Below are 117,356 nucleotides of genomic sequence, written 5' to 3'. Positions count from 1 at the left end.
CAGAACAGTCCTATTGGGTTTATTTAATGGTTAAATGATTCCCTTTTCTCTGTAATAATAAAACAGTACCTGTACTTGATCCCAACTAAGATATAATTACCCCTTATTGGGGGCAGAACAGCCCTATTGGGTTTATTTAATGGTTAAATGATTCCCTTTTCTCTGTAATAATAAAACAGTACCTGTACTTGATCCCAACTAAGATATAATTACCCCTTATTGGGGGCAGAACAGCCCTATTGGGTTTAATTCATGTTTTATTGATTTATTAGTAGACTTAAGGTATTGGGATCCAAATTATGGAAAGACCCCTTATCCAGAATACCCTTTGTCTTGAGGATTCTGGATAATGGGTCCTATATCTGTATTTTTATGCAGTCCCTCTCTTATTCATATTCCTGTCTCTAGTTTAAAGTTCAAACCACTGCCTGGTTGCTAGGGTAAATTAGACCGTAGCAACCAGATAGCTGCCAAATACCAACCTGGAGAGCTGCTGCTTAATAATTGAAAAAAACCCAAAACATTATAAATTAAGGCCAATTGTAAATTGTCTCAGAATATCGATGTCTATGTCGTACTAAAAGAAATACTGTCATGGGAAAATGTGTTTTTTTTTTTTAAAACCCATCAGTTAATAGAGCTTCTCCAGCAGAATCCTGCTATGGGGCTAGCCATAATCTTCATTTCCCAGGGTGCCACAGCCATGTGACCTGTGCTCTGATAAACTTCAGGCACACTTTACTGCTGCGCTGCAAGTTGGAGTGATATTCCCCCCCCCCCCAGCAGCCGATCAGCAGAACAATGGGAAGGGGGGAAGGGAGCAAGATAGCAGCTCCCAGTAGGTATCAGAATAGCACTCAATAGTAAGAAATCCAAGTCCGGCTTGGGACTCCTCCAGTTACATGGGAGTAGGAGAAACAAAAGGTTAGCTGAAAGCAGTTCTAATGTGTAGCGCTGGCTGAAAGCTCAGACTCAGGCACAAGGCACTGAGATGGCGCCTACACACCAACAAATACAAATACATTTGTTGGTTCAAGAATAAAAGGTTAAATGGCAGAGGGAATTATTTGCTATGTAAACAGTGTCATTTAGAAATAAAAAGTACCATAAAAATCATAACAGGACACAACCCTGGACCTTTAGTCAGCTTTCTGAAGAAGGACTGGCAAATGGGTCAGTAGTGAGGATTGTGTGAGTGTGTGTGTTTGGGAGAGGCCTCTACAAAGTATGCATTTCATATAGAAGGCTTTCCTTGCCCTTTAAACAGCAACAGGTAGTAGATTGCTATGTGACTGACTTCACCTTTGTGCTCATGTCCCTGATTATATCCATGGGTTCAGGTTTCAGGTCCATTCTTACAGTCCCTGTCAGTCTGGGTCCTGGGTGCAGCTCTGCGTATCATAGGGTTTGGCATCGATCCCTCCCACTAAACTCAAATGCACAAATTGACACTGATATTGCCATTATTTAGCCAGTGGTACCGAGTATCACGCACACCATGTTGGGACTTACACTGATCTACTTGCTCATCCTTCCCACAGTGCTCTGTAAAAAACCCAGCCAAGGTAAGATCCTCTATACTGTGTATTGTCTGCCCTGCCAGTTGGTTGCACTTTCCCTTTACTGTCATTTGGCTTAGCCTCCTACTTTGTCATCATGATTGTATTTATTTTTATTGGCAGGTGTGCCACATTTTCTCGCCACAGTATATAATCCCTACGCATTTCGTGCCCCATATGGGCATAAGCCTATGATTAAGTGCCCACATAGGCTCAAAACACGCAGGGCTCATATATATGTATTAAGTTTGTAATAAATAAGCAATAGTAAGCAACATATTTCGACTTTGTGCCAGCCTGTCTCTCTTTAAGAAGATATTGTATAGGGTAGTAACACAAAGATAAGACATTACAAAAAAAAAGAAAACCTCTGAAACTGCAGGAAGGACATTTGTGTGTTACTCCACTTTACCCACAATCATTGACACAACTCGGCCAATTGGATCAATGGGTGGGAGACCCCGTGGCCATGGTGGAGAGAGTGGACACGATCAGATAACCGTTACAAGGGCGGTCATTCTATAATGAACCTACACTGGGAATACAGTTTAAATGATAGTAATATAATTCAGAATCAGTTTTATACCATCTAATGATAAATTGCCATTTGAAAATGTCGAGAAACCATGTTTCTGCCAACTTCAACTTGTCCTAAACTGCTCTGCATGGGTGGTTTGTAATGATGGTGGTGCATTCCCAAACCAGCATCAATGACTTTGCAACATCCATACCTGCAACAAACAGAATGGGAGTATTATACATGGAATTGGCACTGTATTTATCCTGCCTTGTGTTCTGGGGTATTATACATGGAATTGGCACTGTATTTATCCTGCCATGTGTTCTGGGGTATTATACATGGAATTGGCACTGTATTTATCCTGCTGGGTGTTCTGGGGTATTATACATGGAATTGGCACTGTATTTATCCTGCTGTGTGTTTTGGGGTATTATACATGGAATTAGCACTGTATTTATCCTGCCATGTGTTCTGGGGTATTATACATGGAATTGGCACTGTATTTATCCTGCTGTGTGTTCTGGGGTATTATACATGGAATTGCCACTGCATTTATCCTGCCGTGTGTTCTGGGGTATTATACATGGAATTGGCACTGTATTTATCCTGTTGTGGGTTCTGGGGTATTATACATGGAATTGGCACTGTATTTATCCTGCTGGGTGTTCTGGGGTATTATACATGGAATTGGCACTGTATTTATCCTGCCGTGTGTTCTGAGGTATTATACATGGAATTGGCACTGTATTTATCCTGCTGTGTGTTCTGGGGTATTATACATGGAATTAGCACTGTATTTATCCTGCCGTGTGTTCTGGGGTATTATACATGGAATTGGCACTGTATTTATCCTGCTGTGTGTTCTGGGGTATTATACATGGAATTAGCACTGTATTTATCCTGCCGTGTGTTCTGGGGTATTATACATGGAATTGGCACTGTATTTATCCTACCGTGTGTTCTGGGGAATTGGTATAGGGCATCCTAAAACATGCCAAAAGTTATAGGGGTTGTTCACCTTTAAGATAACTTTTAGAATGTTATAGAATGTTGTATTCCAAGCAATTTTACAATTGGTCGTCATTATCTTTTTTTTTTATAGTTTTTGAAATATTATGTGAGGGTCATTGACTCTTTGAGGCTCCAGTTTTATTTCTGTTGTTACTTTTTATTCATTATCTTTGTATTTAGTCCTTCTTCTAATCATATTCCAGTGTCTCCTTCACACCACTGCCCGGTTGTTAGGTAAACAAAGACCCTAGCAACCAGATAGCTGCTGAAATTCCAAACTGGAGAGCTGCTAAAAAAAAACCCTAAAAAAATACAAAAAAAATAAAAATATCTAATATATGTAAGCATCACCGGGGCAGGGACTGATGTATAATCCCTGTAAAGCACTGCAGAATATGTTGGGGCTACATACAAATGAATAGTAATAAGTTGAATTTTCTCTCTTCTAGTAATCGATGGAGTCTTTATGTCGAGTGAAGAAAGGCTCAGTTATGAAAGCGCAGTACAAACCTGTAGTGTAACCCACAACGCAGCCCTGGCCACTATGGAGCAAGTCACAAACGCCTATAGGGGTGGATTTGAGTTCTGCAAGTAAGTGCAACAGGCTGTAAAGCACAAGACTGTGGGGATTCCGAGATCAGGGCAAGCGCAGGGGTACCCCCCCACCACCTCCCAGCAATCCTGCCATATTTAGATATTTAGTGGCCAGTGTTGGGCTAATGCTTTTTTTTGTAATGTAAGGTTGGCAGGGCGCCATCAGAAACGTTGGGGCCCCATACAAGTTATTTATATAGGGCCCTCCATGAACACAAGTGCACAGTACCCCACATTTTGGCCAAGACCATTGTGTGTGCAATATAAACAGCGACTGTTACTCTATAATAAGCAGTTCATAGAATTGAGTTTCATTAATTAATGGGCTAATTCGGTTCGTTAACAGTCAGTGGAATTTGCCGTAATTTTAATCTCCTTCCTACCTTTGCTCTGTGCTGTCATTGCTTGATATGAAAGCAGACTCCTGCCCCATTGGCCCTGCAGATGCCCCCGCCGGCCGCGGCCCCTAGCCGCCCCTCCAGCAGGGCCCCCCCTAACCACCCGCAGTGTACCGCACCTGTCGTCCTCCCCTGAGTGCGAGGAACGGTTGGGCAGTGGAAGCACCGGCAATGGTCGGGTCTGGGCCGCCAGGGCCCAGCGGGATTTTTCCCGGTGTCTCGGCGGCCCAGTCTGACCCTGTATGAAAATTAAGTACATTTCTGCTAGGGATGCACGGAACCCAGTTTTTTGGTTTAGGCCAAACCTCTGAATCCATCCCAAGGGATTTGGACGAATACCGAACTGAATCTGCATTCGCTAATTAGGATCCAGAAGAGGTAAAAATTGCCACGTGCGTATTGGCATTCAGCTTTTAACCCTTCCAAATCCCAATTAGCAAATGCTAATTAGAATTGGGTTCGGCCAAGACCGTGGATTCGAACGAACCCTGCCAAAAAAGGCCAAATCCTGCCTAGTTTCTGCATAAATTATATAAACTGCGTAAGTTTAGGGGCCCAATTACTAGTCCGCAGTGGTTCATAAAAATTGTCAGTCTTTTAATTGGGGGTCACTGGAGTTATACGAAAGTTATGTAAGTCTCTTTGAAAGTAACGTAAGTTACGTAGGTTTGCGTAAGCGTAGGGGCAGCGCCGGATTTCTACTGGGGACGCCCCGAGGCCGCCCCCATTCGGCGCCCCCCTATCCCCCCTCACTGCGCCAACACGCATGCACCAAGCCCCCCCCCTGTGCCCGCCGAGCAAATGCGCAAGCGCCAAAGTTGAAGCTCCCATACGGAGCAGTGGGGAGAGTTCCCCATTGCTCCGTATGGGAGCAAAATGTTAAAATTTGCCTGCGGTGGGGCGGCATGCCGCCCCTATGTTTGTGTCGCCCTAGGCCCGGGCCTTTGTGGCCTCACCACAAATCCGGGCCTGCGTAGGGGCCCAATGATGTTGCTGTGGGGCCCAATAACCAGTCATTCCCCTGCTTTAACTTCATGTAGTGAACTGATATAATTCAGTAAATAGATCCCAATATAAAAAGTTTCACTATAATAAGCAGTATAAACAATTAAAATGAAAATGTGCGGGGATGAGTGGAGTTTGCCCCTATCTGCCCCTTCTCTGCATTGTCCTTTGCTTGTACCCAAGTTACCTAAGTTTCTAGGCAAGTTATACCAGTTTCTCAAGTTTTCTAGGCAACTTTCATGTAACTTGCACAAGATGCATAACTTTCATGCCGTGGCCAGGGCTCTCCCCTATGAACGCCAAGCTGTTGCTCAGACTACAACTCCCTGTGCAGTTTTGTATGTTGCTAAATGCTGGAAGTTGTATCCCATCAATATCTGGGGACCCAAGGATAACAGAGAATATAAACCTATAAAGATTAGCTAGAAATGCTGTATTGTATATACTGAACTTACTGCACCAGCCTAAAGGTTGTGCAAAGGAGCTCCGCCATCTTGGATTCCATTTGGAGTGTCAGTGGCACCGCACATGCTCAGTGTGCTGCTGAATAGCCTACATTTACAATACTGGCAGAGATAGTATATGTGGTTGTATAAGATGAAAAAAATGATCTTTATTTCTGCACTAGGTGGGGATGGGTGAGAGAACGTCGCATTGTTATGCTCCGCCTGAGCCCTTTTGAGAAATGTGGGGACTTTAATATCGGAATCCTTATGAAAAGGTGCCCAAACTTCCAATCCCAGACTGCACTGTGCATCAAGACTAATGGTAAGTTTGGGGTTGCTGCCTCCTCCAATCACAGGGACCAGCGGTATGTCTCTAGTCTAACGGTAATACCACTCGGGGTGAATACTAGCATTATGTCCTCTTCCCACGGAGCAAATATCACTCCCAGGAGAGAGACTTCAAATCCCACAAGCCATCACTTCAGAGTGGAGCATGGCGGGGAAGGGGTTACAATATGCTGTGAACCAAAGGGGAGTGGAAAATGGTTCTTCACAGTAACATGGCTTCCTTTCAGTCTGTGGAACTGGGTAAGTCTGTGTACAGGAAAAGCCCATTTATGTTTATGTATTGCTTTTCATGTAGCATTTATGCTTCTTTTGTATATAAGCCTAACTAGATTCGCTCATATCAAAAAGGGGGTTATTTTCCCTTTAATGCATAGCACAAATTCAGCTGATGCAAAGCCACACTATTATATTCCAGCAAATGAAGGGGGGGCTCTACACACAGTTAGTTACGGATATGGATAAGTCTGCATATCAGTTCCACTGTAGTACAGGTATGGGACCTGTGGTTTTCCGGATAAGGGATCTTGATGTAATTTGGATCTCCTACCCTAAGGCTACAAAAAAAATTATTTAAACAGTATTTAAACCCAGTAGTATTATTTTGGCTCTAATAAGGTTTATTTATATCTTAGTTGGGATCAAGTACAGGTACTGTTTTATTATTACAGAGAAAAGGGAATCATTTAACCATTAAATAAACCCAATAGGGCTGTTCTGCCCCCAATAAGGGGTAATTATATCTTAGTTGGGATCAAGTACAGGTACTGTTTTATTATTACAGAGAAAAGGGAATCATTTAACCATTAAATAAACCCAATAGGGCTGTTCTGCCCCAATAAGGGGTAATTATATCTTAGTTGGGATCAAGTACAGGTACTGTTTTATTATTACAGAGAAAAGGGAATCATTTAACCATTAAATAAACCCAATAGGGCTGTTCTGCCCCCAATAAGGGGTAATTATATCTTAGTTGGGATCAAGTACAGGTACTGTTTTATTATTACAGAGAAAAGGGAATCATTTAACCATTAAATAAACCCAATAGGACTGTTCTGCCCCAATAAGGGGTAATTATATCTTAGTTGGGATCAAGTACAGGTATTGTTTTATTATTACAGGGAAAAGGGAATCATTTAACCATTAAATAAACCCAATAGGGCTGTTCTGCCCCCAATAAGGGGTAATTATATCTTAGTTGGGATCAAGTACAGGTACTGTTTTATTATTACAGGGAAAAGGGAATCATTTAACCATTAAATAAACCCAATAGGGCTGTTCTGCCCCAATAAGGGGTAATTATATCTTAGTTGGGATCAAGTACAGGTACTGTTTTATTATTACAGAGAAAAGGGAATCATTTAACCATTAAATAAACCCAATAGGACTGTTCTGCCCCAATAAGGGGTAATTATATCTTAGTTGGGATCAAGTACAGATATTGTTTTATTATTACAGGGAAAAGGGAATCATTTAACCATTAAATAAACCCAATAGGGCTGTTCTGCCCCCAATAAGGGGTAATTATATCTTAGTTGGGATCAAGTACAGGTACTGTTTTATTATTACAGAGAAAAGGGAATCATTTAACCATTAAATAAACCCAATAGGGCTGTTCTGCCCCCAATAAGGGTTAATTATATCTTAGTTGGGATCAAGTACAGGTACTGTTTTATTATTACAGAGAAAAGGGAAGCATTTAACCATTAAATAAACCCAATAGGACTGTTCTGCCCCAATAAGGGGTAATTATATCTTAGTTGGGATCAAGTACAGATACTGTTTTATTATTACAGAGAAAAGGGAATCATTTAACCATTAAATAAACCCAATAGGACTGTTCTGCCCCAATAAGGGGTAATTATATCTTAGTTGGGATCAAGTACAGATACTGTTTTATTATTACAGAGAAAAGGGAATCATTTAACCATTAAATAAACCCAATAGGGCTGTTCTGCCCCCAATAAGGGGTAATTATATCTTAGTTGGGATCAAGTACAGGTACTGTTTTATTATTACAGAGAAAAGGGAATCATTTAACCATTAAATAAACCCAATAGGGCTGTTCTGCCCCCAATAAGGGGTAATTATATCTTAGTTGGGATCAAGTACAGGTACTGTTTTATTATTACAGAGAAAAGGGAAACCATTTGTAAAAATGTGAATGATTTGATTAACATGGATTCTATGGGAGATGGCCTTTCCGTAATTCAGAACAGTCACAGTGTGTGATACAATAGGTACGGGGAGTAATAATTACTCTATGTGTACAGGACCATCAGACTGGATATTTGAAGCTGCCATTGTGTACCAGCCATCTTATGAAAATGCCAGTCTTGCGTGCCAAGAACAAGGTGGTAAATTAGCCACGCGGGAAGAGATCGATGCAACGACTAATCGCATTGTAACACGCAACAAGTGGGTACCATATCCAAATCTTAAAAAATCACTGAACTACCACAACTGAGCAAGGTATTACATAACTAGAGCATAGATAAACCCCCTGCATAGATCTCTGCTTATATGTAAGCCAAGCACCTAAAGGGATTAAGGAACGGGGTTGTTTATACGGGGCTCATAATCTCTACTAAAAGCATTCGTCATTATTATTCTGTATATTGGCAAGATTTTCTGCAGCAATTTACAGAGATTGTATACCATTCACATCTGTCCCTGCCCTTGTGGAGTTTTTTAGGATTATTTGAAGTGTTATATAGGAAATAATGACAAAGTGGTGTGAATCCTTCTCACTTCTCACTTCTACAGACATTTCGGGAACCTCACGTTCCCTTTTTCAATGCTACAATGAAAAGGGGAACATGAGATTCCCGAAATGTCAGTATCCTTCTCACTTATTGCTGCAATAAACCACTAAATACGTAAGTGATATCCTTTTGTATTTGCACATAATGTGCCCTAGTGATGTGCGGGTCAGCTGAACCCACCTGCTCACAACCTGATCTAGCAATCCACCGCTGTATATAGCCGCCCCCACCCATCATCAGTTGTGTTTAAAACCACCTTTGTTAAAGGTAATTGCATCAAAATGCACTCCTTGCTGCCCCCTATAGTTGAGCTTGGCGCTGCTCAGTCCCTCCATTGGGCGCTGATGCCCCTATTGACTTGCACGGCAAACACAGGACACCAGGCAGAAAATATTTGGCGCAATTGTACCCGACTTTCAACACACTCCATGGCATCCATTTTGCCAAATTGCAGTTGAGATAGATGCAGCACTGCCAGCACAGTTGCTTTAGTTTTGCTGGAATTGTGTCGGGGAAAATGGGGCTTGTTGGGAAAAAAAACATGGCGATTGTGCTTGAAATTGCACTTTGCTTATTGCACTTGGCGTAAATGAGCCTTTTACTGCTGGACAATCTGACCCAATGGCCATTCTCTTTTGCCTCAGCCCTGCCTGGTATGATTTTGGTGTTGGTTTCATCAACATAAATGGCACATTTGAAGACCCCTGTGAGAAAGTCACCAGCATTGCTTCAGCTTTCTGCTACGACAAAGACAGTAAGTACACAAAGCTCTCCCAGTTAAAGGTAAAAATACCTGGGGGTGAGAGCCCTCCAGTAACCGGCTACCCCTGGCTGCTGTTCTTCTTAAAAAGAAAGCCCCAGACCAGGGTACATTCTGCAGAGCTAGCGGCTGCCATCTTCTTGCCTCTTCCCCGGTGCCAATTGGAGCTCTGCACATATTCAGCACAGAAAGAAGTTCAAATGCACCCAAGCAGGCTGGCACAGGGGATGCCTGGCAAGTAGAAGGCAGCTGCAAGCTCTGTAGAAAGTACCGCTGCTTATATATCTGCTGGCAACCTACTGTGCTTCACTACTTTTTTTTATACTCTCTTATCCCCCCTAACTGCCATCCCACCACACATATCTGTTCCCTGCTTTTACTGTATTTGTTCTACTCTTCAAACCTGCTATTCGCTGCTGCAGGTTATACCTGCTTTCCTAATTCAGTTGCCTTCATACCTTCAGGCCAACTGTGTTGTACCCATCCTCTCTTTCTCCTGCCACCATCATTCTCTCTCACACTTACCTGCCAACCTTTTCTATCTCTCCCGGCTACCTGTGGTCCTTTACCAACCTTTCTTTCTTCTACATTTCATTTCTTCAACCCACCATCTTCTCCTACATGTCTACCCTACTCTTCTACCCCTAGATCTTCCTTCCCTACACTCCCCTACCTCAATCCTCTCCTACTTCTTTCACATTCTGTCCCCCTGGCTTGACCCTGTTGGCTGCCTGCAATCCTTTCCAAACTCTCCTGCCTCCCATCCTCTTCTACTACATCCAGTCATCATTATATATAGAGTTCTGGCCACATCTCCTCACCTGCAGACCCTTTCCCAACCCGTTCCACCAGGCCATCCCACTGTTCTGGCCACATCTCCTCACCTGCAGACCCTTTCCCAACCCGTTCCACCAGGCCATCCCACTGTTCTGGCCACATCTCCTTACCTCCTACCTGCAGACCCTTTCCCAACCCGTTCCACCAGGCCATCCCACTGTTCTGGCCACAGCTCCTTACCTCCTACCTGCAGACCCTTTCCCAACCCGTTCCACCAGGCCATCCCACTGTTCTGGCCACAGCTCCTTACCTCCTACCTGCAGACCCTTTCCCAACCCATTCCACCAGGCCATCCCACTGTTCTGGCCACATCTCCTTACCTCCTACCTGCAGACCCTTTCCCAACCCGTTCCACCAGGCCATCCCACTGTTCTGGCCACAGCTCCTTACCTCCTACCTGCAGACCCTTTCCCAACCCGTTCCACCAGGCCATCCCACTGTTCTGGCCACAGCTCCTTACCTCCTACCTGCAGACCCTTTCCCAACCCGTTCCACCAGGCCATCCCACTGTTCTGGCCACAGCTCCTTACCTCCTACCTGCAGACCCTTTCCCAACCCGTTCCACCAGGCCATCCCACTGTTCTGGCCACAGCTCCTTACCTCCTACCTGCAGACCCTTTCCCAACCCGTTCCACCAGGCCATCCCACTGTTCTGGCCACAGCTCCTTACCTCCTACCTGCAGACTCTTTCCCAACCTGTTCCACCACGCCATCCCACTGTTCTGGCCACAGCTCCTTACCTCCTACCTGCAGACCCTTTCCCAACCCGTTCCACCACGCCATCCCACTGTTCTGGCCACAGCTCCTTACCTCCTACCTGCAGACCCTTTCCCAACCCGTTCCACCAGGCCATCCCACTGTTCTGGCCACAGCTCCTTACCTCCTACCTGAAGACTCTTTCCCAACCTGTTCCACCACGCCATCCCACTGTTCTGGCCACAGCTCCTTACCTCCTACCTGCAGACCCTTTCCCAACCCGTTCCACCAGGCCATCCCACTGTTCTGGCCACAGCTCCTTACCTTCTACCTGCAGACCCTTTCCCAACCCTTGTGCTTCTCCTTTGTTCCTATGCACTATGCTCTAATCTCCCCTGGCTGCCTGCTGTGCTTTACTGGTTCTCCCTGCTTTCAGTATATTTCATTTATTGATCATGAATGGAATGAACTAGTAGGAATAGACTATGGACTATGCCAAAAACTCAGTGTCATTTTGTCCTATTTGTTTTAGGAGTGGATGTAATATTACAAGACAAGACTGAAAGTAAGTTCTACGTCATGGACAAGTAGCCATTTCTGTAGTTCTGGAATGGTTGGGTCACTGAACATTGCATTACCCAACTTTTTGAACTTTGTGGTTTATGCAGCAATAGGTTCAGTGTTTCCTATACATATAGTATCCCACAGCAACCAATTTTCAAATATCAGCCCTATAAGCACTACCTGCTTATTGGTTCTTAATGTACACTACACCTGGAATGATTTTACAGCTCATTTATAAATGGGGGCAATGTGCAAACTGCAATGCACTGGTTTCACCTTCTGTACACTTTACCCCCCGCAGAGCATCCTCACACTAAGCAAATGATAGGCACTTCTACCTGTTATTACATTCCCACCTTTGTTTCTTAAAGTGATAGTACTAGGGGAGCTTGGCCCTCACTGTGTCCTCTTTCTCTGCAGACTTGAAAAGACTCATCATTCTTTGTATTCTGGGATCCATATTTGTTATCTTGCTGATTTCTGCCTTTCTTATGAAAGGGTAAGTCATGGGTCGTCATTTTGCATGTGTGCAGACTTCAGTATGCTGAGGCCACTCATTTTCTCATGAAGATAAAAGCAGGTAGTGGATTTCAGAAGACATGCTAAGTTGACTGTATTCTGGGTAAAGCTGGCCATAGAGGGGCAGATAACAAGCTGGTAGCTCAGTCCCTCAAGGCTGTGTTGTTAGGTTATCAATTCATGTGTGATGCCTGTTGATCAGTTGGGCAAGTTAGGACTGCATCTGAGCGCTGATGTGGTCCTCTCCTGATGTATCACCATAGGCCCCCTTATCATCCAATCACTGCCCCAAAGGCATACAATCAGATCAGCACAATTTGGGCCACCTTGTGATAGGCCTAATCTGGTTCTTTGACTAACCAATGAGCTGATCTATCAGTGTATGGTGAACTGGCTTTGCTACAGTTGCTAGAAACTTGGGAGGCTTCTGTAGATATCTGAAGGTGCATTAAGCTGGTTGGCTATACCTGGCCTGGAAGTACACCCCTGCTTATGTGTGGAATACCTGTTTCTCAACTCCAGTCATGACTTGGGCTTTGCTGTTTGTCCACCCCCTGTTAGAAGTGGATAAACCCTGCACAGCCACCATGAGAAACCTATTGGAATATTCAGCGTATACAGTGTTGCTCCTCAGGGCTTTGTGATTTCTCCTTGTAGACCCTCACCAATGGCAGCACTGCATTCATCTGTAGGAGGTACCTTCAGTTGATTGGTAACCAATCAAAAACAAAGTAGCAATGGGTGATGGTACAAATACTATTGTTTAATTTGCTTGTGTTTCAGGAACCAGTTTGTCTGTTGTCAAGAAAAGTTACCAGTGGTCACAAGAGACGACTCGGGGTGTATTAAGTACCCAGAGACCCAGTGGAATCAAATGCCCACATACAGAGTTATTGGTGGAACAATGACCTCAGTAGACTCCAACAAATACCTGAGAGGAAACGACAGACGCCAGTCATACTTCATTTCTCAGATGAGCCAAGCGAGCGCCCCAATGTATACCAATGTGGCCTATGACCAAAGTACCGATACATAAAAAGCCATACAGTATATAGCCTATAACCAATAAGTGCATTAGATAGGCAGCCAAAGCACTAAAGTCTTTACATTGCTAGACCAGTTTATTAAATATAGAGGGGAGCACAAACAATCCTGTTCTTCTCCTTAATATGTTTTGGGCCCTTTGGTGCCCTATATTTATACTTGAGAAATGTAGCTAAGGTTGAGATGTCACCTTACTGATGGCATTAGGGCAAAAATGATCCAGTTCCTTTTCAGTCTAAAGGGTAACATGAAATAAAAAGGCTCTTTATTATTACCTACCATGCCAGAGCACTAAGTGGGCAGAATTGGGTCCTTTGGTGCTCATGCATAGAACCAGAGCAATGGTTCTTTTGTGTGCCTTTTACCGCGTACGTTAGCAAATACAGGGCTCTCCTGCTCCATGGAGCCCCCGCTGCTCCCTGGCTTCTAAATGATACTCAAGCTTTGGAAAGTCAAGGGGACACCCCCTTATTGCTCCCACCACCCACCCATTTACATCAATGCCTACAGCAATCACCCACACTTTTTGCACCCTATTTTGTAAGCCTTAAGAGTCGCACATGTAGGTGTAAGAATGGAATCTTTAGGGGCAAGGCACAAATGGAAAAATAATGCGTTTTGCACCTCATTTTTGCACTTTGCACCCTTCCATCAATGATAAATAAGCCTTCAGGTCTCAGAAACCCCCTTTTGCTGTCAGAAGCTTAGAGCTGAGGAGCAAAGGTTGTGGTTCCTTGGTTAGGAGCGGCCTTCTTGCCTCACTCGAACAGCAGGTATATCATTAATCTTTGGACTCCCTAACACTTTAGTTTATTATTGAGTGTGTTACAGTAAAAAGTGAAATACTGTTTTCTACATGGAGGGTCAACTGGCTGGGACCAGTGAAACAAGAGGCTACATGTGTGGCACATGTGTACCCTGAAAAGCTTACATTGGGGTCACTGGATGAACCACACTTCAGCCATCATATCTGTGTATGCCCAGTAACAAACAGACACCACTAAAGTAATTGGCAAAAGGCATGGGTGGTATTGTGGGATATTTGGTGTTTTCAGGTCTGAACCGAGAGTCAAAATATTCCCGGCATTTCAAATACACAGAGGCCCAAATGACTCCATAAAGGCCCAATAAATAGTGACTGTCTATGGCATCTTACAGCAGCCTCTCTGGCATTTGGCAAATTTCACAGGTTACCAGACTGGGCCTGGGTGTTTTCTCAATGGTACAAAAATGCCAACGGATAAACCACCACGTCTGACCTTAGGAGATATATCCATATGCAGTTTTACGGAAAACTGTAGGTCTTGCTCTGCCCGGTGGCTCTGTACTCATGGGAGTGCACATCATTGCTTAATACCAGGGGTGTAAAAAATATGGTATAGAGGCCCAGTGGACACTGCTGTGGGACCCACTAAATTCTAGTTACCCCTAGCTGCAGACTAAACGGGATGCAGATCCCCAGGACATAACGGGTTTAATTCATGCCCAAGGCTGCTGTGATCCTGGCGGATCACTGCCGTGTTGCTCAGCCAAATTAAACTAGAGAAGGTACATTGTTTGTATAATAATATAGGGTAATACATATGTGTGATTCTCTGAATGGTTGTGCATTGTGTGTCTGCGTGAATAAAATAATTATGGCGCTTTTTGTAATTATCTTTTTTTTTTGCATTTTGCAATTTTGTAAATATTTCTGCAGTTTTGCACATTTTTTGGCTAAAGACAACGGGCTAGTTTTGCTTATCATTAGTGCTGAGTACTGTCAGGCAAGGCAGAGACAGGGGGTATAATATCTAGTATTTATCTTTGTGAGGTCCCCCCGTAGGGTTGAAATTAATAATTGCATTTCTGTGGTGTAGATGTTGCCGGGAACACACCATTCTCGAGCACTGCCCCTCACCACTTTCTGTGTAGCTCCGCATTTTGTTAGTGTGGTTCCCTTAGCCCCAGCTTTATGGACCAGTCTTTTTGTGGCATATATCTCTGGTAATCAGTAAACCCCAGCACTGTAAGGCAGCAGTGCTAACCATTAAGCTGTGTCACCCTTCACCCGATACCATCTTGCCTTAAAGGAACAGTAACACCAAAAAATGAAAGTGTATAAAAGTAACTAAAATATAATGTGCTGCTGCCCTGCACTGGTAAAAGTTGTGTGTTTACTTCAGAAAGACTACTATAATGTATATAAATAAGCTGCTATGTAGCCATGGGGGCAGCCATTCAAAGGAGAAAAGGCACAGGCACATAGCAGATAACAGATAAAACACTATTGTATTCTACAGAACGTATCTGTTATCTGCTATGTAACCTGTGCCTTTTCTCCTTTTTTCCAGCTTGAATGGCTGCCCCCATGGCTACACAGCAGCTTATTATATAAATTATAGTAGTGTTACTGAAGTAAACACACCAGTTTTACCAGTGCAGGGCAGCAGCACATTATATTTTTATTACTTTAAAGCTCTTGCATTTTTTGGTGTTACAAAATATATCACAGAGTTACAGCCCCTGACACCATCTAATTATACACACTGTCCCACAGTTATAGCCCCCTTCCCAGGCACTCACTACCTTACTATACAGACTCTTTCCAGGGCTGCTTTACTGGGCCCCATATGCCTACCTGGCCTTGACCCATTACACCCAAACACCCTGATCTGCCAAAACCCGCCAATGTTTTGAAAACCCCTGCCCTCTCAGGTCCCTAAGAAGACTCCTCTCCACCCAATGGATTATCTGCTCTTTCCTGCTAAATCTTGCCTTGTTTTACCTTCTATCTTACAGTTACATCCCATGATACCATCTAGCCTTATTATACATTTGCAACCCCTTCCTCTGACCTATCATGCCTTACTATACATACTATTCCATAATTATAGCCCTTTTCCTGATGCCACCATACCTTTCTATACTATATACTACAGCTACAGCCACTGATACCATCTAGCCTTACAGAACACCCTTCCCAACAGTTGTAGCTCCTTCTCTGCCAAGAGATACATCTTTGGGTGGAATGGAATCTCCCCACTGCCTTGAGTTACTGGTTTATGGGATGGGGCCCCAGAATCATCCCTGTGTGATAATGATATAATGAAGGACCTGAAATCTGTTTGTCTTTTGCTGTAGCTGAACTACAAATCCAAGAAGGCACAAGTCTCAGGATCCTGTGAGCTGCAGTGTTGGACTGGCCCACAGAGATACCAGGAAAATTCCAGGCGGGCCCAGGTGTCAGTGGGCCCTCCTGCTTCTAGCCATTTGGCCTAATTCATGGTCATTACTTATTTTTCCATGGGAACAAAGTGACTAAATATATAAAAGAATAGATTATAGTATGTAAAGATAAAAAAATGGGAAAATAAAGAGACTGAGAAGAATAGTTTGGAGAGTGGACCCATGGTCTAAGGTTGTCTGGTGGGCCCCTGACATCCCAGTCCGACACTGGGGAGCTGTATGTTAGCTACAGAGTCACAGCAGGGTTACGTAATTACTGCTGACAAATGTTCCCAATTCTCACAATATGCTGACACAAAGAGAATCCGCCCCGTTTTTTTCTCAGTGCCAGAATGTTTTGAAACAAGACGTGGCATCCCTAATCATGAAGGCATAGTAGGAGTGCTTTCTGGCTCTGCTGCCAGTGTATCTTTAGGAACAGGGCCCTCCTCTACATATTGGGGGCCCTCCAGAGAAGCAGTGGTAGGTATAAACACTGGGGGATTCTGGATATAGAAGATAACAACAACAGTTGGCCAAGAACAATAAAACACAATATTTAATGAATATTATTTCTGCCCAACTTGTGGCCCTTCAGTCCCAACATCCACTTATAGCTGATGGAGTGATCCCTGCCGTGCCCACCAAAATACTTGTTCTGGTAACTACCCATCCTCCATAGGGGATTATGCTTTGGTCCCAAGGCAAAAATCCTATATTTGACCATGCTTGTTTAATGCACAAGAACGTGCCAATTGCCCCAGTATAACAACAATAAAAACATGTTCCAATCACCTGGATTTTGCAGTATTTTTAGGGGAAATTTTCTCATTTTTTGAAATGGATTGTGGGAGACAACTTGAAGACACTGGAACCGCCTAGCTAGGTGGGCCCCGACTCTAGTGGGCCCCGGCGGCCCAGACCCGACCCTTGCTGGCGCTCCCCCTGCCCGACCGCTCCCCCCTGACGCGTTAAATTTACTCGCTCGGGGTAGGACGTCGGGTGGGGGGCCCTGCGAGGGGGGCGGGAGCCCCAGTGGGCCCTTCGCCCCCCCCAGTCCGACCCTGCACTGGAATAACTGCAGGATAGATATCCATGGGGTACAGGGACAGGATATCACTGTGGATTCAGGCTTACGTGGGGCCAAGTCAGCCTTATTTCTAACATGGGCCCATATAAAAACCTATACCATTTGGCACTAGCTACACATAAGTTTTGTAAGAGTGGCCCAGGCTGTTGGATTCTCTAGTGGTCCCTAAGTAGGGTTGCCACCTGGATGGTATTTTACCTGGCCTGGGCGGTAAAAATGATGCTTAATGCCAGTGTTATTAATTGGGAAAATAGGTACAAATATAGGAAGGCTGGTATTTTTTCCAAGAAAAGGTGGCAACCCTAGCCCTAAGAGACCGAGTCCAACGCTACGGGAGTAGATGATGTTGGACTTCCATTTAAAGAGAAATGGGTGGCGCTGGCACACAGCGAGGAAGAGAACCAGTAATCCCGTGCATGGGAATTTCATAGGAAGGTGGATAGATGTCTGGAAGGTAAGAGTATTTGCCATTGCCTGGGATGCCAAGCTGGATGCGAATTAACCCGGGGGCATTTGAAACCACCTGTCACGCCCCTGTGATGATGCCACGGGTATCTGGTTGATCACAGGGCACAGAAGGGGGACCCACAACCCTTATGTATGTGTATATATATAACTTTATTTATAAAGCGTCACAAGGGTACGAAGCGCTGTACAATCTTACAAAATACAAAATTACACACAGGGAGGACAAGTGTTATAATAAATACAATAAATAAGTATAAATACATAGGGAATAAGTGCCATGTGGTATGAGACAGTGGGAAGGAGGTCCCTGCCCCATAGAGCTTACAATCTAAGTGGCTGGGTAACATACAGGCACAAATTGGAAGGTAAGAGTGCACCAGGTATGGGCATTTGCCCTTAAGTGCAGGACTGGGCAAAATAATGTTTTAGTGCTCCAGGAGGTACAGTCTGAGCTTTTCCTTAAAGAGAGTGGGTGAGTGTTCCCTACGGAGGGATTCAGGGATAGAGTTCCAGAGGTAAGGAGCAGCGAGATAGAAAGGTTTAAGCCAAGAGAGCGCATCAAATATCCTGTATGTGCTGCCGCCAGGCACATAAAGGTATTTAGCAACTACATTTCCTCGAACTTGCACTCCGGTAATAATGTTTTTTTAGTTGTAAAGGAAAACGGGGCAAAAATATAGGATTTTTTTTTCCAGAAAAGTTGGCAACCCTGCCCCCAATCATCGTTAGCAATAACAACAGGTTATGGCGCCAAATAAATTCGGCATTACAGCATTCAGGAATCCTGTAAGTGGCCCCTGTACAGGGAAGGCCCTGGTACATTTGTACAATCCCCCTCCCAAGTAGTTTTGCCCACGCAATCTGTATATTCTGCCAAATGCCAGGGGGCTGCTGGCTTTTATTTTATGGGCCTTTTTTGATGTTTCATGCCAGTATTATTACTAGGGAAGTGAAACACTAAAAAAAAATACCAGGCTGCTATATTATTATCTTTTTTCCTATTAATGACATTGGCATTAAGCATTATATTTACCAGCCAGGCAGCAACCCTAAAAACCAGCTCATATAATCATTTCTCACTGATGCCATAATAATGCTGACAAAACAAAAATAATGCAGTTACATGAATAAAATTATACATATATATACAAAGTACTGTATATATATATATATATATATATATTAAAAAAATCGGCAGTCACCAGGGCAATGGCTGGGTGCTAACCCAAAAAATCCATCCAATCTATACAAAGCACTCAGGGCAGAGATGTCCAAAAAGCAATTTGTTTATTTAAGCATAGTATGCTTAAATAAAGGACTTGCTTTTTGGACATCTATGCCGTGAGTGCTTTCTATATATTAGATATATATCATACCTCCCAACATTTGAAAAATGAAAAGAGGGACAAAAAGATTTGGCGTGCGCAGCGCGGCAAATTTTTTTGACCACGCCCCCTTTTGTGACCACGCCCCAATTACCACACCCCATTTTAAAAAAATTACTCCTTTTATATAGATCAAATGGCGGGCGCAGACGAAAATGTGCTATTCCCTCATACTGTACTGCCTAAGGAAAACAATATAGCAACTCCTACATATAAATACAAATATAGAGAGAAGGCAGTGAGTTATAAGTGAGTTTTAACTAAGTACCAGTTTTGCCCCCCCATACACAGTGCCCCAATACACAGTAGCCCCCAATACACAGTAGCCTCCTATACACAGGAGCCCCCAATACACAGGAGCCCCCAATACACAGGAGCCCCCTATACACAGGAGCCCCCAATACACAGTAGCCTCCCATACACAGGAGCCCCCAATACACAGTAGCCTCCCATACACAGGAGCCCCCAATACACAGTAGCCTCCCATACACAGGAGCCCCCAATACACAGGAGCCCCCAATACACATGAGCCCACAATACACAGTAGCCCCCAATACACAGGTGCCCCCAATACACAGTGCCCCCTATACACAGTAGCCCACAATACACAGTGCCCCCTATACACAGTAGCCCCAATACACAGTAGCCCCCAATACACAGTAGCCCCCTATACACAGTAGCCCACAATACAGTGCCCCCTATACACAGTGCCCCCTATACACAGTAGCCCACAATACAGTGCCCCCTATACACAGTAGCCCACAATACAGTGCCCCCAATACACAGTGCCCCCTATACACAGTAGCCCACAATACAGTGCCCCCAATACACAGTGCCCCCTATACACAGTAGCCCACAATACAGTGCCCCCAATACACAGTGCCCCCTACCCACCGAACCCTGCACCCTGTACCTCCTACCTCCCACCTCCCATAGGCGCTTCCTCTGCAGCTTCGTTATGCCTCTCCTTGCGCTGCACGACAGGCCCTTTTATAAGGTTGCGCCCCGTGCGTAATGACATCACACCCACAGGCACAACCTTATAAAAGGGCCTGTTGCGCATAACGAACGAGAGGCATAATGAAGGAGCCGACCAAGAAGGAACATCTCCAGCCTGCGGATCCCGCTGTGCTGGATAGTTCCATGAATGTCCCACAATGCGGGACATTCATGGAACTATCCGGGACAGCGGGACGCGCCATAAAAAGCGGGACTGTCCCGCGAAAAGCGGGACAGTTGGGGGGTATGATATATATATATGATCTTGCTACTTGATAAAGAAGCAGGAGACTCGAAACCTTGTAAGTAATGCAATTGTTCTGCATAATGCAGTAAAGATTTTTTCTTTTTTCATAAAAAATTTCATTTAATAAAAAAAGATACTTATTTTATTTAGATTGACTTTTAGGTCCTCACCCGGGACCTTTATCAAGATATAAAATGAGCAAACAAACAGTGTTTATAAAGACTCACCCACCAGTTAACCACCAACAAACCACACCCCTCTCTGGAGTGGCTGTGTTAACCCTTAAAAAAGATCTCAGTTCCAGCAGATATCAAACCAATCACAATTCCAGGTAATCTGTAAAATAAAGTGCATAATGCATAATATTCTATAAAGTGCAACGTAAGATAAAGTGCAATAAATCATAGTGTATAAAAATGTATAAAACTTAAATTCCAAATGAATGGTGCAATGTCAGTTAAAATGCAGTCCATTGAGGTGCATACAAATAAAAGGACTTAAATGCCAAATACAAATACACACTATTAACACATAATAAAAGCATTGCAGAAATATTACTTAAAAATACCTAGAGTAAAATGGCACTTGCAATAGTAGAAACGGAGTTTGAAGTGTACTGGGTGAAACCCAAACATTACCTGGTATTTAAATAAGAGGCAAAGGAACAATACTCATTAAGACCCCGGGGGGAGACAGTATTTGGGGGCACATTTACTAACCCACGAACGGGTCGAAACGAGTCCGATTGCGTTTTTTTCGTAATGATCGGTATTTTGCGTTTTTTTCGTATTTTTTGCGAATTTTTCGTTACCAATACGATTTTTGCGTAAAAACGCGAGTTTTTCGTAGCCATTACGAAAGTTGCGTAAAATCTGGCGATTTTTCGTAGCGTTAAAACTTGCGCAAAAAGTTGCGCTTTTTTCGTAGCGTTAAAACTTACGCGAAACTTCGCACCTTTTAAGTTTTAACGCTACGAAAAAGGCGCAACTTTTCGCGTAAGTTTTAACGCTACGAAAAAATCGGGCGATTTTACGCAACTTTCGTAATGGCTACGAAAAACTCGCGTTTTTACGCAAAAATCGTATTGGTAACGAAAAATTCGTAAAGACGCCGAAAAAATCGCAAAAAATACGAAAAAGTCGCAAAATGTTCGTTTTCAAGTCGGAACTTTTCCAATTCGGGTCGGATTCGTGGGTTAGTAAATCAGCCCCCTAGAGTTCTAATCCAAAACATCTCCTTCTGAAGGAGAAGAATTAAGGTATGGAGATCCAAATTACGGAAAGACCCCGTATCTGGAATACCCTTGGTATTCTGGATAACGGGTCCTATACATATATATTATTATTAACACTTATTTATAAAGCGCCAACATATCCCGCAGCGCTGTACAATAAGTGGGTTTCATACATTGGACATACAGAGTAACATATAAAGCAATCAATAACCGATACAGGAGGTGAATAGGGCCCTGCCCAAAAGAGCTTACACTCTGCAAAATATATATATATATATATAAAACAAAGAATTGTGGTTTCCATTTACTGAGGCAGACCGCGGTACTGTCCCTTTAAATGCCCATGTTGCGTTTGTCAAGGGGGTGGGCGTGTAGGGAGGAGGGGCCTGAGTTGTGCCATTATAAACAGAAAGGACCTGCAGCCCCATAGACCGCTCAGAAGTGGGTGAGACTATCGCAGCTTCTTCGCTCCTAGTGTGCCAGAGCCCTTAGGGAGACTGTACTATCACCATAGGAGGGGGGGCTGTAGTGTTTACACAGAGAGAGAGAAGACCGCCAGCAGCAGGTAAGAACATACGGTATAAACATGAGAATGATCAGCAGCCAAAGCACCAGGGGGAGGCAATGGAGACAGTGTTTAACTCCAGCAGGACGGAACAGAATTACTCACAGTGGCGCTTTATCCCCTGTAATGTGCCTGTCCCTGGCTGCAGAAGACTATTGTATTGTTAAGTGGGTTGTACCATTACAGGAAGGGAGGGGTGCTTGGTGGGATTGCGATTATACTATCCCCCCCCCAGCCGAGGAGACTTCATTGTTTCAGTAATTTGTTTTTTTTAACTGCCCATAAATAATTTTACATTTCTTTGGTGACACAATGCTCAGTGTCTGTGATATTACCCTGTTTTGTAAAACATTGGGTGGTGGAAAGGGGGTAGCTAAAACCCAAAATACCTGTAAGAACCCATGTGTGAGAGTTGCATGTCCTGCGCTGATCCTTGTGGCGCAACAAAATCTTCCAAAATCTTAGGCTTGGCTTTTATTGCAGGGTGTGGCAAGTGATGCCTAATGGTTGAGCTCATTCATCCTGTAAGAAAGGGTACTAATTACTACATCTGACCGGCAAACATTAGTCATGTAGCTTTTGGGTCGTGCCAAGGCATAACTTCCATCAAAGAGGCTAAATATTAACTGTTTTGGGTTGACTAAAAGTAGCAATTAACTCCCCCATTGTCGTTCAGGGCTGAATCGTTAGATATGGAAGGGATCTTTCCATAATTTGGATCTCCGTAACTTAAGTCTGCAAAAAAAAAATTAAAAATGGAATAAACCCAGTAAGATTGTTTTGCCTCCCATAAGGATTAATTATAGCTTAGTTAGGATCAAGTATAAGGTACTGTTTTATTATTACAGAGAAAAGGGAATCGTTTAACCATTAAATAAACCCAATAGGACTGTTCTGCCCCCAATAAGGGGTAATTATATCTTAGTTGGGATCAAGTACAGGTACTGTTTTATTATTACAGAGAAAAGGGAATCATTTAACCATTAAATAAACCCAATAGGGCTGTTCTGCCCCCAATAAAGGGTAATTATATCTTAGTTGGGATCAAGTACAGGTACTGTTTTATTATTACAGAGAAAAGGGAATCATTTAACCATTAAATAAACCCAATAGGGCTGTTCTGCCCCCAATAAAGGGTAATTATATCTTAGTTGGGATCAAGTACAAGGTACTGTTTTATTATTACAAAGAAGGAAATCATTTTTAAAAATTTCTGGATAACGGGTTTGCGGATAAGGGATCCCATACCTGTACTATAATATCGGCGTGTGTATGGCCAGCTTAACTCTTTGGATGGTTCCCAAAAGCCACCCAGCAGGACCTAGCGGTGCCGCTTAATAAAGTCAGTCTTGGCGTGGGGTTCTGAACTCAAGCTTCCTTCTAATCTCTGACATTTATAGAAATAATAATTATATCAGCACTGTATCATTACCTCTGCCAGCTGGGAACATTCTCTTGTTATTCAGCAAGGTCAAATATATGTAGAGAAAAAGTGATCTTTGTTGTACAGGTATGGGACCTGTTATCCAGAATGCTCAGGACCTGGGGTTTTCCAGATAGGGGATCTTTCTGTAATTTGGATCTCCATAACTAAAGTCTGCTAAAAATTATTTTAAATATTGAATTAACCCAATAGGACTGTTCTACCTCCAATAAGTACAAGGTACTGTTTTATTATTACAGAGAAAAAGGAAATAATTTTTAAAAAATTGAATTATTTGCTTATAATGTAGTCTATGGCAGATGGCCTTTCCGCAATTCAGAACTTTCTGGATAATGGGTTTCCAGATAAGGGATCCCATACCTATACTGTCTCTTTATAGGGCTTTCTGTCCTGGGTCAGTGTTATTTAAACAAAAACCAGTGATTTGGAATTAAATGGGGGTGCAACAGATTAACGATACAGTGCCCCTTCCTTTGCTGTGCAGTCAAGTAAAAGTGCCACTTGTGCTAAGGGTGCTGGCATTTGACCTGCGTATTACTCACCCAGGACCAGTGACAGTATTACGAATTTACTGGCAATGTACGTGCCATTAAACATGTAAGAGTGGTAATAAACTTACCTATAAATCCCTTATTTCCCTGATCCTCTGTTGCAATCCCCTCATATGAACAGAGGTCCGCCTGTGCCCCACCCATTTTCCCGCCCCATTACAAAATAATGGTGGCAACCTTAATAAAGGGGTATAACTATAGACCCTGGGTGCAGGAGGTGTCGGGGGCTGATTTGGGCACTAACTTATATAGGCCCTAAAGTATTTTTTGCGGTGTTGCCCGGTACTTTTAGGCCCGGATTTGTGGAGAGGCCAGAAAGGCCCAGGCCTAGGGCAGCACAAATTTGGGGCCGGCATGCCACCCCGCCGCACCAAAATCTTGAAATTTTGCTCCTATACGGAGCAATGGGGACCTCTCCCCACTGAGGCGGGGGCACGAATGGGGGCGGCCTCTGGGCGCCCGGATTAGAAATCCAGCGCTTGGTACTTTGTAGCCTAAATTATAGTTTAGTAAAGGGGTTTAAAACTTTTTTTTCCAAGGAGACTTATTAAATCGGGAAAACATCTTTACTAGCCTTAATATTGGTTCATAAGTAATTAAATACCATGTTTTAATTAGTAGTCTCTGTTATTATTAACATATATTTATAAATTGCCAACATATTCCACTGCATTTTACAATTAATGGATGTGTACAATCAATATATACAAAACAATCAATAATTGATACAAGTGGTAAAGAAAGCTGTGCCCAAAAGAGCTTACAATTTGGTGGTATCCGTGCAGCTCCATTGTTTTACATTATTTTACTGGCTAAGCAAGAGTTCATTAGCGTTTTGTTCAGCAGCTCTCTAGTTTGGATTTTCAGCATCCATCTGGTTGCTAGGGTCCAATACATTCTAGCAACCAGGGAGTGGTGTGAATGAGAAGCTGGAAGTGGAATGGAGCAGGCCAGAATAGAGAAGAATAAAATTGTAGCCTCACAGATTAATAGGTTTTTGGCTGCCAGGGTCTGTGATCCCTATATAAAAGCTGGAAAGAGGCAGAAGAGGAAGGTAAAGGTACTATTAAATATGAAGACACGCTGAAAAGTTGCTAAGAGCAGGCCATGTTATAACTTATAACTTACAGTGAGCTGCCTCTTTAACTAGTGTGTAGACCGGAAAATGTGACGGCATGTGACCTTCTCGCTATGTACAGTATTAACTTAAGCTCAGATGGAAATAACTGCGCTGAGTGGGAGGGGTGAGACGTGAGGCCCAAACTGAGATAAGCAACACCACTACATCCACTGCCTCATACTCACTCATACTAAAAGGGAAATTATAACGAAAGATTAAATGTGCATTTATGCATTGTTCCTATTGGCAGTTAGTGGACCCCCCCAATGATTATAATTACTTATGTACTTTCAGTCACAGCACATGGACAGACCTGCCCTAAAGACTGTCTGTGATCCATAAAAACATGGTTAATAGATCCTTGTATGTGGTCAGTGGGATCCAAATAGTTGACCCCCCTAGCTGGGGGGGTTATTGACCGAACAAATGCAGAGTTTAGTAGATGTCACGCGCTTGCTGGCTTTGCACTAAAGAGTCACCTGTTGCACCCCAGCTAGGTTGGCATGGGAAAGTGACAATTAGACCTGTAAAGGCATGTTGTAATTAGAGATACTTTTCTAGAAAATACTAACAACTTTTCATGTTATCACAGGTGAGATAATGAATATTATACTGTATAAATGTAAGGGCTGTCATGGCTTTTATGGGTACTTTTTATTTCTAAATTACACTGTTTACATAGCAAATAATTCCCTCTGCCATTTAAACTTTTATTCTTGAACCAACAAATGTATTTGTAGCTGTAATATTGGTGTGTAGGCGCCATCTCAGTGCATTGTGCCTGAGTCTGAGCTTTCAGCCAGCGCTACACATTAGAACTGCTTTCAGCTAACCTATTGTTTCTCCTACTCCCATGTAACTGGAGGAGTCCCAAGCCGGACTTGGATTTCTTACTATTGAGTGCTATTCTGATACCTACTGGGAGCTGCTATCTTGCCCCCTTCCCATTGTTCTGCTGATTGGCTGCTGGGAGTGAGGGGGGGGGGGATATCACTCCAACTTGCAGCGCAGCAGTAAAGTGTGCCTGAGTCTGAGCTTTCAGCCAGTGCTACACATTAGAACTGCTTTCAGCTAACCTATTGTTTCTCCTACTCCATTGTTCTACTGATCGGCTGCTGGGGAGGATGATATCACTTCAACTTGCAGCACAGCAGTAAAGTGTGACTGAATTTTATCAGTTAAATCACTGTGGCACCCTGGAAAATGAAGAATATGGCTAGCCCCTTGTGAAATTTCAAAATTAAATATAAAAAAATCTGTTTGCTCTTTTAAAAAATGAGAAACTATTAAAAACATGTTTTCCCATGACAGTATAACATATCAGTAAATACTGTGCTTTTCCCTTGTGCCTCCATTTTGTGATGGTCTGTGTGTCCCTCAGAGATCACCTGACAGGAAAAAATGCAGGGTCTGTCTGTGAGAGGAAGAAGTGAGGAAGTAAAAGACACAGCTCTGTCCATTTATTGGCTGATGTGACCTGGCATGTATGTGTGCCTTGGTTTATGTGGTACAGTGCCAGCTTATGGCCAGTCCATTAATCAGAGCAGCGTTTGACTGCATCTAGATACCCGTCACTTCAGGGAACTGCAGTAAGCTTTCCCTTCATCTAATTGCTCATATTCTGGGCATTGATTTCTTTCCTCACCCCAAGCAGCAAAGCAGAGCGCCCAGTGAAGTTGGCCCAGTGAATAATTAACAAGACTCGGTTATTGCAGCAACTATTTAACTCTGAAGGCGTTTTTTTTTTTGGGCAGTGTCCAGAAATAACTAAGATGGTTGAATTCGCCAACTTCCATGCCCTAAAAGAATTCCTAGGAAGTGATATGATAAACAAATAAACATATGTTATAAATCAGTGGGGCGTGGCAGAGTTCCCCCTCCCCCAACCATTTTGTTTGCTGCTTGGAACAAATATGATCGTTCACCATTTTTGGGCCCATTTTTTTCAGAGTGAAATGTTTTGGGTCCAATAAATGAGAGAATTGATTGATATATACGTTTTTCTTTCTTGCGCATAGGAACCATGAAGAGTGTTTGTGACTTCCGTGTGGGTGTGATTCTGGCACTTGTGGTCCTTTCCTTATGTAGTTATGGTAAGTGCCTTTGAATTCTGCTGCTTTTTGCTGCCCACATGATGTACAGGGGTATATTCACTTGGATTTTCCTTTTCAACCCAATAGTACTGCCATTTTAAAGCATGCAAGTGCACCCAGAATCCTCGGGAAAATCAGGACAGGAAGCATGGTTGGGTGTAGCCTGGGCAAAAAAGGGGTGTGTCTGGGGTACAGCAGGCATGACTTGGGCAAAATGTGGGCATGGCTAAGACACTGCTTTATAATACAGCCAGGTCTGTGCAAACTATGGCTCGTATGAAACATGGTCCTTCAGCTTTACCCCACGTGGGGTGAGCTTTGGGGGGACGATAATATGATCAAAATAAGTGTGATATGGAGGTGAGCAACAATATGATCTCCAAGGGGGGCTTGAACTGAAAAAGCCCAACAACCAGTGGTATACAGGCATGCATGATGGCTTACCTCCTTATTTACTGGGCACATAGATACAATTAAAGATCTAGTTTCATTTAGTGCAGCTTACAAGACAATTAAAGGGAAGGTTAACCCTGTCTGCTCTCCTGCAGTCATGTGATGCTAGATTAGTCTTACCCGAAGGGAGTCCCAAGAGTCTGTGGTCGATAAACCCATGCCATATAATATAACAAGCCAAACTCGCCATGCCAACCTATTGCTGATGCCACCAGAGGGGAAAGGCCAGGCGTGAGTATATAAATGCCAGGTTATCGGGGGGAATAGTGGCTGAGGCGCACTGATATTGCAGGCAGGGAGGGCTGTGGGCAGGGTGACCCACCCACTAAAAAGGTGTTGCAACAACATGAATCCAACCTACCCATGGGCCAGGACTTAGTTGCTACTTCTGGTCACCCTGAGCTCACCTGAAGAAAAACATTACTGCCCCTTTTAATGCCTGGAAAATTACCAGCTGATGGATTTGAGTCTTGCAGGATTTCTAAGTTGCAACTTTTGTCTGTACAGGTGCCGCCCTGCAGTGCTACAGCTGCCCAGGGTTTTCAAAGAGCTGTGAAACTACCACCACTTGCACCGGGAGCCAAAATGCCTGTTTAAAGCTGACAGTGGGTATGTATATGCCTAGGGCCCAAGGGCATAGCCCTGTGATTGCACTACATGATGGATCCTCTTCTTCTGTTCATGCCGTTGGCTACATGTCCACCTGGTTCTTTGTAGGCGCCTGGGGTTTTTGAGTATCCCCTGGGGCAGAATATTTTTGGAGTAAAATGCTTAATTTTAGGAATGGCTGAATCCTATGTGTCCAGATGTGGCAAACCTGGACCTTCAAGGTCATGTGACTGTAAAGCTCTGTGACAACTTATTTTTCTGAATATACAAATTGGAGTTGAAATTTGGCTAAAGTACAATGGACTGAAATTAGGAGGAAAAAAGAAATATACCGGTTAAGAAGAGTGGAGGATTAATATGGGCTGATATAAGCTGCCAACGTGGCTTCTCCAGCCCAAGATGGCAGCTTACTGGCCTATATTTGGGGGTCTCCTGTCCAATAGCGTAACTGTAGAGGAGGCAGACCCTGTTGTCCTGGGGGGGCCCCTTCCTCGCCACTCTTTTACGTGAAAGCTAGTGGTCAGGTAGGGGTGAGTGGGGAGTAGGACAGGGAGGGGGGACGTCAGGGGCAGGCATGTGTGGAACAGGAGTGTTGGGCACCAGGCCCCTGCTCAGTCTGGGAACACCACTGCTCCTGACAACCTGCCTATCAAATATAATTGGATAAAACAAATGTTAATAAGTCATTTATCCAGGAATTTAATATCACAGTTCTTAAACTCCTATGTGGCGTATAACTATAACATACTCACTTTCTCTTACTGCATGTTGGTTTATACCGTTCTTTGCTGGGCTTGAGGGCTATATACCACACATTTATTTCACGGTGTGTTTTTCAGCTGACAGTTCCACATACCGGTGCACAGACATGAGCAGATGTGAGCGAGAGTTTATAAAACAAGATTTCGGCGACATCACAAACTATAAGTACGGATGCTGCCAGAAGAACCTGTGCAACAGCAGCATGACCAGCCTGCCCAGCGCAGGGCTTCTCCTCTCTCTGGCCGCCGCTCTGCTCCTCGTCTTCTGCCGCTGAGCGCCACCGCCGGAACAATCGATCTGTTGCCGACGTATCTGTCCCTCGGCCCAGTCTGGCATCTTTCATAACGTGTTCTTGGTTCATGCATTCTTTTGCTTCACGCTTCTAATACTAAAAGTTGCAGTGTGTTGTGATTTTTGTAACTGGAAACACAAGCTTCCATAATACAAGGCTGTGCCAAGTCTGCCCAAAAAATTCATTTTAGAAACCTGGGGCTAAGACTTTTCTGCACTCATACTGCTGTTCCCTGATTCCAACCACATTAATGGTGAACGGTGCAACTCTGGTTTCTTCATTTGTGTATAGGAGTTCAACAGTACATCTACTCTGCTAAACATGGCTTCACTCTCCATACTTCATTGTATAAGTCAAGGGAAGTACAAAGTGGTTAGTGGCTGCCATGCTTGGCCTAGTAAGTTCCATGGCCCTCTAATCGCGATAACTAACCAGTAGCATGGGTAGTTGAAGCCAGTTTGGTCAAGGTACAGTAATGTTCCTATGATGTTTACACCAATGGTGCAACTATATGGCAGTGGGGCCCCCTGCAAAAAAAATCTTCAGAGGGGCACGGCACCCCCTTACCTGCCTAGTCGTGTCTCTATTACCTATCCGCTCACTGGCCAAGGAGGGGGGTATGTCTCTACAGCTTTAGAGGAAGCAGACCCACGGTCTGGGACCCCCCTGTCTCCCCTTTCACTATAGCAACACCATTCTCCTTTAACTCCTTCAAGCCCAGGCAGAGTGTGCTTTGATTCACTGACCACTATTATTTCTGGGTTCTTAGTGCACAAAGGTCCATTTATTGGTCTGAGTATTTGAAAAACCAAATCTTTATATTGACACTTAGCAGTTAATTTGTCTTTTATATTGTATATAGATATCTATGTCTACAGAGTTAGAGTTAAGTAAACTGTTTATATGTTTTGTATAAGGGTTGTATCTTGATGCTATTGGTTCCCTGTGCACATTTTGCCTTCTTACCACCCTCAAAAAAAATCCTGCCCTTAATTTAACCACCAATGCCGAATCCTATCTCCCACCTTGTGGGATGTAACGTCTCCTCCCCAGGTAGTTAGAGGAGATAATTACTGGACTTGGCCGCTGTGCAATTAAATGACAATTTTCCGACTCTGACTAAAGGTGGCCAAGCGAGCGGATCTTCTCCCGATAGTGCCCATACACGGGCTGAGAATTGGTCTAAAGGACCGATATGGGCAGCTACAATCAGCCCGTGTATGGCCACCTGCTTGAGTGACTTACAGGGCCTTTCCAAAAACATGGGAACGCACTTGGGTTGGAATATAAACTGCTTCCCAAATGCAAAGTGTCAAATTTATTTCAGGATGTGGAACTGCTGCACTGCTCCTTAGAGTCAGGTAATAGCACCAGTGGTGCAACAAACTGACTCATAATTTAGTTGCATCAGCGCAACAGTTGCTTGGCTGCAGATCACTGAGAACAATGAATAATAATATAAAAAACTTAATTTTGCCTTTTAATATAGTTCTGTTTTATCCATGCTTTATGGAGAGGCAGCACAGTGTCTGAATACAAGGGAACCCACCAATGTCCTCAGGGACAAGTTGCGGAGAAATGTTTAGTGACTGCCCATGCCAGTATTGGAAAGAATATAATGGGTCGCTTTATTGCTTGATGTGTCGCTGCTTTATGAGAAAGTGGGAGCACTTGGCCGGTGGCATTGAATGACCTAGAGTGGAATTTGGATAATAGCTTTACTGTTGTTTCTTTATTTGCTAAATAAATAAGTAACAAGTTGCCTTGTGTTCTGTTTTAATTGCTTCTGTTTTATATAGAATGTACAGTATAAATCTGGATTATTATTTTGATTTGGATCTGTGTTTTGGGTATAGGATGGCTTTTTAGGGCCACCGTACTCGCACATTATTCTGCTGATTGTCATTAAAACTGGGGAACTCCCATGCCGACAAAGATCTATGGCATCTCTCTGTATGGGCTATGAGCAGGGTCAGACTGGGGGGTGCAGGGCCCACCGGGGCTTCTACCTCAGGGGCCCTTGCACCCACCAATGGCCCCCGCCACCTTCACCCCCCCAGCAGAAAACCCCAACACCGTCCAACCCCATCCCACAAGTGCTCCTAAAAGAAACTTACCTGCGGCGTATCGGGGGAGGGAGATGGCGGGAGCGCCCTGGGGGGCATGGGATCTGGGCCGGGCCCACCGGATTTTTCCTGGTTCCCCCGGTGCCCCAGTCCGACGCTGGCTATGAGGAAACATCAGGGGCTTTTATGGGACATTATATACAGTACAAGTGGCCCATTTATATCCATATTCAGTTGGTGGTGACCACATTGACTTCATGTCTGCCCCACTTGGCTTTTCCAAATATAACACAGAAGGAGAGCTAAGGGATATAAGGAAGGTTTTGGCAAGCCAAAGAAACACTGGCTAAAACTACAAGCTAGGTACCTGTGCAATATCTACATAGTGGTTGGGTATTGGGTGAAAAATCTCTGATTCCCTGACTTGGAGCGTGGTCCTTGGGTTCCCTGCCTGAGTATTTAGGTAAACTTAGAACTTTAATTTAGAAAATTTGCCCCAAGGAAAAAGAGATTTTTTTTTCCGTAATCTGGTTAATCCACCTCTGAGTTACATAGGGCGGAACCAGGAGTAGGCAGAAGAGGCACCTACCTAGGGCGCAATGGTCAGGCATGGGTCTACCCGATGGGACCGATTTAGCACTACAAGATGAGCTGGTAACACCAACATAGAAAACTAATAGGATAATAGTATATCCACTGGACAAATGCAGGTCTAGTGGCCTTTAACCTGTGGGTAATGCACCAAACTGGGCCCCCTGGTTACCAATACAATATATTTTAATTAAAGACAATAGAAATTAATAGGTGTAGTACAGGAGTTATTTTTATTCACTAAATATAATATAATATATATATATATATATATATATATATAAAAGAACAGAGCACACCCTAATAGTAATCAAATGCCCCAGGTGCTTGCAAAAACCATGTATATATCAAGACAATGAGCCGCACACGCAGGGACTTTGTTAGAAAACAAAAAATGTTTTTAATAGGATCGTTTTCATTAAAAGAAATGTCTGTCCCTGCGTGTGCGGCTCATTGTCTTGCTATATATATATATATATATATATATATATAACAATTAACTCACGGTGTTGGCAGAACACACAAAATATTTATTAATACATTAAACTGTCATAGACACCAATGCGTTTTGATCCTCCTGGGACCCTTGTAAGGATATAAAATGATGAAATTCCCAGGGCTTCACAACCAGCCCATCGCCAGAATATGCCATACACGGCCCATATAATAGATACTGATCAAATGCATTCCCCAGGGCTTCACAACCAGCCCATAACTAAGGAGATATATTATACCATTTATAATTCATATCGTGGATAGGGGTCAAAATACAAGTAAAAAATCTTTCTTTACCATCAATGGCCTATGGTAATGAGCATAAATATACAGTGCTACCGGTATACAATCTAAAACTACAAAAAAATATATATAAGGCAGTACACCATGGGTGAAAAAGTTGTCAATTATCACCAACAAGTCTGTTACCAACTGATAATGATTTTGGTTGTCAGTTAAGTAAATTCAGCACATTCTAGAAGCCTTAGAAAGATAAGGGGAGTCCAGTGTCCTTGTATGTACGTTGCTGGGTAAACAGTCCGTAGTCATTGTTTATTGTTACATAGTAAACACAGGTATTGTTACCCACCAAATCTTCTTAAGACAAGCGGAGGGCAGGCAGACAATAGCCTCATATAGCCAATTTATTGGAATAAAGGTCCCCATACACGTGAAGATTAACTCGCTTGGCGAGCCGATACGGTCCCCGATCGATATCTGCCCAATTTCAGGCCAGATATCGGTCGGGTATGGCCGTCATTTCTGCCCCTACACAGGCCGATAAGCTGCCGAATCAGTCCAAGGGACCGATATCGGCAGCTACAATCGGCCCGTGTATGGGGACCTTAAGACCCGGATGAAGAGGTATTTAATGTGACCAATTATAATGGCTGACTATTTGCTATTATTAAAACAATATTGCCTAAGTCAGCAGTTTGGGTTGGGGGTTTTCTAAGGACTTTGGGTCGGAAGCTTCGCCTCAAGAATGAGTGCCAAGAATTTGGATCATTACTTGGTTATCAGTAACATGAAGCTCTTGCACAAAAGCTTGTGTGGCTGAATTGATGCAGAACTGCCTATCTTTGTAACGCTAATCATACAAAGATAAGTAAAGTAAAGTTATTGCTCACTTACAGTTCATCATAAATAATAAGCTTCTAAAGGAAGGAATAGAACACGAGTGAGTGTTTATGTATTAAGCTCTAAACTCATATTTTGATGAATCTGCCCCTTGATGAGACTCAATCATGAGAATAAATGTTTACTCTTTTATTTGTTATAAGAATGGGACAACCCCAAGAGAGACTGATGGAAGGTTATTAGGCAGACTGCCAAGCTGAGGTGGCTTCCGGTACATTTTTTGTGGTGTTACATACAGGGTGTGGCGCCAAGCAATAGAGAGTTGTAGATATCAGAAACTCAACCTTATGTGCAACAGGCGTCTTTACCCAAGCTTAGAAACTTATAAAAACCCCTAATAGCATTCCAAATGCATTATTTACAAAAACTGTGCAAAAGCAAATAACGTGACAGTCCCATAATTTCTGTGACAATTCAAAACTGCAGTTTCCCATGGTATCCAATCAGTCTACTTACTGCAAACTGGGAAATAAAAGCAAAGAGTTGATAGGTTGTTATGGCCATTGCACTGCTATTTAGCACCTACAGTATATCATCAGATCAGATACAACTCTCTAAAACAGGGGTCCCCAAATTTTATACAAATGAGCCACTTTCAAATGTAAAAAGTGTTGGGGAGCAACACAAGCATGAAAAAAGTTTCTGGGGATTCCCTAATAAGAGCTGTAATGTAGCCCCTATGTCGACTGGCAGGCTACAGGAGGATCTGTTAAGGTCCCCATACACGGGCCGATTATAGCTGCCGATATGGGTCCCTTGGACCGATTCGGCAGCTTATCGGCCCGTGTAGGGGCAGAACCGAGGGGCCTGGCCGACCGATATCTGGCCTGAAATTGGCCAGATATCGATCGGCCAGGTTAGAAAATCCAGTCGGATCGGGGACCGCATAGGCTCGTTGATGCGGTCCCCGAACCGACTGCCCCGATCGAATTTGCCTACATGCCTCCCCGATATCGCCACCCGTAGGTGGGGATATCGGGTGAAGATCCGCTCGCTTGGTGATGTCTGCCCGTGTATGGCCAGCTTTAGGCAGTGTATCTGGTTTTTATGCCTCCAAAACTTACCTCCAAGCCAAGAAATCAAAACTAAGTACCTACTTGGAGGCCCTTGGGAGAAACATTCAAGGGGTTGGTGAGCAACATATTGCTCCTGAGCCACTGGTTGGGGATCACTGCTCTAAAATATGGGTGATGGTTATTATTTATAGATGCATGGTGAAGGTTTGCAGGTAAATAATGGCATAAATTGCCATTTCACATTTGTCCTTGATAAGCTCCAGCTCTTGCTCAACCCCATCTGCTTTCATTTATAAACAAATGCTCACTCTGCCCCATCAAAGATGGGAGGGTCATGTGTTGGTATAAAGATGATGGCAGGTGGGGTTGTGAGAGGACAGGTTGGGGTTGGTCCATGCGTCACTAGTGGTGATTGCCGACATTTCCTGCACATACCTTCTGTTTTGGAACTGTGCAGCACTGCGGAGAGATATGGTCAACCCACCCAGGTAGTGCAAGAGTGAGCCATTCTCCAACCCACAATTGTGGCCTTCCCTTTTCTACCCTTTCCACTGCCAGCCCAACCCCCCTGAACCCACTGACAGCTCTGAGGCTGCTGAGCAGATCTTCTCCTGATAGTGCCCATGCACGGGCTGAAAATTGGTCTAAAGGACCGATATGGGCAGCTACAATCAGCCCGTGTATGGCCTCCTGCTTGAGTGACTTATAGGGCCTTTCCAAAAAGATGGGAACGTACTTGGGTTGGAATATAAACTGCTTCCCAAATGCTGTGCCAAATTTATTTCAGGATGTGGAACTGCTGCACTGCTCCTTAGAGTCAGGTAATAGCACCAGTGGTGCAACAAACTGACTCCCTGCTTCATAATTTAGTTGCATCAGCGCAACAGTTGCTTGGCTGCAGATCACTGAGAACAATGAATAATATATAAAACTTAATTTTGCTTTTACTATATTTGTGTTTTATCCATGCTTTATGGAGAGGCAGCACACAGTGTCTGGATACAAGGGAACCCACCAGTTTCCTCGGGGACAAGTTGCGGAGAAATGTTTAGTGACTGCCCATGCCAGTATTGGAAAGAATATAATGGGTCGCTTTATTGCTTGATGTGTCGCTGCTTTATGAGAAAGTGGGAGCACTTGCCCGGTGGCATTGAATGACAGGTGGGGTTGTGAGAGGACAGGTTGGGGTTGGTACATGCGTCACTAGTGGTGATTGCCGACATTTCCTGCAGATACCTTCTGTTTTGGAACTGTGCAGTACTGCGGAGAGACATGGTCAACCCGCTCAGGTAGTGTAAGAGTGAGCCATTCTCCAACCACCAATTGTGGCCTTCCATTTTCTACCCTTTGTCACCCAACATCATTCCACTGCCAGCCCAACCCCCCTGAACCCACTGACAGCTCTGAGGCTGCTGAGGTTTATTGACTTCAGTGGGTCAACCCAGGTCCCCGGTGTCCTCTGCTGAAGTGCGCTCCTGTGTGCGTCCGTCATTGGTTCGCTGGCCTTAGGCGCACACATGCGTATGCGGATGCACTAACGTCACTTTTGGTGCCAAATTTGAATTTAAATTCTGTTTCTCTGCTTGTTTTAATTGCCCAAGCTGGTTCTGTGTTTATTGATCTTAGCTAATGCCTTAAGCCCTACTGGTTTTTGCCTGTTCCTGACCTTCTGCCTGCCACTGACCTTTTGCCTGACTTGACTTTGCCTGATCCCTTTTTGTACTGTGTCTTCTGGAATAACGTTGCCCATATGTAGGATCCCTGTCAACTCCATCACAAAATGGCATCAGTGAATACGGGGTTGGCAGGGATACTACACCTAAGAGGTTACTCCTGGCAATTTATGGGCTCCTCTACACTACAGTCCGTAACAACCTGAAGGCAGAGATGCCAAGCTGGATCCGTGGGTGATCAAGGGGCATCTTCTCCATACCTGCAACTACCCAGTCCCATTCTTGTTCTGTCCCCTGCACTCACCCCACTTCTGACTCTCCCTTCTTCTCCTACCCAATTGTCAGATGAATGAAGTATCTGGGATGGAGGATATCATTAGCCTGTAGGAGTGGAATTCTCAAAATATGAGAGAACTGTGAAATACAAGTACCTTATGTAGAAATACATTTTAAAAATTGTTTAGAAATCATTCTTAAAAAATGTAATTGTAGCAAATTTACGTTTTTTACAAAAGTTGGTCTTTTTCCTAAACTAGAGTTATAGTGATAGAAATACTCAGAGAGAGACATAATAGGGATCTCCAGAGTAATCTCTCTTGAATGTCTTTCCTTTATGTCGAAACTGTTGCTGAAAACTGACCCAGATCTGACTGCCTTGAGATTATTTTATCAAGGGAGTTAAAATTAGCATTATCCTATTGTTATAAATGAGTATATACCCACCCACTCTTTCCACTGTATCCTCTCCCCTCCTCCACCTGTTTGTGGCCTGATCCTTCAGATGTTATTGTCCCACCAACCCCCATTCAACAAACAGGCGACTCTTGTCAGTCAAACCAAAAGTTAATTCCCCGTTAATTTTTTTTTTTTTTTATACAAATGGAGGTCGTTTCCTTCATTTTATTCTGGGAGAGAACATGGACATGAGGCATCACCCTTGAACCATGACTGACGCCTGGAAAGCAATCACCCCCCAGTGAGTAGAAATGGAAGGAGACGCTCACGTTCTGAATTGGGATTGTTAATCGTCTTTTTTTTCACTGGCTTAACTGCATCTTTACTAAAAAAATAAGCTCAGCCCATTACTCTAATTAGACTCAAGAGCATTGATCTGATCCATTGGGATGGATTAGATTCTACTTGTGTTCAGGCTACTCCTACTCGTGTGTCTGTAAAGCTTCAGAGCCACAAACAATGGCATCTTGGGTGTATATTTCAGCCCTGGCATCTTTCAGCCAATGGAGAAGGGCCCAATACCACCACCACTTTCGCCTCCTACTTCCATTCAGATGTATAAGTAAGCGGCAGTTGTGAATTTGGGCATTTCTCTGTCAGCCTATGGGCTAAGGCACATGAGAAATTTTGATTTGAGGGGGCTTATACTCTTAGCCAGGGGACCTAGCCTGAAGGTCACTTTCTAAAGAATGTCTGTTTCTGTCCTAGACATTCCTTGAAGTCCATCTTGAAGGTCAGAACTAGGAGAAGGCAACTGCAACAGAGTGCATGTGCATTGGGTTCAATAGGAGGAGAATGCAATGAATGGGAGAAGGATCAACAAAGGAAGGAGCATCAATACTACTTGGCCTGCCTCTGCTTATTCGATATCTCAGATATTCTTAGGACTATGTCTAAATGTAACATAAATAACATCAATACTGGTATAGTTTACGGGGGACCTGACCAAAAGTAGGGTCTTTGTTTCTAAATATTGTAGCCAAGCTCTTTTCTATATGTACCCCTAGGTATGATAGGATCTTAACTAATTGCCTCCAGGGAAGTTGTTCCCCTACATATGGTAGCATGTTAATTGAATGCCTCCAGGGAAGTTGTTCCCCTAAGTATGGTAGGATCTTAACTGAATGCCTCCAGGGAAGTTGTTCCCCTACATATGGTAGCATGTTAATTGAATGACTCCAGGGAAGTTGTTCCCCTACATATGGTAGCATGTTAATTGAATGACTCCAGGGAAGTTGTTACCCTACATATGGTAGCATGTTAATTGAATACCTCCAGGGAAGTTGTTCCCCTACATATGGTAGCATGTTAATTGAATGACTCCAGGGAAGTTGTTACCCTACATATGGTAGCATGTTAATTGAATACCTCCAGGGAAGTTGTTCCCCTACATATGGTAGCATGTTAATTGAATGACTCCAGGGAAGTTGTTCCCCTACATATGGTAGCATGTTAATTGAATGCCTCCAGGGAAGTTGTTCCCCTAAGTATGGTAGGATCTTAACTGAATGCCTCCAGGGAAGTTGTTCCCCTAAGTATGGTAGCATGTTAATTGAATGCCTCCAGGGAAGTTGTTCCCCTACATATGGTAGCATGTTAATTGAATGCCTCCAGGGAAGTTGTTCCCCTAAGTATGGTAGGATCTTAACTGAATGCCTCCAGGGAAGTTGTTCCCCTAAGTATGGTAGCATGTTAATTGAATGCCTCCAGGGAAGTTGTTCCCCTACATATGGTAGCATGTTAATTGAATGCCTCCAGGGAAGTTGTTCCCCTAAGTATGGTAGGATCTTAACTGAATGCCTCCAGGGAAGTTGTTCCCCTAAGTATGGTAGCATGTTAATTGAATGACTCCAGGGAAGTTGTTCCCCTACATATGGTAGCATGTTAATTGAATGCCTCCAAGGAAGTTGTTCCCCTAAGTATGGTAGGATCTTAACTGAATGCCTCCAGGGAAGTTGTTCCCCTACATATGGTAGCATGTTAATTGAATGCCTCCAGGGAAGTTGTTCCCCTAAGTATGGTAGGATCTTAACTGAATGCCTCCAGGGAAGTTGTTCCCCTACATATGGTAGCATGTTAATTGAATGACTCCAGGGAAGTTGTTCCCCTACATATGGTAGCATGTTAATTGAATGACTCCAGGGAAGTTGTTCCCCTACATATGGTAGCATGTTAATTGAATACCTCCAGGGAAGTTGTTCCCCTACATATGGTAGCATGTTAATTGAATGCCTCCAGGGAAGTTGTTCCCCTACATATGGTAGCATGTTAATTAAATGCCTCCAGGGAAGTTGTTCCCCTAAGTATGGTAGGATGTTAACTGAATGCCTCCAGGGATGTACCTCAACTGAAAGGTGGGGAAAAATATCATTTCGGGAGGGGGTCAGAAGGGTAAGTTTAGCCACGGCACACAACTTTTCTTGCCTGACATTCATCCCGCCCGGGGCCTGCTCGCATCAACATTCGGAACTGGATGGAAAAGTCTGACTTTTTATGGATTAACCTTGCTTTTAGTAGAATTCTCTTGAGCTTGTACAATCAATAAGGAAATGTAGCAAAAGGTACATGGATGATTCCAGCTATAGTTACCCACGATAACCAACCTGGATATTTGCTTCTACACAGCAGATTCGTTTGAATGCAAATATCTGACATTCTATAACTTCATGCAGTTCTGCACTGATACAAACAACAGTTCCCTTAGTTCCTGTATGTAAGAGTTGGGTAGAACCTGCCAGCTATAAACATTCCTTATTATACTCACTAAAGAATCCCTCTGACCACTGAGCCCATCTAGAAATCAGTTTAGAACAGAGGCTCAAACAGTACCCCCCACAGGCCGAATAATTAGTAGTTGATATGCCCTTTATAAGTTTCATTTAGTAATTTTACTGGGATGTCTGGGGTTAATATGCCCTTTATCAATTTAATGTAGTAATACTGGCACCTTTGAAGTTAATATGTCCTTTATTCTTTTTATTTAGTGATTATACTGGCACATCTGGGGCATGTAAAGTGGGTGTGGCAGGTGGGGGCATGGTCACAAAGCAGGCGTGGCCAAAACAATTTTGGCGCACAACCCGCGTCACATATTTTTGTCCCTTTTTCTCTTAATGAAATGTTGTGAGGTATGGTAACCGCCTATGGCATCTTACAGCAGCCCCTCTGGCATTTGCCAGAATATACAGTTTGCCAGTCCTGGGCCTGCCTTCCTCCATCAGATTGTTAGATTTAATAATGTTGTTCCCAATTATCAACAACTACCATGGTGCCATTTGATAGCTTTAAACAACTAGACTGATCCAAAGTGTACTGTACCGAGGGGGGTGCAACCTGAAGGCATGTGAATGAGAAAATAAGAAAGCACCTACGTGCAAGACTCAAGACGAAGGAGATTACAGCGTCTATACCAGAACAATGTCAAGAAGTAAAGTTCACCTTCATATAATTAACTCTTTAGTATGTTATGGATGAACCTATGGTAAGCAGCTTTTGAATTGCCTTTATTATTTATTTTGAATGGTATATGCATTCCTATTCTGCCTATTTCCAGCCTGCACATGACAGTGCTATCTGGTGGTTACGGGTCACTGACCCTGGCTGCCAAAAAAAACCAAATCAATTTCAGCTTTTCTTTTTTTGAAATTCCAAGCCTGAGAGTTGAAGAAGAAAAAACATTTAATTTGAAAAAAAAAAAGAACGAAGACTAATTGCAAATTGTCTTGTAATGCAAGACTTTTAAGACTTATGGCACACAGAGAGCACTCTCCATCAGCAGTGTTTTCTATTAATGCTAATGACAGACTACATGGCTGGTTTTGGTTGTTTTTACCAGCCATTGGTGTAAATCTAGACATCTAGACTGGGCTTCAAAATAGGCCCTGGCATTTAAAGTACACAGAGGCCCAAACAGCCCCCCCCCCAGCCCAATAAATAGTGACTGTCTGTGGCACCTTACAGCAGCCCCCTGGCATTCCCAGTACCCAGAGGCACAAACAGCCCCCCAGCCCAATAAATAGTGAGTGTCTGTGGCACCTTACAGCCCCCCTGGCATTCCCAGTACCCAGAGGCACAAACAGCCCCCCAGCCCAATAAATAGTGACTGTCTATGGCACCTTACAGCCCCCCTGGCATTCCCAGTACCCAGAGGCACAAACAGCCCCCCCCAGCCCAATAAATAGTGACTGTCTGTGGCACCTTACAGCCCCCCTGGCATTCCCAGTACCCAGAGGCACAAACACCCCCCCCAGCCCAATAAATAGTGAGTGTCTGTGGCACCTTACAGCCCCCCTGGCATTCCCAGTACCCAGAGGCACAAACAACCCCCCAGCCCAATAAATAGTGACTGTCTGTGGCACCTTACAGCCCCCCTGGCATTCCCAGTACCCAGAGGCACAAACAGCCCCCAAGCCCAATAAATAGTGACTGTCTGTGGCACCTTACAGCCCCCCTGGCATTCCCAGTACCCAGAGGCCCAAACAGCCCAATAAATAGTGACTGTCTATGGCATCTTACAGCAGCCCCTCTGGGGGCAGCTTTCCAGTCTGGTGTAACTACTGGAGAGCTGGGCAGAGCCCTTCCCACCAAAGGCCCAGCAGACACACGATGCGCCACATGAAAGTTTGCAGGTAGAAAAGTGTGCGGTGCATGTCCCTGGGGGCATTATGGGTAAAGGACATGGCAACTGGCATCCAAAATTGTTCCTAAATTACCCATTAGATCAGTGATCCCCAACCAGTGGTTCCTGAGCAACATGTTGCTCTTAGTGGCCTCAAAGTAGGTGCCCATTTTTAAATTTCTGGCTTGGAGACACATTTTGGAACTGTAGAGACACAGTTTTACTCCAAGCAGAACCTCCTGCCGGCAAGTAGTCCACATAAGGATACTAAATAACCAATCACAGTCCGTTTATTGGCATCCCCAAAAAACCTTTTTTCATGGTTACGTGGCTCATCAACACTTTTTACATCTGAGTGTGGCTCACAAGTACAAAAGAATGGAGATCCCTTAGGTCTATAGTACAAATTATGTCCCATAGAATTTAACATATGACCCTGACACTATGAGGGCAAAGCAAATCTTCAGTAAGTATATTGGCAGTTTCAGGCTTAGATAGATGAAGAGATTACGGAGAGATAATTAAGCGCACCTACTAATGTGTCCATCCAACCAGATCTTAGCAGTCTTAGCCCACATATAAATCGAAGAGTATTCGGTTTTTCTTAATGATATGCTTTTTCCTCCTGACCTTGTGTTAAAGGACCCAAAAATGGCTTGGATGTAGCTCTGCTATCCACCAGGTCTCCCGAAATAAATCAACCCTCCATAGGGGGACGCAAGAGCAGGCCATGGGGCAAACACAGGCTGCATACAAGGACGAAATCGACGTGGCGGATTTGCAGGACATGTACAAGAAATTTGTTACGGAGTGTCCCAGTGGGGCGCTGTTCCTGCACGAATTCAAGCAGTTTTTTGGAGTCTCCGCGAACAACGAAGTGTCACAGTTCATGGAAAGTCTGTTCAAGTCCTTTGACCGAAACAGGGTAAGGAAGGCAATTATTTCTCTTGATTGTTGGGGTTACAGAAATATGGAGGAATGCCATAAAGGGGATGTACCCTCCCTCCCAAAAATGTTGCCTAATGAAAGAAATTTGAATTCTAAAATGTAAGTGGCCATTGGTATTAAAAGAGTATCTGTCTGTCCCTTACTGTCCTCAGCCCCATTGGTTCTGACTTTTCAAACAATGTAGCAGAAGCCAGACGATGAACAGACCTGTAAAGGAACAGGCACGGCTGATTTCTGCTACGGTATTTCAAGAGACGGAATCAACAGTGCAGAAAGGGACAGGACTGATTTGAAATAATAATTACATTTACAAATAGGGTTAAATCTATTGAAAACATCTGGAAAGATGCTTAATGTATTATCTTTTGGGTTTACAGCCCTTTTAAAGAAAGAACAGCTGTTCTGCATTGGTCTTAAGAGCAGTTTGTGTTGATATATCTAAGAAAGTGAAAACTATCGGATTAATGAGATTATTGTGGATTGTGGTTGCCGTGAGGGCGGCCTGGATTCCCCTATCTCAGTTCTTTGGTAAGTGTAAGAGACCCTGGAGACATTAAAGGGAGAGTATACCCTGTTTTGTTTTAATTTGCTTTGTCTTTTTGTTAACAACCATAAACATATTGGCACAGGGTATTCTGCACAGGGAGCCTTATTTATCATTATCTATATGTAATACACAGGAATCATTAAGATATTAGTACTGATTACTAATATCCTTATCATTTACAGTAGGGGGTACATTATCCCTTTTAATACACAAGTAATACTCAGAGTTCCCTGTATAACTCAGCCTGTAGCCTTGTGCCTTTATATGGGGGGCACAGAACCCCTCAGTGACTGCTAATATCCTTATCATTTACAGTAGGGGGTACATTATCCCTTATAATACATGAGTGATACTCAGAGTTCCCTGTATAACTCAGCCTGCAGCCTTGTGCCTTTATATGGGGGGCACAGAACCCCTCAGTGACTGCTAATATCCTTATCATTTACAGTAGGGGGTACATTATCCCTTATAATACATGAGTGATACTCAGAGTTCCCTGTATAACTCAGCCTGCAGCCTTGTGCCTTTATATGGGGGGCACAGAACCCCTCAGTGACTGCTAATATCCTTATCATTTACAGTAGGGGGTACATTATCCCTTATAATACATGAGTGATACTCAGAGTTCCCTGTATAACTCAGCCTGTAGCCTTGTGCCTTTATATGGGGGGCACAGAACCCCTCAGTGACTGCTAATATCCTTATCATTTACAGTAGGGGGTACATTATCCCCTATAATACATGAGTGATACTCAGAGTTCCCTGTATAACTCAGCCTGCAGCCTTGTGCCTTTATATGGTCACAGAACCCCTCAGTGACTGCTAATATCCTTATCATTTACAGTAGGGGGTACATTATCCCTTATAATACATGAGTGATTCTCAGAGTTCCCTGTATAACTCAGCCTGCAGCCTTGTGCCTTTATATGGGCACAGAACCCCTCAGTGACTGCTAATATCCTTATCATTTACAGTAGGGGGTACATTATCCCTTATAATACATGAGTGATACTCAGAGTTCCCTGTATAACTCAGCCTGCAGCCTTGTGCCTTTATATGGGCACAGAACCCCTCAGTGACTGCTAATATCCTTATCATTTACAGTAGGGGGTACATTATCCCTTATAATACATGAGTAATACTCAGAGTTCCCTGTATAACGCAACCCAGGCCCTCATGCCTTTATATGGTTATGGAAACACATCACACACATTTATGCCCAACTTGACCTGACTCGTCGTGAATAAATCTTTGTGACTCCTGGAAAATCTGGTAGGTTTCCAGCTCTGTTAAAGTGAATAAACATGCCTCACCCATCTGAAACAGAAATTACAAAGGCTTATGGAAGTGACACCACTCACTTTCCCCCTTAAACCACAGTTTAAGGGCTTCCCAAGTCCCTTATGTTTCTTAAGGCGGGCATATCGCCAAGCGAGCAGATCTTCTTCTGATATGGCCACCTATGGATGGGCAATATCGGGCTAAAACGGTGGGAATAGGTACCATCGGTTCGGGGGTTCCATCAACGAGCCAATGCGGTCCCCGATCAGATGCAAAAATCAAACCTGCAGGTACCAGGAGATATACTGAATGATGAACACCTTGTTAAAAATTCCTCTTTGCTTATCTAGGACAACACCATCGATTTTCTGGAGTACGTGGCGGCCCTTAATCTCACTCTGCGTGGAAAACTGGAACACAAGCTGCGATGGTCTTTCAAAATCTATGACAAGGATGGCAATGGCTGTGTGGATAAGAGGGAGCTGAAAGAAATCATACAGGTAACGGCAAAATCATCATTACTTTTACTGGAACGGGAAGGTCCCAATGTCAGGATTGTTCCCTTGCAGCAGAAATGTCAGTGTTCCAGTAGGGGGTGCTGTATAGTGTGAAGCTCCATGTTAGATGTCATTCATGTCTTCCACTTCAAAATGGAACCTGTTGCCCTGTTTCTTTGGGGTTTTATGTGTAGGTCTGTTGAGAGCAGGCCCGGACTGGGATTCAAAATAATCCCTGGCATTTCCAGTACACAGAGGCCCAAACAGCCCCCCAGCAGCCCAATAAATAGTGACTGTCTATGGCATCTTACAGCAGCCCCTCTGGCATTTGCCAGTCTGGGCCTGGTTGAAAGCAAGAGCCAGGTGACCACACGCCATCCCTTTCATGGATGGCCAAGGGAAGGGGTTGTCTATATTGGGTACTCCATTTGAAAGAGGGAGCCCATAGTTCCCAATTGTACTGATTCATGGGACACTCATAATTTAAATGGTGGTGTTAAGGAGTATTTGAGCGTGACATTCCAAAAATGTTCTGCCTGTTTGAATTGGGAATGATGACAATAATGAGAGAAGAAACTCAGAATAAAGATCCTTGTGTGTGAGGGCCTGGTGGGCTGAGGGCCAGGAAGCATTACAGAGAGTACTTGGGGCATTCATATATGTTTGTTTTTTTGGTTTACAGTCAATATACAGCATAAAGAGAGGCTGGAGAAGAGATCAAGAGGCCCAATTAATGAGCCCAGAAGAAATATGTGAAAGGATTTTCCAAATTGTGGATGAAAATGGTGATGGTAAGTATGGGCTGTATATAATGAATCTGGCTTTGTGTGAGCAGCTTGGTAAATTCATGGTTAGCTACAGGGACATAGGGAAGGGAATAGGCAATACCACCACCAGAAAGCAACGGTGAGCCCTGAGAGTGAGGAGAGAGGGTTAGCCAAAGACAGCACCATCAGAAGTCAAACATGGCAAGAGAACATGGCCTGGATAAAGAGATCCAGACATGGCAGTGGCACAAGGAGCAGGTAAAATGGCAGCTACCATAGGCAACACAGAGACTAGTAAAGAAATGGCTATGGCAGAGATATGAGATATAAAAGAAGCATGGAAAATGGCAACCTCTATTGGCCAAAAAGCAATTGTCAAAGATAAGATGGTAATGGGTAACACAAAGATGGGTGTAGATATTGTAGTGGCAAAAATGTCTGGAATAGAAAGTTTTGGTAAGAAACACACCGAAAGAGATACAGCGGTGGCAAAGAGGAGTGGAACAGTAAGAACATGTAAGATGGAAGCCACAGCAGACAAGACAAGAGTCCAACTCTTTGTTATTTCTACTATAGGTCTATACAGTACTGGGCCTAGGGTTGCAGATGCCCAAGGCAAGCCCTGGTCCAAACTTCCAACCTCCCACCTGCTTGTCTCCTCGACTGTACTCGGAACCTCCCACACCCCCCCATCCCACACAAGCAACTCACACCCCTGGTAGGCAGAATAGTTACATGCCCAGTGTCCCCCTCACCACTGTGCCCCACGGACGTGCCTCTTGTGCCTACCTCTAGTTCCTTCTGGCCCTGGATACTGCCTATATTTTATTGTTGTCAGAGAAGGTTCTCTCTAGTGGGCACTAGGAGGCCCAGTCTGGGTCTGACTCTTGAAACAATGTAGCAGAATTCAGCTTCCCTACAGGTCTGTTAATCTATTGGCTTCTGCACAGTATCTGAGCTTTGTTTCAATTCTGGATTTCTGTCTCCTATCCCCCCCCCAGGGCAGCTGTCACTGCAGGAGTTTGTGGAAGGGGCTAAGAAGGACACCTGGGTCCTAAAGATGCTGCAGCTCGATACCAATCCCTGCAACTGGGTTATGGAGCAGCGGAGAAAGAGCGCCTTATTCTGAGTGAATTTTAATGGCAGCTTGGAAGCAGCTTCGTGTGCAGCGACTCGCGCCAAGGGGAACCGAAGAACAGCTCCTCTTTGTTTGTTCTTCTTGGCTAAAGGGCTTTTGTAGGCAGATGGTAAAAATATTTCTTCATACTTTTAATCACTGTCAGCTCCATCGGACTGGACTCTTTCCACACGTTTCTAACATTCCAAATGTGTTTCTAATATTCCAAATGAGTCTAATAAAGAGAAAAGAAATCAATTGTTATAGGAAGAGTTAACTTTGATTGTACCGTACTAAAGCCAAAAAAGAAAATCTCCTGTATACTAAGCTTATTGCACCAGCCCACAGGTTTGGCAGCCCTGTAACAGTAATGTTTCCGGCCTCCAAAGTTGCCAAGAGCAGCTCCCCATCTCCTGGTCTTGATTGGCCATTCTATAAGTGTCAGTGGCACTGCTCATGCTCAGTGTGCTCTGGGCTGCTGTTGAAAACTAAAGCTTACGGGCCTAACATCAGTTAGGCTACATCTGTCATAGACACTGAGGCTACCGTGCTGTGGCATGAAAGGAGTGGGGCAGTGAAGTAAAACGGGTGGAGCTATGACATAGGGGCTGATGGAGAACGAGTTATTCAGAGGATCAGGGAATAAAGATAACATTGGGGCTTTGTAAATTTGCAATACTGGCCCTGGCCTTGGCAGGTGTTGGTTACGCAAACCTAGGCCCTAGGCTCAAGTGACAGCAGTACAAAGCATGTGCTGGGAATCAGAAGAAAGGAGGATGGGGGGCTGTTTAATTGTATGTAGGGCACAAGCAGTGGAGTAACCTCATAGAGGTCATTTACAGGGTTGGACTGCATCAGCTGGGTGTCCCCACCTGCCCAGACCCGATCCTGGCCAGCGATCCCCCAGGCCCCCAACGCGCCAAAGCTCAGGGGAGGGGGTTAGGTGGGTGGCCGTGTAGGCCACGGCAGGGGCCCCTTGGTGGGGTGCGGAGCCTCTGGGATGGCAGCCCCAGTTGGCCCTGCACCCAGGGGTGCAAAAGCACTTTGGGCTGCAAGAGCACACACGTTAGTGCTCATCTACAGAGCATTTGCACTGCCCTCAACACTTTTGCCAGATGAAAAAGGCAAAGACAGGGCCTCGATATGGGCAAGTCCTACTGATCCTACTTTGCCCCTCGGGGCAAGGAAGGGGTGAATAGGGGCTGAGGCATGTAGGGATCCCCTTTTGAATCTAGTGTGACCTATTGCAGGAATCTGGTGCAGCTCTCCAAAATGCAGCGGAGAGGCCTGCAGCTATTTGCACAATGCCCCACACACAGAGAGGGCACCAATGCAATAACTGTCATAGAAAAACGTGGCAATTTGCCCCAATTTTGCAATTCTCCATCTTGACCACAGTAAGAGTCCAAAGATGCTGATCCAGAGGATTCTTGCCTCATTAGAAAAACCTCTGTGGGAATATATGAATTCTGCCCAGGTCCAGGCTACTGGTGATTCCAAGGTTCCCTTGTGTTCATGAGCATAATTGCATGCAATTCAACCGAGCATTAGTAAAGGGGTAGCTCACCTTCAAGTTAAATTTAAGTTATAAAATGGCCAATTTGTATTAAGTTTTCAATTGGTCTTCATTTTTTATAGTTTTTAAATTATGCGCCTTGTTTTTCCGACTCTTTTAAGCTTTCAAATGGGGGTTACTGACCCCAGCAGCCCATAAGCTATTGCTCTGTGAGGCTACAATTTTTATTGTTATCATCATTTTTTATTATTTATCTTTCTATTCAGGCCCCCTCCTATTTACAGTATATTCAAGTCTCTCATTCAAACCACTGCCTGGTTTGTAGGGTAATTTGGACCCTAGCAACCAGATAGCTGCTGAAATTCCAAACTGGAAAGCTGCTCAACAAAAATCTAAATAATTTAAAAACCACAAATAATAAAAAATGAAGACCAATTGCAAATTGTCTCTTTACATTGTACCAAAAGTTAATTCAAAGGTGAACATTACCTCCATCCTCTTTTATTGTCTTGCGTCTCCCTCTTCTGTCCAAGCTCTGGTACTACATGTTTAGCAAGGGATAACTCTCACCTACCATCTATCATCTTAAGTAGTAAAGCAAATCATTTTACTACACTACAGTATATGAGAGTCACCTTCCAGTATATATGAACACAATGAACATCTGCTTATATTTTTAGCCAGCGTCCAGAATTTTAGCAGAGGTCTAAATAAACATATACCAAGGGATATCTGAGAGGTAATTAAGGGAATGGTTCACCTTTACCTTTAACTTTTAGTATGTTATAGAATGACCAATTCTGAGCAACTTTTCAATTAGTCTTCATTATTTATGTTTGATTCTTTCCAGCTTTCAAATGGACCCAGCAGCCAAAAATCTATTGCTCTGTGAGGCTACAATTGTATTGTTATTGTTACTTTATATTATTGATTTTTTTATTCTGGTTTATTTCTTTTTCTATTCATATATCAGCCTCTAATTCAAACCACTCCCTGGTTGCTAAGGTCATTTGGATCCCAGCAATCAAATTGCTGCTGAAACTCTAAACTGGAGAGCTGCTGGACAAGAAGTAAAATAATGAAAAAAACTATAAAAAATTTAAAACGAAGACCACTTGCAAAATGTTTTAGAATATTACTTTCTACATCATACTTAGGGGCACATTTATCAAAGTACAGATAGTTTCCGGATAGAAAAAATTCTAAGTTTTCATACTTTGCGTATTTTTGCGACTTTTGCGTACTTTGCAACTATTTGCGCAACTATTTGTGCAACAAAATCGTATTTGTTGCATTGAGTGACTTTCCTTGGGCCAGGTTGGAGCTGCAGAGTGCCATTGAGCCCTATGGGAGACTTTCCTTGGGCCAGGTTGGAGCTGCAGAGTGCCATTGAGCCCTATGGGAGACTTTCCTTGGGCCAGGTTGGAGCTGCAGAGTGCCATTGAGCCCTATGGGAGACTTTCCTTGGGCCAGGTTGGAGCTGCAGAGTGCCATTGAGCCCTATGGGAGACTTTCCTTGGGCCAGGTTGGAGCTGCAGAGTGCCATTGAGCCCTATGGGAGACTTTCCTTGGGCCAGGTTGGAGCTGCAGAGTGCCATTGAGCCCTATGGGAGGCTTTCCTTGGGCCAGGTTGGAGCTGCAGAGTGCCATTGAGCCCTATGGGAGACTTTCCTTGGGCCGGGTTGGAGTTGCAGAGTGCCATTGAGCCCTATGGGAGACTTTCCTTGGGCCGGGTTGGAGCTGCAGAGTGCCATTGATCCCTATGGGAGACTTTCCTTGGGCCAGGTTGGAGCTGCAGAGTGCCATTGAGCCCTATGGGAGACTTTCCTTGGGCCGGGTTGGAGCTGCAGAGTGCCATTGAGCCCTATGGGAGACTTTCCTTGGGCCGGGTTGGAGCTGCAGAGTGCCATTGAGCCCTATGGGAGGCTTTCCTTGGGCCGGGTTGGAGCTGCAGAGTGCCATTGAGCCCTATGGGAGACTTTCCTTGGGCCGGGTTGGAGCTGCAGAGTGCCATTGAGCCCTATGGGAGACTTTCCTTGGGCCGGGTTGGAGCTGCAGAGTGCCATTGAGCCCTATGGGAGGCTTTCCTTGGGCCAGGTTGGAGCTGCAGAGTGCCATTGAGCCCTATGGGAGACTTTCCTTGGGCCAGGTTGGAGCTGCAGAGTGCCATTGAGTCCTATGGGAGACTTTCCTTGGGCCAGGTTGGAGCTGCAGAGTGCCATTGAGCCCTATGGGAGACTTTCCTTGGGCCAGGTTGGAGCTGCAGAGTGCCATTGAGCCCTATGGGAGACTTTCCTTGGGCCGGGTTGGAGTTTTCATACTTTGCGTATTTTTGCGACTTTTGCGTACTTTGCAACTATTTGCGCAACTATTTGTGCAACAAAATCGTATTTGTTGCATTGAGTGACTTTCCTTGGGCCAGGTTGGAGCTGCAGAGTGCCATTGAGCCCTATGGGAGACTTTCCTTGGGCCAGGTTGGAGCTGCAGAGTGCCATTGAGCCCTATGGGAGACTTTCCTTGGGCCAGGTTGGAGCTGCAGAGTGCCATTGAGCCCTATGGGAGGCTTTCCTTGGGCCGGGTTGGAGCTGCAGAGTGCCATTGAGCCCTATGGGAGACTTTCCTTGGGCCGGGTTGGAGCTGCAGAGTGCCATTGAGCCCTATGGGAGACTTTCCTTGGGCCGGGTTGGAGCTGCAGAGTGCCATTGAGCCCTATGGGAGACTTTCCTTGGGCCAGGTTGGAGCTGCAGAGTGCCATTGAGCCCTATGGGAGGCTTTCCTTGGGCCAGGTTGGAGCTGCAGAGTGCCATTCTCTATAAATTTAGACATCATTTTTTCTGCCTCTATCTCATAAAGTGCATCATTCGAGGTTATCCGGCGTACCCTTAAGAATTGACTTTTTGGTAGGCCGGTCAATAACCCAGGAGGATGGAAACTTTTAGATTGTACAAAATTATTCCGATCTGTAGGTTTTTTGTAAACAGTAGTCACAAATTCATTATTCATGTACATTATATCTACGTCCAAAAAGTGTAAAGTATTAGGGTGAAACTCCAACCTAAATTTTATGGTAGTATGTACATTATTGAGATGTTCCACAAAATCATGTAGTTTACTGGCTGTACCTGTCCAGATTAAAAAAGTATCATCCACATATCTTACATAGGTATGAATATACTGAGCATATTCACCCACCAAGATATGTGTAGTTTCAATAAAATCCATAAAGGAATTGGCATAGATGGGTGCCATGTTAGCACCCATTGCGCAGCCTTGGCGCTGCAAGTAAAACTCATTGTTAAACTGGAAATAGTTTTTTACCAATACCATTTCCAGAAGTTCGCAAATGAAATTAATTTTATGGTTAGGTAAATTAGTTCTGGACAGGTACATCCGCACACATTCAATCCCATCACTGTGAGGTATTGACGTGAACAAATCTTTCACATCAAGTGAACACATGAGAAAATCTTCAGTAGGTGGCACAGTCTCCCCAATTACATTTAAAAATTGAGTAGTATCCCATAAACAATGGGTTAAAAGTGGTGTTAATTCTTGTAGGGCCATATCCACATAGCAAGCTAGTGGTTGAAAAAGAGACCCTATATTGGAAACTATGGGTCTCCCTGGAGGGTTTAAAATACTCTTATGAATTTTAGGGCGGAAATATATATACGGGATATTCGGATGATCAACCACAAGTAAATTATACAAATCCTCTGAAATTATTCCCTCCATCACTGCTGCATTAAGGTATATACTTAACTCTGTTTTAAACCTAATTGTAGGGTCAGAATTTAACTTTTCATAATGTAAGGGGTTATCCAGCTGCCGATACGCTTCCATCTCATAATCCACCCTTGTCCGCCTTTGTGATGTAAATGGAGGTATTATTTTTTAACATTTGCAGAGCCTTTCTCTCTTGCAAAGAAATATTAGAAGCTTTAAACTGTTTAGTAATTAAGTTTTTTTCAACTTCCATCATCACAGAAGCTTCAAAGGCATGAATCGCCGGGTAATTTCCTGGGGGATTAAAGCAACTTTTTTTAGACAATTTCTGTCTTAATAGTGCTAAATCATCATTTTTCTTAGTAATACTAGGTCTATCCGCGAAGTAAGCTTTTAATTTCAAAGACCTAACAAATTTAAACATATCAATAACAAAATTAAATGGTGCATTGGAATAAACCGGAACAAAATTCAATCCTCTGTTTAAAACTGACAGTTCATTAGGGCTAAGTTCATAAGATGAAAGATTAAACATCATATTTACCGCTGCCCCCTTGTTGGTTTCTGAAATTTGTTCCGACGTTGAGTGAGTTGTAGTTCTGCGCCCCCTCCGTGTTTTTCGTTTCTTTTTCGGCTGCGGTAGCCCCTGGATAAAAAAGACCCCGCTGAGGACTGGGAAGAGGAAGCCGGTGACTGGCTTTGTTCATCCACTGGCTGCCGAAATGAAGACTCGCTGGATGCGGCAGGGGAACGCCAAGGTCTACACTGTTGTTTTCACGACTCCCTCCACGTGTAGACCTCACCCCGCTCGTAGTCTTGCGTGTCTCTGCGGAATTTGCGCAACTTGTTCTGAATAATCTCCTGTTGCAGCGTCACGATTTTGCGATCCAGTTCCTGGAGCTTGTCAGAGGTCTCACCTCCCCCGATAGCCTTGAGTTCCTCCTTGACCTTGTAGATTTGCTGTTTGAGGTCTTTCTGCAACTGCTGGATCGTTAAGGTAAGTAGATCAAGACTGCAGCAATTCAGGATCCCTTGCCACTTATTTAAAAATTCATGGTCCTCCTTAAAGAGCACTGGCTTTAAAGAAACACGGAGACCCCGCGGTATCCTCTGTGCCTTTACATATTCCCATTGTAAGACTTTCCTTGGGCCAGGTTGGAGCTGCAGAGTGCCATTGAGCCCTATGGGAGACTTTCCTTGGGCCAGGTTGGAGCTGCAGAGTGCCATTGAGCCCTATGGGTGACTTTCCTTGGGCCGGGTTGGAGCTGCAGAGTGCCATTGAGCCCTATGGGAGACTTTCCTTGGGCCAGGTTGGAGCTGCAGAGTGCCATTGAGCCCTATGGGAGACTTTCCTTGGGCCGGGTTGGAGCTGCAGAGTGCCATTGAGCCCTATGGGAGACTTTCCTTGGGCCAGGTTGGAGCTGCAGAGTGCCATTGAGCCCTATGGGAGACTTTCCTTGGGCCGGGTTGGAGCTGCAGAGTGCCATTGAGCCCTATGGGAGACTTTCCTTGGGCCAGGTTGGAGCTGCAGAGTGCCATTGAGCCCTATGGGAGGCTTTCCTTGGGCCGGGTTGGAGCTGCAGAGTGCCATTGAGCCCTATGGGAGACTTTCCTTGGGCCGGGTTGGAGCTGCAGAGTGCCATTGAGCCCTATGGGAGACTTTCCTTGGGCCGGGTTGGAGCTGCAGAGTGCCATTGAGCCCTAAGGGAGACTTTCCTTGGGCCGGGTTGGAGCTGCAGAGTGCCATTGAGCCCTATGGGAGACTTTCCTTGGGCCGGGTTGGAGCTGCAGAGTGCCATTGAGCCCTATGGGAGACTTCCCTTGGGCCGGGTTGGAGCTGCAGAGTGCCATTGAGCCCTATGGGAGACTTCCCTTGGGCCGGGTTGGAGCTGCAGAGTGCCATTGAGCCCTATGGGAGACTTCCCTTGGGCCGGGTTGGAGCTGCAGAGTGCCATTGAGCCCTATGGGAGACTTTCCTTGGGCCGGGTTGGAGCTGCAGAGTGCCATTGAGCCCTATGGGAGACTTTCCTTGGGCCGGGTTGGAGCTGCAGAGTACCATTGAGCCCTGTGGGAGACTTCCAAAAACATGCACAGAAGGCAGAAGGCAAAAAGGTTTTCCCGCCGTTTACGATCATTCGTATACGAAAATGTTGTGACTTTCGGATTGCCAATACGATATTATCATATCTAATCCAATTTTCCCCATTTCGGGATTCAAACTCATAACTTTGATGAACGTGCCCCTAAACGTTAACTCAAAGATGAACAACCCTTTAACATAGAATAGAGAAGTAAAAAATGCAGGAAGGTCTGTATTTGTTTTCCAGAAAAGGGGGAAACCCGAAGGGTGAAGACACACGGAGCTACTTAGTAGGAACTACTTTTTTTTGGCTAGTAAACACCAGAAATACCCTACCATAACAATACTGAGAATTGCCTATGCTAAGACACACAGAGACAATTATAAGTAAATGATCAGCCTTGTCTATCTTAGGGCTCTGGCACACGGGGAGATTAGTCGCCCGCCACAAGACTCCCTGTTCACGGGCGACTAATCTCCCCGAGTTGCCATCACCTGCCATTCCACCGGCGAAAGTGTAAGTCGCCGGTGGGATGGCACACGCGGCGGTGCGATTTCGCGCAAATTGCCGGTTACCTGCAAGGCTTTTCCGGTGATTTGCTGAAATCGCGCCGCCGTGTGTGCCATCCCACCGGCGACTTACACTTTCGCCGGTGGAATGGCAGGTGATGGCAACTCGGGGAGATTAGTCGCCCGCGAACAGGGAGTTTTGTGGCGGGCGACTAATCCCCCCGTGTGCCAGAGCCCTTAGTAGCCAGGACAAGTCGCTGTTAATAGTAGCTCTGTGTGTCTTCACCCTAACAGCAGAAGCTGATATGTCTACTTAAACACACAACATACCACAATAAATATCTCTCCATAAACGTGAGAACCCAGGGCAAATGCCCTTTTACTTCAGCTGAAGCTGAAAAGAAAGCCCCCAAATCCCTGTCTCAGAACACTGGCATTGCTGCCTAGGAGGATTAGAGTATTTGTTCTTGTTTGCCTATTTGCTGAGCTTTGACAGACTAGAATCAATCCCACAACGCAACATCAGCCGCCATCTTTGAGACTGGCAGTCGCAGTAACCATTAGGGGGCGGAGAACAGTCTCTTTCCTGACGGGCTCTGACGTCACCCCTCAGCTGTAGTGTTGATCCAAGATGGCGGCCGAAATGGAACAGCAGGGCGCAGGGGGAGATTGAGCCAGAGTTGGGGGGAAAGCGATACTGCCAGCTGGATATGTGCCCGTCCTGATGAGCCTGGGGCTCAGGTAATGGAACTTTATTTGGAAAAGAGCGGCGGGTTGGGCCCAGGCCCTTTAGGAAGTGGGGTACGAACACATTGGCTGCCCCTCAGGTGCCAGCGAGGAAGGCAGGGGGGTGTAATGGGGTTTATAATAATAATAATATGAAAAATACAAATAGGACCTGTATTGGCTTATGAGGGAAGTGATTCCATAAAGACCTGTATCCCATCTGTACCTTATGGCTGCCACATCATCTCTAACACAGGTGCCCTGACTGACCCCCTCATATACTCTGCACAGAACCCACTGCCTCCATCTTGCCTTGGAACACTATGCCTTGGAATACTGTGCCTTGCACAATGTGGCAGATCTGCCCCACACACACAGGGAAACTGGCAGAACAAGCTGAGAGGGCACAGGGGACGGAGCCGCATTTGTAGAAGTAGGGCACTGCCCATTGTTTCCCAGCTTAGGCCTTTTGTGAGCTGGCGAGGGGCTTAATCCCCCAAAATGTTCTTTATTGCATTCAGTAAATAGGGATCAGGCCCGGACTGGCAATCTGTGGGTCTGGCAAATGCCAGAGGGACTGCTGTAAGGTGCCATAGGCACTCACTATTTATTGGGCTGGGGGGGCTGTTTGTGCCTCTGGGTACTGGGAATGCCAGGGGGGCTGTAAGGTACCACAGACAGTCACTATTTATTGGGCTGGGGGGGCTGTTTGTGCCTCTGGGTACTGGGAATGCCAGGGGGGCTGTAAGGTGCCACAGACAGTCACTATTTATTGGGCTGGGGGGGCTGTTTGTGCCTCTGGGTACTGGGAATGCCAGGGGGGCTGTAAGGTGCCACAGACAGTCACTATTTATTGGGCTGGGGGGGCTGTTTGTGCCTCTGGGTACTGGGAATGCCAGGGGGGCTGTAAGGTGCCACAGACAGTCACTATTTATTGGGCTGGGGGGCTGTTTGTGCCTCTGGGTACTGGGAATGCCAGGAGGGCTGTAAGGTGCCACAGACAGTCACTATTTCTTGGGCTGGGGGGGGGGCTGTTTGTGCCTCTGGGTACTGGGAATGCCAGGGGGGCTGTAAGGTGCCACAGACAGTCACTATTTATTGGGCTGGGGGGGCTGTTTGTACCTCTGGGTACTGGGAATGCCAGGGGGGCTGTAAGGTGCCATAGGCAGTCACTATTTATTGGGCTGCTGGGGGGGCTGTTTGGGCCTAAGTGTACTGGAAATGATAGGATGTATTTTGGGTGTCAGTTTGAACCTGATAGGACTCCATTCCCGTCTGTGCTGTTTGACATTCCTCCTATATCTTGCAGCAGAAACAATTGCACTACCAGGTTACAACTGTTTTGTTATTGTTTCTTTTTATCACTTATCTTTCTATTCAGGCCTCTTCCAGTCTCTCGTTCACACCACAGCTTGGTTGTTAGGGTAAATTGGACCCTAGCAACCATAAAGCTGTTAAAATACCAAACTGCAGTGTTGCTGAACTTTGCCTGATTCGGTCCTGCGCGTACAGTGGTTCAACAAAGTTTACACATCCACAAATGTATTGTATATGTTATCAGGCTTTGCTGGATCCCCATTCTTTAAATAAAACTGGTTCTCACTCACACCTGAATGTTTTCCCATTGAATGAAAGCACCAGTCTCTGATTTCACCTTCAAATTATATGACAATTCTAAGAATTCATTTAATTTTGCCACACACAGATATGTTATTGGATCATTTTTTTCAATAAATACATGCCCAGATATAATCATTTGTTTAAATAGGTTTTCTTCATCTACTTTTAGGACTTGCTTTAAAATCAGATAATAAAAATAAAGAACATTTTAACAAACTTTAATGTGCCACCGTAAATGGCTAAATCAGGCAAAGCTTAGCAACTCTGCAGTTTGGTATTTCAGTTGCTATGTGGTTGCTAGGGTCCAGTTTACACTAGCAAACCAGGCAGTGGTGTGAATGAGATACTGGAAAATGAATAGGCCTGAATAGAAATATAATTAATAAAAAGAAACAATAACAAAAACGCTGTGACTTCACAGAGCAGTAGTTTTGCAGCTGCAGGGGTCAGCGACCCCCATTTAAAAGCTGGAAACAGAACAGGAAGGACAGTCTTTTATAGGCCAGACTGGCAATCAGTGGGTTCTGGCAAATGCCAGAGGGGCTGCTGTAAGATGCCATAGACACTTACTATTTATTGGGCTGCTGGGGGGGCTGTTTGGGTCTCGGAATATTGAAATGCCAGGGCCTATTTTGAATGCCAATCCAGACCTAGCTATTTTTCTCCGGCCCAACAATCAGATCATAACAAAGGCGTATGCAGACCTGTCAAGAGAGGGCCGCGTCAACATGTCTGCTATCCTAAGGGATTAGGGGAGTTCCACGTGTAGTATATTCTTACAATACACGTATGACATGGAGTACATTCAGCACAGTTTAGTAAACTAAGTTTTGCTGCTGCTGCAGGGGTCAGTGACCCTACCCATTTCAAAGCAGGAAACATTACTGACACTTAGGTGCTGCTCTAGGTTCTATGCCAGCCAATAAGACGCCAGCCTGTCTCAGAATGCTTAGAGCAGTTATGTGGCAGTGTTGTGTTCTTGCTCATACACAGTGGCCTTATATGGGCTCCTCCTGTATCTGATGCCTCCGTGCATGGGTTACTGTTGCACAGATCCCTGAGATTCTGCCTTGTGTCTGAGAGAAAGGTGTTCTAGGATTACGGAAGGAGGGGGCAGAATCCCTGCTCATCCTACAGGAGACGAGAGAACTAGTTCAGCCAGTTTGGGTATCTCCTTAATGAGACAGAAAGCAGACAGACCACGTTGGAAGCTCTGAATGTAGAGCAGCTCATCCCTCCTCTGCTCTTAATGTTTTGAATAAAACACATTTACTGGTTCCCGTAACAAGTTAACCTTTTCTCTGCTAAAGTCTAGCAGAATAAACCCAGATCCTGCCTGTTTCCACCCTGTACATGTAGTAACTGACATGAAGGGCAATGGCTTGTGATTTTGCATACCACCCGTGGTAAGTGTTTATTCTCTGCCAGTTATTCTTTGTGTGAGTTACTACACATACGGGGTGTGTTTGTGTTTTTTTCCAGCGGCACACTGTGCACAACACCCTTCCAGCTGCAGTGGAATTGCAACTCCCAGTTGACCTCAACTCAAAACTTAGTTTGCAGAGTGGTATTAGGCATTCTAGGTCCTTGCCACTTGTAGGCCCACAGGTAGCCATATGTTATTTAATGAACCTACTGCACCAGCCTAAAGTTTCAGTGTCTCTATTATAGTAATGATCCAGGACTTATAGTCACAGGAGCGTGCCATCTTGGATTTTGTTAGGAGGGTCAGTGGCACTGCACATGCTCTGTGTGCTCTGAGCAGCTGTTGAGAAGGCAAGCTTAGGGGCCATTGCAAATTAATAAGCAAAAACCTTAGGTTGGCCTGGCATAAGCTGATGCTACAGGGCTGATTAGTAAATTCTAATGCTAATTGTATTGGTTTCTGAGCTGCCATGTGATATAAACCTGAATAAATTACCAATCAGCCTTCTAAGATGGTATATTGTGAGTAGGTCCCTAAGCTCAGGTAAGTGCCAGTAGCACAGAGAAGAGGATAGGTAGCTACTGGGGGCATCTTTGGAGGCACGGACCTTCCCTGTTTAAGGCCTGTGGGTGCCTTAGGCTGGTACAGGAGCCCAAAACTTAATGTACAACATTTCTAGCCTACTTCTTTAGTTGTCCTTTAAGGAGAGGGTCTTTGCCCTGGGGCTGAAGAGTTACAACACCTGGCTGTGCAGAGAGTGCACCGCAGACCTGGATTCCTAAGGAGCTCTTGTAATATTTGCTCTCTGAGCCGTGTAATTCTAAACTGCGAATGCCAGGAAAGGGTGCGTGTAACTCCTCGTGTTTTTGACTCAAATTAACCCCATAATGACCCATAAGTGATAAGCCCTGCATGCCTTCAGAAGGGAGAGGCCATGTTGTTCCTCATTTCTGCCGGCTTAGGGATTACTTATAGTATAGTTTTCCCCAGCGAAACAGTCATATAGATGTGGCTTTGTCACGAGAGAGACAGTCAGAAAGGTGGCCATACATTCCCACATTTGATTGGATGGTTTGGCCAATACTGCCCGACTGTCTAGGGCAGGGGTCCCCAACCTTTCTTACTAGTGAGCCACATTCAGCTTGTTCTGTCCTGTGATCAGTCATGAAACAACTTAAATAACTGATCATAGCCATAGAATTGCAAATATCAATGTTAATACTTTGAGCCATTTAAGGAGAGATCGGAATAATACTCTTCTTATTCTTAGTAACAATGTCTAGTTGCCTTTTGGTCTTATATTATATATCACCATACTGAATTTAACTGTGTATTGCTTTGCATGTGCATTAACTCTTTATCCTCTGTTCCAGAGCCAATTAGGCAAAATGTGGAAATGGTATTCTGGGGAAGAGGCGAACCTTCAAGGAGGAGTAAGTGCTTGTCTAATGTTTTCTCTATTGTTAATAAGAGTTAATGTGTATATTTTACTACTACATTTGTCTTTAGCCGTGTCTCTTATGCACCTCCATTTAAAGGGGTTAAATTTAATCTTGATTTCCTTACAAGTTAAGGAGGCCGTATACAGGCCCTCCAATGGCCTACCCTGCCAATATGAAACTGAAAATCACACAGACGCCAATCAGCAGTGTGCATTCCATAAATGTAATCCGATTGGGCCGAAGGCCAAGCGATCAAATCAATCAGATATTGCCTGTTTCAGGGTGGGCATGTTGGGGAAAGATCTGTTGGACTGGTGACCTCGCCAAACGAGCAAATCTTTCAGTGTATGGCCAGCTTTAAGGTGGCCATAAACAGGAAGATTTTAGCTGCTGGTTTGGCTCCTTCGGTCTAAGTTGGCATATTATCTGCCCTGTGCATGGGGCGCTCCAACAGGCCAACCTGATTGATATCTGCCCATATTGGCACTATGGCCAAATGATTGGATTAGTCTGATATCACCCTACTCAGGTTGGGCATATCGAGGAAAGATCAATTTATTTGGTGACCTCACCAAATGAGCCGATCTTTTAATGTATGGCACAGTGCTGACGGTCTCCATTTATAGATATAAGCAACAACACCATTACAGTGGCCACTAGATGCTACTGTTTTGTTAGACTGTATGGAGAATGAGATGGCCTGAAGTGAGGCTAGCAGTTAGGCAGCCACTCATAGTTATAAATGGATATTAGCAGAGAGGGAATGTTCTGTGCATGCCACAAGCTGTAACTTGATTGTTGTAATGTATATTTAAGGGAAAAACATTTATTGTATATGTATTTATCTCCTAAAATATGTAGGCTCCAGATAATCAGGGGAGCCCCAGTGGCACCATGTCGGTTGCAGATCTGACAGAACAGCTGGCACAGAACCAGCAGCTGGTGGCACAACTGAAGGAACTTATCAGAGAGAAAGATAATGAGCTTCGCAAGAAGGACCAGCAGCTCAAGGTCTGTACGCAAAGAGTCAGCGGTGCTTTGGGAGACTTGTTATCTTGTAAATCACTGTGATTGTGTGCAAGGCAACAAAAAATCCTAACACAGGAATCAGTGTCCATCAGCTGTTGCAAAGTAATCCTCTCTTCTGGCTTCTTGCAAAGTGAAGGCAGCTTTTGTATTTCAGCTGTTGCTGAGCCTTAGTTCTCACTCTCTCTCTATATATATATATATGTTTATCTTTCTGCTAATGAGTTCTCTTACTGTATTCAGTATTGTTAATTTTGATTTAAAAAAAATAAAAATGTTCAAAAAAAAAAAAATAGCCTATGTGACTTTTTGGTCCCTACTGGCCCCTCTATCTATCCATCTGTCCATCTGTCCATCTATCCATCTATCTATCTATCTATCCATCATCTATCTCTTTATTCACAAACATGTATATGCTTTGGTAATAGTCTGTTGCTGTTTTATTTTCAGATATGTAACATGTATGACCTATCTTTCGTTATTATTCTGTAATATGATTTTCAGCATGTGTAACTCACTGTTATTTATTAGATTCCACAGAGTGTAAATAATGTACTATCTGATCAAATCCCTTTATTTTAGGAAGAAAAAGAATCTGCAGAATCTAAGATATCAAAGGCCAAGCTCCAAAATAAAGCGAAGATTGCATCGCTGACATCACAGCTGGAAGAGCTAAGGAAACATCAGGCTTCCCCCCGATCACATGAGAAGAAATCCGACAACAAAAAGGTACATGTTTGCTTGTGATTCCCACAAAGGCAGGCAATTCTTGCTTGAAAGAAAATTACTGATCTGCATTTTGAGTGATAATTGCCTGCATGAAGCTGCAAAGGCAATTACACAGTTAATGGAGGTGTGGTTTGTTGCTTCCTGATGGCAGAGCTACAAATTAGCCCTTGTGCTTTCACTCTAAAGCCATTCACATGCTTAAGATTATTGTGTTGCATAGCTGTACTTTGGAATCGTTGACTAGAAACTATTGCTAAGCATAGTATGCTGTAAATGAGAAAGCAAGGCAGCTTGCTAGAACAGCAAGTGTTTAATTCTAACAAGCACACTGGGCATTTTGACAATAGCGGCCCTCTCAGAGAGAACCACAGCAGTGGTTGAATGGCAGCTGTGTCGCTGTCAAACAGATTCTACTGAGTATTGCAAAAATCTGCTTTCCGGAGTGATCTTTGTCTGACAGTGCTAGTATCTTTTATGGGCAGCACAAATCCTGTTTGAACTAATGGGAATCAGCTTGTGGTGGCCAAGGGTTTTTTGCCCAGCAACAATATTCCTTGAAAGGAAGGCTTTATTTACAATGCCCAGTGTTTTCCCTTTGTCACCCTGTTAGTGTCTGAAGGGGTTATTCACATTTAAATGAACTTTTAGTATGATGTATACAGTGATATTCTGAGACAATCTGCAATTGGTCTTCACTTTTTATTTGTACAGTATTTGTGCAGCAGCTCTCTAGTTTGGAATTTCGGCAGCTATCTGTTAGCTAGGGCCTTGTTTACCTTAGCAATCAGGCAGTGGTTTGAATGAGAGACTGAAATATGAATAGGAGACAGACTGAATAGAAAGATAAGTAATAAAAAGTAACACACATCGTTTTCTGACTGCCGGGGTCAGTGACCCCCATTTAAATGCTGGAAAGATGTAGAAGAAGACGGCAAATCATTCCAAAACTGTAAAAAATAAATAATGAAGACCAATTGCAGAGTTGCTAGGAATAGGACATACAAAAAGTTAACTTAAAGGTGAACCACCCCTTTAATGCCTTTTGGACTTATCCATATCAAAAAGTTAATATAGAAAGCTGCAAGAAAGAAAAGCTGTTTTCACTAGAATCTAGAAATATGCCGTATAGGGCAGTTCATGCACAGCATGACATGCAGATCATGGTAGTGACTAAACACGTCAGGTTTTAGGGAGTAACTATGTTCCGTTGAAGTAAGAAAATGCCCTGTAGTGTAGCCTCTGCCTTCATCTGGGAAACCGTTCTGATGTACAGAGCATTCCTGAATTTGTGTGATCACGGGCAAACATTCAGCGCTCAATGAAACAAGTTATTCAGTTATGAACAAGGGATTGTTTCAGGCCTTTGAAACATCCATGGAATTTGCTTATCCAGTATTAATTCACTGTTTCTCTTTTATTTTTTTTTTAAGGCCACAGGAGATGGAGACTATGAGAACAGTTCAGCAAATCGAGGAAAAATTCTTTTGTTAAAAAGGCGGGTTGAAGAATTAGAGTCACAGTTAGCACTTAGAAATGAAGAACTTCAAAGAAAGGTATATAAAACATTGGACATGCACTTTACTGTTATAGTACAGACATGTAACTGTATCTGCATTATCAGGGGTTTGTTTTCCTCTGCAATGTTTAGCCATAGGCAAACAGCTGCCCTCCAGAAGTTGGTCACTAGCAACACCTGGAGGACTGCAAGATATTTTAATTTAAACTTGGGCTCTGAACTCAACTGCTTTGAGTATGTGAGGCTGATTCTATATTCTGAGATGTTGGTGAACATTGTTTCTAGGAGGCTGACCTGGAGCAGCAGAGGTTGCGGGGTTCTCAGATGGATCTTATGCTCAGTGAAAAGGAGAAGAAACTGGCTGCCAAAGAGGCCTATATCATCGAGTTGCAGATGGCTGCAGGGTCAAACACATCCATGGATACACCCAGATCTCAAGAGAACACCCAGCAGGTATTTTAAGTTGTGGAACTTGAACTAAAACATAATTCCAACCTGGTTTGGGCCACCTGACAAGCAGATCTCTTGCTGGATTTTGGTGTCTGGCAACCTACTGGCAGGCAGGTTTATGGTATGCCACGATAAGGCTTATATAGGTGGTCACTCACCCCAGAAGCAAAGAAACGATTGCTCTACTAGCCTACAATTGTATAGTTATTGTTACTTTTTCATACTTTTCTTTCTGTTCAGTCCATCTCCTATTTATATTTAAGTCTTGGTTTCATACCACTGCCTTGTTGCTCTGGTAAACTTGACTATAGCACCCCCATATAGCAGCTGAAATCCAAAACTGGAGAGCTGCCAAACAAAAAATGAAATAATTCAAATCATACTACATCATACTGAAAGATATACCCTTCCATCCTGCAGGGTTCTTGAATTCATGGCAACATAGTTTTAATGGCGTTGCTAATAATTTTGCATTTTTCTCTTAACCCAGGAAACAAACAGAGACGCATCTAATCAAGAGCTGCAGATTCTAATCCAGAACCTGACAAGGAAAGTGGGAAACAGTGATGAAAAGTGTAGCCTTCTCCAAGAGCAGACTGAGAGCTTAAAAACCCTGCTGAACAAAGAGAAGGATCACTTCAAGGAGAGGGAAGCAATGTACACGGAAAATGTAAGTGAGCTTTTCCAGGATGGGAACTGGGCGGTGCACTTACTGCAGAGACGGTTTGGTTAATGTGACTTAAATTTTTAGCATTAATTTGGCTTCTATTTTGTAGAGCCACAGCCTTCTTGTATAGTTCTGGTCCTTCGTAAAGGATTTGGCCGAATATCGAACCCAATCTGAATTTGTAAGGGTTAAATGTCGTCGTGTGTGGTGAAAACTTTTCAACTGTGTTTACACATGGTTTTTAGGATTCGGCTTTGATTCGCCCAGGAGCGTTGATTTGACTGCATCCTGCCGAAAAAGGCAGAATCTTGGCCGAGTCCCTAACCGAATCCTGGATTTGGTGCATCCCTAAAAAATACACAATGACCAGGATTCTGTTCGGGATTCAGTCTTTTTGAGCAGGGTTTGGATCGTGTGACTTTTTGTTGCAAATACCTAAAAAGTTCTCTTTGATCCTTGAAATAATGAAGACCAAAGTTGCTAGGAATAGAACAATAAATAGACATATTAAAAGTTGACTGAAAGTTGAACCACCCTCTTAAGCAAATAAAGTACTTTGCTTCAAATTTTTTTTTGCTTTAGGGTATCAGAAGAGCACAGTTGCCATAACTGACTTCTGTCTGATCTGCTCTGTTGAACCTCCAGGCCAGTGCTGTCCTGTAGAGGGCTGATTATTAGCCAACCACATGTTTGTAGTCTGAATGTCATAGTATGTACAGCACATAAATGCATCCCTAGTGTTTTGTGTCTGGGATGGCTGCCTCTTGGTGTCTAAATATGTACCCAGTGCATGGTGTTTTCATATATACTGATTTTTACATTTATTAGCTGTTATAAATAAGGAAATCTAACTCCCTATTTCTTTCCATATTTAGATTCGGGTGTTCCAAAACTTAGTCCAGGAAAAGGAGAAAGAACTGAAAGAGCAGTCACAAAAACACGAGCAAGAAATTTTTAAACTGGTGGCAAAATCCGACGCCAATGCCGATCTGCATCAGGTTTCTTGAATATTGTCTTTTTTCTGTATTAGACCTTTCATTATTAATATTCCATGCAAGTATCAGTGGTATAGATGCAACTTTCATGGCAAATGCAGTGCTGAAAAGCCTGCTGTTGGATTAAAAAAATCTCTGTCCCAAATGCTGACTTTTTTCAGCCTGAAAATATTCCAGTGGTTTTAGGCTGAAAATATCATTATTAAATCTCCATTTGTTTTGCTTGGGATATGGGATCTGTTATCTGGAAACCCATTATTCCAAATTACGGGAAGGCTATCTCCCATAGACTACATTTTAAGCAAATAATTCACATTTTAAAGAACTATTTGCTTTTTCTCTGTAATAAAAAAACAGTACCTTGTACTTGATCCCAACTAAGATATAATTACCCCTTATTGGGGGCAGAACAGCCCTATTGGGTTTATTTAATATTTAAATGATTCCCTTTTCTCTGTAATAATAAAACAGTACCTGTACTTGATCCCAACTAAGATATAATTACCCCTTATTGGGGGCAGAACAGCCCTATTGGGTTTATTTAATGGTTAAATGATTCCCTTTTCTCTGTAATAATAAAACAGTACCTGTACGTGATCCCAGCTAAGATATAATTACTCCTTATTGGGGGCAGAACAGCCCTATTGGGTTTATTTAATGGTTAAATGATTCTCTTTTCTCTGTAATAATAAAACAGTACCTGTACTTGATCCCAACTAAGATATAATTACCCCTTATTGGGGGCAGAACAGCCCTATTGGGTTTATTTAATGGTTAAATGATTCTCTTTTCTCTGTAATAATAAAACAGTACCTGTACTTGATCCCAACTAAGATATAATTAATTCTTATAGGCAAAACAATCCTATTGGGTTTAATTAATGTTTAAATTGTTTTTTTAGTAGACTTAAGGTATGGAGATCCAACATTATCATCCCCAAAATCGATCGGGCAGGTTTAAAAATTTTAGTCGTTTAACGATAAAATCTGCCAGTTGGTGTGAGTGTCAGACATTTGTCTTCGAACGATTGTTCTCTGCGCATGTCATGATTGCCAGCAGCGGAAGTCAACGAACATAAATAAATAAATACCGCTTCCGCCACGTAGATGTACGATCGTACGTATTTTACGATAATGATACAATGAAATCTTTTGCAAATTATCGTTGCCCGTGGATGGCATATCGTATGGAAACCCGATCGCCATACGATCGTTTGTCGATATAATCGTTCGTCGCACAACGAGTGAAATCGCCCCGTGTATGGGGACCTTAAGGCTTTGGTGCTGTCAAAGATCTACTAATATCATTATCTGTCTCCCAATTGGTGTCTGAGAAAAGGATGTTATAGTATCAATAATAATACTTTTTCATAACATAAGTTCTAAAAGGCGATGAATAGATGTTCTATTTGATATACTAATTTTAACTTTTCATTCTGTATTATTTCTGTGCCTGCAGCTGCTCAAGGCCTTAAAACAGAAACTGCATGAGGAAGAGGAGGTCCTGCTCGGGAAAAATCAAGTGATTGACGTACTACAGAAAGAACTAGATAATAAGGAACAGCAGAATATAGTGAGCACCTTTTTTTTTTTTAAATATATTACTGGGACATCAGTCCTTGCCCCTGTGGAACTGAACCATTTATGGTCCCTATCGCATCCTCATACACTAGGGGACGTTTGAAAAGTGCAGGGAGAACAAACAATGTCCTACCTGGGACTGAACCTAGGACCCCAGCACTGCAAGCCAGCTGCCCAGTATCCTGATATAACAATTCTTACCTTGTAGGCCATGGCCAGTTGTGCCTGTCTAGTCCTTATCTGTCCCAGCCTAATCTGCTTTCCAGTTTGACATTTTCCTTTGTAGACCAATTGGAATTTGGCAGATGAGAATTCCTTAACAGCACAAGCTAAATTGTAACTTAAATACATAAAAACTTTATCAGGCATTAATTATTGAATTGAACTAGAGATTAAAAAAATCCCTTTGCATATTTCATACTTAAAGTATAAGTAAACCTTTAAATTGATGTAAAATTGATGAGAGTGCTGTTCTAAGCACTTTTGCAATTTACATTCATTATTTATTTTTTTTGAATTCCAAGATATTTAAGGGATAAAGTGCTGTTAATATGAATGGATTTTGTCACAACAGGGCCACCTGCTGGTCACTTTTCGAATATGAAGTAGTCAAGGAAGTTGTCAGGAGAAAGAAAGAGGGCTGATCTGATGTTCTTCTGGTTAGGAAAGATGTGAGAAAAGTTATCTGAGGTTTCTAATGTTTCCCTAACCAGAAGAGCATCAGGTCAGCCTTTTCTCCTGACAACTTCCTTGACTACTTCATATTCAGAAAGTGACCAGCAGGTGGCGCTGTTGTGACAAAAACCATTCATGTTAACAGTACTTTAACCCTTAATATCTTGGAATTCAAAAAAGTGCTTTAGAATAGCACTCTCATCAATTTTACATTAACTTTTTGTTAAGGTTTACTTACGTAAGCCTGTCAGACAATAAGCCAATCACGTGTACATACAGAGTTGATTTTTATTTGTCGCCATTTCCTGCTGCCGATGCTTATAAATAAAATGACCTGGCTTTATAAAATTAATTGGAAGACTTCTGACATTTATTTAAGGAAATAAACGAAAAGTGTAAGCGCCTTCAGTCAGAAAAAGAGAACCTGCAGTCAAAGTTGGAAGCCGAGAAGCACGTAATGAGGGCGCAGCTAAGGGATATGATGGATAAGCATGAAACAGAGCTGTGTAGCTTGCAGGACAAACACAATGCCGAGATCCAGGATATTCAGGAGAAGCATGAATTGGAAATCCAGGAGAAGTGCCTACAACTCCAACAACAACTCCAGCACTTGGGCAGTAGCACAGGAGAAACTGCCCAACCCACAAAGATCACAGAAACAGCGGTCATTAAACTCCAAGGTAATTGTAGCATTTTGATAGCTATGAAGCTGGAAGTCTGCGGTAACAGATATATCTACTCTTGTGTAATTCCACACCTTGCAGCCGTCTGTCTTAATGCACCGTGTCAGTGGTTTGTGCAAGGATTAGCTTAATCCCAAGATTACTGAAGGATCTGGCCAATGGAACAGAAGTAACAGAAGTAACAGGTTATACAAGAGGGAACTCTACCCATAAACACTTATTGCATGTGAAACAAATGTAATTCTAAGCAACTTTCCATTATTCAGTAATTGCAAATGCTTTTATAAAAAAAAAAACTTAATATATAATAAAGTTGCATAGAATTCTGTAAGCCTTCATTATGCAATAATATATATGTATGTATATCTTTATTTATAAAGCACTACTTATGTACGCAGCGCTGTACAGTAGGATAAATTAATACAAATGGGGTTATTAAGATAATAATAGATAAATACAAAGTATAACAATATATACAGATAGATACAAGATACAGTTGCAATAAGTTAAAGGCACAAGAGGATGGACGAACCTGCATCGTAGAGCTTACAATCTATATATACAAACATATATATTATTGCATAATGAAGGTTTACAGAATTCTATGCAACTTTATTATAACATTGCATAGAATTCTGTAAACCTTCATTTTGCAATAATAAATATATATAATTTGCACAATATAAATTGGCTTCAAGTGTACCTGTTGTAGTTTAATAATAGCCAAAGCTGGAGAATCCTTGCAAGAAACTAAACACAATTATCTTGAATGCAATCGCCCCCCAAAACAGTAAATGTTGTATGCAATTTTCAGAAAGACATTTTAGAAAATAAGGCATTCCTTTAAATGGACAGCAGAGGGCGCCTAGTGAGCATTGTATATGTGGTTAATGTAGAATGGACATTTTCCCTGTAGTAGAGGCAATGATCCCCAAGCACCTCCTATTGACTTGAACACATATATTATTATATTGGGGTACATACGGGTACTTAGGTTACTCAGTCTGTAACTTAGTCTGTTTATGGACACTAAAAACGTTCGTCACAGCACCTGTTTTGCCGTCAGACAACAGCTGAACATATAAATAGCGATCATTTGCAGCAGCTTAGTGTTTCTGGAGAGGGCTGCATACAGTTGGCTCTAGACAGGCTAGTCAGTGAATAACTACATGCTGTGGCTGTGAATGCCGGGAATTTAAGCATTAAAGGATAAGTAAACCTTTAAAATAAGTTGATGTAAAATTGATATTCTATGTACTTTTGCAATTTACATTCATTATTGTTTTTTCAATTCCAAGATATTAGGGGTTAACAGTACTAAATGCATTTTGTTACATCAGATCAGCCCTCTCTCCAGACAAGGTCCTCAACTACTTCATGTTTGGAAAGTGACCAGCAGGTGGCGTTGTTGTAACAAACTGCATTCATATTAATAGTACTTTAAAATCATTAAAGGATAATGAAACCTTTAAAATAAGCTAATGTAAAATTAATGAGTGCTATTCTAAGCACTATTGCAATTTACAAGGGTTAAAGTACTGTCAATATGAATGCATTATGTCAGAACAGTGCCACCTGCTGGTCAATTTCATACCATGATCGATCTGATGTTCTTCTGCTTAGGAAAAACATTAGAAACGTCAGATAACTTTTCTCGCATTTTCCCTAACCAGAACATCAGATCAGCCCTCTTCCTTTCTCCTGACAACATCCTCGGCAACAGCATGGTCACAAACTGACCAGCAGGTGGTGCTGTTGTGACAAAGTTCAATCATATTGACAGTACTTTATCTTTTATAGCTTGAAATAAAAAAAAAAAAGAAATAATGAATGTTAATCGTAAAAGTGTTTATAATAGCGCTCTCATTTATTTACTTTTTTTAAAGGTTTACTTTAGAGGAGAACTATACCCCTGGACTATAAAAGCCCCTTTAACTATAACTGCGTTGACTCCCCTGACTTCTCCCTTATCGCATAGTTTGTAACTTTAATCACTGTCCCTATTGCTAACCCCAAGCTAAAACAGCAGAGTAGCGCAGTGGTGGAGGCGTAAGGGGGGTCAAGGCAGTTATAGTTAAGGGGTCTTCTATAGCCCGGGGTATAGTACTCCTTTAAAGTAATCATTTTGTTTAATGTAACCACGCATGGTCTATGCTGCAGTCGAGGTACCCAGAATAAAAAGGATAAGTGGCTTTTTTTTAGCTTTAGCCTGGGTCACCAAACATGGTTCATTGTCGCCATTTAGCCCTCATAATACCGTATGGAAAGTGGCAGGTCGGTGGCAGTATTGCTGTGTGCCATATGCGCAGTGCTCCAGAGACAGCATTACATGTGGTTGTAGTCTGAGCAGCCCTGTATTCTAGTGACCTTTGCGTTCCTTTGAGAGTCCGATCACATTACTTTCACTGAACGGAACCTTTGTTGCGCTCACCTGATAAACCCTTCTTATGTTTCTCTATAGATGAAGTCAAGCTGAAAACAGAAGAGGCAAGTAAATCCGAAGCTAAATTCCTTAAAATGAAGGCTTGGTCAAAGTCCAAAATCAGGCAGTTGGAGGAAGAGCTAAAAATTGTACAAGTACCATCTTATCATTTAACCTGAGCTTCTCTCCCTGTCTGTTCTATCTGTCATTCTCTATGGGGAAAGGGAGAAACCCCACCTACTGTTCCATCTGAAAACTTCTTTGGTTTCCTCCTGAATTTCTCAATGTTTTTATAGTATTGCACTGGTGCTTATATATATTTTTTTTAACACTTTTTTTTTGCCATTATAGTCAGAAACCAGAAGCCGGGACCTGTCCGGCCTGAGCAATCGCATTATAGAATTGGAAGAGGAGAAGCATGAACTGGAGACAAAACTAGAATCGTTAGTGGAACTTCAGGCAATTAATGGTGAGTGTGGGCCGAAAGGTGCATAGGTTGATATAGGTACAGTGACCCCTTAGCAACCAATTGCAGGTGTACCATAGTTACACTAATGAAAGCAAATATCTGATTGGCTTCTTGGGCTTGCTGGTTTTTGAGCAAATGTCGACAGTTTATTGTATGGGGCCACTGAGATATATATATATGGGTAATATAGTACAGGTATGGGATCTATTATCCAGAAACCCATTATCCAGAAAGCTCTAAATTATGGGATAGCTATCACCCATAGACTCCATTTTAATCAAATAATGTTGATTAAAAAAAAAAAGCATTCTGGATAACAGGTCCCAAACCTGTACATGAAGACATTCTGCGCTCTAAGCTACTAGGAAATGCCCTTCCCTTTAAACAAAAGGGCCTGCCCAACCTTTTAGATTTTGCTTGGGTGACTACTGCATTGGTTCGTTGATGTTTCTCTCCCCGACTTCCTGTCTTTCCATCATTATGATATCATTGTATTGCCTGAGGGCCAGCCGACATTGCCCATCCGGGAAATGATCCGCTCATTTGGCAACCTTGAAAAATGAGTAATGAGTAATACTCTGAGACAATTTGCAATTGGTCTTCATTTTTGAATACTTGTGGGGTTTTTTTAATGATATTCAGCAGCTCTTCAGTTTGGAATTTCAGCAGTTATCAGGTTGCTAGGGTCCAAATTACCTTAGCAACCAGGTGGTTTGGTTTGAATGAGAGATTGATATATGAATAGGAGAAGGGCCTAAGCAGAAAGAAAAGTAATAAATAGGAACAATAACAATAAAACTGTAGCCTCACAAAGTTATTGTTGTTTGGGTGCCAGGGTCAGTGACCCCCATTTAAAAGCTGGAAAGAGTCGGAAGAAGAAGGCAAATAATTAAAAAAACTATAAAGACCAATTGAAAAGTTGCTTAGAATTGGCCATTCTATTACACAATAAAAGTTAACCAGAAGGTGAACCACCCTTTTAAATAGTCTTTTCTAAGGATCCTGTGGATCAATGCTGTATATTTAACTGCAGATTTTTTTTCATTTTTTTTTTTTACCCCCTTCTGTTACCCATCTTTTCCTTTCTGCTTTTATGTTTGATTTCCACATAGAACAACTTTTGACCAAGCTTGTGATCTATGAAGAGCAACAAAGGAAACTGCAGGCAGATCTTGAGCAGGTTGCAAAGAGGGCAGACTCACAGGTGATGTATTTCAAGTATGTTCCTGCTTTCAGTGGGATTCTGGGTAATGTAGTTCAGCCACATTTTGAGAGAAGCATATTAACGGAGCTATATGAATGCATTTTATTATTGTGATAACTTAAGACGTGATGTATTGGCCCTTGGCACAACAAAGTGGCAACCTTAACTAGCAACCCTTTTCTTGACCATACCTGAATAAAGAGCCTTAGAAGCTTTTCTTTCTGTTTGTTTAAAATAGCAGCTGCCATTTTAAGTAGCTTCCTGCTTGCAGCTCTAGCCTTAGTAGCTCAGATTACATATTCCTAAGGGAGGGGGGAGTGAGTTTATGAATACTTATGGGAGCGGGGAGCAGGAGAGGAGAGGGCCGCACAGGCCCCAGCAATGAAGGATTTTTCTGAGAGAGGAAGTCAGATACACAAGAACATGTTTACAAAAAAGGAGACAAGAAATCCTGTGTTTCTTTTGATAGAGGACTCAGTGCAGAGTGCTTGTGGACCATTCTGATAAAGCTTACTTAGTTTTTACCTTTCCTTCTCCTTTAATATCTTGAAATGAAAAAAATAAATAATGAAGAACTCTGGCACTTTTCATATGGTATTATGAAGGCTAAATGCAAGAATGACCCATACCTTAAAGCTTAAGGTTAAGCCACTTAACCTCTTTTTTCTGGGTACCTCTACTCCAGCCTAGACTTTTCAAATTCAAAGAGGAGAATGCCACATTACATATAAATAAACTAGTGCTGGGCGGTATACCGGTATATACCGAACACCGGTTTTTTTAAAAAAGATGATAAAAAATTTTAACTTACCGGCATACCGGTGTGGGCGCCTCCTGGCAATTTTTCTTACTATTTCCGGGTTGTGCGCGCTGACGTTACGTGCGCGCTGACGTCACGCGCACGCTGACGTCACGCGCGCAACCCGGAAATAGTAAGAAAAATTGCCAGGGGGCTCTGTGAGCTGTCGGGGGTGCCTGCGGCTGCCTGGCCCGTAAGGTTTATTTATGTGAAGGGGATGGGGGGGTGTTTGGGGTTGGATGGGGGGTTGGATGGGGGGGTGTTTGGGGTTGGGGGGGGGGGGTGTTTGGGGTGGTCACGTAATCATGCATGGGGAAAAAAAAATACCGTCAAATACCGTGATACCGATATAATAAAAAAAATACCGTGATATAAATTTTTGGTCATACCGCCCAGCACTAAAATAAACCTTTAAAATAAATGAATGTAAATTAATCAGAGCAGGCAGTTGTTTTTTTATTTGTAAGTCTGCTTTCCCAAAGCCATAGCCTTTCTACCAGTGTAATTGTCTGGGGTTAATAAGGAGCTGCTTGGGTTGGTGTGCCTTACCCTGGTTTGGGGTATCTTAAGATTTTGGATAAGTGTATATGGCTTTCATTATAACCAAGACAAAAGTAGAATGCTAAGAAATAAGCACCTCCAATGTTCCATGATTCTGTTGTGTTGGCTTGCTCAGAATTGAATGAAAGCCAGTAATGCAATTAACAGCTCAAATTGACATTTCGTTATTTATTTAGCTTTAATGTATGTACATATGGTTATGAACTTCAACTGCAGGACGGGGGTGCATTCCTTCTCATTAGTGTCTGACCTCCGAAATGCATTATTCATCCCTGCGTCACATTTTTCAGACAAGCGAGTCGGGCAGCGTGGATGAGTTGCACAACCAGCTTCTGGAATGGAATGAAATGAGCCCTGAAATCGAAGAAGCGCCGGAGAACAGCAGCGAGAAGTCTGTCCTGGCTCTGAGGATGGCACAGATAGAAGAAGAAAGAGAAGGTGAATTCTCCTATTTCATTTACCAGATAGCATGTCCTAGTCGGGTTACTCGCTGTCTGCCTGGGTTGCCATTATGTGGACTGACAGACAGGTAGTACTTTTATGACTGATACATGGTTTCGGCATTTGATACCCGTAATGAGTACAGTACAGACTTTGTCTTTACTGTGCCTCATCAATTACATTGTAATTAGCAAGCCATTACTAATGTGTAACACCACCCCCTAGTTATCCAGTACCGCTTGCCTTAATCTCTTTAAAAACACACACAGGACGGTTCTTCCATGGCTTCGTTTAGCCAAATCAATGCTGTGAAATCTAATGGGCTATCCAGATACCCTCTCTGTCTGTCCATATCATGTGGTAAAGGGGAAGTTCTTTAGATAAATTCTTCTGCAAAAAAAAAGGTGTTCCCCCAGATTCTTGCCCCCCTGTCTCCAAAACTGCTCCAGGGAAAGTGACCAATTAAGTCACCTGATGGTGTTGAAAGAATATTCACAGGATACTTTCAAAATGGCGTTTATTTAAACATCTGCTGTTAAAGGGAGCTACTTGCACAGAGAGAGGTGCAAGGGTAATTTTTATCCCACACTTCCATAGCCCCAGCAGCTTAGGTTCCTGACTAGGTGGGAGGGCCCACCAGGGTTCTGATTAAAGGGGATGTTATAACACACACTTTCACTTTAGAGCAACTTGGTTGATGTGTTTGTGTTCTGCTGAGTGAAAGTAACTTGTTGGATGCTTTATCATGCCTGACGAGACATGCTCAGTAAAATACAATGCAGATTAGCGAGCCACTCATGTAGCTCAGAAAAGTTCTTCAGTTTAAATATAAGAGCCCAGAGAAAGGATTATTGCATGGTTCATGTAGAAAGGCACAAAAACTTGTTTCCATAGTGAATTAGCAATGCTCATGTGACCAACAGTGGTTTTTAAAATTAACTTTTAGCATGATGTTTTACCCAATTTTTGTTCAGCAGCTATCTGGTTGCTAGGGTCTAGTTTACCATAGCAACCATGCGCTAGTTTGAATGAGAGATGAATAGGAGGGTCTGAATAGAAAGATAAGTAATAAAAATTAACTATTACAATAAAACTGTAGCCTCACAGAGCAATAGGTTTTTGGCTAGTGGGTCTGAAAGATGGAAAGATGTAGGAAAGGAAGGCAAATAGTTCAAAAACTATAAGAAATAAAAAAAAAGAATAGTCCTACAACATACTAAGATTTAACTTAAAGGTGAACCACCCTTTTAGTCTTCTAGCATTAAACCTTTCTGGTTCATTTAGTCATCTAGTCAAATAAAGGGGCTGATAAAAACTATAGCCTCACAGATCAATAGCTTTTTGGCTGCTAGGGCCAGTGAACCCCCTCTAAAAGATGGAAAGAGGTAGGAAAAGAAGGCAAATAATTCCAAGACTTTAAATAAAAAATGAAGTTGCTAAAAATAGTCCATTCTACGCCATACTAAGAGTTAACCAACCCAACACTTTAGTCTTCTAGCATTAAATCTTTCTGGCTCATTTATTCAGCTGCCCCCCAACTTTAAAGGTGGCTATATAGGAGCTTATAAAATCTGCCATGTTGAACCCTTCAGCCTGCAGCTTATTGTCCTGTATATGCAATCCTGCTGTATATTGCCCAATCAATATTTGTCCAAAAATCAGGCAGATATCTATTGGGCAGGTTAGAAATCCCATCTGGCCATGCTGCTGGTTCTTCCTCGGCCCCATTTTATGCTCCCATTGGATTGATCCTCATTCGGTCCATATTGGCAGACATTGTGGTACATTGACCTGTGTGAATGATTCTTTAACACCAGCAGGTTCTCAGAATTAATGGTGATTGGGTCTGGGCAGCAGAATTCTCAAATGCCAAATGCTTATGGGACAGCATGGCCAGAACGTATCTAAAGTGTAAAATCCCCATTAGGGTCATGTAGGGAAACTGACAAACTTCCCATTACATTTAAGGTTCCGCTTACCTAGATCAGTTATAGGCAAAGTTCCGCTGCTGTCGAATGAGAACTCCCAAGACCCCTGCACTGGTTATTCAAGAGGGGGGGATGCAGGGAATTATTAATTTTGTAGCAGCCGACATTCTTGTCTGAGCATGATTATTTTTATTTTATTTTCCTCCTCCACATCATGAAATATGCTGAGTGCTCAGCTTTCCCTCCCTCCACTCTTCTACCCTACACTGTGATTTGTTCAGCCACCAAGAACATGGTTTCCCATCAGTTTTGTGCATGCAGGTTACCTCTCGCCTTCCCAGGTAGTCCCGTACTGCTGCCACATTCCCCCGGGAGCCTTATCCTGTGGTGGAAACAGGCAGCAGTATGTCGCTAGCTGCTTCTGGCCTTCCATTGGTCTGTTTTCTGCTAACATCACTACCAGTCCCATCTGTTTCCTTTTAATCCCTTTTCACCAATCACTTTCTACTGTAATATCCTCATGTTTCCATTGCATGGTTTGTGTGTGTGTGTGGGTATCAGCTGTGCCCGACTGCTACACTTATTCATTATACCAACTGTCTTATGTTGGCGACTTCCCAACCACATTAACTCACTCTCTGAAACATACGGGCGCCTGTAGATGAGACACAATGGTGCCTGCCTTTTGTTAAAGCAAAAGTGGGGGAGATGAGTTCAGACCCATTTGGAGAAGCCTCCTACAAGGTTGGCCTGACAGTGACCCAGCCCGGGGGCTCTCAAGCTTATCCAAGAGCATAGTAAAGCCTTCAAGAATCCAACATGGCGTTGAGCATGGGCTAGGCAGGGTTACCATGCCATCTGGCAAGCACCTCTTCTGCAGTTCTTCAGCCTCTCTACATTTCATGACCTTTATTCATTTTGTTGCTCCTCTTCTGTACCTTATCTATTCCATTAGTTTATTGTTTTCTTAAATAATACATCATGCTCAAGGCATATGCACCAGTGGGTTCATTCCCCTAGGAATAAATATAGAGGGCTGGGTCTCCTTTCTATTGCCAAGGTCTTTGCAAACTGGGAGACTTTTATAGTCGAATCTATAACAGCATCTGAGAGATCTGCATCACAGCGCTGGTGTTTGACCTTAAATAAAAAAAGTGATGGTCCAATGCTGAGAGCTGAGCTACACATTCTGGGCAATTGCCGGAATGTTGCCTTTCCGTTTTCTAATACAGGTATGGGATCTATTATTCAGAAAGCTCTAAATTACAGCCGTCTCTCATAGTCTCCACTTTAATCAAATAATTCAAAATTTTAAAATTGATTTCCTTTTTTCTCTGTAATAATAATAAAACAGTACCTTGTACTTGATCCCAACTAACATAAATTCTTGTTGGAGGCAAATCAATTTGATTGATTGGGTTTATTTAATGTTTACATTTTTTATTAGACTTGGGGTATGCAGATCCAAATTACAGAAAGATCCCTCTCTGGAAAACCCAAGGTCCTGAGCGTTCCGGATAACCGCTCCCATACCTGTAATAACAACTATATCTGAGGGCCAAATAACCACTCTCAGCATTTGCTTCCCTTCTGCTTTAACAAAGAATTTTTATTGGCCAATTTTGCATGCTGCAGAATCTTTCATGGATCATCCAGGGCCGGTTTTGGGCAAAAAAGGGGCATTATCCTGCAAAACTTTTGCAGTTAAATTAATTAAAAGGGGTGGGGGGACAGTTCATCTTTACTTTTTGAATGTCCTATTTGTAGCTACTTTTCTTTTGGTCTTTTTTTTTTTTAAATATATATTATCCTTTGTATGATTTGCCTTTTTCTCCTGCTTCTGTTAAATGGGAGTCACTGATCCCAACAGCCAAAGACCTATAGCCTGGAGAGGCTACAATTATATTGTTATTGTTGCATTTTTTTTTTTTACTTATCTATTCAGTCCTTCACCTATTCATATTCCAGTCTCTCATTCAAATCACTGCCTGGTTGCTAGAGCAAATAAGACTCAAGCAATCCGGTAGTTGCTGAAATACTGAAATGGAGAGCGGCTGAACAAAGAATAATTAAAAAAAAAAATCAAGACCAATTGCAAAAGTTAATTAATAGTTGAACTACCATTGTAAAGATTCTACCTACAGGGTTTGACATGAGGGGACCAGCCTTTCTGCGATGCCAGGGGTCCTATAGCCACAACTCCTGCCCTGGGGGTCTACTAACATTATTTAGATCACAAAACAGATGGGAATAATACGTTCCAAACCAGCAATTAGCCACAATAAACACACGCCTTTACCTGCTATGATTCATTAAGTTTATCTTTATGTAATCCTGTTCCAGTTTTATTGCTAATGTTCTACTATGGCTTCATAAGAACCTTTGCAGTGTATCCCCCCTTCCCCAAGGCTAATGCCCCACTAGAAGAATTATTTACTCTGTAGGGGCAACTAAACATGGGAGATGAATAATGATCGGCGAATTAGATTTGCCTAGACATATAGGTGTCACCTGAAGCAACAGCTGCATTTTTCAGGGGGAAAATGTGCCAAACTGTAGTTAATTCCTGCTGTTACCCATAGCAACCCATAGGTGCCAGGTCCATGTGTTTGGTTGGCACCATTTTTGCCAGTGGGGATAAAATGTTGATGAATCTTCCAGTGGGGCATTAGCATTAACAGATCGCAATAATTATCAGAAATGACTATGTCAGTAATACACTTCAATTCCCTTTAACTCTGCACGTTAGGCATTGTCTGCATGTTGGTAAACGTAAACAAAAATGCAATTTTTCCCTGCTGCAAGGAATAGTAATGCGCACAGACAAGTTGTTTTCATGTGTAAGATCCTGTTGCAGAAGTCTCAGATGTGCATGTAAAAGTATCCACATCTATAAGAAGCAAGTAATGCCCTCCAGGTATGTTTGGTGTGGCCAAGCGATTCCATTTCTCTTTTTAGCATTCTATATGCCTATTCTTTGTTATTAGGAAACACCAATTAATTGCAATTAACAAGAAACTGCTTCTACCTTCTTATATTCTGCTTCACTTCCTGGTTCTGCCGGGTCAGTGTTTGAATAGGACTAAGCAAGCCCTCTGTATAATAAATGCTACTCCTTATCACAAAACCTAATAAGGCTGCAGTTTAGGGAAGGGATGAGCAGTGTTCTCCATTTGCACACTTTCAATTTCATAGAAAAAAACCCATTTCATTAGTGGTTTATAAAAGGTCAAATTAGGATTAAGTAGCTTTATATGGTCTTATACAAAAGCAACTTGTCAGGCATTACTTCCCCTTGAAGCAGTGTTGCCAGGCAGCGTGATTTGAAGGCTTTTGTATAGAACACATTTGGGGGAACTCGCCAGGTGAATGCGGTGGTTTGGAAGTGTGCCGGGCTTTTGGGTTGGTACAGCTTTGTTATAAAACTGCTTTCCTGTGGCACAAAACTGATTGAGGATGACTGGTTCTTTCCTGGCTGCTCCGATCCAGCCATGGACTCAGGGCAGCAGGAGCTGGAGGAGGAGCTGAGTGCAGCTCGAGGCCTGGGGAAAATGCGACCGGCAAGAAGGAAAGGCAGCAAAGCAGCGCCAAAGATGCAGGTCAGTGCTCTCATATTGCCATACAACCATATGTACACCGCTTCACCTCTTCTCTTCCCATTGCAGATCTTTGCATCTCCTCTTTGTAAAAGAAAAGTGCATTGTGGGTAAAAAAAGGCCAAGTTGTTTATTTTTGACACTTTTCTTTAATAAGGTCTCACTTATTAAGGAAAAGTGTTAAAAATAAACAACCTGACTTTTTTTCGCTTTTGTACCTGCATAGGTAAGTGTAGTTTATGGCTTACCAAGGGGGCTTCTTTCTTACCCTTATAAAGCCGCAGCAGTTCCGTAATGCTTTATGGCTGTTATTCTTGCCTTCTGTATAGCTATGAATTTAGGCGGGGCAGGAATAACTTAGTTATGGGGCATTTTTCTACCCCTTTGGCATTCCTGTAGTTGTGCCAAGCTATTAAGTATTTCAGTAGTAGGATTTCTGGAAAGGAAGCCCTGAATCGCCCACGGAGCGAGTTGGTTGTCAGCGATAGATCTTGGCTACTGCGAGCGACTAATCAATCCAAAATGCCTTTCCATTGGCAACGATAGGAGTTGCCAACACATTGTTTTGGTTTTTCTGCAGGAGGAAACTTTGCACAACTTCAATGCGTAGGCCTTTCCACCGGCGACTCCTATTGTTGCCAGTGAAAAGGCATTTTGGAGCGGTTAGTGCCCAGTTAGTCGCAGGCAACTAACTCGCACTGTGGGCCATCAGCCTTAAATGTCCATTTACTGGTATACCCTACAGACTGAGCCAGGGCATTATGCTGATTGGATTACCCAATCCAGGCTTTTTTTGGGGGCTTATTAGTGCAATGCAGAGTTTTCCAATCAGCGTATCTTAGATAATTACTTTGATACATGTTTAGTTTTTGTTGTCACTGTTTCTTTAAGAGCCAGGTTAAAAACCATTTCTACCCTTCTTAATAAGAGTACAAATAATAATTCATACTATAACAGCGCTATCTGAAAGTAGTATTATTGAACCTTTTTACGTATAGTCACTATAGACATGTTTCTTTTCTACCCTCAGGACGATGACGATTATGGCAGAAAGGGCTTTGTTGATCAGAACCTGACCCTGGACAGCATTGATTCTGTTGAGGGGGAGAACATGGGAGGTTGGTGGCCTGAATACGCTTCTCCTAACTCAGGTGTGACCCCCACTAGACAGTTTATAAGCCCCTCCTATGCGCCATGTGGCCTACAGGGGGGGTAAAGCATGCACTGCATCATGTGTTTATCTCCACATTTCATTTTGTTATTTGCACATTAACAGCTGTTGGCGTGTTGGTCCCTAACACGTGGAACATGTTTGTTTTGTGATCATTACTTAATTTTGTCTCATTTATTTTGCTTTGAATTTGAAGGCATGTGCAAGCTTGATGAACTGCCTAGTCTGGCTCTTGGTCATTGTGGTGCGTTCCATGTGGGTCCGGTAATGTGCCTCTTCCCTTGTCCTAATGGCTTCCAAGCCACTTTCGTCTGTGGGGCAAGTGACTAAAGGGAAAGTTCACCATAAATGAACTCTTAGTGTTTTGTAGACTGGAAAGTAACTTTGCAATTGGTCTAATTAAGTAAAAACCCCACACAAAGCAATGCTGACGTTGCCTAATGCTATAGTCTACCCAATGCTAAAAGTTAATGGGGAACATTTAACATCATGTGCTCATTGTGTGTAAATATGTTCCTTTAACACATCAATGTTTAGATCTATTATATATTGGTGGTACCATGACAATAGCACATGGGGCATTTAGTCACCTGTATGGGCAACAAGACCCTGACACTACACCATGGCAATCGCTGCAGGCAAGCCAGTGCAGGAGCATTTTTGTGTGACTTGGGTGGCTTGTACGTGGCAATTCACATGGTTGGTAACTTGGGTATTTTCTACAAATGCCCCATGGTTTATTGCCTGCCAGCAGTAATTGCCTTATCAAATTCCCTTTCCACTTCTCTGCATGTTTATGGATTGTCATCACGCCAGATAAATGTATTTAAAAGGGAAGGAAAGGTAAAATCGCAGGGAGGTGCCAAACGTTAGTGATTGTATTCACTTACCTGATACCCCAGGGCGGTGTCCCTGTCAGCAGAATTCTGCACCGGCATGGGGTACCTACTTGTGAGCCATCCTCTTCCTCCTGTCTTCTTTCTGTGTGATTCCGGGCGGGGTCCGAGGATACGCAGTACAGTGAAAAAGCCAGCTTTTTAAATTAAAGTTTGACTTTTCACTCTACTGCGCATAGAGGAAAAGGAAGAGGATGCCTCGTTTGCAGCTACCCTGGGCTGGTGTGGATTTCTGCTAACGAGAGCACCAACCCGGGGTATCAGGTAATTGATTACAATCACTGGGAGGTGCCTTACAATAATTCAGTGATTATACCTTTCTCTCTCTTTTAAAGGAACAGTTCAGTGTAAAAATTAAACTGGGTAAAATAGACTGCACAAAATAAAAATATTTGTAGTATAGTTAGTTAGGCAAAAATGTAATATATAAAGGCTGGAGTGAGCAGATGTGTAACATAATAGCCAGAACTCTACTTTCTGCTTTCAGCTCTCCAACCTCTTAGTTAGTCGGTGACTTTAGGGGGACCACATGGGATATAACTGTTCATTTAGTTTGCTTCTGAATCTGACCTACGGCCTCCCAAACTAACAGAACAGTTATGTCCCATATGGTCCCTCCTCAAGTCACTGATTGGTTACTCACTGCTAAAAGCTTAGAGCTATAAAGGAGGAAGTAGAGTTCTGGCTATTATGTTAGACATCTGCCCACTCCAGCCTTTATATATTACATTTTTGCCTAACTAACTATATTAAAAACATTTTTATTTTACCCGGTTTAATTTTTACACTGAACTGTTCCTTTAAATGTGTATGCAAGTTTGCTTGGGCATGTTACTGGCAAGGCTGACCAATCCGGCCTTTGTCTTGCAGCTCTTCTCTCACTCTTCTCTCCTTCCTCGGAAGGTAGTTTTTTTAAGCCAATCACTTATCTCTTATAATTTGTCATGTTATTTTTAGACAATCATTGGAAGTGATGAAATGTCTCTTTTAAATTCATGTTGACACAGTTCTGTGAATAATCTGCATGTTTTTGCCACTCTCTTCATCCTTTTTCTTTTTTCATCCCCTGGATCTCCTATACCACCTTAAAACGACCTTCATTGTCTCCTATACTGCCTTTTGAATGAATTTTAGAGCAGAACTAAAACCTAAAAATGGATATGGCTAGAAATGCTGTATTTTAAAAGCTGAACTTACTGTACCAGCCCAGAGGTTCTGTAGCCCTGTAACAGCAATGATCCAAGCCATCAATGTTGTGCTTAACTGCTCCACATCTTGGATCTGAGTAAGTGTCAGTGGCACTGCACGTGCTCAGTGGGCTTTGGGCTGCTGGAGAAAAGCTAAAATCAAGCAAATGATGAGGTTTGTTTGCCGTAGAAGCTGATGCTACAGGGCTGGTTATCACATTTTGATACAAAATGCATTGGTTTTTGAGCTGCCATGTAATGCGACTCTGAATTCATTACTAATCAGCCTTGTACTGTGACAGATATATGGTATATATACTTGGGGATTCCGCATAGCTGGTATTTGACCAACCTAGCGGGCAAATTGCCAGCTAGAGCCGGTAGCGGTATTACAGATATACTGGTAATATACCTGCCGGTAAATATGTACGGCTAGCAACTCTCCCTATAATTCCTCCCTTCCCTGATTCTCTCTTTGCCCGATCAGCCCCTTTTTAATATAGCCCACCCATTTCTCTGCTTCAAGATGTTGCTGCCCGCCCCCATGTGACATCAATGCCTGCACCCCCCCCCCAAAAAAAAAAGTTGCAACCCTATATATACTGTATTTTGAGTGGGTCCCTAAGGTAAGTGTCAGTAGCCCAGAACATGTGCTGGGAATTGGCAGAAAACAAGATGGGGGGCATCTTCAGCGGCACAGATCTTCCCTGCTAAGGGGCTGTGGGGGCCTTGGGCTGGTACAGAAACCCAAAAGCATAATGTGCAGCTATTACAGCCTTATTCTTTGTCAAATGTTAGTTCACCTCTTAGTGTTCATGATGCAAAAGGCAGTACTTGCAACTATGGTTGCGTTGTACAGTGATGGTCGTTTCTGATAGATGATCTTGTCTGTTGGGACCTGAAATACATCCATTTTAAAATGGCTCTTTAATTGTTTATATTGTTCTATACAATATATCACTGCACTATTCTTCTCATTAATGGTATCATGCATATGCCACAGGAGGTTTTTTTGTGTGATTTTTATACAATAAGCTTTGATTCAGTGCTGTGTGACTGTGTTCTTTGTAGGATTACGAACCGTTGTGGAAGAGCTTGAATTAGAGAGGAACCAACTGCAAGAGCAAATTATGACCTTGGAAGAACGTTGCCAGGAGCTGGAGGACAGGTTACAGCTCCAACTAAGAATTGAGACTTTGCAGGTATGTTGGTGTTTATTGGGTCACAGGGCCTCCGTCCTCTAGGAATAACCAGTGCTCTTTAACTTGAGCCGATTAGTTCTTATATATCATGTGTAAATGATGAAATTCTACAATAAAGTCTATGGAGCAGACTGGGAGGGGCAAAAAAATTGTTTGGTGGGACTCCGGGCCTCCAGTTGGGCTGCCGTGACCAGTTAAGGTGGTCATACATGTTAAGCTCCACTCGTTGGTTAGGTTACCAAACGAGCGGATGTTCTCCCCAAGGTGGGTTATATTGGGCTAATTCATCAAGCAATCGAATTACAATGATGGATTTAGGAGCCATCGGATTGAGGACCACATCAGTGAGCCAATGAGGTCCTTAATCCGATGGGAAATTCAAACCTGCCCCATTGACACTGGGCAATTTTCAACCAGATATCGATTGGGGAGGCCCATCGTGGGGCATCCATACATGGGCAGATAAGCTGCCATCTCGTTCCGTTTGAACGTGTAGTCTGTATGGCAATTAAACAGGGAAACTTCCAAGGGGTAAATACTTTTTTTCTATAACATTCTTAAGGTGAACTACCCCTTTTACCTTCCCAGCTTGTATATTAAAGGATAAGTAAACCGCAAAAATAAGCGAATGTAAAATTCACAATAGTGCTATTCTTAGCACCTTTGCAATTTACATTCATTCTTTTTTTTTTTATTTCCAAGGTATTAAAGGTTAAAATTACTGTTAATGTCAAGGCAATTGCTTACAACAGCGCCACCGGCTGGTCTATTTACAACCATGCTGTTGTCGAGGATGTTGTCAGGAGAAAGAGTGCTGATTTGATGTTCTTCTGGTTAGGAAAGATGTAAAAAAAAGTAATTTAAGGTTTCCATCTTCCTCCACAATGTCCCTGACTACTTTATGTTCAGAAAGTAACCAGCAGGTGGTGCTGTTGTAACAAAATGCATTCATATTAACAGTACTTTATCTCTTGAAGTAACAGTAAGACCAAGAAATGAAAGTTATATTGTAATGAATCGTAATTCATTTCGCTTTCATTTTTTGGAGTTGCTATTGCTTTAAAGTGATACTGACACTAAAAAATTACTCCTCAAAATATGAATGTACATAAAAAGTTGCCTATAGGTCATGTTGATTGATTTTCGCTGAGAGATTTGCTTTTGTAAATAATTGTTACTTGAAGTTCCTAAACCTGACTGTTTTGCCAACCTGACTGTCCCCTCTCAGCCTGTCAGTTACAGCTTCTAATGCTAACAGCCTCCTGCTGGACAAACATGGCAGCCCCCTTATAGGGGAACATGGGGGATCAGACAGGTAATATAAAAGCATTGGGCAAATACTTTTATGGCAAAAATGAAGGTCATGCAAAGCCAATGTTATGATAGATGTAAAAAAAGGTTTAATTTCTGGTGTCAGTATCTCTTTAATATCTTGGAATTAATTTAAAAAATAAATAAATAATGAGTACATTGCAGAAGTGTTTAGAATAGCACTCTCATCAATTTTATATATTTACTTTTTTAAAGTTTTACTTATCCTTTAATGGCAGCAAGGCTAATTGTTATTGCTGTTTATGAAAGCATGAACTGAAGTATGGAGAATGTCTTATGGCACCCCTCTCTGGACTCCAGAGAAACACAGAATAAAAGCTGCTTATACCCATCCTGCTGCTGTTGCTCCTGCATTCCTACTGCATGTGTGTATAGCTACATGCTTTAACATTGCCCAGAGTTTCTAATGAAATGACTGCTTCTCTGTATCCAATGGCACATATATTCCATGTCGGGGTTTTGTAACACAGCCTTTTAACACAGGTAACATTTGATGTAGATGAAGATGCTCTGCCCATAAGTCAGGTTTGTTCTGGCCTTGCTGTGATGGTAACACTGAGTGCTTGTGGTGTGTATTAACACAGTGGGTTGGGAAGTAGGGACTCTCTTCCTTTTGGTAGTTAGTGGGGTTCAGGTAGAAGTATTTTACCCTGGCAGGCAGTCTGCTGGTAGGAACATTAGTAGCATAGAATTCCTGTAATGTTTACTTACTTCAGGTTTATGAAATTGCATGTGTTGTTACTAAAGGGGGAAATAAATCTTAACAAAGAAGTAGAGTAGAAATGTGACACAGTGTGTTTTGGGGTTCTGTACCTGCCCAAGGCCACCCCAGCCCTTTAGCCTGGAAGATCTGTGCCCATGAAGGTGCCCCCAGTAGCCCCCATCTTCTTTTCTGCTGATTCCCATCATATGCTCTGAGCTGCTGGCACTTACCTGAGCTTAGGGACCAACTCACTATATGCTGTGTATATAGACTATAACGGGCACAATATACAGTATATATACACTATAACAGGCACAATATACAGTATATATACACTATAACTGTCACTATATACAGTATATATACACTATAACTGTCACTATATACTGTATATATACACTATAACTGTCACTATATACTGTATATATACACTATAACGGGCACAATATACAGTATATATACACTATAACTGTCACTATATACAGTATATATACACTATAACTGTCACTATATACTGTATATATACACTATAACTGTCACTATATACAGTATATATACACTATAACTGTCACTATATACAGTATATATACACTATAACTGTCACTATATACAGTATATATACACTATAACTGTCACTATATACAGTATATATACACTATAACTGTCACTATATACAGGATATATACACTATAACTGTCACTATATACAGTATATATACACTATAACGGGCACAATATACAGTATATATACACTATAACTGTCACTATATACAGTATATATACACTATAACTGTCACTATATACAGTATATATACACTATAACTGTCACTATATACAGTATATATACACTATAACTGTCACTATATACAGTATATATACACTATAACGGTCACTATATACAGTATATATACACTATAACGGGCACAATATACAGTATATATTCACTATAACGGGCACAATATACAGTATATATACACTATAACGGGCACAATATACAGTATATATACACTATAACGGGCACAATATACTGTATATATACATTATAACTGTCACTATATACTGTATATATACACTATAACGGGCACAATATACAGTATATATACACTATAACGGGCACAATATACAGTATATATACACTATAACGGGCACAATATACAGTATATATACACTATAACGGGCACAATATACAGTATATATACACTATAACGGGCACAATATACAGTATATATACACTATAACGGGCACAATATACAGTATATATACACTATAACGGGCACAATATACAGTATATATATATATATATATATATATATATATATATATATATATATATATATATATATATACTGTATACACACTATAACGGGCACAATACAAGGCTGATAAGTAATTAATTAAGAATCATGCTCAGAATCAATTACATGGCAGCTCAGAATCCAGTGCAGTCTACATCAGAATTTAATAATCAGCCCTGTAGCATCAGTTCCTATGGCAGATGAACCTCACTTTCTGTTGGATGATTTCCCACAACCTCTAACTTTTGCTTCTCACCAGAGCCCACTGAGCATGTGCAGTGCCACTGACACACACAAACACAGGACGGCCTAAAGATGGGGAGCTGCTGTGACTTTAAAGGCCTGAATCATTACTGTTATAGAGCTGGTGAACCTTTAGATTGGTGCAGGGAGTTCAGTATTTAAACTATTTATTATTAGAGTTGAGTTTACTTTTAAAAGAAAAAAACTCTCCTTATTGACACAGGCTCTTTCAGGTGGGTTTATGTAAAAAAGGTGCATAAACTTCTTCTGCTGGCAGTTTCATACAACCCCTCTCTCAGCCGATTCCATGTTGAAGTGATGGATTCTGGGACGTCCACATACAAAGTGTCATTAAGTGCAACATTGTCTGGGTTTGCAGTAAATATACTGACCAATGAGAGTGACTTTTACACATTGTTGTTGTTGCCTGTGTGTTCCCCATCCTAGTTATGCACAGACCTCCTGCTCTTTCATTTAAAGGGAGAGTTCACCTTTAAGTTTAAGTATGTTATAGAATGTCCTTTTGTTAGCTTTTCTTATAGTCTTTATATTTTTGTAGTTTTTGAATTGTTTGCCTTTTTGTCTCTGCCTTTTTATGAGCTTTAAATGGGGTTCTGTGGACGCTAGGCAAAAACCTATTGCTCATGCCTTGGCCTTATTGCTAGGGTAAATTGGACCATAGCAACCAAATAGCTACCAAACTTTTTAAGCGAGGGGCCAGTTCATGGTCCGCTCTCTTCCAGCTCTCCCACTCCGTCCTCCCTCTCCCAGCTCCAACCTCCCGCTGCCCGCTGAGTCCTCCCTCTACCAGCTCCCCCCACTCCGTCCATCCTCCCTCTCCCAGCTCCAACCTCCCGCTGAGTCCTCCCTCTTCCAGCTCCCCCCACTCCGTCCGTCCTCCCTCTTCCAGCTCCCCCCGCTCCGTCTGTCCACCCTCCCACTCCCCGTTGAGTCTTCTCTCTCCGCTGCCAGAGGTGAGGTCGCAGGGGGCCGGGTAAATTACCCTGGGGGGCTTGATCCGTCCCATGGGCCATAGTTTGAAGACCCCTGTCTTAGACCCACAGTCTACATCATATGTAATGCTGAATTTAAAGGTGAACTATCCCTATATGAAATAGGGTGATGGGATTACACATAAGGTGAGGCTAAGGATCCGTTTGAACTCCCACATTTCTGCGAATGCTGTCTTTACCATGTCCAGGTCTGATTTTCATAACATGGCCACCTGAAAATCACCAAACTTCTTGACCAAGGATTAACCATTGCTTTTCTGTTTTAGGGTGAAAACGAACGTTTGCAGGCCCAGCTTGGACAGCTACGTCAGCAGCAGAGCCGGGAAACCGAGAAGCAACTCGACGTCACGTCCACTCTGAGCGAACAGCTCAAGGGGTATATTTATTCTCAAAGACGCCTCGATATACGTCTTCATGGACGTATATTGGAAAGTTGCTTAGTATTATGTTTTTTCATTAGCCAGAAATCTTTGATTATATGTTTGTTTTGGAGGTAATGGGGTGGAGCTACAGATGCATGGACCCCTTCCCTGTCTCCCCTTAGCAGCAGGGTCTCAAATGACCCCTAGTTCTAATGTACTTGTACAGAGTAATCATGTCCCCTCGCAACCGCCTCTTTTCCAGAGAAAACAACCCCAACCCTGACTGTCTAACCTCATAGCTTAAATCTCCCATCCCCTTTACCAGTTTAGTTGCAGTCTCTGCATTCTCTCCAGCTCATTAATATCCTTCTTAAGGACTGGAGCCCAAAACTGCCCCCCATACTCAAGGTGAGGCCTTACCAGGGAACTATAAAGACGCAAAATAATGTTTTCATCCCTTGAGTCAATGCCCTTTTTTATACAAGACAGCACTTTATTTGCTTGTTATCTACAAAAACCCCCAGATCTTTCTCATGTCTTATGCTACGTCCTGTATGTGGGATAGTGATCTGGCCTGTTCTTTGGTAAAAGGTTACATTTTATGTACATTTGGGTTCCTTATTTGTTACTGGATACTATCACGCCCAATCACTTTGGTTAGTAGGGCTACTTTAGAGCGGAGCAGAACAGAAATGATATTTTGCAGTTACAGTATGCCGGTGACAAATCTAATTGGCTTCTATCAATGGCAGGATCACAGACAGAAATGTATTCCTTGAAAATGTTATAGCGGAGAAGGAACAGATCATATTGGAAGCAGCAGGCAAACTGGAGGAGTTGGCAACATTAAAAAAGACCCTGAAGGAGAAAGAGGATCTAAACAAAGCACTTTCTGAGAAGCTGGATCAGAGCGAGTTTCAGGTACATTGCTTAATGACCGCTTATGGATTTTAGAAAAACCTTTAAGATGAAGAAAAAATTCAACTTAGAATTACCATTTACTATAGACCACAGGCTTTGCAATAACTAGGTATTTACATGTACAGTTCTGGATAACTTTATTGTAAATTCAGCCGCTTAGCTGTTTTTAGAAATTGGAACCATTCTGAAATACATACTCAAAGAGCCCTTAATTTTTCTCATCAAAGACTTTTTGGCTTTAGCTATAGGTTGTGAACAGAGGAAATGTATTTGTTAGGTAAGGGATATAATGGCCTGATTGACCTGACCAACATATAATATATAAGATAGTTAAATTAACTTGACTTTACAAGAGCAGTTTTGGGGCTGGCTGACACCTAATCACCGCCAGTGACCTTCTGTCGGGTCCAACGTGACACCCCCCCTTTCTTTTTAAATCACTAAAGGGGGAACAGTTTAACAATGCTGCCACATGAGTTTGATAGTAGCCATTTAGCTTTAGCAGCATATTTATTTGCTTGTTCAACCCTCAATTTTCCTTAATGGCTTGATGATCCTTTTCTCCCCCAGCTTGAAGAGACCAGAAAGAAGCTAGCTGTTTTGGAAGCTGAAAGTCAAGCATTGAAATTGGCGAACAATGACTTAACTGAGAAGACAGCTGCCTTAAAAGAAAGGGTAAGGGAAATTTGATGAAGATGCCCAGCTTTGAAAGTTAATTACTGTGAAGGCTTATTTTGCTATCCCAGATACCGAAACTGGGAATTGTGTTTTTGCTAATGTGTGCCCAGTCAAAAAGTATTAACATTGTATAACGTTATCAGTATTTTGTCTTTTTTTTAATTTGTCGAGATGTGGAATCAGCCATATACTTTCCTTAACATATCTCATCCCTATTCCAGTTATTGAAACAAGATGCTACCTTGGAAAAGATGAAGCTGGACCTTGAGCAGACAAATGAAGAGCTGGATCGCCTAAATACAAGTCATCTGGAAGAGCGGTCACAACTTATATATGACCTGCAAAGGTGTGAGAGGGAAATGGACATCCTAAGAGAAGTCTTGCAGGAAAAAGATAAGGAGCTAGCGTCCATTTCCTCCAGTTTGACTGAATACAATGAGCAAGTGGTCATTTTGAAAGAGCAAATTGACTTTAAGAATGAACAGATGAGAGAGATGTCTGATGCCCTTGTAAAAGCAGAGCGGGACAGTCAGCTTCTGAGAGAGGCGCAGACCGCTGATACGCGGGAAACGAGCGACAAGATAACTTCCCTTACAGATCAGCTGAGTGAGATGGATATGGAATTAAATAAAGCAAAATACCTAAGCGAGACAAAAACGAAGGAAGCAGAAGAACTAATTAGACAAATCAATGAGAACGGCATCACAATTAAGAACCTGCGCTCAGAGATTCAGGCGCAGTCAGTAACGCACAACAATCATGTCATGGAGTGTTCAACACAAATTACATCACTTAAACAGCAGATTAATGCATCTGTTGCTAAACTCGATGAAACAGAAACAAAATACAGAAAGGAAATTGAAAGCTTCCAATTGCAATTGGAAAGCGATAATTTGGAGAGAGAAAAGATTGCAGGGATGCTTGCGGAAAAGAGCAGCAAAGAGCAGAGTTTTGAAAATGAATTGAAGATGGCAAAAGAGCAATATAACAACTTAGTTTCCGGGATGTCCAAAAAAGATGAGGAGATGAAGAAACTCTTGACTGAACTCACCGAGCAAAAGCAGTATTGTGATGATCTGAAAAGGGAACTGCAAATTAAGGAGGCGGATGCTGCTTCTTTACAGCAAAAGCTTTTAGCAGACATTACAGACAGGGAGGAGAAGCTGAGGGGTCTACAAGAGCGCACACAAGAATTTCAGGCACAGCTTAGTGAAAAACTAGATAACATTAATAAATTGGATGCAACTAAGGATGAACTTGTTAAACAGAACAAGATGCTTGAAACAGCGCTTGCCGAAAGCGACAAAAATCTGGCTGTCCATCTAACTGCTACAGAAGAATGTAGAAAAAGCATTCTTGACCTGGAACAGCAGAACCAAAAACTGCACAGTGAAAAAGACAGGTTAGTAAAAGAACTTTCAGAGCAACAGCAATTTTACGATGATCTGAAAAAGGAACTGAATATCAAAGAGCAAAATTCCTCATGTTTACAGCAAAAGCTTGAAATGGACATTAATAACAGGGAAGAGGAGCTGAGGGTTCTTCAAGAGCGTGTACAAGAACTTCAGAAGCAACTGGAAGAAAAATTAGAAAACATTAATAATTTGAACACCGTTAAGAATGAACTCGACAAACAGAACAAAATGCTTGAAGTGGCTCTTGCCGAAAGGGACAAAAATCTATCAGTCCATCTAAACTCAACCGAGGAATGTAGAAAAGACATTCTTGACTTGGAGCAGCAGAAAAAGCAGCTGTATAGCGAAAAAGAACACTTACTTGAAGAACTCACCAAGCAAAAGCAGTGTTGTGAAAATCTGACTGCGGAACTGCAAGTCAAAGAGCAAAACACTTCATCTTTGCAGCAAAAACTTGAAGCAGACCTTAAGGACAGGGATGAAAAGCTGGCGGTTCTTCAGGAGAGCAAACAAGAACTTCAGAAGCAGCTTGAGGAAAAAGTAGAAACCTTTAGTAAGTTGTATGCAGCTAAGAATGAACTGTACGAACAGAAAAAGGAGCTTGAATCATGTGTTGCAGAAAAAAACAAAAATCTGGAAGTTTTTCAGAACTCGGCAGAAGAATTAAGAAAAAGCATACTTGACTTGGAGAAGCAGAAGCAAGAGTTGCTTAGCGAGAAAGAGCATATACTGCAAGAACTGAGCACCAGAGAATGTTCGTTGTCTTCCCTGAGCCAAGAGCTGCAAGACTTACAGAGGAAAATGTCTGAAACGGAGCTTCTGTTAACTGCAGAGAAGAAATGCGTCTCTCAGCTTACAGCCGATAAAGAAGAGCTGCACTTAAATATCAGTCACATGTCCGAGCAAAGCTTGGAAAGAGATGCCATAATCTCTAAGCAGCTGGAAGATAAAGCGTTGGAGAGCTTTACTTTAAAGAACCAGCTAACCGAGGAAAAGCAGAAAGCAATACATTTGCAAAATCTGATTCAGGTTCAGGAAAATCAGCTAAAGGATTCTCAAAAACATGCTCAACAGAGTGTCGAGGAGCTTGAATTAATGAAGACTGAATATAAAACTGTGTGTGAAGGTCTCAAGCAAAATGAAGAAAGAAACGTTCAGCTGCAAAAGCATGTTGGAGAACTGACAACTGAGCATGAAAGGGAGAAGCAAGCCCTTCATGCAGAAATAGGACAATGGAAAGCTAGCTTTGCAGCTCTGCAAAATGAAGAAAACATTCTTAGAGAGGAACATAAAAGCGTTTCCCAGCAGATAACAGAGCTAAATGCAGAACTTCTCAATCTGAAGGTGGAACACGACAGACTGCAACAGGAGGCTCTTCACAGAATGGAAGAAAATGCATCATTACTCAGAAGTCTGGACAGTATTAATATTGAAGCAGAAGAATTAAAAAGGGAAAAAGAGAAAGCCTCAGCTCTAATTATCAGCATTGAGACCCAACGGGACAGTCTTCAATCACAACTGCTGCAAAGCCAGCTAGAAACAGACACATTAAAGAAACAATTAGACAATAGCAAAAGTGACAGTGAAAAACTGCATTCTGAGATTGAGCGAGTCAACAACACATTGGCAAGCAAATTAGAAGAAATTGCTGTTTTGACTTCACATTTATCACAGCAGGCAGACACAATATCATCTTTGAAAGACCACATGGATGCTGTACTTGTGGAGAAACAGACATTGCTGAGAACTGTTGAAGAGAAAGATGCACTTGTCCGCCAGAAGGAAGAACTGATTCAACTCGCAGAAAAAAAACTGGAAGGTGAAACTCATTACCTACAGAGAATTTCGGATCTCCAAAATGAGGTACAAAGTTCAGTCTCCGAACGCATGCAACAGCAGCAGAGAATTAATGATCAGGAACTGAAACTTACAAATCTAGCACAGGAACTCAAGTTGTACAAGGATAAAAGTGAGGAAGCACAGCTGGTAAAGGTTCAGTTATCTGAGCATGTGGAGGTCATTTCTGATCTGCACTGTCAGATCAAAACCCTCAGAGAAAGAGTAGATGAATTAAACATAGCTCTGACCGAAAAGGATGAATCTATAAAAGAAAAGGTTGATAGTTTTGTCAATCTGAAAGCTTTATATGAAGGTGCACAGGAAACCTTAGACATTCAGAAAAAGGAGATAGACAGTCTGTTAGCCAAGAGTGAAAATTACAAAACTCTTTTATCTGAAAAAGACTCAAGCATACAAAAATCAGGACTCGACTATGAAGAAATCAAAACAAATATGGCCGATAAAGAGAGACTGTGTGAAAACCTAAGGCAGCGGGTCTCAGAACTGGAACTAATCAACACAAATCAGAATAAGGCGTTGAGTGAATGTAAAGTTAAAGTGAAAGAAAATGAAGATTCCCTTTTGGCCAAAGAGAGCAGAATAGAGGAACTTGCATGCCAATTAAACGACTTTGAGCGGTCAGTTGTGGAAAAGGAATCTGCTGTGCAGAACTTGCAAGAGAAATACGCATCGTTGCATGAGAGTAGACTAGAAATCGAGCAATCGGTGGTCATAAAAGAAGAAGAGATTTCTCGGCTTCTGAACTCTGTATGTGAAAAAGATGAGCGTTTGCAAGTGGCAGAGAGTAATGCTCAAGCCTTTTCTAATGAAATTGGGCTTCTAAGAGAAGAATTAAACCAATACTCCTCTAACTTAAAGGCTGCCTCCACCACAATCCAAGAAAGAGATGAAGCTTTAGGGCAGAAACAGCAGGTGTTCCAGACTATGGAATCACAACTAAAGTCTGTGACGGAACAGTATGAGAAAACCACATCCCAGCTACATTTACTAACTCAAGAGAGGGAGCAGCAGAATTTGCTTATACAGCAACTCGAAGAGAAATGTAACTCACAGTTCCAACAGATTATAGACCTTACATCTGACATGGATCAGTTAAATTCTAAATTTCTTAAAGTTGTCAGTGAGCATGCCCTTCAGAAAGAACAGTATGATATGCAGGTTCAGTCTGCAAAGCAGCAAAGCTCCTATTTAGAAAATGAGTTACAGGCATTGCAGGCAGATAAGGATCACGCCATGGGATCTTTGCAAATGCAGTTAACAGAGAAAGCAGATGTCATTAAAGAACTCAAGGAAAAACTTGATTTGCATGTAAAGGAAGCTGAAACTCAATTACGTTCCAACATCCTTCAACTGGGGACTGAAAAATCTGACCTTCAGGAGCAGGTTAGTGCACAGGCTGAAGAGATATGCGCATTGAAACTGAGTATAGAAACTCTAGAACGTAATCACGCTGAACAGCAGCAACAATCACAGAATGCTTTTCTTAAAGTTAATGAGGAAAATGACATACTTGCTAACCATAAAGCCAGTTTAGAAAGTGAAATCCAAATGAAAGCTAATATGATACAAACTTTGCTTAAAGATGTGCGCTTTGTAGAGGAACAGTTAAGTACGCTATGTGACAAAAATCTCCAAGACTGTGCAACGTTTGGCGATGGTTCCGGTTACAGTAGCAAATTAGAAGGGCTTTGTTCTATGTTTTCTGTAGCATTAAAGCACAAGTCAGACGTGGCAGAGTTAAAGCAAATCCTAGAGACCAAAGATCATGAAATTGATCGAAAGTCAGAATCAATCCGGTCGCTTGAGAAAGGAATAGCTGCTCTGCAAGATGAGTTACAGACATTGAGAGATTCTAGTACACTAGAAAAAGAATCTCTCATGAAAGATGTAGTAGCAACAAACCATCAACAAGAGTGTCTTCTACAAGAGAGAGAAGAGATTAACACACGCATTGCAACCCTTCAGGTGGCGCGAGATACTTCAGAAGCTGAGCTTGAAAAATGTTACAGGACCCTGCATGAGGAATCGAATAAGGTAAAAGGGCTTGTAGAAGATGCAAAGAATAAAGATATGCTTATCCAAAATCTCAATATACAGCTAAGCCAACAGAAAGAGCTGATAACGACACTAAGCGAACAATTAAAAGACAAAGATGCTTCCATAATGCAAGTCATGGAATCAATGTCTAATGAAATGGTCAAGACTTCCGAAGAGAAAAGTATATTGAACTTGGAGGTTCAGAATTTACAAGCAGAGATAAGTGGACTCTCTGAGAAGCTGGAAGCATGTAAAACAGAGTTGCAAAGTTCTCAGGCGGCAATGGCTGAAAAGGAGGTGTCTTTGAGCAGTTTACTGAATGAAAAAGATAAGATGCAGCTTCAGTTGCAGAAATTCAGCAAAGAAAAAGAGAACTTGAAAAGGAAGCTGCAGGCAGCTCTGGTGGTTAGAAAAGATTTAATGCAAAAAATTGAAACTATCGAGAAAAGCAAAGAAGAAGAAACCCGTAATAAGAATGTTGAATTGGAAGAAATGAAGAGCACGGTTGCAGAGCTAAATTCCAAACTAGAATGTGATCAGAAGCAGAATGAAGATCTTAAATCTCACCTAGAACATCTCATGCAGGAATCGCTGGAGAACGAAAGGAGAACAAATGAGTTATTCTACAATCTAAGCGAAAAAGAAACCAGTCTAAAAGAGTTGCAGGATCAAGCTGTTGTGTTACAGCACCGACTATCTGAAAAAGAAAACACATGTGAAGAATATAAGCGAGCCGCCCAGGAGAAAGAAATTAACACGACTCATATTCTTGAATCCATGAGTGAAAAGATAAAATCTTTGGAGGAGGAAAACTTGCAGCTCCACAAAAATGTTGAAGCTCTAAAATCTGATTTTGAAAAAACACCAAACGGTGTTAGTCCTGTTGAGCTTCAAGTATCGATTAACGCTAACAAACAGGACGACGCTTTACATCAGGAAAAAACAGTTGTGCATAATAACGTTCATGCATCTCTGTTATGCAGTGAGCTAGACACGGATATACCAACCAGGGATGACTATGCCAAATTGCTTGAAGATTTGAATGATGGTGTTAAAGAATTGGAACACCTAAAAACACAACATGCTGATTTGCAAAAGACACATGAAACCTTGTGCAAAATGAATGAAGAAAGTGAAAAGCAGGTGCATACTCTACAGCAGCAGACACGTTTTCAGCAAGAGCAGCTAAATAACAAGGAACATTTAGTCGAAACTCAGAGACAAAAAATTGAAGATGTTCTACAGGAATTAAGTAAAAAGGAGCAAAATGATCACATTATATCGGCACTAACATCAAGTGTCGAAGAAAAGGATTCACAGCTGGGTCAGTTATGCTCTGAAAATGAAAAGTTGTTTGATGAAATGCAAAAATTGTTGGCTGAGCATAAAGGAAAACTAGAGGAGGTCTGTAACTTGAAGAGCGCGTTAGATCAATATGAAACGGATAAAGACATGATGGCCACAGAGATTAGTCTGCTGCAACAAAAGCTCGAAAGCTCCCAACTGGCTGTTCAACAGATAGGCCAAGAAAGGGACACACATTTTGAAGCTCAGAGAACGAAACAAGTAGAAATTGAACAGCTGAAAGATGAACTTGTTTTGGCAAATCAGTCTCTGGTGGAAAAGGGTGCAGAGCTTGCAAGGGTGCAGGATTTAGTTCAGGAAAATATAAGAACATCAAACCTCGATATTGAAGAACTTCAAAAGAAATTAACTAATGCTGAACATGAGGCAAGAGATCTCCAGAATGCATTTGATAAAGTAAAAGAGGAAATGAGTATATACATTAATAAAGTGGAAAAGGCAAATGCTGAAATATTCGACCTACAATTAAAATTGAAGGACAACTCTAAGCAAGATGAGACCCTAATACAAAGGAGCAGCATGCAAACACTCGGCAATCACTATGGTGACCTGGAAAACATTTCTAAGGCAGAGCCACAAATGTGTCATAGTTGTTCAGGCAATGAAACCATGATTGAAGAGCTCAAGAGGCAGGTTCTGCAGAATTCCAAAGCAATGTCAGAACTCATGCAACAGCAAGAGAGCAAAACCTCTGAAGAATCGGCCTCCAAAGAGCAATCACACAGAAAGTTGCAAGCAGCTCTAATATCTCGCAAAGAAGTGTTGAAAGAGAGCAAACTATTGAAACAAAAGATAGAATCCCTAAATGCAGAAATGGATGGGCTAAGGCAGTCCTTTGCTGAAGCTCATGAAAAGCAAAATTCTGAAATATGTTTACTCTCTCAGGAGAAGGAAGACCTACTTAGTGAGAATGGCAGACTTTTATCTGTCAACGAAAATCTTTCTGCAGCCTGTGAGAGTCTAAAAACTACAATGGAATCAATAGTTCAAGAAAAGGAAGCCTTTTCTCTCCAGTTAAACTCTCTTAAGGATTCCCAAACCGTTGAGTTGTCTGGATGGAAAGCTAGGCATGCTGAATTAAATAAGGAGTACGAGTCCCTTCTCCAAGCATATGAAAACATTGGCGATGAAATGGATAAAATGAGGCAGGTCATAGAAATGACCAAGAAAGAGAAAAATGAACTACTTCATAGATTGCACGCCTTGCAGACTGAAAATCACCATCTGGTATTACAAGTTCAAGAAAATGGCGATGAGGCAGAAAAACTGAGAACTGTGCTGGAATCCAGAGAACAAGATATCAAGGCGTTCGAGAAAGAAGTGAATAGAATTGCTGGTTTGGAAAAAACATCAGCCGAAGTGCAGCAGCGCCTCGAAGAGCTTTCAAATAAAAATGATCAACTCACAGAAGAGAACAGAATGTTATCAGAGACTTGTGAACGTATTAAGATATCCAGTGAAAGCACTGAGGAGGAAAAGAAAACACTGCTGATTAGTAAGAATGCTTTAGAAAGCTTGCAAATTGAAGTGGACGCATACAAACGTGAAATGGAGATTAAGATGTCTGAATTACTCTCTGTTAAAGATGAGCTGTCTGAGAGAGTTGCTGAGTTGAACACTGAGTTAGCGGAGAGCAGGGAAAGCTTGGCTGATGTTTCTGCAGAAAGGTGTGAACTTGTAGAAGAGCAGAAGAAACTTGAACTCATGCTGAAGGAACAGAAGAGTGGTGTTTTGAAACTGGAAAGCGACTTGAACATCCTGCATTTAGAGAAGATCAACCTCAGTGAAAAAGTCAAAATCCTAGAAGACGACAAGTCGATCCTACAAGAGGAGATTGAAAGTGTCCAAGAGCAGTACTGCAAAGTGAAGAACGAGAAGGAGATTTTAGAGGCAGAGTTACTGAATGCTGCCAGAAACAACAAACAGTTAACTGAAACCTTTAAATCATTACAAGTACAAACAAACTTCTTGAGTCAACAGGTGGAGTCTCTGAGATCGGAAAAGAACAACATCATGAGAGAAAAAGAAGAGCACCAATTACTGGTTCTGCATGAACTTGAGCAAAGAGTAAAGTGCGCCCAGGATGACAACAGGGGAACCAAAAGCAAATCCAAAGAGTTGCAAGAACTACTTAAGGAGAAGCAACAAGAAATTAGCCAGCTGCAACGAGACTCGATACGATTTCAGGAGCTGATCCTTGATCTAGAGGGATCTGTAAAGGAGTCCAATACTCAAAATGAAAGTCTTCAGGAACAACTAGGCAAAACTGTTGTGGAACTGGAACGAGTTCATAAAGAGGCGAGCTCTTTAAATGAGGAACTTTCAAATAAAAAGCAATTGTTGGAAATTGGAAAGGATCAAATAGCGAGACTAACTGCAGAGCTTCAAGGTGTCAGATCTCTACTTGTAGAGAGGGGCTTTGAACTGATTGAGGAGCAATCAGGTGAAGTGGATAGAGGAAGGAAATTACCAAGGGCTGATAATGGTGATGAAATTGCTTCATATTATAAGGCAAGTAGTGAAGAATACATGCTTATTAAGGACAAGTGTGCCCTAAATGGTACAGGAGATTGGAATGATGGTACAGAAGGCAGGCTTCAAGGGCTTGCAGAAACTCACCCCCTTCAGGAAGCAGAAAAAATACCCAAATCAGAAAATCAGTATCCTAAACAATCAGTAGGGAAATACATTGATTTGGAAAACGCAGTGAAGAACCTGAAAGCAGAGCTTGCAAAGAAAGAGACTGATTTGCTAGAGGTTATGTCAGAGCGAGATAAAATGAGGGCAGGTTTAGAAAAACAGGTGAGCATTTCGGAGCACATGAAGCAAATTCTTAACAACAAAGATGCTGAAATATCTATGCTCATGTCCTCCAAAGATGGGCAGATATCTAGCTACTTAGAACAAATACAAGGGCAATACCGGAAGCACCTGGAAGAGTATGAGCAGCAGCTAAACTCATTCCAAGAAGAGAAGGAAAGGTCAAGGGAGGAACACTGGAGGGCGGAAAGTGCATTACAGAATCTGCAAGCAAAGTACGAAAAAGCAGTCAATGACAATGTGCTGGTATCCAGCGAAATCGAGGCCTTCAAAAAATCTATGTCTTCTCTTCAGTCTGACAGAGACTTGCTCTGTACACAATTAAAAGATATCAACGGCCGTCACGAGTCAGTACTATCCGAAAAAGAGGGTGTGATCGATAACACTGTGAGTGAGAATGTTGGCCTTAAGCGAGAACTCAGGAATTCGCTGAACCAAATAGATGATCTCAATGCTGAAAACGCAATGCTGGGCGCACAACTGATTAGGTACAGGGAAGATCTCAATCAGGTGCTGTCTCTCAAAGACCACCAGTTAAAAGAACTGCTGCGACAAAAACTGGATCACATTAAAAACCTGGAACAAGAAAAAGGGGGTCTCCAGAGGCAATATCGGGAGGCGCAGAACGCAAGCGCGTTGCTAAAGCAAGAACTTAACGACTGTAAGCTAGAGAATGAAAAGTTATCTGATAAAGTAAAGGACCAGGAAGCTCTTATTGCCACCATTAACAAAGAGAAGATTGTCTCGGAGTCCAAAAAGAAAAAGGAGTCTGGATCTGCAGTGCATGAAAAGGCAAGCCTTCAACCGGTGGCATCTGAAAAAGCAAAAGCAGATAATCTGCCCCCAGGAGAAAGTAGCTCCAAACCTCTAGAAAATCCAACTGAATTGAAAACCTACTGGGAAATCTGCAATGAGAACAAGGAGCTTAAATCTCAGAACGAGTCATTTGGAAAAGCCATGGCTGCCTTGCAGAATGACCGAGACTCCTTAATAGAGGACTTTAAAGTCCTGCAGTGGAAATACATGTCTGAGCTCAAAGCTGAGCGCTTACGAGGGGATGATCTTGAGAGACACTCAAGTAACTTCAAATGCCTCCTATATGGTTTACTGAAAAAGAACTCTCTTCTTGATGATGCACTAATCGCTGAGGAAAATTCAATCACGTTGGATCAGCTAGCCGCCAAAATGGATTCCGTATGCAGCACACTTGCAAGCAAAGTATTGGAGGTAAAGAGGCTGTCTTCTGAATGCACCAATTATCAACAGCAGGTCGATGCCTTTTCTAAAGCTATGGCAAGCCTCCAGAACGATCGAGAGCGATTACTTCAGGAGCTTAAAGTTGGGGCCTTAGCTCATGAATCTAACCAAGCCAATGGTGAGCCAAACCATGCTGCTGAGCCTGAATACCTTACTATGAATCTGTCTCAGTCTGGGAAAGATACTCAGGTAAGTTCCATTGCTACATCCGCTTTTTGGGCTGCAGCACCTTGAGCAGAGATTTTTATAGCGATATTGTTTCTTGTGTATAAATGGGAAAATGTTTGCCCAGGTCTGTTAATCATGTATTTTGATTTTGCAAACTGCATAGAGCAATGAATGTTAGATTGCTTGTTCAGGGTTAGCAGATTTGGGCCAATTAGTTCTTGTTTCACCCTCACCCGCAATATGTTTTTTTTACGGTGATTAATGGGATAGAAATGGACAAAAGCAAGTTATTTCAGTGTCCTGTTTATATATGTTTTTTCAGGCTTTCACCTCAAGCAGCTATTCTGCAGCCGAAAACATTAAATTAAGAACAAAGGTGGCGGAGCTGGAGCAGCAACTGTGGCAAGCCAAAAACTTCCGGGATAAAGCAGAACAAGACATCACCTCTTATCAGTGTGAGCTGGCAGAGCTAAGGTGGGTACACATCCCTACCCAGGGCAGCCTACAGAGGGGGTACTCCAGTTAGGGGCCCCCGGGTTTGGCTGGATTCGGGAAGCTTTAAGGTGCCCATACACCTTAAGATCTGCTCACCTGGCGATGTCGCCAAGTGAGCGGATCTTCTCCCGATATCCCCCACCTACGGGTGGGCGATATTGGGAGAATTCAGGCTAATTCGATCGTTTGGCCCTGGGGCCAAACAATCAAATTATTATGGCAGATATAAGCAAAGTCGGTCCGGGGCCGCATCAACGAGCCGGTGCGGTCCCCGATCCGACTAGATTTTTTAACTTGTGTGATTGAGATATGGACGATTTCAGGCCAGATATCGGTCGGGCAGGCCCGTTGTTGGTGCCCATATACGGGCCGATTAGCTGCCGAATCGGTCTAAGGGACCAATATCGGCAGCTAGAATCGGCCCGTGTATGGGGACCTTTAGGGTGTAATGGAAGGGTCAAGGCTGTGTCCAGGTTTATTGGTTGGACCAGGGAGCTCAGCTTACTGGTTGGATAATATTTACCATCCCCTTATAAAGGGCCCTGCTAACGTATTAGCATCAGGCCCCATGATTACCGATGTCAGCGCTGCTCCTACCAACTACACTATGTGCTACCTCTCAGTCTCTAGAAAAGTAAATATTTACATTCATTTAAAGCTCATCTCTGGGAGAAAATAAAAAAAAATGAATCCAAACCCCCTTTAGGTGTTGAAAGGCCATTGAAAAACATTTTCTTAAACCTTTAAAATCCAGCAACTTGACCTTTATTAAATGAGTTTAACCATCTCCAATAGATTCAGGCGCACAGCCGCAATCAGCTAAGAAGAAAATTGCAGTGACCTTTCCTTTTGCCCCCAGTTGCACATCTTCTTAGGGCAATATCTGGAGTATCTTTAATGCCATCCATGTCAATTGAAGGTATAAGGATGATCTTTAAAGTCTTTGAGCAAGGATCTGTGTTTGTATAAATAGTGTATATGTTATATGTAAGCAGGTAGGAGACTCATCTAGTCATCAACTGTTTCCCACTTGGTAATATGAGAGAAAGAATAGAGAAACAAAAACAAGACTTGTCCCTTTGCTTTTAGGGATATGTCACACATGGTGCCTTCTCTGCCCGCATTGGTTATGATGTATGACCTGTTCTTATACAATGAAAACCGAAATGTGAGTGCCTAACTGGCTTTATAAAGGGCTTTGGCACTTGCAGCTTGGACTGTTAGCCCCATATTGTTCTCTTCAGCTTTGTTTTGCACTTATGTTTGATATGTATGTTTCATTTAACTATAACGTTACCCTAGATCTGAAAAGAACCTTCTTGTCACCGAAACCCAAGCACTACAACATCGGTATAATGTGAGCCTTGCAGAGAAAGAGCGTCAGATTGCCGAAATCCAAACGCAGAAAGGCACTACCCTATTTTCCAGTACAATGTATGGCACCAAGGTAAGGATTGGGCAGAAAGGGCACGTGTGTTTCATTGTAACTGCTTTATGTTCCACAAAATGAAAGAGGGAGGGTCATTAACCAATGGCAACCAGTCAGAAGTCTGCTTTCATTGTTATACCTGCAGCTGGCTGGAAAAATGTAGTCACTGATAGCAAAAGCCTCTAAAGTGCTACAGCCTGACCAGAGCCAATAATAAGGGATCTTATAAGTATTATCAAATTGTTTTTGTTTTTTTTACTGGCAAAACTTCTCAGATGAAAGTTGAGGATTTTTGTTTGTTTTGGTCACAGGAAGTGGAAAGGGTTGCCTTGGTGGGAAGTACGACTGGCACAGAGAAGGGGAAACCATCTTCTGACGTGATTGGTCAGCCAGAGATTCAGAGATACATTCAGGAGATTAAGCAGAGGGACCAACTCATACAGCAGATCAACTCAAAGGTGAGCTCTTGTGACTCCTGATTCTCAGTGTTGTGCCTGTCTCTAGCCATTATTTCCTGCAAAATATCTTCACTATGGACTGATTGGAGAAAAGGGTTGCAGCTACCCCATTCAACAATTGGCAATTGAAAAAGTGTCCAAAAATACATTTGGACAACTGGCCAATTCCCTGCAGGAAAAGTAGAGCTTTGGCACAATACAAATGTTGCTGTACGTTTGTACTTTATATGGCGGCAGCATATTCTGCACTGTTCTGCTGAGATCACACTTCATTCACATCAGTCCCTGCGCCGTGGAGCTTACATGTAACAGTCTTAAAGAGCCAGTCTATTATAACTTACTAGCAGTCCAGGTGAAGTTTTGAGCTTTCTTGACTGCTTGGCTTTTACACCAAGGCACCATCATGTTTTAAATCTTGATTTTCTCTTTCCACAAGAGAGAGCTTTTACAGCACTGCCCCTGTATCCTTGCCAGTCCATTTAATGATGCCCTTAATAGGATAACTGTTGCCTTATCCTGCATACATATGTATTTTCTGGTGCACGTACAGTAGAGCCTTATAGCTGCAATTTTACAGTTGTAAACATATATCATTGTTTTTGTGTCCCCTTTATTGTATTTCCTATTCAACTTACAGGCAAGTTATAGAGCAAAGGGAAAAGCTAGTTTGTTAGCAGGGCAGCTTGATGTCACCATAGCTATTGTTTGATTATTGGATGAATGCGGCCATTATGTAAAATTGTTGGGAGTCCTATTCTCAGCACTTTTGCAACTTACATTTTATTTTTTTAATTCAAAGATATTAAGGGCTAAAAATTTTAAATGCATTTTGCTGAACCAGCGCTGCCTGCTGGTCACTTACTGAACATGAAGTAGTCAAGGACGTTGTCGAGAAAGTTGTTAAAGGAACAGTAACATCAAAAAATTAAAGTATTAAAGTGTATGTGCTGTTGCTCTGCAAAAAAACTGGTGTTTTTGCTTCAGAAAAGCTACTATATAAATAAGCTGCTGTGTAGCCATGGGGGCAGATATTCAAGCTGGAAAAAAGGAGAAAAGGCACAGGTTACATAGCAGATAACTAGTAGATAAGTCCCATATAATGGGGGTTTGTCTGTTATCTGCTAAGTGCCTGTGCCTTTTCTCCTTTGAATGGCTGCTCCCGGGGCTACACAGCAGCTTACTTATATAAACTATAGTAGTCTTTCTGAGGCAAACACACAAGTTCTAGCAATGCAGGGCAACAGCACATTATATTGTAATTACTTTTAAACATTTTCATTTTTTAGTGTTACTGTTCCTTTAAGGTGGCCACAGACGTGGCGATTTGCGATCTTTCTTGCGACCATCGGTCGCACGAAAGATCGTTAAATCCGCCACTAACCTTCAGGGCTGAAACGGCAGATAAGGAGGTAGAAACAATAGGATTTCTACCTCCTTCTGCCGATTCAGCCCTGACGGAAGATTTTGCTCAGGCGCCTTCTTTGGTGCCCGATCAAAATCTTTTAACCTGGCTCATCGGCGAGTCGACTGATATCAGCAGCCTCCTGCGATATTGGTCGACTCTCCGACTTGCCATACACGCACCGAATATCGTACGGGGGAATAAAAGAGGGAAACATTAGAAACCTCAGATAAGAGAGGTTTTTAGTTTTCCTTTCCTATTGCCCTTATTCGGGTCATCTCATGTCCATGCAACAATTCTTGTATTTTCAGGCAATGGAGTCAGTGCAGATGAACGCGATGCTGTCGGCCCAGCTGAACACTGTCTCCCAGGGACTGAAGGAATCTCAGTTGAGATACAGTGACCTGCAGAACCAGTACTACACACTTCAGAGGGACCTGCAGGCTACTAACCAGGTGAGGCGTAAGGCTCTGCTTTCCTCTTTCATTTCAGGGGGACACAGGCACTGATGGGTTAACTCCACCTTCCGGGAGGAAAGGACACTAAAAGAACTGTGACAGCCCTCCCAGGGGGCCAGGCAGCCTCTCTCAGCAGGCTACACCCCCCTGCGGGGGCTGGAACTTCCCAGTTCTTTTAGTGTCCTCATGGGAGGAGGACACAACTCCCTTTAGGAGTTCATTTTTATTCATTCTTATTTTATTTTTACTTATTAATTTCATTTTATCCTTATTTTCACAGGTACCTGGGGCAGGAGCTACGGCTCAGTCCCCAGATGCGTTGGAGCTTTTGGCAAGGGCAGGAGCTGCGGCTCAGCCCCTTGCGCTCCTACCCCCCTGCCTTTCTCCCCCTGCGTTTCTCCCTTATAGGGAGAGGGAAACAGGGGACGCTTACTCCCTGGCAGCCGGCGGTCTTTAGGACCTTGCGGCAGCAGACCGCAGCACAGACCTCTGTGCCTGCATCTGCGGAGCTGCGGCGCCAGCACCTCAGAGAAGGAAGCCTGGCTTCCCACATGGCGGCGCGCAGTGCCGCTCCGTCTCTCAGAGGAGCGCCAAGGTTCTCAGAGGGTGCGACAGCTTACCTCAACGTCGCATCCTCTCAGCGCGCTCTCCCCTTACCCGGAAGTGATGCGCTGTAGCGCCGCCCCCTTTTTCTTCGCGCCTTCTGACCGCGCTCTCTCTCTGCACGCCACAACCACAGACCACCAGCCCCTCTCTCAGGCTACACTGCTCCATTCTTCTCTTGCACAGCAATCCAGGTCAGTAACTGCTTCTTGGCAACTACATCCCTGCCACATACTACAGCAGGTGCTCTCTCACCTCTTATTGCAGCATACCCTGCCAACCAATAACATGGCAGATCCTTCAAAGGAGGGCCCCAGGTTGCGCTCTGCACAGGCTCCCTCCAAGAACCCAGTTGCAGCGCGGGTTACTTTTCTTGCTTGCGCCCGTTGTTGCGCCAGACTCCCCACTGGACATTCTGAGCCTTTATGTGCTTCATGCACACAGCCTGCTCCTCCAGTACCTTCTACCTCACCTGACGCCTCAGGACCCTCAGCCTCTATGCCTGAACCTCCTTGGGCCCGCGAATTAGCCAATTCGCTCGCCTCCCTGCAGAGCCTTGCCAGACTGCCAGACTCTCTGGACAAACTGGTCAACCAATTAGTCTCCCAGCCTTCCTCAGGCTCCTTGGGCAAGCGCAGGGCTCTAACCATCCCTTCAATTCCGGACTCTGACGAAGAGTCGGAACTTGCAGAGGAAGGGCAGCTTTCAGAGGGCTCGTCCGACGAGGACACCCCTCAAATCAACACTGAATTGCCTGTCCCATCTGACATCGACGGCTTAATCGAGGCTGTTCTAACAACTCTCAACGTATCCGCTCCTACTTCTGCAGATCCATCCAAGGATCTCTTTAAAAGACAAAAGAAGACCTCCAAAGTCTTCCCTTCACACGACCAACTCTTCTCGGTTGTCAAGGATGAATGGGCCTTTCCAGATTGCAAGACCAACACTTCCCGGCGTTTTTCCCTCCTTTACCCCTTTTCTAAGGAGGACATGGAGCTGTGGTCCCTTTCACCTACAGTGGACCCTCCTATTTCCAGGCTATCCAAGTCTACCACCATTCCTGTCCCTGACGCCGCGGGATTTAAAGATCCCATAGACAAAAGGCTGGAAGGATTTTGCAAATCCATTTTCTTTGCCTCCGGCTCCGCCCTAAGACCCAACTTCGCTACAGCTTGGGTCAGTCGCGCCTGCGAGGTTTGGGCAGACCAGCTTAACCAAGCAGTCCTCGACGGCTCTGACCAATCCTTGATCCTACAACTCACTGCCCAGATCAAGGAGGCTTCTCAATTCCTCTGTCAGGCCTCCCTTGATTCGGCCAAGATGATTGCCAGAGCCTCTTCTACCTCCATTGCCGCCAGACGGTTTCTCTGGCTCAAACACTGGTCGGCTGACCTTACCTCCAAAAAATCTCTGGTCTCCATCCCCTTCCTGGGGAAGGTTCTCTTTGGATCTGAACTGGACAAGATCATCAGCCAAGCCACGGGAGGCAAGAGCACCCTTCTCCCCCAGAACAAGACGAAACCTCAGAACACCAATCGGCGCTTCTCCCGCTTTCGCTCCTTTCGCCCCAAACAGACCAAGCAGCCTTCTTCAGACAAACCTTCCTCCTTCAGGGGCAGGGGCAAGAGGCCTGCCTGGTCCTCAGGAAAGCAGGGCCAAAAGCCCTCCTCTGACAAGCCCACATCTGCCTGAAGGTGTATCCACCCCCGGAACGAGGGGCCGTCTTCTTCTGTTCCGGGAGGTGTGGGACCATCCATTCACAGATTGCTGGGTGAGGGAGATTCTTTCTCAGGGCTACGCCATAGAGTTCTTCCGGCCGCCCCCCTCAAGATTCCTACCATCTCCCCTCCCCACCAATCCCACTCGCCGAGCAGCCGTCTGGAGGGCCATCCTATCACTCCAAGAAGCGGGAGTCATAGCTCCAGTTCCCAGGGAGGAAGAGCGCCAGGGATTCTATTCCATTCTTTTTTGCGTTCCCAAAAAGGACGGCGGCGTCCGACCCATTCTGGACCTCAAGAAGCTCAATCGATGTGTCCGGAGATTCACCTTCCGGATGGAGTCCATCCGCTCGGTCATTGCAGCAATGGAACCCGGGGAGTTTCTTTCCTCCATAGATATCAAGGACGCCTATCTGTATGTTCCCATTCACAAGGCACATCATCGGTTCCTCCGATTTGCCGTCCTAGGGAAACACTTCCAATTTGTAGCCCTGCCCTTCGGGCTTGCAACAGCCCCCCGGGTATTTACCAAGGTGCTGGCCCCGATCATGGCACTCCTCCGCTCTCAGGGAATCTCAATCACTCCCTATCTGGACGACCTGCTCATCAAGGCCCCCTCCTTCCACCAGAACCTTTCCGCCCTCAACCAGGTGATCCAGACCCTGCAGTCCCACGGATGGGTCATCAACCTCAAGAAGTCATCTCTTACACCATCGCAGGAAATGACCTTCCTGGGCACGGTTTTCAACACCCAACGATGCCTCACCCTTCTCCCACCAGACAAGGTCCAGGCCCTTCTCCTTCGAACACAATCTCTCATCTCTTCTCCCAGGGTCTCCCTCAGGACCTGCATGCAGGTCCTGGGATCTATGGTCTCAGCCATAGACACGGTCCCATTTGCCCAGTTCCACACCCGACCCCTCCAGCGGGCCATCCTCAGCAAGTGGGATCCCGACCACCCCGACCTGGACTCCCAGCTAGTCCTCCCTCCCTCAGCGAGGAAATCCTTATCCTGGTGGACCCAGCCAGCCCGTCTCTCGCAGGGGAAGCCCTTCCCCTCGCACAACTGGACAATCCTCACCATGGATGCCAGTCTCCGGGGCTGGGGGGCGGTCTGCCAGGAACAAGTATCCCAGGGCAGGTGGCTCCCACAGGAATCATCTCTGCCTATAAATATCCTGGAGCTACGAGCCATCCGCCTGGCTCTACTTCACTGGACAACTCTCCTCAGAGGCAAGCCCATCCGAATCCAGACCGACAATGCCACCGCGGTGGCATATGTCAATCATCAGGGGGGCACTCGCAGCAAGGGGGCAATGCAAGAGGCTGCCCACATCCTTGCCTGGGCAGAGGAGAATGTCCCAGCCATCTCTGCTATCCACATTCCTGGTGTGGACAACTGGACAGCGGACTTCCTCAGCAGAGAGACCCTAGACCAGGGGGAGTGGGCACTCCACCCACAGGTCTTCCAGAATCTGACCTCAGTTTGGGGGACCCCAGAGATCGATCTCATGGCATCCCGTCACAACTCCAAGCTCCCTCGCTTCATATCTCGGTCCAGGGACCCAGTCGCCGCAGGAGTAGACGCAATCACAGCCCCCTGGCCCTACCAATTCGTTTACATCTTCCCTCCTCTTCCACTTCTCCCCAAGATCCTCAAAAGGGTCAAGAGGGAGAGGGTCAAGACCATCCTCATCGCCCCACACTGGCCCCGGAGAGCCTGGTTCGCGGACCTAGTCAATCTCTCCGAGGCCGCTCCCATTCGTCTGCCAGACCGGCCAGACCTCCTAAGCCAGGGTCCAGTGTTCCACCAGAATACTCAGCTGTTCCGTTTAACGGCCTGGCTCTTGAAACCCTAGTACTGCGTCAACAAGGGTTTGGAGACAGCGTTATCACCACCATGATCGCGGCCAGGAAACCATCCTCCTCAAGGATCTACTACCGTACCTGGCGAACCTACATCTCCTGGTGCTCGGTCCAGGATCTCCCTCCCCATCGCTTCAACATATCCCACATCCTGGGTTTCCTCCAACAGGGTCTCGACAAGGGCCTCCGCCTGGCGTCCCTAAAGACCCAAATCTCGGCCCTATCTGTACTATTCCAACGCCAGATCACATCTAACACCCACATCAGGACCTTCCTTCAGGGCGTGGCTCACTTAGCCCCCCCCATCCGCCCACCCACTCCAGGGTGGGACCTCAATCTGGTCCTCTCTGTCCTCCAGGGGCCCCCCTTTGAGCCCCTTGCCACGGCATCCGAGACTCTTCTTACATGGAAGACCACCTTCCTTCTAGCCATCACCTCAGCCAGAAGAGTTTCAGAGCTCTCGGCTCTGTCCTGCCAATCCCCGTTCCTCGTATTTCACCAGGACAAGGCCGTCCTCAGGCCCACTCCCGCGTTCCTGCCTAAGGTCGTGTCGGCCTTCCATCTAAACCAGGACATTGTGGTCCCGTCCTTCTGTCCACACCCCAAAAATCCAAAAGAGACAGCGCTTCATTCCCTGGATGTAGTCAGGGCTCTCAAATTCTACATCCAAAGATCAGCAGCCTTCAGGAGGTCAGATGCCCTCCTAATCATCCCCGTAGGCCCCCGCAAGGGCTTACGGGCCACCAAAACCACCCTTGCTAGGTGGATCAGAGGCACCATCACCAGAGCCTACCAGGTCGCAGGCAAGCCCTCTCCTCTCAGGGTCACAGCCCACTCGACCAGATCCCTGGCCGCCTCTTGGGCAGCAAAGAACCTTGCCACTGTGGATCAGATCTGCAAGGCTGCCACCTGGTCCTCTATCCACACCTTCACACGCTTTTACCAGGTGCACGTAGCATCCTCAGCCGAGGCCGCATTTGGCAGAAAGGTACTGCAGGCAGCAGTGCAGGCTCAGACATAATCTCGTTCCCACCCTATCTATCTCGGGACTGCTTTTAGACGTCCCATCAGTGCCTGTGTCCCCCTGAAATGAAAGAGGAAGAGGGATTTTTGTCTTACCTGTAAAATCCTTTTCTCTCTTCATTGAAAGGGGGACACAGGCACGCCCCCCCTTCTAGTCTCTGCCTGCCAAGTTAACGACTCCTTGGAATGCGACCGGTGTCTCAGTCTTCCTCGGCCCTCCTGGGAAGGAGTCCTCCATTCACTTACTCCAAGAAATCTCATCCCACAGGGCTTGGTGTACATAGTTGCCAAGACACAGTTTATGGACCTTGGCCTGCCGTTATAGTTTTTCTGTTCCTTTTTCTAATTTTCTACTACTTCTGGGAAGTTCCAGCCCCCGCAGGGGGGTGTAGCCTGCTGAGAGAGGCTGCCTGGCCCCCTGGGAGGGCTGTCACAGTTCTTTTAGTGTCCTTTCCTCCCGGAAGGTGGAGTTAACCCATCAGTGCCTGTGTCCCCCTTTCAATGAAGAGAGAAAAGGATTTTACAGGTAAGACAAAAATCCCTCTTTTCTTATGTCAGGGGGGCCTGAGTTATAGAAGAAGTTATAGAAGAAGAAGGGGGGTCCTATAGTATAGGAAAATTTATCTTGGAACAAGATAAATCAGCAATGTCCACCTTGAAGCCCCTAGGCTGATGTACCAAGCTAGATTTATAGAATCCCTCTGGTAGTTACAATCATGTCCCTGAAGGTGTTTTCTTGAAAAGGGATTATCCAGAAATGGGGCATTTCTGATGAATATATATACTTTCTGCTAGAATTATGGTTTTCTGTAGAGAAAAGACCTATAGAACATATAAAGGGCCATAATATTCTCCCCCTATTTGCCCCAGTTTTGAGCATAGAAAACAGCTGCAGAAAACCAAGCGATACAAATACAACTTCCTGTGGTACCTGAATGGTCATTTGACCCTGTTATTGTTATTCATAGAGTGACATCCGCACTGAAGTCCCCCCTGGTGCTCCGCAGGAGAGGGCAAGCGTCCTGGTGGAGATAGAAAATTCTGAGCTGATTGACCTAAGAAGAAGGTTAGTGAATCTCTATTCTCTCTCCAATCAGCTGTTCTATTATAGTATGAAGCTGTCACTTTCCTTCTCATGTATAATAATGATGCGCTGTCGCTGGCAGGGTTACAACATTCTGCCACTCGTTTGAGGAATAACAATGCTAGCTGCAAGAATTCCTCCATGTATCCCCCTCGGGGAAAGGTGTCACATTCTCCTGCTGGAGTGGAGCACTAATACAATTTGGCCACTTTTAACCCTTCTGCCCCAAAGGCAGTCCTTCTGTGTTCCTATTGGCTCAGAATTTGTCAAAATGTGCTGCTTCTGCCAATCAAGGAAGATACCTCTGTCTCACATCTGATTTGATCCACTAGTTTGGCCTACGGGATGATAACCTCAGCTTTGGCTCTTGTGCAGCCACCTTTAAACACTCTTCTCACTTTCATGATTCTGTCTGTCTACTCTGTGCTTACTCTAGGCTTGTTGAGAGTGAGCATCTGTACGACTCCATTCAGCAAGAGCTGTCACAGCTGTCGGAGAGATTCGCAGAGGAAAGGTCGCGGAGAGAGGCAGCAGAAGATGCTCTGCATCTATCGGAGCAACATAATAAAAGGTCTGCTAAACAAGGTTTTTCTTACCCTTTTTTTTGGCTGTCCAACTAGGAGGCCTGTAGGCCGGATGTGGCCCTCCAAGGGATTTTTATAGCCCTCAGTCTGCTTTGAAGTTTCCATAGGCTTCGCTTTATGAACATTTTAATTTCATCTGGCCTTCAAACTTTCTGTATGAAAAGCAATCGGGCCACAACATGTCATAACAGTACTGTACTAGGGGGATCGTATTGACCTACCTTAAAAAGGGATAGGCATAGGGATCCATTTTTGTGCCTTTGGACTGTACAGTAGTTGTTCCACTAACAACCTGGTACTAAAGTCCTCATCTTTCGGTCAATATCAATCAGTTGACAGCCATTCATTGCTGTCTGGTAACCATTTGGAATCATACAGACATTGTGTGGGTTTGCCTAAAATTGCAAGTCAGACAGTAAATGAAGTCTTCATGCATCACTTACCTAAAGGTGCCCATACACAGAAAGATCTGCTTGTTTGGTGAGGTTTGGCCTGATATGGCTTGGGCCAAATGATTGGATCCCATTGGTAGGATACAGGCCATTGGGACAAGGACCGCATCAGCTCGCCAATGCACTCCTTGCCCCGATGAGATTTTTAAACCTGCTCGATCAACATGTAGCTGGTTGGGTAGGCCCATATGAGGGCCCCATGCACAGTCTGATAGACTGACTCGGACATTTTGTCAGTTTTTATTGGCCCATGTATGGCCACCCTAACCCTGTTGCAGCCCTGAAGACTAAGTAGCTCAATCAGTCTTATTTGGCCTGCAATTGCTGAATCATAAAAGAAGGTTCCAGCTGGCAGCCTGTGGGCAAGATGTGGCCCTACAAGGTATCTTTATGGCCCTCTGCCTGCTTATGGGCTCCGTAGAGATTGTTGTATATGATATCAGTTATCTAATTTAGCCCACAAACATGTAGTTCGCCAGCTAAGTGGTCCATGCAAAGAATTAGACAGCACTGGGCCAAAGATACAATCATTCAGCAACCCTCTAAAGTGACAGACGATCTTAGCATGCATTTTGGAATTTCTGTCCTTGGCATTTTTACAAACCCGGGGCTGCTTCATGATTTTACATTATATTTTCCCACTCATCATGAATTAGAAAATATCATTGAATGAATAGCAGATGCTTCCATCCCACACAAAACTTGAGATGAACTCGTTATTGTGTTATTTCAGCCTGGAAACGAAGCCTTTATCCAGAGAATACGAGTTCTCCCTTCAGATGGAGTCGGAAGATGAACGAGAAGCGCTGATAATTGATCCGACACAGCATGTCATGGTTAGAAAGGTTAGTGTAAAACACACAGCGGTCAATGTCGCGGGGGGAGCCTGGCACGTGGGATTTGCATGGGGGGGGGGGGGTTTCAGCATTAATGCACCAATCAAGGCCCAACTTTAAGTAATGACATGTTACTGGCAAATAAACGCCAACCAGTAATAAGCAGCACTGCCCAATATCTGCTATACTGGATATCAAGCCACCATGTAATATATATTTTATTTTTCCCCTAGATGAAAGGAGGCGCACTTTCTCTGCGGAGGTGGTTGCGTGGCCGAAGCCTGTACTGTTCCAAGTTACTGACTTCCAGATCGAAAGCCCGTTACCTGTTCCTCACCTACCTGTTGGTGTTACACGCCGCCGTCCTTATGTGCCTGACTGGCGTGTTATAGCCGAACTCTCAGGCACCAGTTTTAGGCTTGTGCGGCTACTCAAGGGTTAACACTGAACAGGTATTATGTCCCGATTATGGGACGGGCTCTGCAGCACAACGTATTTTGCTGGATTTTGCACTGCATGGACGAATAAGAGCGGTACAGGGGTCGCGGGTTTGCTGTTTATCACTACTGACGTTCGTATACAGGGTGACGAGTGCAGGAGGAGGGAATTATGGGTACACACTACAGGTTAGGGGGTCTGTATAGTTTGGGAAGCAGAGCAGTGTACATATTAGTGCCCATGTCTCTCTCCTTCTTACCCTCAGTATTCTGCTGCTGTGACTGGCACTGGGTATGACTGTACATAGTTCTACATGGCACTGTAGAGACTGTAATTAAGACTTCTGTATATCTCGCTTGTTCCATAATAGATTCTATTATATTTGCTAAAGAGATTCTAGTTCCTACTGTATAGAAATTGCTGCTCTTCAGGTGTGTATGGATGATTTCTACTTGAAATGGTGGGAAAATTGATTTTCTTCTCTATGCAGATATTATTTTGTAAGCCTAACGGTGGTGGCTTTCCCACCCTTCCAGGTGCAGAGAACTACAACTCCCACAATGCCTTGGGATAGTTATAAAGAACTGGCCATGTGTTTGAGGACCCTGCTCCGTGTATTAAAGGGATACTGTCATCACAACAGCAATCTAAGTCCCAGTCTGCACTGCTGAACGGAAAGCGGCTTTGCAGATTGGCCTTATGAATCATGGGCTTTATACTGCCGTATCAGTCAGTTACCCCATGTGCTTCATAAGGCACCCGGGGGAGACAAAATGCCAGGAGTCACCCCAGAGGAAAGTATAGCAAATACTTCCCAATCCTGTGTAATAATGCTCATATCAGTAAACTTGGTTGCCCTGCAGTCAAATGCATAGTAACAACATCAAACTGGAAAGTATCCGACAGTCACCATTTCCTTAAGAAAACACTGTTACCCCAAGTCACGGTTAATAAACTCTACCTCTTTCAAAATCCTCCCTTCCCCTGAAACCCAAGCACTGAAACCGTTATTTTGATTACAGTATCCCTTTAAGGACTTGGACCCAATGGAAGTCCCATGCCCTGTGCATTGGGTGTGTCTCTGCTTCTTGGTGTGTGGCACGGAAGCTTAAAGTGCAATAAAATAAATTCCCTTATTGATCTGTTGGTTTCTCATCTGAAAATAAATCTTTAAACCAGCTGGTGTTTGTGTCCCAGCTTTGTGTTTTACCTGTTCCAGGATGGACTTCCCGGCCCCCCTAATAATCCCATGGATCCTGTCTGAGCTGACTTAAGGTCCCCATACACTGGCAGATCCACTCACTTGGCGATGTCGCCAAGCGAGTGGATCTTCTCCCGATATCCCCACCTACCTTGTTGATGCGGCCCCCGCACCGACTTTACCTATACCCGACTAGATTTTCTAACCTGCCCAATCGAGATCTGGCCGATTTCAGGCCAGATATCGATCGGACAGGCCCATCGTAAGTGCCCATACACGTTCCGATTAGCTGCCAAATCAGTGCAAGGGACCCATATTGGCAGCTACTATCGGCCCGTGTATGGGGACCTTACTTCCAGTTTATTATTATCCCACTGGGTGCATTTGTTTCTTATCTGCCTGGTACAGTTATACAGTCGTATAGGGTCATTCTATCCTCATTGGTCGGAGGGCCCTGGGGTGGGGGCACCAAATCCATGATACCTATCCATATTTCCGTATTCACATTTGAGCAAAAGCTCTGTAGCCTCTAAAAATGGTTGACTTCAGTTGTGTAGTGTGGGTATTTGAGAAGAAACAAGGCAGCAGTCAATCAAGTTCAACCCTGGTATCTGCCAGCATCACTCATCCACAGATACACATTAATATTTTGGGAGGTCGCCACATACAAACACACACACACACACACACACACACACAAACAGATCTTGACCCTATTTGCCCACCAAAATACTGAGTCAAATTGGGATGGTCCAATCATTTTGCCCATGGCCAGATATTGGCCAGCCAGATCTTCAAGAGAGCCCCATATGTGGGCCAGTGAGCTGCTGATTTGCTCTGGAGGGCCTGAGCCAGGGCCGATTATTGGTCGGACAGATTGTCAAAAGAGCTCCATACATGGGCCAATGATCTGCTGGGTTGGGTCTGGAGGGACTGCTTATGGCCCGAATTTGGTAAGACAGGCCATCAGGAAGGCCCCATACATGCGCCAGTGAGCTGTCCATTTTGTCTGGAAGGGATGAGACAACAGCTTTTAGTGGCCCATGGCTAGCCACCTTAATTCCTAACCCTAACTAAAAGCAGCTCCCCCTGACAAACTTTAAATGCCACCCTTTGCCTTTGGCTTGTGTATCTGCCACCATCCCAGCTGCTTTCTGCATGGGGGCTGATTAGGGGCAGGGGAAAACTGCACATTGCCATGATGGGAATACATTTCCCGGGGCGAATAGATGTGACAGATGCACAGGAAGAGTCGACGCGGAGAAGTCATTTGAGGATTTATAGAAGCAGCGGGCATGGTTTAAACCCCTCAAACCATCACCGTTCCCTGCCTGTGTATCCAGCGCCCAATCATTATTGCCCATGGTTCCCTAGAACACTGCTCTGTGTGTATAGGGAGAATGCTGGTACCAACTGCATGGATGAAAGCACTGGCGACTGTAAATATGTTCCGTGACATTGGGCAGCATGCAACTTTTTGTATCAGGATAATAGGGCTCAATTTACCATAGCAACCAGGCCATGG

At 43.5% G+C, this 117,356-nt stretch overlaps 4 protein-coding genes and 1 long non-coding RNA gene across 7 annotated transcripts; 4 read left to right on the top strand and 1 right to left on the bottom strand.

The window, feature by feature from the left end:
• Positions 1-1,202: 1,202 nt before the first annotated feature.
• LOC116410282 lies at positions 1,203-14,711 on the top strand. Its single transcript, XM_031900489.1, has 8 exons — positions 1,203-1,565; positions 3,540-3,681; positions 5,716-5,855; positions 8,152-8,296; positions 9,288-9,397; positions 11,469-11,501; positions 11,921-11,999; positions 12,803-14,711. The coding sequence occupies exons 1-8, from the start codon at positions 1,499-1,501 to the stop codon at positions 13,053-13,055; spliced, it is 969 nt and encodes a 322-aa protein (XP_031756349.1). The 5' UTR covers positions 1,203-1,498; the 3' UTR covers positions 13,056-14,711.
• Positions 14,712-22,096: 7,385 nt separating this feature from the next.
• Positions 22,097-31,344, top strand: cd59 (CD59 molecule (CD59 blood group)). The gene is made up of 4 exons (XM_004913356.4): positions 22,097-22,258; positions 27,392-27,466; positions 28,427-28,528; positions 29,368-31,344. The coding sequence occupies exons 2-4, from the start codon at positions 27,397-27,399 to the stop codon at positions 29,562-29,564; spliced, it is 369 nt and encodes a 122-aa protein (XP_004913413.2). The 5' UTR covers positions 22,097-22,258; positions 27,392-27,396; the 3' UTR covers positions 29,565-31,344.
• Positions 31,345-37,326: 5,982 nt separating this feature from the next.
• Positions 37,327-47,337, top strand: LOC100379842 (guanylate cyclase activator 1B-like). Of its 3 annotated transcripts, none has more exons than XM_031900488.1 (5): positions 37,327-37,539; positions 42,559-42,841; positions 45,043-45,192; positions 45,872-45,980; positions 46,963-47,096. In XM_031900488.1, the coding sequence occupies exons 1-5, from the start codon at positions 37,508-37,510 to the stop codon at positions 46,992-46,994; spliced, it is 606 nt and encodes a 201-aa protein (XP_031756348.1). In that variant the 5' UTR covers positions 37,327-37,507; the 3' UTR covers positions 46,995-47,096. The 3 variants fall into 3 exon arrangements, with proteins under 3 accessions (XP_031756348.1, XP_004913416.1, XP_002934113.2); XM_004913359.4 differs by having other exon boundaries at positions 37,334-37,539; positions 46,958-47,337; XM_002934067.5 differs by lacking the exon at positions 37,327-37,539 and adding an exon at positions 40,411-40,779 and having other exon boundaries at positions 46,958-47,337.
• Positions 47,077-55,490, bottom strand: LOC116410281. Its single transcript, XR_004222237.1, has 2 exons — positions 55,236-55,490; positions 47,077-47,308 (listed from the first exon to the last, which is right to left on the bottom strand). It is a non-coding gene; the product is annotated as an uncharacterized LOC116410281 (long non-coding RNA).
• A 33-nt stretch (positions 55,491-55,523) lies between these two features.
• LOC100495258 (golgin subfamily B member 1-like) lies at positions 55,524-115,813 on the top strand. The gene is made up of 30 exons (XM_004913362.4): positions 55,524-55,646; positions 60,051-60,110; positions 60,981-61,130; positions 61,728-61,874; positions 63,305-63,427; positions 63,676-63,843; positions 64,331-64,510; positions 65,383-65,505; positions 66,961-67,074; positions 68,137-68,437; positions 70,902-71,011; positions 71,214-71,331; positions 72,444-72,535; positions 74,186-74,333; positions 79,754-79,863; positions 80,891-81,011; positions 84,186-84,316; positions 86,132-86,173; positions 89,168-89,277; positions 90,016-90,184; positions 90,755-90,859; positions 91,084-101,805; positions 102,107-102,258; positions 103,582-103,726; positions 104,020-104,166; positions 105,880-106,023; positions 112,205-112,302; positions 112,757-112,891; positions 114,090-114,201; positions 114,426-115,813. Exons 2-30 carry the CDS (start codon positions 60,066-60,068, stop codon positions 114,582-114,584), a joined length of 14,421 nt encoding a protein of 4,806 aa, XP_004913419.2. The 5' UTR covers positions 55,524-55,646; positions 60,051-60,065; the 3' UTR covers positions 114,585-115,813.
• The last annotated feature ends 1,543 nt before the right edge of the window (positions 115,814-117,356 follow it).

Source organism: Xenopus tropicalis, chromosome 4 (genome assembly GCF_000004195.4).
Source record: "Xenopus tropicalis strain Nigerian chromosome 4, UCB_Xtro_10.0, whole genome shotgun sequence".
NCBI lineage: Eukaryota > Metazoa > Chordata > Amphibia > Anura > Pipidae > Xenopus > Xenopus tropicalis.
This window is presented reverse-complemented; position numbering and strand designations above follow the sequence as displayed.

What these genes read in the sequence shown, in the direction of transcription:
- LOC116410282 (XM_031900489.1), top strand. Translation starts at nt 1,499, where the DNA reads ATGTTGGGACTTACACTGATCTACTTGCTCATCCTTCCCACAGTGCTC. An exon ending in GGTGGATTTGAGTTCTGCAA is followed by an intron (nt 3,682 to 5,715) that starts GTAAGTGCAACA and finishes TTTCTGCACTAG; the next exon opens with GTGGGGATGGGTGAGAGAAC. An exon ending in ACTGTGCATCAAGACTAATG is followed by an intron (nt 5,856 to 8,151) that starts GTAAGTTTGGGG and finishes CTATGTGTACAG; the next exon opens with GACCATCAGACTGGATATTT.
- cd59 (XM_004913356.4), top strand. Translation starts at nt 27,397, where the DNA reads ATGAAGAGTGTTTGTGACTTCCGTGTGGGTGTGATTCTGGCACTTGTG. An exon ending in CCTTTCCTTATGTAGTTATG is followed by an intron (nt 27,467 to 28,426) that starts GTAAGTGCCTTT and finishes TTGTCTGTACAG; the next exon opens with GTGCCGCCCTGCAGTGCTAC. An exon ending in CTGTTTAAAGCTGACAGTGG is followed by an intron (nt 28,529 to 29,367) that starts GTATGTATATGC and finishes TGTGTTTTTCAG; the next exon opens with CTGACAGTTCCACATACCGG.
- LOC100379842 (XM_004913359.4), top strand. Translation starts at nt 37,508, where the DNA reads ATGACTGACGCCTGGAAAGCAATCACCCCCCA. An exon ending in TGGAAAGCAATCACCCCCCA is followed by an intron (nt 37,540 to 42,558) that starts GTGAGTAGAAAT and finishes CTTGTGTTAAAG; the next exon opens with GACCCAAAAATGGCTTGGAT. An exon ending in AGCTGAAAGAAATCATACAG is followed by an intron (nt 45,193 to 45,871) that starts GTAACGGCAAAA and finishes TTTGGTTTACAG; the next exon opens with TCAATATACAGCATAAAGAG.
- LOC100495258 (XM_004913362.4), top strand. Translation starts at nt 60,066, where the DNA reads ATGTGGAAATGGTATTCTGGGGAAGAGGCGAACCTTCAAGGAGGA. An exon ending in AGAAATCCGACAACAAAAAG is followed by an intron (nt 61,875 to 63,304) that starts GTACATGTTTGC and finishes TTTTTTTTTAAG; the next exon opens with GCCACAGGAGATGGAGACTA. An exon ending in CTGATTGACCTAAGAAGAAG is followed by an intron (nt 112,303 to 112,756) that starts GTTAGTGAATCT and finishes TGCTTACTCTAG; the next exon opens with GCTTGTTGAGAGTGAGCATC.